This window comes from Bos grunniens, chromosome X (genome assembly GCF_055505025.1).
Source record: "Bos grunniens cultivar Pamir isolate PY7600 chromosome X, Bosgru_T2T1.0, whole genome shotgun sequence".
Lineage (NCBI taxonomy): Eukaryota > Metazoa > Chordata > Mammalia > Artiodactyla > Bovidae > Bos > Bos grunniens.
In genome coordinates this window covers 110,253,599-110,397,777 of record NC_141194.1, presented here as the reverse complement: position 1 = coordinate 110,397,777, position 144,179 = coordinate 110,253,599, and the positions used below count along the sequence as shown (strand labels likewise).

Here is a 144,179-nt window from a genome sequence, read left to right as displayed (position 1 = left end):
GGCTCCACCACTTAATGGCTTTGTGACCTTGAGCCAATTGTCTCCGTTCTCTACACCTCTATGCCCCACATTAAGTAGAGCTTGAACTTCACACTTAGCTCTTATGTTGGGGATTGTGGGGATGGAGCCATTCAGTTACCTTCTGGGAGGAAGGTGTCTCCCATCTGGACTGACCACATGCTTTGGTGGACTGTTCCTTTGCTCCCTGTACGTGTCCCAGGCATCAATTCTAGTCCTTTGAAAGTCTCTGGCAGTAAGGGTTGGTCTGATTCCTCTCTCTGCCTTCACTGTCTCCTGAGTACTTGATAAACATCTGTGGCATAAATGACTGAATGAGCAAGGCAGAGGGTGTGTTGCACCAGCCTAAACTGTGCCATGGGCTTCCCTGGGGGCACAGTGGTAAAGAATCTGCCTGCCAGTGCAGGAAACACAAAAGACACAGGTTCAGTCCCTGGCTTGGGAAGATCCCCTGGAGTAGGAAGTGGCAATCCACTTCAGTATTCTTGCCTGGGAAATCCCAAGCACAGAGGAGCCTGGCAGGCTATGGTCCACAGTAGCACAGTATTAGTCACTTAGTCGTGTCCAACTCTTTGCGACCCCATGGACTATAGCCCATCAGGCTCCTCTGTACATGGAATTCTCCAGGCAAGAATACTGGAGTGGCTAGCCACTCCCTTCTCCAGGGGATCTTCCCGACCCAGGAATTGAACCCAGGTATCCCACATTGCAGATGGATTCTTTACTATCTTAGCCACCAGGGAAGTCCATAAGGTTACAAAGAATTGAACACAACTGAAGTGATTTAGCATCCATGAATGTGAACCGCGCTATGTGCAGGGCTCCCCAGCTGGTGTGGCAAGTTTAACACTGACTGTGGTGCTTGTTGTTCATGTGACTTTGAGCCGAGCCTGTCTGGGCCTCAGTTTCCTCAGTTATGGCATCCTATGGCCCCAGGGATGCTTCTAGCATAACCTTTCTGTGTTTTCCTCTAGTGACAGCAATCCATGCCTACTCTTCCAGCAGCCTGGAAAGTTCTCTGTGTGCCCAGTGTCACCTGGAGGAGACAGGCACTCTCTCCTGAGGCAGCCATGTCTCTGCTATGACTCTTCTAGAGACAGTGACTCTTTCCCTGTAGTTCTACCACCTGACAGTGGCTCCCAAAGGCCCGGACACATCGACCTCATAGGCTCAGGGTCTCCCACCCAAGATCCATTCTTCTTACCTGACCTCTGCCCCAAGCAGAGTTGGGGGCGACTGACAGCCCAGTGAGTGAATGGTTCCCCAAACTGGCTGTGTGTCAGAATCCCTTGGAACGCATGCCCCAAAATACAGAAAACTAAGCAAACCCCAGTCTCCACTGAATGCCATGTTCTGGTGATATGAACAGAGATCTGTATGACATTCATAATGAAAGCCTTTTTACCTCAGTTGTTAACAAGATAAAATATAGTCTTCCTTTTTCTCCCATGCCATCCCCTCAGAGTTCACTCTTGCCAGGACATGGCAACTGTGTTCTGTGCTCAGAGATGAGGCCCAGCCACCCTTCAGGGTACCCAGGTGAAAGAAACCTGGATTCATCACGAATGTCACATTCTGTATCACATAACAGCTTTGGTCTTCAGGCTGGTAGTCTCAGGTTGCAGAAGGCTGGATTTTTTCACTGAGTCCCTGTGCAAAGTTTAATTAAAGTTTCCCAACAAAGACACGGTCTCCTGCTACAGCCCATAGAGATACCTGCACTGGAAATTAATGGGAAGTTTTTCTCAAAAAGGTGTTTATGAGAAATGTACCACGCTCCTCCCATTTCAGGATGTCTAAGATGGATGTTTTCTTTTGGGGGGTGGGAGAAGAATCTGGGTTAAGAGAATTTAGAGTGCTCAAGAAGAGTCACAGAGAAGTGAGGAGGTTGGCCCTGGCACAAGGGCCCTGGCACAAGGGACCACTGAACCGGGAGTCTGCAGGACTGATTTCCAATTCCAGCTGCGAAGCAAACTTGTACAGCCCTAGGTAGATTCTTTGGCTTTTCCAGCCTTTGAAAAGCCTTTAGTCTCCTTCCTCACCTTCTCTTTCATGAAGTCTAAGGGAAGCATCATTTCCGGCAGAACAGTCTCTGGTCTGTCTCTGGCTTGTCAGGTGCCCTCATCCCCTTGCCGGGCCACCAGTTTCATGGGGACAGCACACATTCTCATTTCAGAAACAGCTCCTCTTTGGTTTTCAACTGGAGGCTTCTTGAAAGCTTATGAGGCACGGCGGGCAAACAGCAACATGGGAACTCATGGGTGCTCCCTAAATTGCCTGTGATCAATGGAAAGGATGTTTCTCATACACAGTAAAGTACAGATGGAGAGTACCTTTTTCTGTTCCCTAAGCCTAACCCTAACCTTAAGCCCAGCTCTAATTCTGCCCACTGAAACAAAATAAACAAAAATATCCACACATGAACACTTAAAACAAAAGTTCTCCTAAAAGGGAGTTCTACTAAAGGGAAGATTTTCCCATTTTTGCTCTTTGTTAGTGGGGAAGGGGGAGGAGAGGGGCATGGGATGTGCTCTGAGGCAGTGGTGGTTCTAAATACAAGCAGCCTAGGGGGCCACACCCGGAGAAGGTGATGGCACCCCACTCCAGTACTCTTGCCTTGAAAATCCCATGGACACAGGAGCCTGGTAGGCTGCAGTCCATGGGGTCGTGAAAAGTCGGACACGACTGAGCGACTTCACTTTCACTTTTCATTTTCATGCATTGGAGAGGGAAATGGCAACCCACTCCAGTGTTCTTGCCTGGAGAATCCCAGGGATGGGGGAGCCTGGTGGGCTGCCATCTATGGGGTCGCACAGAGTCGGACACAACTGAAGCAACTTAGCAGCAGCAGCAGAGGGCCACACGAGGCAACGGGAGCACTGAGGCCAGCCATTTATTCCAGAGCACCTGGGCCTGACTCATGTGTCAGAACCACCTCAAAATTCTTGGTTTCCACTGGCAAACTGGCACCCAGCACCATCACACCCCAGCTCAGCAGCAACCCCCATAGCAAGCACAGTGAGTGTTAAAAGTGAAAGCATTAGTCGCTCAGTCATGTCCGACTCTTTGTGAGCCCATGGACTGTAGCCCACCAGACTCCTCTATCCATGGGATTCTCCAGGCAAGGCTACTGGAGTGTGTAGGGGTGGGTTGCCTTGCCTTTCTCCAGGGCATCTTTCCAACCCAGGGATCGAACCCAGGTCTCCCACCTTACAGGCAGATCCTTTAGCATCTGAGCAACCAGGGAAGCCCTAAGTACAGCAAGGGCCATCTTCAAAAGTGCTGCCACTCTCCTCAGGGGGAGCCCTGAAACTGGCCCAGAGATTGCCTCACTTAGACGGGAAGGCAGCCCAGTGGAAAGGTGCTGCTCCCAGCCATGCAGCTTCTGTACCTCTCTGTGCCAGAGGCCCTTTTCTCTTCCCACCTCTCCCTTTCTCTGCCCTTTGGGCCCGGAGTAGGTGTGCAGGGAGATGGGTAGAACAGAGGTGTTATCAGAGCACTTGCTTCATCAGTTTTATTCTGAAATCAGCACAGAACATGATATACCAGCTCAAGGGGTACTTTTCTAGTTAGCCAAGACAGTTCTCCTAAAAGTGCCCATTTTATTATTAAATAAACATTTGGGCTGTGTTGAAGTTAGCCCAAACTGTAGGATGACTACATAGCTTGGAGGAATCTGTTAGGTTTTTCCTTTTCCTAATTGATCTACGAGTGACACCAGGCACATATATTTATACTTGTTTTTCTTCTGGGTGAAGTATAAATAATAGATTGTGATCCCCTGATTAAAATGGAGACATATGCAGGAAAACAGGGCAAATAGTGGGAGGAGGACGTGCTTGAGGTAGCCCTGTCGAGAGCCGTAAGGAGAGGGAGATTGCAGACACTGCTCATACCTCAAAGCACTGACCTTTGGCTATGAATTAATCGTTTGGAGATTATATTGCTCCTGTGCTTTACTCTCAGGAGGAATTGATCACATGCTGAAATTAATTGCAAATTGGAATTAACCATTTGCTTTTATCTCATGGCTGAAATTTATTTTTCAGCTGTAGTTGCCTTAATGCTTTTACACCAAGGTTTTTCTTTACTGTACTAATTCCAGGCAATTCCCTGCAGTGAATGGACATGTCTGCCCACTCAGCCACTCAGAAAAACATGAAGCCTGAAAGGCAATAAAACTAAACACTGCCCTGGATTAGCAGAGCTGGGCCAGAGTAGAAAATGTTTAATTCCTAATCAGAAGTGGATTGAATCACTCCAGAGGTACGAAGATGAAGGCTGGAGCCACTACAATGAGGGGTATTCACAGTGGCTGAGATGCAAACAACAGCAGCAGCAACATAGCTGAAGGGGCTCAGTTCACAGCCTGTGTAACCTGAAGTGACAAAGCCAGGTGGTCACCCTGGAGTGGACACACTCTGGCTGTTTTGCTCTTGATGACATGGAACATCCAGTCAGGGGAAGGCTATGCCCTCTGCACTGGCCAAAATCCATTTGCAAGGTTGTAGGGTGTTCTGTGGGCCACCCTCCCAGGCTGGGGAGCAGCCAAACTGCAACAGGGTCCGAGAAAGTGTTACTGAATGTGGCAAAAAGAGGGACAGATTCAGTGGGAAACCCCAGGTTGATTTCCACCCATCTTTCTACCTAAAGAGCTCATAATTTGTTCAGGAGTTCCAGGAACACAGCATAGTAAAACTGAGTAGTCCAAGGAGGGGACCAGGCCAAGTGCTGGGTGTATTCAGAGAGGGGCACTCACTTCCACCTGGGGTCCCAGGGCTGGGGGCCTGGCCAGCTGCGCGGAGAAGGGGCTTAGATAATTGCTCTCCTCTCTGACCTCCCACAGCATATTGTTTACCCCTCTGCTCGAGTGCTCAGCGAGCTGGACCTGCAATTGTCTGTTTATGTGTCTGTCTCTCCAATTAGACCTCAAGCCCTGAGAGGGCAAGGGGCACGCTTTGTTCAAATCCCCATTCCCAGGGCCAGACACAGTCTCTGCACACAGAAGGGTCTCAGGAAAGCTTTGCTGAAAAAGCAGCACTTTGGTTTTCTCTGCAAGAAGGGAGGTGATTCATTCCAGCCCTAGAAGCAGAGAGAAGTGTCTGAGTGTCCTTGGGCCCCAATTGGACCGTCAGCCCCTTTAGGGACAATCCTACTCTCTTCTCTCTAAACTTCCTAAGTGCCCAGACTTGTGCCTGCCCAGATCAGGCGTTCTCCAACATGGACAAACAAGCCAATAGCATCCCTCCCCTTCCCACAAATTCAGAGAAACAAAGACAAAACAGAACCAAATTTTGCATTTAATACACAGTCAGCAGCTCACAGATTACTAGTTTATCACAAGAGAAAAAATATATCTTTAAAATAGAAGCATCAGGTTCTCCTTGCATGCTAAGTTGCTCCAGTCATGTCTGACTCTTTGTGACCCCATGGACTATAGCCTACCAGGCTCCTCTGTCCATTGGATTTTCCAGGCACGAATAGTGGAGTGGGCTGCCACGCCCTCCTCCAGGGGATCTTCCAGACCCAGGGATTAAATCCGTATCATTTATGTCTCCTGCATTGGCAGGTAGGTTCTTTATCATTAGCACCACCTGGGAAGCCCCAGGTTCTCCTTACCTTAACCCAGACCCCTAATAATGGGACAATCAGACCTTATGTTTCTTCTAATGTGATGCAATAGGAAGAATACAGTATCTCCTATGAAATATTCTTGCCAAAAACAAGCTATTAAAACTGGCTTTCAATTTACAGAAAATAAGGAAGCAGAGGATTGAGTTAAAAAAACCACAAGGAAATAATCAGACAAAGCCAGAATATTAAACAATCCACGACACAACTATCCTGGTATCTTTGTGTTATAGGGTTAGACCCAGATTCAAACAGAATAACGAGTCTTCAAAATACAATATGTGATTCTTGACAGGATCTTGATTTTTTCCTCACAAATTTCAATTGTATTTACACATCAGTGGATGATACACCTGAATTGCGTAAGAGGATCTTGACTCTTAAAAAAAAAAAAGCCATAGAACATAGCTTGGAAATAATTTGTGAAATTTAATTACGATTTGATAATAGGTTGATTTTCTTAAGTGTGATGATGGTATTATTATGTAGGACAATGTCTTTCTTTTCAGGAGATGTGAAATGAAGTAATTCAGAGGGAGGCATCATGATGACTGCCAAAACCCACATACTCTTAAATCTAGGGTGCAGGTCTTTGGGTGTTTATCATTCTATTCTTTCTACTTCTCTAAAAAAAATAACAGAATAGATGTAAAATTTGAAAAGTACACAGAAATCTCCAAACACCCCAAATATACAGAAATATCAAACCCAGAGTAGTAAGGATAAGCTGATCCTGCAGTAGTCCTCAGAGAACTTGAACCTGATACAGGTCCCAGGGGCTGGTTAAAAAGTCCCAGGCATAGAGGAGACACATGGCCAAGAAGACACACCCATGTTAGGTAGGGAAGTTAGAATAGAAGCAATGATAAGCCAAGAAATTGGTAAACATTTTGGTATAAGGGCATATAAGTATAGCCTTTGGTATAAGACTACACAGTGTGCGAGCGTGCTAAGTTGCTTTAGTCGTATCCGACTCTCTGCAACCTCATGGCCTGTAGCCCGCTAGGCTCCTCTGTCCACGGGACTGTCCACGCAAGAAAATTGGAGTGGGTTGCCATTTCCTCCTCCGGGGGATCTTCCCAACTCAAGGACTGAACCTGTGTCTCTTATGTCTCCTGCATTGGCAGGCTGGGAAGTCCACAGACTACACAGAGTAATAGCAAATGAAAACTAATTGTGTTGCATTCATACCTCGGATCCTACATTGGGCAGGTCCAGAAATAAATTGGGGGAGATTCAAGGATGGGAGGCCAAAAAGGGATTCTGGTCCAGCAGGGGAGATAAACAGATAAACAGAGAAGTCCATTGGAGGTGCTCTGGTCGACCTCTACATACACATAGAGAGCCCACAGGAGACGAGGGTCTGAGCACCTGGGAGGGCACCTCCAGGGAGGGCTTCATGAAGATGCTGATGCGTCAGTGCACTTAGGGAACCTTACGGTTTTTGGATACAGCTGGAACATCAGGTTTGATGATAGTAGCGGCTGGAGAAGAGATGATTCTGCACAGGAAGTAAGAGGCTGTAGCATGGGACACATTCTGTGTCAAGATAAGGGAGCTGGCCTTTAATCTTTAGCCTGAAAGGACTGTCTTGACTGTCTATTTTTGTGACTTTGAGATAAGGGTGGTGATTATTATTCTGACCTCTGCAATTCAAAATAATAATGAACACACACATTGCTTTAGAGTTTACAAAACACCACGTACATGGTCTCTTTCTTGATCTCACAGCAATGTGGTGAGATGTAGAGTTTTCATTTTTGTGGTGAATGAACAGAGGTTTGGCGAAGTTAGAGGATTTGGTTGAGGACACAATTTGTAAGCAGGTGATTTTGTCCTAGACTCTGACATTTTACATGACCCCCGGCAGTGTGTTAAGGTGCGCCCTCCCAAACAAACACCACTTCAGGAAAGTGACACGCTGAATGAGTAAGAACGTGTGAAAGGTTATTTCTGTTTTGAAGATGTCCATAGCTGAAGAATTCATGATCTCTTTAGTGGATCTTTTCAGAGTTCCTGGAGGAAGTTCTCCTTTATGTCTAATCAAAATGAGGACTGCTTCAGTGAAAGCTCATTTCCTCTTCTTTGATTTTTCATTAATGGAGGGAACACCTCGATCAGGATTGTCCTTCTATCCAGTTGCAGGAAAAATGAAGCATCCATGCTCTCAAGGGGACTGTTTTCTCTTGTTAGCTCATTGACTTTCTTCCCTTTGAATCCACACTTTCTTTTTAAACTGACTTCCAAGGCACTCCTCCCCCTTGTCATCCTTCTGTAAGTTCAGGGTTTGACATATTCTTTCCTGGATCAATTTGTGCACATCAACCAATCAATCCTTAAATATTTCTGAAATATTCACTATGCTTAATGCTCCACATTCCCAAAAAGGAAATTGACTTACCATTAAGTGGCAGTAAGAATTAGGTAAGTGGTAACACATGTCACCACATACTCTAGATCAATTCCAGGTCCTCTGTGTGGGACAAAATCTCTCCCCAAGCTGGGGACCCTAAGTTGGACAAAGTTGGATCCCAATTGTTACATAAATGGGGCAGCAAACCATGCTGTATGATGTTCCCATTGAATAACCAAGGATTCACAGTCACTTCTACTTGTAAACTGGCACTCTTTCAAGAATTAGTCACTTCTTCCTTCTCTCACCTAAACTAGTTCCTTTTTTTAGTTCCCCTGTTTTGGGGAAGGATGTGATTGGTGTCCTTCCCCCAATCCAAATGACACAATCCTCAGATAATCTTTTTCCCTTCGTTCACCTTTCTTTCTTCCCTATCTTCTTCCTCCTCGCCCTTTCTTCCCATCCCTCCTTCCTTCCTGTCTTCCTTTGATTAATTCATTCATCACACACTCATTAGGTACCATGTTGAAGGTACTAGAGGTACAGAAGTGGATCAGACAGGGTCCCTGCCCTTAATTTGCTTTTAGTCTATGGGATAAACAAACAAGGAAATAGTGAGGACGTGATATGGTAAAACTGTGAATGGGGGAAGCAAAGGCAGCTAGTGGAGAGTAGATGGGGGTTAGAAATCCTCACTAGTAAGGATAGATTTTCCATTGGTTTCTCTGGGGAAGAACAAGCACTCCAGTCATCAACCACATTTTTCCTACTTCAACAAGCATTTGTCAGTGCCTCTCCCTGCCCACCATGCAAAGGGCATAGCCATAGCTTCCGTGGAGCTGCCAAGGTGAATAAGGTAGACTTCTTGTGGTTCATAAGCTATTGGGGGAGATCACCAGGGCCACAAATAACTGGGATCCCTGGCAGACTGTGGGAAGGGCCATTGACAGGGACACAAACAGTGTGCCATGGAACCCAGAGAAAGCAGTTGTTCAGTACTACTTGGGAGAAATGGGAAGTATGTTGTCCATAGCATATTGGCACTTTCTCTTTTGATATTGACATACATCTTTTTTTTTTTTTTTTCAAAATTCAGCAAAGTCTGGAAGAAATGACAAAATGTACTTGATTTAAGAAAGCCTTTGTGGGTCATTTTCAGGGAACATTATTCTTCACTTTCTCTTCTGCTGCCATCAGCTCACTCCTGTCTGCAAATGGGGGGTAAGCTAAGCTGTGAGAATTGAGGGAGCCTGAGAGCCATCTTCTCATAGCAGTTCATGTATGGGGATTGGGGTAGCCTGGAAGTGACTCTCAGAGTAGTTGAAGCCTTGCTACAGGGATAATCTTGAGAATGGGACTTCTCTCTGTTACTAAACTGTCAAGTAGCATTTCTTGGTTTCTTGTCATTGTCTTATCCCTGAGATGCATCTCAGTGGCAGATGCCTGTCTTGGTCCGATGCAATAATAACATAATTAGCCTGGAAACAGGCAGCTGGCATGGTGAGGAGCAGTATGCTTCAGTTGTCAAGGTACTAGTCTTCTGAATCCCACAGACCTTGGCCACACCCGTTTCATCTCTGGCTGGCTGTGTGACCTTGTGTAAGTTACCTGACCTCTCTCTTTCTTCATCCATCAAAAGGGGATATTAGTATCTATCTTAGAAAATATTTGCAAAATTCTCTGAGATATGGGTGCAAAATCTTTAATAGAGTGCTTAATATAAAGTGTACACAAGCTAGTGGTATCATTATTAGTATCATTCACAATCCATGGTGCAGTTGCATGCATTTTTACTTACTCAATTCTCACGTTGTCCCGAGCTAGCCAACAAACCTTTCTTGTACTACGAATACAACTTTTACATGACATGTATTCCTCTTCTTGGTCTACATATTCTCCCTGGGCAGTCTCTCTCATCTACTCTCATGGTTTCAACTACCATCTTTATGTTAGTGATTCTCAGATCTTTATTTTCAGTCCAGATCTCTCTTCTAAGAATCCAGATCCATATACTTAGCTGTCTTCTGGCCATCTTAACTCATGTGTCCCTTAAGTACCTCAAGTACTTCATGTGTTCAAAGCTGAGCACTACTCAAGGAATTTTCAGTTACTAGGGGAAACCTCACTTTAAATTTTTTTTATTGAATTATAGTTGATTTACAATGTTCCAGGTTACAGCAAAGTGATTTGGCTATACATATTATTATATTTCTGATTATTTTCCATTATAAGTTATTACAAGATATTGAATATGGTTCCCTGTGCTATACATAGGACTTTGTCATTTATTTTATGTATAGTAGTATCTATCTGTTAACCTCAAATTCCTAATTTATCCCTCTCCCCTTTCCTCTTTGGTAACCATAAGATTGTTTCCTGTGTCTGTGGGTCTATTTCTGTTTTGTAAATAAGTTCATTTGTATCATTGTTTAAAATTCTACATATAAGTGATGCCATGTGATATTTGTCTTTCTCTGTCTGACTAGTCCAACCATGTTACTGCAAATGGCATGATTTCATTCTTTTTGATGGCTGAGAAATATTCCATTGTATATGTGTATCACATCTTCTTTATCCATTCATCTGTTGATGGACACTTAGGTTGCTTCAATGTCTTGGCTATTGTAAATAGTGCTGTCATGAACATTGGTGTGCATATACCTTTTTGAATTATAGTTTTCCTCTTCTAATTAGTGTTTTCATCTTTTCCAGATATATATTCTGGAATGTGATTACTAGATCATATGGCCCCTCTATTTTTAGTTTTTTAAGGAAATTTCATACTGTTCTCTGTAGCAGCTGCACCAATTTACATTCCCACCAGTAGTGTTAGGAGGCTTCCCTTTTCTCCACAATCCCTCCAGCATTAATTATTTGTAGACTTTTTGATGATGGCCACCCATTCTGCTGTTAGGTGACATTTCATTATAGTTTTTTTTTTTTTTTTGTAAATTATTAAAAACATTTTTTTAGCCATGCTTTGTGGCATGTGGGATCTTATTTCCTCAACCAGGGGTTGAACCCAAGTCTCTTGCAGTGGAAGTGTGGAGTCCTAACCACAGGACAACTAGGAAAGTCCTTTTTAAAATATATTTAAAATTTTTTCCTCATTGTAGTTTTGATATCCATTTCTCTAGTAATTAGCCATATTGAACATCTTTTCAACATTGTTGGCCTGTTGGCCATCTGTATATTTTCTCTGGAGCTATTTAGGTCTTTGGCCCATTTTTTGACTGAGCTGTTTGTTTTTTTTTTTTATATTGAGTTGTATGTGCTATTTGTATATTTTGGAAATTAAGCCCTTGTCAATTACATCATTTCAAATATTTTCCTCCAGTCAGTAGGTTGTATTTTTTTTTAAACCTCACTTTTCACTGAGGCAATTAAGAGAGAGTTCAAAAAGGAAGTGAGTTATGAATTAAACTTCAAATGAAGATGTGATTTAATTTAGATCTGGTGAGAGGAAAGGAAAACCACTGAAGTGAAAGACAAGTTTATGGAGGCAAGAAAGCTTCATGATGTGCAGTAAGGAGCCGGTTTTGGTCATGTATCTCCAAATCTTCCTTCTTAATGTCCTGTTTCACCCTCTAGTAAATACCTAGTTTCTGAGAACTGTCTCCACATCCAGATGTCTGAAAGCTGCATAAAATCACAGACTGCTGCTTGGATGGCTGGGACCAGACTGAAATGAACCAGTGCCTCCCCAAGTATGATTCATCACCTAAGGACCTCATGGACCATACCATCAACTCCCCTACATGGGCTAATGATAGTGAAGTGAATAGAAACACCTTGTCCACATTAAGAACCCCGGAACGCTGCTTTTCCTCATCAGGGAGCATAGAACACCATCCATGATGAACACTTGATAATCCTTGCTGAAATGAGGACCCCATTTGAAAAGAAATAATAATGGAAGTTGGGTTCTGTTTCAATGAACCTCATTGATAAAGTGAAGAACAAACAGCCTGTGTTTACCACAGCTTCCCTGATAGCTCAATTAGTAAAGACTCTGTCTGCAAAGCAAGAGACCCTGGTTTGATTCCTGGGTCTGGAAGATCTGCTGGAGAAGGGAGAGGCTACCCACTCCAGCATTCTTGGGCTTCCCTGGTGGCTCAGCTGGTAAAGAATCTGCCTGTAATGTGGGAGACCTGGGTTCGATCCCTGGGTTGGGAAGATTCCCTGGTGAAGGGAAAGGCTATCCACTCCAGTATTCTGGCCTGGAGAATTCCATGGACTGTATAGTCCATGGGGTCCCAAAGAGTTGGACACGACTGAGTGACTTTCACTTTCATTTTCAATAAGTATGTAAAGCTGCCTTATCTTTTACAGTGATGGTTATGGTCTCAGGCACAATGATAAGGCATAAACCGGGGGCAAATATTTTTTAATTCTTTGAATTCCATCATGCCATCTGCTATTTTTCAAGGAACTGACTTGAGACCAACCTGTAACTGATTGCTATTCAGCTGGTTGATGAGACAGATGGACACTGCTTTAGAGGTACATTGTTGTTACACATATAGATGAGCCTCAAAGGCCAAGAAAGTCCATAGCATTTTCTTTGGAGAAGAAGAGACTGGTCATTTTGCTGTTGGATGAATACACAACAAATGACTCCAGTTCTTTCCTTATCAATGATACCCAAAGTCTAAACTTAGCTGGCTAGCTAACTCTGGGGGTGGTGAGTTCTCTTCCATTAAATAGTTCAAGCCCAGGCTGGAGACCACATGGTAGGAATCTTAGGTGGGTTCTCAAGCAACTGAAGGGTATGATCTTTTGTTTACATAAGACTGTGCAATTATGTGACTGCATTAGTTTCTAACAGTCAATTGCACACTTGTGAAAATCTCCTCCTCTTAAGAAGAGGGCCTGTAAAATGATTATTAGTTATTTCTTTTTCAGGTTCAGACACAAATTGAAACAGGGCTTCTGGGAGCAATTAGACAAATAGGGGCATTCTTGTGTGGCTTAGGCCTTAAATCCTTTGGGATCTCACTTCTAGGGCCTTTTCTTTTTAATATTGTGTGCTTGTTTGTGTCCTTTTTATTTGGCTGAAGATGGGAGCCAGGGAGGCAGTTCATCTCCTAGGAGCAGGAAATTAGAAAATTGGGTGCTGGCTTTAGGATTAACTGTCCCTTGAGGCCTGGGCTCCCCAACTACTCCTCCGTCTCTTGGGCCTGCTGCTGGCCTTCTGCCCAGGAGTTCTTCCAGAGGAAAAATCCATTTGACAGGGAAAACTGGAGAGCTGTGCCACAAGTTTTCCATCTGTAAACTGGGCATATCCCCTTCAGCTTTGTCACTCTGTGCTTCTATATGTTTAAAAACTTTCGCAGGGTTTCAAGTTCTCAGCAGCTGTATGGTTCTGCCTGGTTATAACACAAATCTTAAAATACGTCTGTTCCTGTGTTTCAGCTGATTGATGCTATGCTGTAACAAATTGGTTTGCTTGTTTCCTCCCTTCATTCCCCCTACCCTCGTCCCATCTCTCGCTCTTCATCTCTTTCTCCCTCTCTTTCTCTGTCTCCCCTTTTCTTTCTCTGAAGATCACTATTTCCTTTGGATGTCAACAATTGGTTTCCCATTTTAATTTCATGTTTTCCTTTAAGATATTGCATTGGAAGGAGAGCCTTGCCTCCTTCAAGAAATTCCCCCTAATTGATTGAAGGGTGGGTGAATGAAAGCCATCATCGCCTGAAATATGCCAGTAATAAGCCAAGGGCAAGACAAAAAAACAACAACAACAACCCAGTAGATAACTGATATTTCTCCGATGGTGCAGATGAGGAATTATATGTCCAATCAGGAAAGACACACCTGTATGAGAAGTCTAAGTTATTCCTTAGGGAAGGATCTAAAACTAACATGGAGAGATTTAGGTCCAAAAGATTGAGGCAATGTGAAGCACAGTAGAGAGAATAGAACAGTGTCTGTGAGTGGTAAGCACCTCTCTCTACCACTTGTTCCACAGACTCTTATTCAAATGTCCATATGTTCTACCCCTTGAAGCCAATGTTCTATTTTGTCCATGTTATAAGCATATACCCATGCTACATGAAACTGCAGAATTTCAGAACTCGAGGGATAATGCCCTCTCCTCCAGTGTCTTTCCAATGTTGTGTGATGACCCATCAAAGGATCATTAAATTAAATTAGTGGGCAACAATCAGCAATCTTTAAAAAGTAAAATATAACTAACATATCAGATTGACCTTATTCATTTTCTTGGAATTGATTATAAATCACCTACATAGATGTATGTGTATATTGGGGGTCAGGGTGTACAATTTATTTCTTACAGTGAGTGGTGTATCAGTTATCTTCTGCTGCATAAAAATTTAACAAGCTTTTGTTATCTCACCATTTCTGAGGGTTAGAAATTCAGGAATAACAGATTAGATGGCTCTCATTCAGAATCTCTCATGAGGTTACAGTTAAGTTGTCAGTCAGGGCTGCAATCATCTGTAAGCTTGACTGGGACTGGAGGATTTGCTTCCAAGATGGCTCACTCACACGGCTAGAAAGTTGGTGATGGTTAATTGGCCAAAAGCCTCATTCTTTGCCAGGTGGTCCTTACTATAAATTTGCCTTAGTGCCCTGGCAATATGGTACTGGCTTCCTTAGAAGAAGCAGCTCAAGATAGGCAAGGTAGAAATGGCAATGTCTTTTACGATTGAGCCTCACAAATCACTTTCCATCATTTTTGCCATAATTGGCTGGTTAATACAGACCAGTTGGAAGCAACTATGTAGGGGTGAGACTAACTACAGGCCATCTTGGAGATGGCTACCACAATTGGGGTCGAAAAAGTTTGAGAACCTGACTTGTCCAAACACCTAATTATCACCAAACCCTGAAGACTGAGCATTCATTTGTAGGTTTCACTGTTATAATTACATGATACTTACAAAGTTAATGTGGCATGTATTCAGTGATTAATGAGCAGTTACTGAGGCCACTTTTATAAGCACAAATAGTAAGTGGCCTAAATCAATCACTATCATGAATATGACTTTTAGTTAGTCTTTTATAGTTTGATTATTGCAGTAGTCTCCTAACTGCTCTCCCTGTTTCCATCCTTGCCCCCATCAGCCTCTTCACTACACAGCAGCCAGAACAATTTACCTACTTACCTATTTATTTTATGTTTTGTTACATTTTCAAACATATAATGAACCCTCAAATATCCATTACCCAGCTTTAACAATTATTAACTTCTTGTTCTTGTTTGCAGACACCTTTCTCTCTGTGTGCTTCTGTGTTGGTCTGTTTCTTATCGTGTGTGTCTCTCTGTCTACACTCTTTCTCTCTGTCCCTCTCTCACAAACACATACACACATTTTTTGTTGTTGTAGTTGTTATTGGTATTGTTGTTTGGCTGGAGTATTTTAAAGCAAATCTCTGACATATCATTTCACTTGTAAGTACTTTAAGATGCTATCTCACAGATAAGAACTTTGAAAAACATAATCACAATCCTGTGATCACAGCTAATAAAATTAGCAATAATTCCTTATTATTATATAATACTCAGTTGATGTTCCTTTTTCCTTCATTGTCTAAATGTCTTTTTTACAGTCTGCTTGTTCAAATCACAATCCAACTATTTTACATTTGGTTGATATTCTTAAGTCTCTTTTAATCTATAACAGCTGTCTCTCCTTTTTTAATACTATTCACTTATTGAAAAAATTGGATCATTTATCATTTTTTTATTATATGATACATTTTATTGAATGAAAGTTTCATTAAATTCTATAGTACCTTACAATTTTCAAAAGTTTCACACACATGATTTCATATAATTCCACAATAACCCTTTGTGTTTCTTTTTTTAAATTAATTTATTTATTTTAATTGGAGGCTAATTACTTTACAATATTGTGGTGGTTTTTGCCATACATTGACATGAATCAGCCATGGATATACATGTGTCCCCCATCCTGAACCCCCCTCCCACTTCCCTCCCCATCCCATTCCTCGGGGTCATCCCAGTGCACCAGCCCTGAGCACCCTGTCTCATGCATAGAACCTGGACTGGCAATCTATTTCACATATGATAATATATATGTGAAATGGATCATTTATCTTATAGAATTTCCTGCTTTCTGGATTTGGCAGACCATACATTTAAGGTTTTAATTTTTTTACTTCCTATAAATTAGTGATAAAGCCAGAGGCATGACTGGTCTTCATTATCTTTCTCAAGAATATTTAGGAGATTTTATTATAAATTTGTGAGGTTTTATTACTCATGTTTCAATCCACTGTAGTAATTATTCTTTTCTTACACTAAAAGTGTCGTTTTTTTGGCCAATGGGAGCCTCCTCAAGTTGAATGTCTGTAGAATTTATAATGTTCCCCTTTTCATTCCTGAGATAGGTTATTTGTGCCTTCTCTCTTTTTCCCTTGATCAGTCTTTGTTCATTTTGTCCACTGTATGTTTGCTTTCTGCTTCGTTAATTTCTGTTCAACTTTCTTATTGCTTCCTTCTATTTTCTTTGTACTCGATTTTCTCTTTATTTTCTGGCTTTGATGCATATTTAATTTCTAGACTTCTTTTGTAGTATGTGCATTTAAGGTTGTAATTTCCTTCTAAGCATGGCCTTAGCTTTATCTCACAAGTTTTACTATGCCAAGTTTTAATAATCACTCACTTAAATATTTTCTAATTTCCCTCATTATGTCACTTTAAAATTCAGGTTATTTAGAATTGTGTTTCTTATTTCTAATCATATGGGGACTTACTTTTTTTTATTTTTAAAACTTCTCTTTTTTTAAATTGATACTTGGCTTAATTCTGGGGCTTCCTAGGTGGCCCTGGCAGTAAAGAACCTGCCTGCCAAGGCAGGAGACGTAAGAGAGGTGGGTTTGATCCCTGAGTTGGAAAGATCCCCTGGAGAAGGGAATGGCAACCCACTCCAGTATTCTTGCCTGGAAAATCCCATGGACAGAGGAGCCTGGTGGGTTACAGTCCATGGGGTCACAAAGAATCAGATACGACTGAAGCAACTGAGCATGCATGTATGCATAGCTTAATTCCATCATACTAAGAGACCATATTCAATATTATTTCCAGCTTTTGAAATATTTTGAGCCTTGCTTTATAGTTCTACATATGGTTCAGTTCAGTTCAGTTCAGTTGCTCAGTCGTGTCTGACTCTCTACGACCCCATGGACGGCAGCTGGCCAGGCTTCCCTGCTGCTGCTGCTGCTAAGTTGCTTCAGTCGTGTCCAACTCTGTGCGACCCTGTAGACGGCAGCTCACCAGGCTTCCCCGTCCCTGGGATTCTCCAGGCAAGAACACTGGAGTGGGTTGCCATTTCCTTCTCCAATGCATGAAAGGGAAAAGTGAGAGTGAAGTCGCTCAGTCGTGTCCGACTTTTCACGACCCCATGGTCTGCAGCCTACCAGGCTCCTCTGTCCACGGGATTTTCCAGGCAAGAGTACAGTCCCTCACCAATTCTCGGAGCCTACTCAAACTCATGGCCATTGAGTTGGTGACACCATCAAACCGTCTCATCCTCTGTCATCCCCTTCTCCTCTCGCCTTCAATTTTCCCAGCATCAGGGTCTTTTCAAATGAGTCAGTTCTTCGCATCAGGTGGCCAAAGTATTGGAGTTTGAGCTTCAGCATCTGTCTTTCCAGTGAATATTCAGGACTGATTTCCTTTATGATGGACTGGTTGGATCTCCTTGCTGTCCAAGGGACTCTCAAGAGTCTTCTCCAACACCACAGTTCAAAAGCATCATCTGCATATGGTATATTTTGGCAAATGTGTCATGTGCACCTGAAAAGAATGTACATTCTGAAATTGTGCAAATTGTTCCACATATGCCAATCATGTCAAGTTTTTAACCATGTTGTTCAAATCTAATATACTTTTACTGTTTTTATTTTCTTGTTCCATCAGTTTCTGAGAGCTATATTAAATTCTGCTATTACTGTGGATTTGTCTTTATCTCCTTACAGTTCTATAGCTTGTGCTTTGTATATATTTGAGGCTATGTTAATAAGTATATGTGAGGTTAGAACTCTTATGTGTTTTCTGCTAGATAAAATTTTATAATGTAATGTCTACTCTATTTCCAGGGATTTTTCTTATCTTAAAGTCTACCTTAAATGATAGTAGCACAACTATACTAGTTTTCTTTTGACTATGTTCTGCACAGTGTTTCTTTTGCCATTCTTTTATTTTCAATCTTAATATATCCTTCATTTTAAAGTGCCTTTTGGGAGCAAATTTTCTCCCATTCTGACAACTTTCATCTTTTAATTGAGGTATCTAGACCAACTAAATTATATTTACAGTAATTGCTGATATTTGTGGGTTCAGCCATACTGTTCTGTGATGCCACAGTTTATTCATTTTCATTGCTATATATACCAATGCTGCTGCTAAGTCACTTTAGTCATGTCCAACTCTGTGCAACCCCATAGACGGCAGCCCACCAGGCTCCCCCATCCCTGGGATTCTCCAGGCAAGAACACTGGAGTGGGTTGCCATTTCCTTCTCCAATGCATGAAGTGAAAAGTGAAAGCGAAGTCGTTCAGTCGTGTCTGACCTTTAGCATGGACTGCAGCCTACCAAGCTCCTCAGTCCATGGGATTTTCCAGGCAAGAGTACTGGAGTGGGGTGCCATTGCCTTCTCCAAAAATAGCCTCTGGGTATATTATACCAATATGCTTTTGAAATTCTGAAGTCTTGGAAGCAGTGATCCATGGGAGTTTTCAAGCAAAGATATTGGAGTAGGTTGCCATTTCCTGCTCCAGGGGATCCTCCTGACTCAGGGATCGAGCCCACATCTCTTAATATCTCTTGCAGTGGCAGTTGGGTTCTTTACCACTAGTGCCACCTGGGAAGCCCTTAGAACACATTAATTTTGTTTACTCTTGTCCTACCTTTTGTGCTACCACTGTCCTATATTTTAAGCAGGTATGTGTTTTAAATGCTCTAAGATTTTACTACTACCGTTTTATAGTTGGTCTTAATTTTGATTTACCCATACATTTACCTTTCCTATTGACCTTTATTCCTTCCTGTATCTCCATGCTTCCATCTGTGTTCAGTACTTTTCTGCCTAAAATATTTCCTTTCTGTCTTTTCTTTGGTGTATTTTTGTTTGTAATAAATGTTCTCAGTTTTTTTTTAAAGTCTCCATTTCACCTTCATTTTTGAAGGAAACTGATTTGAGGTTGACATCAAATTTGAGGTTGACCCCTTTTTTTCTTCCAAGGCTGTGAAGATGTCATTCCCTTTTCTGCTGGGCTTTCAGTATTTCTGTTGAGAAGTCAGCTATGAGGCTTATGATTGTTTCTTTCAGGCAATGATATCTTTTTTGATCATTTTTTAATATTTCAGTTTGTCTTTGGCATTCAGCAAAAAGAAAACTTGGTTTCAAGTTTTATTATGATGTACTTTGATGTGGTTTTCTTTGTGTTTTTCCTGGGGTCAGTGGTGCTCCTTGAATCTGCAGCTTGATGCCTTTTGTCAGTTTTAGAAAATTCTTGGGTATTATTTCTTCAAATTCTTTTTATGTTCCATTGTCTCTTTCTGGGAAATAATGCATAGAGCCTTTTGACCATGCCCTTGTATATTTTTTACACACTTTTCTGTATTCCTCACCCTTTCATTTTTTGTGTATGTTTCAGTATGCATTTTTTCTTTTGTCTTCCAGTTTACTGACCTTCCTTCAGCTATATCTAATATGCTGCTAAACCCATAGATTGCACTACTAATTTTCTATTACTGTATTTTTTTATACTAGAATTTCCATTTAATTCCTGCATGCAATTTTCAGTTCTCTGTTGATAATTTTAAGCCATGTGATAACGTTTAGCCATGTGATTTCTTGGACCTATTAGTCACAGTTTCTTTAAAGTCTATTCTGGTAGCTCTGAAATTTGCATCCTCCTTGGATTAATATCTATTGTTTATTTTTTCACTTTCCTCTTAGTCATGTGATTTATGTCTCCTTGCATGCTTGATAATTTTTTACAAATGCTAGATAATCTGAGAAGCCAGATGATGTCATCTTTCTGAAGAGAGATTTACTTTGACTTCTTGAGGGTAGTATGGCTAGGAGCAGATCCCCTAAGACTAAAGAGGAATTGACCCAACTCAAAGCTGGCCTTCAATATTTGTGAGGATTGGTAACATTCTTTTTCACTCCTATTCCTAGTTTTAGCCATTTGGGGACCACAACTTGGAGTGTTTTTACCAGACTTCTCCTTGAGGGCCCTGACTGACAATGTTTGTTAATTTTAGGCACCACAAAAGGTTTTCAGCTCACCCTGTATATTTTCTGCCAGAGTCCTGAAATCAACCATTTCTTGAAGGATCCCTGGCATGTTTCATTGCAAAAAATTACTTAAAGACCAGAAGTTGGACATTAAGAATATTCTTTACTACTAGGCTGCATTATTTTTTTGCCTCTTCAGTGGATAGAATTAGGAAACATGCCCCTTGTCAAAAGCAAATCTAGAGTTCATATTGATAATTTCAATTGCTGAGAAAGATTATAATAAATTTTTCTTAAGTTCTTTAATTATAGTGAATTTTTCTTAAGTTCTTTGATTTTATAAGATCTCTTTTCTCATGCTGAAACTCATAGCTCCTAAGAACATGAATATTTTACTTATTTGTTTTATATATGTATATATATCAATACACACACACACATATATAATTTGTCTACATATACATAATGTGTTTCATTTTAATATGTATGTCTGTGCTAAAATAACAATACCAGGCATCATAACCACTAACAAAAGATTGAATGCAACTGAACACCTCTTTCTGTTTATTTGTCTTCTATATATATTCCACCAGGGATATGCCGTCAACATACTGTGTCTCACAATCCTCAAATTATTCTGTTTCGTATGATTATGCTATCAACTTGATATACAGACAGGTTTATTCAATCTGTTTTCAATTTTAAGGGATTTCTTTTTTCTCTTTGATTTAATTTTGTATTAAAATTATATGAAATATTAAACGATTCTCAACTGAGACTGTAAACTAAGTTAGATTTACAGAGATTTCACTTTCACCACTGTCTCCTCTCCTCATTTGTTCTCTTCACCTACAGGCAACAGCTTTTTCTTACTTTTTCATTTATTCTTTCACTCTTTCATTACTGTGTGTGCAGTGTGTGTGTATGCTTTTACTGCTGTGTTATATATATATATATGTATATGTGTGTATACATATATACACATATACATATATACGTATATATGTATGTATATGTGTGTATATATGTATATATGCATATATGTAATATATAATATATATATAATATGTATATATTATATGTATATGTATATATGCATGTGTATATATGTATATGTGTATATATGTATGCATACGTATGCATATGTATATGTATGTATGTATGCATATGTATATATATGTATATACTATATAAATGTGTATGTGTATATATGGGGTGGAGAAGGAAATGGCAACTCACTCCAGTATTCTTGCCTGGAGAATCCCAGGGTCAGAGGAGCCTGGTGGCCTGCCATCTGTGGGGTCACACAGAGTCGGACACGACTGAAGCGACTTAGCAGCAGCAGCATATAGGGGGACTTGGAGATATATAGAGATGTATTTTGAAGATATGTAGATAAATCTGCAAATCCTAATTTTCTTCACATGAAAGATTTCATACTATGTACGTTCTTCTTCACCTTGCTTTCTTTCCTCAGCTATATATCCTCTGTAGATAGCTCTATAGTAGTATATCAAGACCTTCCTTATTCTTCTTCAGGGCAGCTTTATGTAGATGGACTTTAGTTTATTCAACCACTCCCCCACTAATGGACATTAGGTTGTTGCCAAATATTTGATATTACAAACGGGACTGCAATAAGCCTGTGCACATATAATTTCATATTTTTGTCAGTGTACCTTTGTGATAGAATCATACATGTAAGGTTGTTGGCTCAAAGGATAAATGAATATGCAATTTTGCTAAATACTGCCAAATCCTTCTCCACAGGGATTATGCTATTTTAGAATGAACCTTTTAAAAAGACAAATGTGACCATATCTGTCCGCTGTCTGAAGTTCTTCTGTGATCCTGAGGATAAAATCCAAACTCCTTACCAAGGGCAACAAGGACGGACACAACCTAGCCCTGTGGGCTTCATCAACCTCACACCGTTGATCCTTTGTGCAACAAGCCCCCTGATCGTACCTTGGTCTCTCTCTCTCCGTCGTGCCTTTTCACATGCTGGAATTTCTTTCTTCTCTTTCTTTGCTGGCCTCTCATCGATCATTCAACACTCAGCTTATCTGTCACTTATTCCAGAAAGCCTTCCTGAACCAGTCTGCTCCTCTCTGCTCCCACAACTCCCTGGAGTTCCCTGATCAAAGAACTTATCATTTGCATGCGTGGAAAGTGACTATTCAAAAGCCCAGCCTCTATCTTTAGCTTTTTAAGGAACCTCCATGCTGTTCTCCATAATGGTTGCACCAATCTACATTCTCACTAACAGTGTAGAAGGTTCTCTTTTCTCCATAATTCAAAAAGATACATGTACCCCAATGTTCATTGCAGCACTTTCTATAATAGCCAAGGCATGGAAGCAACAAGATCCTATTATAGCACAAGGAACTATGCTCAATGTCTTGTAATAAGCTACAAGGGAAAAGAATCTGAAAAAAAAAAGATCTATATGTATATATGACTGAATCACTTTGCTGTACACCTGAAACTAACACATTGTAAATCAAGTATACTTCAAAAAATAAAGAATAATAAACCTTTACTGAAGCCTCTTTTGGCTCCAGGAGACATAGATACCCATTACAGTCACTATTTCAGGTACTCCTGTTATCTATCTGCTTTCTGGACCTCTCCATTTCAATGTCTAACAGGAATCTGAAATTTACCTTGATCAAAACCCAAGTCCTCATTCCCAAGCACCTTAGTATGGAGAGGCAGTATAGCCTGGTAGTCAAGAACACTGAACCGAGCAAATCAGTTGGCTTCATGTCCCATCTCTGTTAACTTACTGTATGACGTTGGCAAATTTTTCTCTGTGTCTTAATTTCTCATTTGTAAAATGGGCTTGATAGCAGTGATCCCTACCTCTTCATGTGGTTAAGAGGATAAAACCCACTACTGTACAAAAAGCATGTAAACAATGCTTGGCACAGATAAAGCACTACAATTTGTTTCAGTACCACCCTCAGACCCACTCTTCCCCAGGTATTCCTTGGTCGTATTCAAGAGAAAGGCCAGATCCCACCCTTGAGTCTTCTCTTTTCCTCGCTCTACAAATTCCATCCATCAATAAGTCCTGGGAATACTACCAAAGCATATCCCAAATCTCAGCGTGGCTGCCTTGGCTCCTGCCTGGACGATTGCAACAGCCCTCAGCAGCCCTCAATTCATCCACTCCTGTGTCTCCCAGAGCAGACTCCCTGCTGCAGCCAGTCAGAGCTTCTCAAAGCACTTTCCAAAGGCAGCAGTGATCTGCTCTCTTGCCTGGTGGGAACGCTCCCACCTCTAGCATGGCCTGGTTCCAGCCTTCTCCACCCTAGATGGTTACCATGTTGTAACCTGTGCCTAGATACACAGACATCCTCCCAACACTCCTGAGAACGTGCTGGACCATCCCATCTAGAAAGTTCTTCCCATGGATCTCAACTTGATGAACTCACAGCACAGTTATGTTTTTAAATCTTCAGGCTTGGCACAACTTGACAGCTGTCCATCAGAGAGTACTTGCTTAGGTTCCCAGAAAGGGGTTTTTCCACTTATTCATCTAACAACGTTTCTTGAGCTGTGTACCAAGCCCTGTTCTTAGACACTCAGAAAACAGGGATGATTTAACCTAGAGCTTCCTTCCCTAAAGGAGGTCTTGGCTGTGAAAGACCCTGGAAAGTAACCCAGAACTGTGAAGATGGAAGTATTGCGATGAGCATCTCATTGAGCGTCTGCCAGTGTTCCTAGCGGTCCCACCCCTTTCTGGCCCCCTGCCCTCCCCGGATCCGGCCTGGGCCTTGAGGTAAGCACACTGGCCAGTGAGTTGCCTACTGCTGCTGTTGCTGGGCGCTTTATAACGGGTCTCGGGGGTTAATGCCTCTGTAATGGCGTTGCCTCTGGAGGCTCGGTCATGCCTGATCTTTTTAAGAAGCAGCATGGACAAGGACACATCCTTTGCCAAGGACGGTGGCGAACCTGAGCTGGCGGCCATGGGGAGCGCGGCTTTTCGCTGCCTCCCATCGCCCGAACTCCTGGAGCCCCGGACCTGGGAGCGCGGGATCATTTTCCTCTGGCTTGCGCCCTCCAGGCGACGCAGAACGGCTCTACAGTGCCACCTAGAGGCTGCCGGCGCCTTCCGTAGAAAGAAATTCGAGGTTTCGTCTCGGAATGTGGGCTCTGGGGGATTGCTGGGCAGTGGCTGGTACTTGGGAGGTTTGAAAGAGTGTCTCACTGAACTGTATCTGGAGAAGGTCCTTTCTAGGTGTGTGGCTGGACATTCAGTCCCCTCGGAGCCTGTCTCCTGGAACTGCCACCCCACTGCCAAGGCATCCTCTTATGGTCACCGTGACACAGAAAGCTCCAGAGAAAGCCAGGAGCTACCTCCAAACCTCTAGTCTTGAGCAAGTAGAAACAGGAGAGCATGTCCTGCAAGTCACCCCCACACACGAGTTGTTCAGCGAATGAGAGAAAGACAGCGGTTGCCAGGAACCTAAGCGGAAGGCCTGCCAGTTGGGGTGTTGGGACAGTGAGGTAGCCATTTCAAAAAAGGCAGTTTGTACCTCCATCTCACACTGCTCATTCAGGTAACATCCAGATTGAAGGACTGAAGAGTTTAATGTCACAATAGAAGAAATTATTGGTAAATATTTCTATAGATTTGAAGTGGAAGGACTTTTTAATTTATTTTATTTTTACTAGTGTATTTATTTTAATGGAAGATAATCGAAATAGAACACCAAACACAGAAACTATAAAGGCAAAGACTGATATATTTAATTCAAAATTTAAAAACTTCTGTGCTTCCAAAAAAATCATAAAGTTAGCAACCAAAATAACATACTTGGAGATGATATATATGAAAACCAGTGATAAATATCTTTAATATATAAGGAGCTTTTATATATCAAGGAAAAACACAAATATTCCAATGGGAAAAATGGAAAAATACATGACAAGCAACTTATCAAAAGACAAACAGATGACTGAGAAACATTAAAAAATGACAAGCTCTAGGAGTAATCATGGGAGTGATCATTAAAACAACACAGAGGTTTTTTCTTTCAGCTGCCACATGAACAAAAAGTTCAAAGAATGGAATTCACTCATGGAGGGAATAGATATTGTGGAGAACACGGCCCACATGTTGCTGAGAGCTGGAGAAATGGCAAGACTTTTCTGGAAAGCAATTTGTTGTCATTGATTAAAATCCTTAACAAGCATTACCTATTCCTGTACCCAGCAGTTTCATTTTTAGGAATTTATCATAAGGACATAATACTAGATGCATGCAAAGATTTAACTGTCCAGGGGTGCTGACAGTAGCCTTTAAAAAAAATACAGCCATAAAATTAAAACAACCAAAATATAGTAACCATTGAAAATGAAGAAAGATGGAGTCTTTTTTAACTTAGAAAGATGTTCAGACTATAATATTAGGTGAGAAAAGCATGTCAAAAGGGAATAGTAGGTGTAATCTAATCCCTTTTATGTAAATAAAAGTAATGTGTGTTTAATATGGAAGAAGAATAGATTAAGCTATGCAAGAAAATATTAACAGTGATTGCCTCAAGGTGGAGAAGGAAGAATTATATATGATGTTTTTCCTTTTGGCTTTTGATATTTTCTTTGTATTTCAATTAGAAATATCCATACTAGCTCTTTTCAGGCCTTTATTTTGCTTTTACTTCCTTAGATTTTTAAAAAATTTATAAGAGTAATACAGGCTTGTTGTAAAAAAGAATTATAGCCCTATAGAAGTATATAGAGGCTCTCCCTGTCACCACTCCATTCCCCAGAGAGGACCATTGTGGACATGTTGGTATATATTTTTCCAGACATTATGTATGTGCCTATAAACAGATATATGTGTATTTTAATACAAATGGGATCACAATATATACACTGTGCTGTAACTTGCTTTTTCCACTAAACAATATGTCATGGACATCGTTCCATGTCAAGACATATGGACCTACCTTAAGCTTCAAAAAAACACATGCCTTTCAACAGCTGCAGGTTATTATCATGTGCAGATATACTCAAATCTTTGTTTTCTGATTGCTCTACAACAGATATGTATTACACGTGCAATGGAAATATAATAAAAAATGTTTTCTTGAAAAAATATTAAAAAAAAGAACAAGAAGAGGAGGAAAGGACGGAGGGAGGAAGGGAGATGATTTTGTCTGTTCACTTTCACTTTCATATGGATCTGAGCTCCCTAGTACTGGGGAGATAGCTTTGATTCTAGGGAGCCATTGGGGTTTGACGAGGTCCAGAAGAAAAGATGCAGTTACTCCGTAAGTAAAGAAAAGAGATTCAGGGACTCTGGGATTTTGAGTGGGCTTGGAGAGAAGGCCAGTGTCTGACCAGAAGGTCTAGCTGGGACTCCAGTGACATTTAGAGAAGACAGCAATCACACTGGAAACAAAATCAATCATCAGAACAGTTACGACAGCAAGCGAACTGCCATTTGGACACTTGCCAGGATGTCGGCCGAAGCCCTCTCTCCACCCATCCATGTAGAGATACAGGGCATGTTCCCTGTATCCCTCCAGTGATCTTACCTCTGGGTATGACAACCAGAAGCTTGCTGGATAGTGGCCCAGTTCACCTGCCTTCATCTACAGAGGTGGGGGAGAAGACCCAGAGAAGAGAAGGGTCAAGGCCAAGGCCAGCAGGGAACCGGGGATAGGCGCCTAAGACCCAGCATGTCTGATTCTGACTCCTTCATACCTTACCTTTCCCTCTTTTTTTCCTTTTCTTTTTCTAGTTCCTGAGACTATGTCTATCATAACACGTGTACAGACTAATTATGTAAAATGTAGACAGTAAATACCAAAGCAGAAGTAAGGAAAAGACCCCAAAGCACCCCCTTTCTGTGGCAAAACGTCCCTCAGTCTCTCTGTGGCTCTCGTCTGTCATCTGTCTTTGGCCATCTTTCCACCCAGGCTGTGCTGAGAGCTGCTCTTCATATTTTTCAAGCAGGCTTCTGGGTCCAGGCATCCTTGTCTCTGTCCCTGGACGCCTGTGCTTGTGGTTTGGAGCAGGAGTTCCCTGCAGTGTGTGCAGTTGGCCTGTCTCAGCCAGCGTTTTGTCTGGCATCGTTTCCACCGCAGCCCCAGGGCCAGATTTTGTTCCAGGGATGACACACTTGATTACCAAGAGGTTTGTGGCTCAATTCTGGCCCCGGGGGTAATATTGAAGTATTGGGCATGTTCGTTGCATCATTCGAATCCTGCTTCTTGTTTGGACTGAATTCTGTGGCTCTGAGCACCAGAAGAATAAAGCCTCCTGGTAGAGGGGTGATTGCTGCAACCACATGGCCTCTTTGGTAAACAAAGTGCTCCCCAACGTTAGGAGAGGTCCTCCGGGGACTCTGAAGTTTGCCCTGAGTGGAGGTAGAGGCCCCTAGGGTAGATTCTTTTAATGGGGGAGAGCAAGGGTAGGCAGGTCAGCTCAAGTCAAGCAAATCAAGAAATAAAAATTTTAAAAAGAAGATCATGAGAGTGGGCCCTTATTGTGTGCAAGGCACTGCTGTAAGGCTATTACATGCACTAAGTCATTTTTCCCCATGACCCTGTAAAGTGCAGATGGTTTTTCAGGTGGGGACAACTCCTGGGAATGCCAAACTCTGTCTCAAGAAGCCAGGGGCCATGGTGAGGGGTGGGGAGAAGGGCATGGAGGGGAAACAGCATTCATTTGTTGATTTATTTATTCAAGGTGCATGGATGAATGGCCACAATGGATCAGAAGTACAGGTACAGGCAGAGGGGGAGAGAGGGACACAAGAATCAGATATGGAACTTATCCTCAAGGAGTATGTAGACTAAGCAAGGGCAAAAGCAAACAGCTGACTCTGAGACAAGGGACAAAGACCACGCATGGGCGTGGCCATGAGAATTCAGAGAATGGACAGATGCCATCCTCCTGGAGGAGTCTGGGAAGTATTCATGGGGGAAGAGGCTGGCTTTGCACCACATTATATGTTGGGGGGGGGGGGCATGTGGAGCAACCCATGAGTCTAGGCACAGTGTCCAGGAGCCCACAGTGTTCGTGGGGGAAGATTACAGGGCTAGTTCAGCTGAACAGCAGAGACCCTGAAAGTGGAGATAGAAATAAAGCTGGAAAGATCCCCAGGGTCCTGCCTGTAGAAGGCCTTGAATGAGAGGCCTAGAAAAGGAAGTTGAGGCCTGGGAGTAGGAGTGTGTAGCCCAGTGAGACGGGGACTTGCCCAAGCTTGTAAAGAGACATAGAGGAAAACACCAGTCAGAGCCCAGCTCACCAGACTCCCATGTTGGTGGTTTTCCACTACCCATCAGGCTGCAGACCCCCTCCCCACTGCACAGAGCTAGTGTGGAAATGTTTCATGAGCAGAAAGGATGAGCAAAGGGGGAAGGTGACCCAGTATGGTGAGAGGAGTACCAGCTTGGGACTCGGGCAAGACCTGGGTTCCCGTCCAGGCTCAGCCCTCATTCCCTGTGTGACCTTGGGCAGGTGACTCAACCTCTCGGAGCCTCAGTTTCCTCAAGTGTGAAGAGCAGATCCTGCCTCTCAGGTGTATGGGAGGATGAAATGAGCTGGTGGATGCAAAGAGCTCAGCCCAGAGCTGGAAGTCAGGGAGAATTTTTGCAGCAGTTGATCTTCTTACCATTGCTGTCATGCTTATTAATTTTAATTAGGACGAGCATATGTCCTGGTTGCTAGGGATAGGCCTACATGTGCTGCTGTCCCAGTGTAATTATTAAACAGCTTCCCCTTCCATGCTTGAAAGTATCCTGGTTGAGATGATGAATGGCGTGTTCACTGTCATTACAGAAAGCGGGCTGGCTCCCCAATAGCCACCAATGTTTCTTACCCACCACTGCTGTCCTCTGTCTTTGCCCAGGACCAGGACCAAGGCCTTGTGCCCCCTCCATGTGTCCTGGATTGAGCATGAGTGAGGACAGCCCAAGTTCTTCCCCTCAGTTGCAGCCTGTCCACGGACGGGTCCCTCCATCAGTCTTCCCATCTGTAACTGACAAGAGTAGATTAAATGATGTGCAAGGGCCCTTCCAGCTCAGATATTTTAAGTTGTGAAATTCCTGCATGCCTAGGGAAATAGCAAAGGCCCTCCTGCATGCCATGAGCATTTACTGATCACGTCCCATAGGCAGGCTCTGTGGGACACAGATGTGCCCACCACCTGTAGAGCTTGGTGGATGCCAAGGTAAAGCTTTTCTGTGGCCGCTCTTGGTCCCTGATCTGTCCTGGCACCTCCCAGGACAGCAGTGTGCCCCTTTGATGGTGGCTAAGAGCATATAGTCTGGAGTCAGAAGATGTAGCACTGATGGCTTCCCCACTCTGACCCTCAACTTCCTCATCAAGTTGTCATTACAGCCCAAGTATGGCAGGGCTCCACAGTGGGCAGGGCAGGCGCTCCCCTCTCATCACTGAAGGTGACTTAAATTCAGTGGGTGCCTCCTGCGCATAGACCATCCAGAACAGTCCCTACTCAGACTAAGCAGTCTGTTTCTTAAATTCAATATTTAAATCGCTACATTGAACAGGTGTCCCCATTCAGTGTGACTGAGACACCAAGTTCAATAAAAAATGCAGTGTTCTATTTGTTGGCTTACTGCCAAGTCACAATCTCACACAGTCACTTCATTTAAAACACTACAAGTCTTCTTGAAACAGTCACAAAATGATTCTTAGCAGCCAAAAGTGGTGGCTTAGGGACAGGCTCTGTGATCCTGATGGCCCCACCCAGAAAATGAAAAGGCCCGAAGCAGCTTCTGCCCCAAACGTGCCATCACTCCAGTTGTGGCATAACCAATACATATCTCAGGGCTGTATGTCTGTCCTGGGAAGTGCAGATTATCAGAAAAGTCTGACCCAATGAATCTGTGACTGGGTTCTTTGGTAGCTCAGATGGTAAAGAATCTGCCTGCAATGCAGGTTCAATCCTTGGGTCAGGAAGATCCCCTGGAGAAAGGAATGGCAATCCACTCCAGTATTCTTGCCTGGAGAATTTCATGGACAGAGGAGCCTGGCAGGCTACAATCCATGGGGTCACAAAGAGTTGGACACGACTGAATAACTTTCATTTCATTTCAGTGAATCTGTGCCACTCAGGTGGTCTCTAGGGGTGACCGCACTTCCTGTTTTGTAATAGCAAATTCACTTTACTAACATGGGAAAGATGCCAGACACAATTTCCAGTAAAAATAAGGGAACCTTTGGGAAAAGTATGGGGCCCACAAAGAAAGCTAACACTGTTGGCCCCAGGATATGTCTTCAAAGAAGCTGTCAGTAGTAATTTGTTTAAAGGAGATGGCCATTAAACTGTAGAACATAAAGGACAAAACTGAAATACTGGTGCAAAGACAACTTGATCAAATTACAGAAAGTGTACAGAGCGCCACCCTCAGGTTGAGCAGCTGTATTGCCAGCATACTGTTCTTGACTTTCCACTCAGTGACTGGCACCGTCCTGCCCATTACCTTGCTTCATCCCTGTGGCAACCTAGGCAGGAGCATCAGCTTTACCTGTGGGCCCCATTCAGCAGGGCTTAGTGTCTCATTGCGCATGTGGATTAGATCCTCTCTTTGTTTCACCAACTGGGTTTCTGGTGGAAGACAAGATAGGGCAAGAAATGAAGTCTGCTACCCCAGATAATTTCAAGGACAGAGAGATTTAGGGTAGAAATACAGTCTGAATGCAACAAAGATCTGCTTCTGAAATAGAGACACAGATGTAGAGAACAAACATATGGATACCAAGGGCAGGAGGGGGAGTGGGATGGATTAGGAAATTGGGATTAACATATTAATAAATATATTGATACTATGTATAAAATAGATAATTAATAAGAATCTACCGTACAGCTCAGGGAACTCTGCTCAGTGCTCTGTGGTGACCTAAATGGGAAGGAAATTTTAAAAAGAGGGGATATATGTATATGTATCTATTGTGCAAGCATGCTCAGTCATGTTTGACTCTTTTTGATCCCATGTACTGTAGACCACCAGGTTCCTCTGTCCATGAGATTTTCTAGGCAAGAATACTGGAGTGTGTTGCCATTTCCTCCTCCAGGGGATCTTCCTGACCCAGGGGTTGAACCCACATCTCCTGCCTCTCCTGCATTGGTAGATGGAGTCTTTTACCACTGACCCAACTGGGAAGACCAATGTATACATATAGCTGATTCACTTTGCTGTACAGTAGAAATTAACACAACACTGTAAAGCAACTATACTTCAATTTTTAAAAAGAATCTGTTTCTGAAAAAAAAAAAAACACATTTTTTCAGTTAAAAAAGAAAACCAATCACAGATGATTAAAAATCTGTGTGACTAGGTATTACAGTGCTTCAAAACCAAATAAGTACTCTGGGAGATTACACAGAAAAGAACACCCTCTGAGTACATAATTGAGGTCATTTTTATGTGAAAATATTCACTGGGCCTTTCATAGACTAATCACTCCTTCTTTACAGAATTATTTCCCTTCCATTATCTCATTTGATCCTCACAGTAGCCCTATGAAGGATGATGGGCAGGGTGATTATCCCCGTCTGGGAGATGGGCAAATTGATTGCAGCTATTACTGTCAAAGAAACATCAAGAGAAGAGTGTGACAGGGCTGGATCTGGAACCCAGGGCTTGGCTCTCCACACCACTGGATTTTCTACCTCACTCAGGAGTCTGCCTCTGAGCTGAGTCAGTTGTGAGATGAGAAAGCTGTGCTTGGTTTCCAGTGGGAAGCACTGGGATCAATGCCTTGGGAACCGGCCGTGGGCAGGGGTGGAGAGGAGGGAGGGCACTTGTCCTGTGTAAGCCAACTCCACGGATGCCGTGCAGATCCCAGCACAGACGTGGTGCCAGCACTTCACCATGGGCAGAAGTGTGTATTACTCTCATATCAACTTCAGGGGTACATAGGGTCTTTTTATTCTGCCCATTTCACAGATGAGAATGCAGAGGCACAGAGAGGTCAAGTATCTTGTCTGAAGTCACACAGCTAGCAAGTCTGAAGTGATCTGAATGCACCTGGTCTCATTCTAGAATGTTCTCTTTAAGTCTCCTTGTTCTTTTGCCTACTGGCTAGATGTTTTTCATTGTGATGAATACATAAAGAAAGGAACTGCTTCTGTTTTCAATGCTCTTATTTGAGGTGGGCCATTATTTCCATCCACCCACTGATGGCTGGGAAATTGCTCTTTGAATCCATCTATCATTCCCAGACAGCTGCCCCAGTCCATTCATTTGATTTTACCCAAACCTGTCTCCCCTTATATACTAGGAAGAATGTCCCGCTTCTGTTCATATACATTGGGACAGGATTGTTCCATGAATGGATTCTATCCACGTTCGTCTCTGCAGGCTTTGCAGAGTGCCTAGAGTAGCACCTAGATACCTGCCTCCCAAGTAAATGAGATAGCTGAGTTAGGATTTAATTTTTCTTCCTTTTTATGGCCTCGAACAACCCAGAGGGAAGAAGGGGCCCTGAAGAGGGGCTGAGCCCCTAGTGGCCTTCCCGAGCCTGTTCCAGCGCCAAGACACATGCTGAGGCCACACTTCTGCTGGCTTTGGAGTTGCTGATGTGGGAATGTGTGGAGTGGCCCAGTTGACCTTGGACTGTGTGAGGTTAAAGAGGGCTCAGAGCCGAGGAACAAACCAGCCCCGGCTCTGCCCCCAGCCATGCACAGGGCGCTCCAGGAGCACTGCAGGACTAGGGTCACAGGACAAGAAAGGGGGTTGGGGAGGGAAGAGGTCTCTTCACTGACTTTTCCCACACATCCTAGACAAGTTGTAAAATCATGAGGAAGGGTAAAATACGAAACAAAATTCAGCCCTAACCCTTCCAACCAGTATGAACCATTGTAAACATCGTGTGTGTGTGTGTGTGTGTAAATTTATTAGGGTGTTTACAAAATCAGATCATGCTTATTATCCAGCTTGGATCTTGCTATCTTAATATTTTTTGAGAATTTCCTAATATTATTCAACATTCTTCAAAAATATGAATTAAAACAGCTCCATTATATGAATGTGCCAAATTGATGTAGCTGTTCCCATATTGTTTGTGTTGTTTTCAATTTCTCACATTATAATACTACTGAGTTGAATGTCCTTAAACTAATAGATGTCCTTAATACTAATAGATGGTATGTGGTGATCATTAAATTCTAGGCATTTTGTTAAAAGCAACATTAGAGCTATCCTATAGGAGTGCACGGAACACAGGCACCAGCCAGGGGTAGAGTAGGTGCTTGCATCAAGCCCTTTCCCCACTCCGCAAGCAAAGTATCCTGCAGCAGGCGTGCCTACCCCTGGAGCAAGAGGCACTTTTTTCTTCCCACAAAACCACGTATGTTAGCCAAGCCCTGGACATCTACCTCAAAAAGACAAAGTTCATTCCCAGAGTGTGGGTCACACAGGTTACCAGCCCCAAGGGCATGGTCTCATGAATACTCATAACGGAGTCTGTGAGAAAGGCACTATTACCGCGTTTTTCAGATAAGGGAATGAGGCATGCTAATCTGATGACCTCTTTAGAACTAATGTCTAGAAATAGAACTGTTCCGTATACGTGGCCAAGTGTCCTACAGAAACATGGGCATTTATACTCCCATCAGTGGCATGGGAGACAGATATTTTTCTTCCCTCCTTGCACTGTGAAATCCCAAAGATATGTTTACCAGACTTAATGGGTAAAAAATATGTCATTGCTTTATTCTATTTCTTATCAAGCAAAGTTGGACTTTTTTAATGTTTACTATCCCCATTTACATTACTTCTTGTGGGCATATCCTAGTCAAAACTTTTACCCACTTTCCTCCTGTGAGAATTAGTACTTTTCTTGTTGACTAGTAATAATGTTTTAGGCTAAGGGGATTAGCCCTTGGTCCTAATGTTTGTTGCAAAAGTTTACTGCCAAATATACCTTTCAGGTAAGATTCGTTCCTGGAAATCTTATATATTTTATATTATATTTGTGAATAGGAGCTTTGTTTATGTGTTCAAATGAATTATTGCCAGCTTACCAGGAAGCTTTGGTCTTTTGCATATTTAGTCTGTGCCCCATCACTTTACTGAATCTTTTCACTGGTGCTAATAATTTTCCAATTTTCCAAACTATTCAGAGTTTTCTACATTAAAATTTGAAAGCAAATAGAAATAAATTTGACAAGAGATATACAAAGACATTAAAGAATGCCTAGACAAATTTAAAAATATACTTTGTCCATGTTTTGGAAATCTCAGCCACACAAAGATGACCATTCTCTTCCAAATTAATCTGAAGATTCAATGCATTTCTATTAAAAATTTCAACACATTTTTCTCATGGTACTTGACAAGCTGATTCAAAACTTGAGATGAGAGAATAAATGGTCAAGAAAAACCAAGGCATTTCTTGCTGGATAAGGTGTAGAAAAGGGGGAACCCTCTTACACTGTTGGTGGGAATGTCGATTGGCACAGCTGCTGTGGAGAACAACATGGAGGCTCTTTGTTGTTTAGTCACTCAGTCATGTCCAGCTCCTGGCAACCCCATAGACTGTAGCCCACCAGGCTTCTCTGTCCATGGGATTTCCCAGGCAAGAATACTGGAGTGGGTTGCCATTTCCTCCTCGAAGGGATCTTCCCCACCTAGGAATCGAACCTGCGTCTCTGCGTCTCCAACATTGCAGGCAAATTCTTTACCATTGAGCTTCTGGGGAAGCCTCCAAGGAGTTAAAAAACTAAAAATAGAACTACCGTATGATCCAGCAATCCCACTCCTGGGCATATATTTGGAGAAAACTGTAATTTGAAAAGATACAGTACCCCACTGTTCATTGCAGCACTGTTTACAGTAGCCAGTACAGTAGTCAAGCTATGGAAGCAACCTAAATTTCATCAATATATATATGGATAAAGCATATATGTGTGTGTGTGTGTGTTTATGGCTGAGTAATATTCCATTGTATATTACTCAGCCATAAAAAGGATGAAATAATGAATGCCTTTTTCAGCAACATGGATAGACCTAGAGATTATTGTATGTGAAGTAAGTCAAATAGAGAAAGACAAATATCACAGGATATCATTTATATGTGGAATCTAAAAACATGATACAAATAAACTTATTTAAAAAATAGAAATAGACTCACAGACATAGAAAACAAGCATGTGGTTACCAAAGGGGAAAGGGGGAGAGGGGTAAATTAGAAGTTTAGGACTAACAGATATACACTACTATACATAAAATAGATAATCAATAAGGACCTACTCTACATTCCCCATGATTCTGTGGTAAAGAATCCACCTGCCAAGGAGATGCTGGTTCAATCCCAGGATCAGGAAGATCTCCTGGAGAAGGAAATGGCAACCCACTCCAGTGTTCTTGCCTGGGATATCTCATGGACAGAGAAGCCTGGCGGGCTACAGTCTACAGGCTCGCAGAAGAGTCAGATATGACTTAGTGACTAAACAACAACAACAGGGACCTACTCTATAGCACAGGGCACTATACTTAATATCTTGTAATAACCTATAATGGAAGAGAATCTAAAAAATAGTATGTATGTGTGTATATATATATATATATATATATATATAAACAATCACTTTGCTGTACATCTGAAACTAACACAACATTGTATATCAACTATATATCAATGAAAATGGAAAAAAAATCCAAGCATTTCTGAAGAAGGGAACTAGGTGAGGGACATGATCTTACCAGATAGCAGAGCTGTCTTAATAGATCACTAGAATGCAGAAAGTGAACTATTTGTGAAATGGTCACAAAACAATTGATTCTGTATACTAAAATAATGAAATTGGATCCCTATCATTCACCATACACAAAAATAAATTCCATGTGAATTAAAGATTTAAATATGGGTCTCCAGGTGCAGACAACATGGATTAAATGCAGTCTATCTACCCTATTCCTCCCACTAAGTACAACGGAAATTATGGGTAAATATCAGCAGACTGAGAGGTGAGGAGCACAGAGAGGCCTGGCCTGGAATCTTAGGATTCAAGGGATGACCGAGCAGTGAGTTTTCTGGATGTTTGTTTGTTTCTCCTCAGAAGAGGCCACCACCCCGAAATGAAGACAAAAGCGGTTGTAAGAAAAGCCTATTCCTTCTGGTCAGGACTGGGAAGAGAGTAGATCTGCAGGACAGAGCCCTTCTGATAAACCCTGTTCTACTTCACCAAAAACATAACGAATAAAAAGGTGATAAACTGGATTTCTAAATTTTAAATGTTTGCTCTGTTAAAGACACTATTAAGAGAATAAAAAGACCAACTATAGACTAGGAGAAAATACTTTCAAATCACAAATCTGACAAAGGACTTATCTCCAGAAAATATAAAGAACTCTCTGAACTCAACAGTTGAAGAAAAGAAAAAAGCAACGAACAATTTGGATGGGCAAAGAGATTTAAACTGACATGTCACTGCAGAGGAAATACAGCTGGCAAGTAAGCACATGAAAAGCTGTTCAACATCATTAGTCATTCAGAAAACACAAATCAAAAACACAATTAAACATCAGTCCACACTCACCTGGTGGCTAAAATAAAAACCATAAATTAAAAATTAATAAAATTTTGTGATAACACTAAATGCTGGTAAGAATATGGAGAAAGTGTATCAGTCACTCTTTGTTATGCTAGTGGGAATGTAAAATGGTGCAGCCACTTCGGAAAACATTTTGGCAGTTCTTTGTAAAGTTAAATGTACATTTACCACATGACCAGTCATCCCACCCTTGTATATTCATCCCAGAAAAATGAAGCTTCATGTTTACATATAAACCTGCACATGAATGTTCATATTAGCTTTTTTGGTAATAGTCAAAAGTTTACAACAATGTAAACGTCACTCAGTAGGTGAATGGAAAAAGAAGATGTGGTAAGTCCATACAATGGAACACTTCTCGGCAATAAAAAGAGACAAACTATTGATACACATAACAACTGTGATGGTGGTTAAGCACATCTATATATGGGTCAAATTTCATAGAACTATACACCAAAATGATAAGGCCTGCACATATAGAATATGGTCTGTAGTTCAGTTAATAGTATCATACCAGTGTCAGTTGCCAAGTTTTAATAATTTCCTATGGCTAGATAACTATTACCATTTGAGGAAGCTGAGTAAAGAGTACAGGAACTCTTCATACTATTTTTTTCAATTTTTATGAGTCTAAATTTGTCTCAAAACACAAGCTTTAAAAAACACTAAAATGAAAGACAAAGCTATAGATGTTTTAGAAGGTAATGCAAGATGAGATCTTTATAACCTTGCACTAGGGAAACATTTCTTAAACAAGATACAAAAAAGTACAAAGCATAAGGGCAAAGGCTAATAATTTAAAATATGCTACTATTAAAAACTTCTGTTCATCAAAATAACCCCATATGCTGTCGCCTGAGACAGCATATGGTATGGTGCCTTTTAAATATAGCTAATAAAAAAGTAAAACTAAACAGTATATTATTTAGACATACATAAATATGCAATAAAAATTTTAATTCAATTAAATGAGAAACACAAATTTTTATATAATGATTAACAATAAGCAGTATAGCAAAATGGTTAAGGAGAAGACTGGGTTCAAACTCTGACTTAGTCAAATGCTGCCATAACCTTGGCAAGAAACTTAACCTCTCTTTGCTTCAGTGATCTTGTGTGTAGAAACATGGCTAATTCAAAGGATTATAGTAAGGTTGAAATGAGTTAATACATATGAAAGTGTGTAAAATAATGCCTGGCAGGTGTGTGCATGCTAAGTCACTTTAGTTGTGTCCGACTCATTGTGACCCACTGAATTGCCGTCTGCCAGGCTCCTCTATCCATGGGATTCTCCAGGCAAGAATACTAGAATGGGTTTCCATGCCCTTTGAGAACCATGCGAGTGTTAGCCATTATCACTACTTTGAGCAAATGAATGGCAGAGGGATGAAATGAAAAGGTGATAAGGCCATAGAAGAACTTACATTATTTATTAATGTTGTAATTTTTGAGTTGGCAGCAAGTTCACAAATATTCATTGTATTATTAAAAATAAAACACATGATCTGCCAGCATATACCAGTGAGGATAGTATAAAGTTGAGTGAAAAGAGACGCCACACATTGAGAAAATATACATGCAATACTTGCAATACATACATGGCCAAATGATTAATGTCTGGGATATATAGAGAGGTGGAAGGCAAACTACAAGAAAAAGACAAATAACCCAACAACAGTAACAACAACACATGTGCAAATGGCATTACTAGGCATTTTTCACAGATGAGGAAACCAAATAGCTCATCCACATATGAAAAGATGCTCAAGCTCAATACATGCAAATTTCAAGTGCAGCAAAACACGCACCCTACTAGCTGCCTGCCAGCGTGTATTAGTCTCTCAGTCGTGTCCGACTCTTTGCAACCCCATAGACTGTAGCCTAGCCTGCCAGGCTCCTCGGTCCATGGGATTCTCTAGACAAAAATACTGGAGTGGGTTGCCATTTCCTTCTCCAGGGGATTTTTCTGACCTAGAGACTCAACCCAGGTCTCCCGCATTGCAGACAGATTCTTTACTATCTGCGCCACCAGGAAAGTCTACTAGTTGCCTAGGGCTGACATAACAAAATACCACAGGTTGAGTGGCTTCTACAACAGAAAGCTCCTCTTTCATAGTTCTGGAGGCTGGAAGTTTAGTATCAAGGTTCTAGCAAGTTCAGTTTCTTCTGAGGCTTCTCCTTGGCTTCAGGTGTCTACCTTCTCCCTGCATTCTCACATGGCTGCTCTTCAGTCTATCTGTTGTCTGTGTCCTAATCTCCTTCTCTTATAAAGACAATAGTCATATTGGATTAGGGCCCACCATGCTGCTGCTGCTGCTGTTGCTAAGTCCAATCAGTCGTGTCCGACTCTGTGCAACCCCATAGACGGCAGCCCACCAGGCTCCCCTGTCCTTGGGATTCTCCTGGCAAGAACACTGGAGTGGGTTGCCATTTCCTTCTCCAATTCATGAAAAGTGAAAAGTGAAAGGGAAGTCGCTCAGTCGTGTCCAACCCTCACCGACCCCATGGACTGCAGCCTACCAGGCCCCTCTGTCCATGGAATTTTCCAGGCAAGAGTACTGGAGTAGGGTGCCATCGCCTTTTCCGAGGGCCCACCATAGTGACCTTATTTTGTCACATCCATCTCCTTAAGATTCTTTCTCCAAATACAGTCACATTCTGAAGTGCCAGAGAAAGGGTCCCCAACATCCAGGATCTAATGCCTGATGACTTGAGGTGGACCTGATGTAATAATAACAGAAATAAAGTGCACAATAAATGTAATGCACTTGAATCATTCCAAAACCATCTCCACATCCCTGGTCCATGGAAAAATTGTCTTCCACTAAATAAGTCCCTGGGACCAAAAAGGTTGGGAAACACTGTGAGGTTAAGACTTTAATACATGAACTTGAGGATGACACAGTTCAGCCCATAACATACACCCACTGATGGCCACATCTGTCTCCAAGGAGAACCTGTGCACATATGTGCACCTGGAGACATATAGATGTATAGGAATATTCATAAGCACATTTCAGTTATTACAAATGTCTACCACTAGTAGAAAGCATTAATAAATTATAGTAGATGCATACATTGGATTATATATAGCAGAGAAAATATATGATGCAGTTACATGCAGCAACATAATCTCAGAAGTATCCCTTCTGGCAAACAACAACAACAACAACAAAAAAGAAATCACAATAATGTATGAAGCACAGTACAAAATTCAAAAGCAAATGAAAGTAAACAATATGTTGGTTAGATATAAATACAGTGTTAAATTTAAAGAAAATTAAGGGAATAAACAATAGCCACAAAATAAAATAGTAGTTAGCCTTCAGAAGGAAGGGAAAAGGATACATATTTTAAAAATAAAAATAAATTAATTTAAAAAAAAGAAGCTGGACTTTTTGAGACATTAGTCTGTCATCTATTTGGTCTGCTGGCTTTCTGAATAAAGTCATATTTCTTGCCTCAAAAAATTAAAATAAAATAAAAATAAACTGAGTGGTAATTATGTGGGTGTTTGTTGAGTCATTATTTTTTAAAATCTTGTACATACTTTTAAAATATTTTCTATTTACTCATTGTTTTATTTTTAAAATATGTTCAAGAATTATGCAGTTGAAGAATTTTATGGAAAAGAAGAGCTAGAATTGAGCCCATGATGACACTTCTTTGCAAACAAACCAATAATGAAAGGATTCTACATACCCTCTCAACCAATATTCCTTGCTAGGCACCCTCTAAAATGCTCTCTAAACATCCTCACCTCCTTTTATTTGTGTCCTTATGTAATCTTCCCTCCATGAGTGTGGCCCAGGCCTAGAGACCCATTTCTTTTTCTTTAAATTGTTATATAATTGTTTTACAATGTTGTGTCAGGTTTTTCCTGTACAACAAAGTAGTAAATCACTTATTATGTATACATATATCCCCTTCCTCTTGAAATTCCTACCCCTCTAGCTCATCACAGAGCACCTAGCTGAGCTCCCTGTGCTATCAGCAGCTTTCCACTAGTTATCTATTTTACACATAGTAGTGTGTGTGTGTATATATATATAGTAGGGCTTCCCTGGTATCTCATCTGGTAAAGAATCCACCTGCAATGCAGGAGACCTGGGTTCAGTCCCTGGGTTGGGAAGATCCCCTAGAGAAGGGAACAGTTACCCACTCCAGTATTCTGGCCTGGAAAATTCCATGGACTATAATAGTCTGTGGGGTCACAAAAAGTTGACTGAGAGACTTATGCTTTCACTTCATTTTCACTGTAGATATGTCAGTGCTAATTTCTCTATCTGTTCCACCCTGTCCTTCCCCAACTGTGTCCACAACTCTGTTCTCTATGTATGCGTCTCTATTCTGGCCTTGAAAGTGGGTTCCTCTGTATCATTTTTTTGGATTTTACACATGCTTTCTTAAAAAAAAGAAAACAAAACAAAACAAACAAACAAAAAAAAAACAAGACTGAACATAGAACTACCAATGACCCAGCAATCTTACTACTGGGTATGTACCCTGAGAAATGTGCTCAGCTGCTCAGTTGTGTCTGACTCTTGAGACCACATGGATTATAGCTTGCCAGGCTCCTCTGTCCATGGGATTTCCCAGGCAAAAATACTGGATTGGCTTGCCATTTCCTCGTCCAGGGGATCTTCCTGACCCAGGGATCAATCCTGCATCTCCTATGTCTCCTGCATTGGTCACTTTACCACTGTGCCACCTGGGAAGCCCATAATTCAAAAAGATAATCCACCCCAATGTTCATAGCAGCACTATTTAAGATAGTCAAGACATGGAAACAACCTAAATGTCCAGTGACAGAGGAATGGATAAAGAAGATGTGGTATATATATAATGGAATATTACTCAGCCACTAAAAGGAATGAGGGCTTCCCTGGTGGCTCAGTGGTAAAGAAACTGCCTGCCAGTTCAGGAGGTGCAAATTTAATCCTTGGGTTGGGAAGATCCCCTGGAGAAGGAAATGGCAACCCACTTCTGTATTCTTGCCTGGGAAATCCCATGGACAGAGGAGCCTGGTGGGCTAGTCCATGGTGGGGTCAGAGGAGCCTGGTGGGGTCGCAAAAGCGTTGGCCACCACTTAATGACTAAACAATAGCAACAACAAGAATAATGAAATAGGATCATTTCTAGAGACTGTCTTAGAGAGTAAAGTAAGTCAGAAGGAGACCCATTTCTAATAAATAGAATACAACAAGAGTGATGGGATGCCACTTCCAAGAGTAAGTTACAAAAATCTTGTGGCTTCTGCCTTGCTGGTCCTCTCCTGATCTCTTACTTCTTTGCTTTGCTGATAGAAGTAAGCTGCCGTATTGTGAATTGCCTTAACGGGAATTGAGAGTGGCCTCTGGTCAATGGCCAGCCAGTAAGGAGCTGAGGCCTTCAGTCCATGGCCTAGAAGGAATGAAATTTTTCAATCATGTAAGTGAACTGGATGCAAATCCTCCCCAAGTCAAGCCTTAAGGTAACTGTAGCTCCAGACAACATGCTGATTGCAGCCAGGGAGAGACTGTGAGCCAGATAGTGCAGCTCAGCTACGTCCAGATTCTAGACCTCCACAAACTGTGAGATAGTAAATGTTGGCTACTTCTTTCATCTTCAAGAATCTTTACTGCCACCATTTCTTTCAAACCAGAACTTCAGGGAGATTCTATAAGCCAAACAGATCTCCTTTTCTTTAATTTAGCTTTTATATTATAGTTGATTTACAGTGTTGTGTTAGTTTCAAGTATACAGCAGAGTGATTCAGTTTCACATACATATGTATATATATATATTTATATATACATTATATATACATGTATCTGTGTGTCCATTATTTTTCAGATCTTTTTCTTATATAGGTTTTTACAGAATATTGAGTAGAGTTCCCTGTACTATACGGTAGCTCCCTGTTGGTTATCTATTTTATGTAGTGGTATATATATATCTTGGAGAAGGCAATGGCACCCCACTCCAGTACTCTTGCCTGGAAAATCCCATGGATGGAGGAGCCCGGTGGGCTGTAGTCCATGGGGTCGCTAGGTGTCGGACACGACTAGGTGACTTCACTTTCACTTTTCACTTTCATGCATTGGAGAAGGAAATGGCAACCCACTCCAGTGTTCTTGCCTGGAGAATCCCAGGGATAGGGAAGCCTGGTGGGCTGCCGTCTATGGGGTCGCACAGAGTCGGACACAACTGAAGTGACTTAGCATAGCATAGCATATATATATCTGTTAATCCCAAACTCCTAATTTATCTCTCACCCCACCTTTCTCCTTTGGTAATCACAAGTCTGTGAGTCTGTTTTCATTTTGTAAATAAGTTCATTAGTATTTTTTTTTTTTTAGATTTCACATATAAGTGATATGTACAATATTTGCCTTTCTGTGTCCAATTTACTTCAGTTAGTATGCATGATAATCTCTAGATCCATCCACATTGTTGCAGATGGCATTATTTCATTCTTCTTAATAGCTGAGTAATATTCCATTGTATATATGTACCACAACTTCCTTATCCATTCCTCTGTCAATGACATTTAGGTTGCTTCCATGTCTTGGTTATTGTAAATAGTGTTGCAGTGCATTGGGGTGCATGTATCTTTTCAAATTATGGTTTTCTCCAAATATATGCCCAGGAGTAGGATTGCTGGATCATATGATAGTTCTATTTTTTACAAACAGCTCTCAAACAAACATTCTGTGAAGTGAAATAAGGAGACAAAATGTTTGTTGCTTTAGACCACTGAGTTTGGGGGTAATTTTTATGGTACGATAAATGCAAATATAAGCTCTAAGACTTATCTAAAAAAGTCAGACATTCCTACAAAGTTGTATATATATATATGTACTGATTATATTCATAATGATGGAAAAACAAAAGTAACCTAAAAGTTCAACAAAAACAGAATAGTTAAATAAATTTTGATAGTTTATATAATGTAATATCAGGCAAATATGAAAAATGATGATATTAACAGGATAATAAGGCACAATACATAACACACCATGCCCATAAATTTTACTTCTTAGCTGAAATAGACATATTTCTTGAAAGACAAATTACCAACATTCACTCAAAAGAGAAATAACCAGAAGTCCTACATTTATTAAAATTAATTGAATGGAATTCTGACTTGAAAATCTTCCCACAAATTAAAGCCACATGAATTCATTTTCAACTTTTATCTAAAGTTTAAGGAATATGTAATACCAATTCTACAGAAATTCTTCCAGAAAATAGAAAATGAGGGGATACTTCTTAAATTATTTAATAATGCCAGCCAGCACTACCCTGACACCAAATCCAGACAAAACAGTATAAAAAAAAAAAACTTTAAACTAAAATCCAATATTCTTCATGAATACAGTGTGAAAAATATTCAACAAAATATTAGCAATTGATCAAGCAATATTTAAAGAAACCAAGTGAGGCTTATTCTGGCAATGCAAAGTTGTCTCACATTCAAAAATAAATCAAAGTTATCCATCAAATTAAAAGTCTAAAGAAGCAAAACCACATTGTCACACATTGGTTCATAATAAAACTCTCAACAAGCTAAGACTAAAAAGGAACTTTCTGTTCTTGAAAAAGGCATTTACAAAACCAAAAATAACAGAAAAAAGGTTCCTAACCTCATGGTGGTTGTTGTTGTTTAGTCACTTAGTCGTGTCCAATTCTTTTGTGACCCCATGGACTGCAGCCTGTCAAGCTCCTCTGTCCAGACAAGAATACTGGAGTGGGCTGTCATTTCCTTCTCCAGGGGATCTTCCTGATCCAGGGATCGAATTCGAGTCTCCTGACTTAGCAAGTGATTCTTTACCACTGAGCCCCCAGAGAAGCCCACCATAACATCATAATTAATTATAAAAGACTAAATGCTGCCCCCTAAGATTGGGAGCACAATAAGGATTTTAGTCTAATTACTCCCATTCAGCATCATATTTGAGTCTTAGTCAATGCAATAAGGCAAAGAAATGTATAGAAGCCTTCAGATGGGGATGGAAAAAATAAAGCTGCCTATATTCACAGGCAACATTATTGTCTATGTAGAAAATCCCAAGGAATCTACAATAAAAGCTTCTAGAAGAGGATATAAAGCCAATATACAAAAAGTCAATTGTATTTGTATAAAATATAAGACAAAAACAATAAGAAATAACAAAGGTATTAGTTTTAAAAAGTACAAAATTGGATTACTCACACCAACAAATATTAAGACTTAATATAAAGCAATGGTAATCAAGATAATGTAGCGTTGGTGAAAGGACTGGCACAAATAATTTGAATGTAACAGAGTTCAGAAGTAACTAGATACAGTCAACTGATTTTTACAAGGTTCAAAGGCAATTCAATGGACAAAGTAGTCTTCTTAACAAATAGTGCTGGAACAATTGGCTGTCCACATGCAGAGTTATGAACTTGAACCCATATCTTACACTACTTAACAAAAATTAACTCAAAATTCTTGTAGTCTCAAATGTAAAACCCAAAACTATAAAATACCTGGAAGCTGATATAGGAGAAAATCTTTGTGACCTTGGCTTGTGCAAAGATCATTTAGATAGGACACACAAAGTACAAACCACAATTGAAAAAAATTGATGTAATTTATAAATTGGACTTCCTTAAAACAAAATTTTTAAAATTGTGTTCTTCCAGAGATAATGTTGAGAAAATGAAAAGACAAGTGATGGACAGGGAGAAAATATTTGCAAAGCACATATCTGATCAAGGACAATGAATCAAAATCTATGAAGAACTCTCTGAGTTCCTGTGGTAGGCTGAATGATGTCTCCCAAAGTTATCTGGGGCTTAATTCCTGGAATCTATGAATGTCATCTTATATGACAAAAAGGAACTTTGCAGATGTGATTAAATTAAGGATCCTGAGATGGAGAGATTATCCTGGATTATTTGGATGGGCCCTAAATATAATTGGGGCTTCCCTGGTGACTCAGATGGTAAAGAATTTGCCTGCAATGTGGGAGACCTGGGTTCGATCCCTGGGTCAGGAAGATCCCGTGGAGAAGGGCATGGCAACCCACTCCAGTATTCTTGCCTGGAAAATTCCATGGACAGAGGAACCTGGCAGGCTACAGTCCATTGGGTTGCCAAGAGTCGGACACAATTGAGCGACTAACACTTTCACTTAAATGTAATCAGAAGTGTCCAAGTAAGAGCGAGGCTCCAGTGTTCTTGCCTGGAGGATCCCAGGGACGGGGGAGCCTGGTGGGCTGCCGTCTATGGGGTCACACAGAGTTGGACACAACTGAAGCGACTTAGCAGCAGCAGCAGAAGGAGGTTTGACTACAGAAAAGGAGAACACAATGTGTCTACGGAGGCAGACAATGGAGCATTGTAGTCACAAGCCATAGATTACAGGCAGCTACCAGAGAGGCAACGAGTGGATTTTCCCCTTGTGCCTCCAGAAAGAACCCACTCTGCTGGCACTTTGATTGACACCTTGATACCCCAGAACACTGTTTAGACTTCTGGCTTCCATAATTGTATGAGAATTAATTTCTATTGTTGTAAGCTTTTATATATAGATTGGATAAACAACAAGTTCTTACTGTATAGCACAGAGAATTATATTCAATATCCTATGATAAACCATAAAGGAAAAGAGTATTTTAGAAAAAGAATGTAATCACTTGGAGGAGGAAATGGCAACCCACTCCAGTATTCTTGCCTAGCGAATCCCATGGAGAGAGGAGCCTGGTGGGCTACAGTTCATGGGATCCCAAAGAACCTAACATGACTGAGTGAATGAGCACACACACAAGCAAAAAGACATTTCAAATTGGTACAAGCACTAAGCTGAGAAAAATGACAATGTAGATAAATATTTATGGACATTGGAAATTGTCCTTGAATATGTTTAAGTGGGGGGAAAAGTTTGAAAAATAACAAGAAAAAAACGCTGTTTGTGGTTACACACATGCATATACATGTGCATATGTTTATATGCCTGGAAGAAAATGCATAAAAATATCAATTGTGGTCATCCGTGGGCACCAGGATCTCTCCTTTATACACTTCCTCCTTGATACTTGGCGTTGGAAAAGACATTTTCCCTCTTTTGACCTTGATTTTTGCAAGAGTGAAGTGACAAAACCGTACTAACACATTTCTGTTTCAGGGCCCTTGAGTTTGCTACTCTTCCCTCACTGCTGCATTTGCCTGGGACACGGCTTGACTTACAGCTTCATTCAGCACTGACTCAAGTCTCAGCACCTCAGAGGAGCTTTCTCTGTCCATCTTGACTGAAAAAGCACCCATCACTTTGAGTCCCTGTATGCTGTTTTCTATCTTCTTCATGGCAGCTCTCACTGCCCAACATTGTCTCATATATGTATTATGCCTATTATGTGCCTGTCTCACTAGAATATGAGCTCTGTGAGGGAAGAACTTTGGTTTGTTTTCTTCATTGCTGCTTCACTTGCAATGAGAACAATTCAGGTACTTAGTAGGTGCTCAACAAATATTTATTGAATAGTTAGCTAAATACATCTTTCAAAGTGACCCTTCTAAAATCTGTCATCTCTTCCAAAATGTTCACGATCTTAAGGAACTTACAGTCCAATTGCAGGGACGCAATCCAAAAGTGAACCGGCCACCACTTGAGTCACCACAAGCAGCACTGGAACAGAACAAGGGGGAAGCGTCGAGTCAGGAAGCAAAGAGAGGACTTGGGATTGGTAAAGTGACCTTTCAGGTTAGCCCTTGTGTGACAGGTGGTGGGGATGCCAACTGGGAAGACTCACGACAAATCCTGCCATCAGAATATGCCTTGATTTTACAGCTTTCTCAGGAGTCATTTCTCCAAGAAATTCGGAAAACACTCTCTCTGAATCCCTCATAGCCAAACCTTCTGTAGTTCATGCCTCATTAAAAATTCAGGATATGCCCAGTTTGTTCCACCAGCCTTCCCAGGTAAGAGGAAGCCCAACACATGAAAAAAGTGATGCAGTCCCATGGGAGTGACAAGGCGGGAACCAAGCTTCCTATGGCAGGCCCTCAATAGCTAAGATGCTAAAGGACTTTGGCTCCCCAGCCACCTCTGTGCCAGCTGCCAGGGTCGTGTTTGCTCCGCAGAGACCTGGAAGCTGCCAGACTTGGCCACAAGTGTTTATTCTGCTCTGTTGGCCTTGGCTCTGGTTCCTTGCCTGCTTCTGCGCCTTCTCTAACTCAACAGCAACTCAAGGCACCTGGTCTCTGAGAGTTCTCTTGAAGGATCCCCTCCTCAAAAGATGCTTCTGAGCGCAAGCAATCTGTGAGCCTTAGTGAGGATTAGGAAAAGTGTGAGACAGACTTCCCTGGTGATCCAGTGGTGAAGATTCTGCCTTCCACTGAAGGGGGTGTGGGTTCAGTCCCTGATAGGGGACCTTGCGTGCCACATGCCATGGTCAAAAACAAGCAAACACCTGCAAGATGGTCAGCCCCAAGCTGCAGATTCAATATGCAGATATAAGCTCATAAGGGCAAAGATTTTCATCAGTTTTTTCACCAATGTATATATTTATGTATATATTTATAGTGCCTAAGCTAATCGCCACTGCTTAAATAGAGCTTACTATGTACCAAGACAGGTTTCAACATTCAATATCAATTCAGTCATTTACAATCCTCACAAGAACTATTATGATCCCCATTTTACAGATTAAGAAACTGAGGGACAGAGAAGTAACTTGTGCAAGATCACATAGCTAGTGACAGAATTGGTGCACTACCAAAGAAGAAAACAAAACACCACCTTACACATAGTAGGCACTCCATAAGTAAATGGGTGATTGAATCCATGAATGGAACTGTGCAGTGTTCCTCCTCACGTGGCAAATCTGCTCTGCTGTTCCACCAGCACCACCATCCATCACTGGTGTCTCACCTCAGGAGGCTCTCAGGATAATCAACGCCTATGTACTTTCTCAACAGTCTTCCCTCTCCCCCTCCCTCCCTCTCAGCATTCTTTCCTCCAGTCCTTTCCTCTGGGGGATGTTGGAGGGGAAGTGCAACTTTCTGCGGTGGGTACAAATGGGCAGCCAATCCCACTCTTCAGTCATTCTTTCCTCTGGACGTTCAAGTGGGCCACCAGTGTTCCCTGAGCATATACAACACCAGGGACTAGAGACGCCACAGGTACTCATGAAACAGGTTCTCTCTGCTCAGTGAATGAACAGTGGGACAGGAGGTCTGGGCAAGGAAGAGAGACAGCCGATATATCGGGGTGATCCAGGAGCAGATGAATGGAAGGCAGATGGAGATGAGTGCTGAAGAAGGGGGCATCTAAGGACTTGACACTGAAAACTGCTTCACGGAAGAGGCAGTATTTTGGCTCAACTATTAAAGATGAAAGGGATTTCAAGATTCTCAGTGAGAAGTGCATTCTGAGCCCCCAAGGCTGTTGGAATTGTAAATTGGAGATGGAGGGTCCCACCTTCCGCTGAGGGCAGGGGTGGGGTGGGGAGAGACTAGGCTTTGTGGACCATGCTTGTCAGCCAGGTGAGGGAGGCCCAGGGTCTGCTCTGAGTTCTGGAACAGAAGGACCTGTTCAGTGTTGGCCAGAACTCCCTCCTCTACAGGGATGACGACTCCTCTTGAGCTTCCAAATCATACCTGAGGGAGGTACAGGCTGGTGTTCTTGGTCCTGTCACATCACAGGGACCCATAGGGTGATCTTCCCCAGAGGAGCCTCCCTTGTCCTTTCTTTTATGCCTCCTTTCCTGCTCTCTCCCCTCTGTCCACACAATCTCATTTCCAGTTCCTGTCTATACTGTCATCTTACCTACAGCCACCTTTGCATCTAAATTGGGCCCCAGTGCCTCGTCAGGGTGGTGGCAAAATCTGATCTCTGGGCCCACTCTGCCATTGCCCTGGTGGGCTTGCCATCAAGCAGGCAAGCAGCGAGGCTCTGGTAAATTCCCACTGTGTGCCAGGCCTTGGGGAGAGAAGACATTCCCCACCCCTCTGTCCACGCCTGGTGCCTTGGCTTCACCATCTGGGAAATGAAAGGGTTGGATTCTGTGATCTTGCAATTTCCTTCCAGCTGCAACCTTCCAGGGGAGTATCTGAATGCCCTTTTGAAGCTCTGAGTTCTGTAGGAAAATGATTACCATAAAAATGTTTCCAGGTTGGTGCACTGGCTTCTGTCAGGGCCTCACTGTTTGACAACCACTGTGAAGACTTAAGTGATATTTACATACAAAAATGTTTTACTATGGGACACCATCATTGCCCCTGATGTCAGGAGCCAAAGATAACACCCCATTACAGGCCTTCCCTGTTAGATGAAGAAAGAAAGATTCATTCACTCATTTAGTTAAGCCCAACTGTGTACACAAATCTTTAGTAGGTGCTATAAAAACTATGCCTGATCTCACCAAGGGCTCAGACAACACAAAGTCATCTGATGTGGGGAGGAAGAGACTAGTCCTCTAAGAGCGTCCACCTTCCACTTCCACCTCCTTCTCAGGGTGAGAGGGCACCAAGGGGGCAGATGCTTGTGTGCAACAGCTTTAAGAGTCCCACGGGCAGAAAGTGATTCTTGAGAATGAAAGGAAGCGACCTTCCGTGGTTTCTGCCCGGGGATCCTAATTCCCTACCCACTACAATCTGTACTCACTGCTCGTTTCCTTTCCCTTACCTGTGAAAGCCCTCCAAACACTTGAAGACAGAGCTCCTCCTGGCCACCTCTGCCGTGGGTGCCACGGCCTGTTCCTGTAGCCGTGTCTCAGGTGACACCTGTGTGCAAGGCGCACCACCCACTGCACTGACTCTTTGCTCTCATTCCTTTGAGGCGGCTTCCTGCATTTCATCCTGGGAATCCTTCTCGTGCGGCAGATCACGAAGCTGTCTGCGGGACAAAGAGATGCCTCGGCTCTTAGAAAAGAACTTCCACTCTCAAAGAACAGACAATTCTTCAACCGACCTTTATTCACATATCCTGGAAAGCCAACCAGACATGCCTTTAGTCCCACCCACATCTCCTTCTGACATTGACCGATGGGGAAGTGAAGTGACTTGCTCAGGGGCACATAGGAGTCCCACACAGAGTCACATGTGGTCCCCAGTTCTCTTTGCCACCCCCACCCCCCCCCCAGCAGCCCAGTTATCAGTCTCTTGTACCACCTCAGGAGCTGAAACTCCAATACTTTGGCCACCTGATGCAAAGAACTGACTCATTTGAAAAGACCCTGATGCTGGGAAAGATTGAAGGCAGGAGGAGAAGGGGATGACAGAGGGTGAGATGGTTGGCTGGGATCACCAACTCAGTGGACATGCATTTGAGTAAACTCTGGGAGTTGGTGATGGACAGGGAGGCCTGGTGTGCTGCAGTCCATGAGGTCACAAACAGTTGGACACGACTGAGTGACTGAACTGAACTGTACCACATCAGGTCTTTGCAGTTTATCCAGTGACTACTACACCTGCTTGGTCATCAAATCCTCATCACAAACCATTTCCAGATGAAGTAAACGAAAGTCCGGAAAGGGACATTGACGTGTGTGGTCCCACAGCTAAGAAGTGAAAGAGGAACTCAGATTCAAGTCCAGGTCCTTGGCTTCAAGTCTAGTTCATTTTTTAAAATGTGTTTTTAATTGGGGAAGGAGTGGGTAACTGCTTTACAATGTTGTGTTGGTTTCTGCCATATCAAATCTAGTTCTTTCCACTGTAACCCAGCTGTTTTCCCACTGGATCTTTTGTGTCTACCTTGTGGACACAGAGGTGAGATGTCACAGTGACCAATGTGGGGACAGACATTTGGTTCTAAAAATCCACCTGGGACAGGACAGAGAAGACCTGCAGAGAGACGATGTAAGGCCCTGTTGACAGTGAGATGACTGTGTTTTGGCAGTGAAATGTGGTCACTAGTAAGTGTTGGCAAGGTTAATGGGAACAGGGGAGGACATGGTTAGGCTGACCTGTGCCATCTACAGGCTACTTATGGAGGCAAGAAAAAAACTGGGGACATCTTAGGAAGCACTGAGCTCCTTGTTTCTGGAAGGGAAAATACAGGCTGGATGAGCACTTGGCTTTCCAGGTGGCACAGTGGTAAGAATCCACCTGGGCTCAATCCCTGGGTGGGGAAGATCCCCTGGAGGAGGAAATGACAACCCACTTCAATATCCTTGCCTGCAGAATCCCATGGACAGGGGATCCTGGCAGCTACAGTCCATGGGGTCAAAGAGTTGGACATGACATAGTGACTGAGCTCTTGGCACTTGGCAGTCAGCAGTTTCAGAAGGATCGCTTTTGTGGTGGTGTGAGCCTCCATTGCCTCGCACATTCTCAGAGGCAGTGTTTGCTCCAATTTGTCTCACGGGGCTCAGGGCCTTTTTGAGAGAGAAGATAGGAAGGGTAGATGTCTTGGCCAGGCTCTGTGACAGGTGGAAGCCTAATGTGTCCAGACAAAGCAGGAGACACCAGTGCCAAAGTGGCTCCTGGAAAGTGAGTGGCAGATTGCTGCCTGGGCTGCCTTATTGGTGTAGAACTTTCCAGGCGAAAGTTCTATTTTTGTCCTGCAGTGGGATCTCTGCCTGACCTGAAATCAGACGACTGAGCATGCAGCTTGTCTAAATCAGGATTTCTAAAGGAGGGGCTATTTTGTAATGCAAACTTCTGCTTTCTTGGTTGACAAGGCTATGGACAGATCTGCCTGGATAGGCCTTTCCAGGAAGCTGGCTCTTCTCTCACCCCTCCTGGCTTCCTCAGGCCCGAAGTACTGGCTTGCCCACCACAAGGGGGTGCTGGACATAATTCCTTGCAAGAAAACCTAGATTCCCTAGGGCTTTACAGAATGAGGTGCTCAGAGCATGGAGGGTGGGAGGCAGGGAGGCAGCATGGGGAGGCACGAAACTTGGTCCTTACACATTTATAAGGACTCAGGGGAATTGTTTCAAGAATACGTCTTGTAAATTCTTATTCTTTGGGCTGTAGTATTCTCACAGCACAGTTTAGGGAGCAAAGAAGCAGAAAGAGGGTAGGAGGGGTGAAGCCAGACAAGTGGGCCTTGCAAGATTTTCAGTGCAGCTCTGATTGCAGGCATCTGTTCAAGCCCCTGTGGTATGGCAGTAGAGAGATGAGAAAGCCACCAGTCATGTTCTCCTCTCCCCCACTAGAATAGAGCCTAGTGGGATGACTAGAAGTGATGTTAACTGAAAAAAAAAGTGTGACTTAAAAGCTGCAAAGTTATGTTATTTTGGGGCCTTACTGAGAACTATAGCCTGGAAAACAGCCTCTCAGCTCACAGGAACTGTTCCAAAGAGGTGAGGGAGGAGCCAGGATAGGTAGGAATTTTTGCTGAAAAAAAAAAAAAAAAGTGTAGTTGAACATCAGAAGATTAGTGCTAATCACAAAAACCAGACCTCTCAAGTTAATACATTTAGTACTTTTCTATGTATGGGAAGTATGGGCTCCTTGAAATTCTTTGTTAGATACACTCTTATCTAGGACCTGTATACTATTATTCTCCATTCTGAATTCCCCTCAGGGCACACGTTTGGGGTGGCCGTAGCGGCTGATGGCTTGATAGTAGGCAACAGTTTTTGTCTATAGCAAGATAGAAAACTATCATGTAGGCTGAAGGTGCCACAGGGAATACTGAAAGGAGAAATGGGACTTGGCAGGTGGCAGAAATGGGGGCAGTGTCACTTCAGGTGGGGACATAGAAGGATTCGGTTCATGACTGAGTTGTTTTGGATGTCCTGTAAAGTGGTCCAAGGTGTGGGTGTAGGAGCAAGAGGGAGTTGGGGGGCATGAGAAGGGGAAATGAATGGGGAGAGGGAAGCACACTGGAGAGATGGATGTCCTGGGGCTATGTGGAGCTGGCCCTGACCTGGGAGCTAAATGAGCCAGCAAAGGTTTTAATATGGAAATGTTTTTAATGGCTAAAGATGCCTCTTGCAGTCTCACAACTCAGGAATTTCTTTGAGGGTCTTGGAGCCAAATCCTTGCAACATAATTATCAGGGAAGATAACATCCTGCCTTTGGCTGTCACATGACTCCAAATTGTTAAACCTAAGAATGGTATGGCTTGTATCCTAGCCCACTTAGCCCAACTGAGGTTTCTGTCTTTGCAGTCCCTAGGAGGTGCAGCCCACTCTGGTTTCCTGCTTATTCAATGACAACAAATATTTCTTTTTCTACCTTTCTGGAAATGTTTCCTGGCCTGGAGGGAAGTTTGTTTTTAACCCAATTTCCCCAGCAATATATACAAGCTTGCCTACACACGGATGCCCACACCTACAGCCCATAGACACGTACACACCTGCACATCCCTCAGCCTGCCCTCCTGGGAGGCAGAGTCTTCTTCCCAGCACTGTGCCTAGAATGGCTCAGCCAGGAAGGCCAAGGCCACACGTGGTCATCCATCTCCTTCTTCCTCTTTTATTGTGTATTTTCCACTGTGCCTAAATCACCAGCTCCTCGATGTCTTGCTTCTCCTGGGCTTCATTTACCCACTTCTGCAGCACTTTTCCTTTCTCTAGTTTTTGTAACTTTTACAACCAAATCACAGAAAAAGAACAAGTAAAAACAAAGAACACGGATCATTAAGAACACATGTACCCCTGAAACTCAAATAATGTTCTATGTTCTATCCCTGGGTTGGGAAGATCCCCTGGAGAAGAGAACGGCTACTCACTCCAGTATTCTGGCCTGGAGAATTCCATGGACAGTATAGTCCATGGGGTTGCAAAGAGTCGGATAAGACTGAGCGACTTTCACTTTCATGTCTATTAAACCTCAGTAAAAGAAAAACAAAACGGAGAATAAGAAAACGAAACAAAAAAAGAAAAAGAAAAATCCTGAAACAAAACTTATAGCTCTTCTGCCTTGAGAAGCTGCCTAGAACTTTTGGTTTTTCCTTGGGTGTCTCTCACTCACTCATTCATCAGTTATGTATTAATTGTATTGGATGAATATTGGGAGTGCAGCTTGGGCTGGGCGTGCCAGCCTGGGGTAACAAGAGACCCCGGAGTCCCTACTTGACCGCCTGGAATACACACTGCATCTGCCCCAGACTCCACTGGCTTCCAGGGGTAGTGGGTGGGGTTTTCTGGTGGATGGGGCTTCCCAGCCTTCCAGGGCCTGCCCTGGCCCACCGGGCAGAAGCAGGCCTCCTGCGAGGTGCAGAAGGAGACTTCAGGCCAATCAGAGTTGCCAGAGCTGGGAGGGGAGCCGTGCCCCACCCATCCCTGCCTGTTCACCTGGTGCAGGAGTAGACCATGTGGCAACTCAACCCCAAAGTCTTGGCCCATGAGCTCCACCATGACTGTATTGCTGAACTTCAGTCTCAACGAGCCACAGCCTGATGGTCTTGGTCTTAGCAGTTGCTTCTTCATTCAACCAATGAGTGCCTGCTCTCAGCCTGGCACTCATTGGGCACAACGTGTGTATATTGTGGGTTGTGACCCTGTCACATCAACTCTCAAGGTGCCATTGTCCAGTCCCCTTTCCCATAGCACAGTCTTTGGTGGCAAGCTCATCTGGAAAGCCCCGGGGCCAGAATTCTTCACTTGGCTTTGGCTCACGGGCCGGGGTTCCTCTCCTAGTAACAAGCACACGATGTGCCAAGGATGCGGCTCCCTGGATTGACCTTGCGCCACACTAGGTAGGCCGTGGGGCTGTTACACTGATCCCCACCGTTTACTTCCATTTTGCCAGAATGTCCACAAGCTATGCTTAGTGCAATGTAGGTCTCAACTCCTGGGCTCCAAATCCCGTGGGGTCATGTGGGTGAAAAGGATCCTCAGCCACAAACTCCAAGCATTTCTTGACCACAGGAGCAGGTCCCTGCACTAGCTCTGGATCTGAGCTTAGCCCTCCAGCAGTAGACCTGGAAGAAGTTGCCTGAGGTACGTTTTAGGGAAATGGAATGAAAGTAGGGGACAAGGGGTACTGTGAGACCTTTACTCAACTCCACAATTTTCCTTAGCCTCAGTTTTTCCACCTATGACATGGGAATATAAATTGCAGGGATCAGTGAATACACACAGCAAAAGGAACCACTGGACTCTTGCTTAGGGCAATGGTGGTGGCAGAAGTAGAGTGAGATGAAATAATAGAAAGAGGCAGGATTCAAGAAAAAATGCTCATTCTTGAGTAAAACTTGCATTTCATTAATAAGTGTTTGTTAAATCAGTTCAGTTCAGTTGCTCAGTCGTGTCTGACCCCTTGAGACCCCATGGACTGCAGCACGCCAGGCTTCCCTGTCCATCACCAACTCCCGGAGCTTGCTCAAACTTATGTCCATCGAGTCGGTGATGCCATCCGACCATCTCATTCTCTGTCGTCCCCTTCTCCTCCCACCTTCAATCTTTCCCAGCCTCAGGCTCTTTTCCAGTGAGTCAGTTCTTTGCATCAAGTGGCCGAAGTATTGGAGCTTCAGCTTCAGCACCGGTCCCTCCAATGAATATTCATTTGTTAAATAAATTAGTTAATTCTCTGTTGCCAGAGACAGCAACAAATAAACAAAACAACAAAAACAAACTCGTGTGTTTCATTGCACAGGGTGTCCTGACAGAGGAGATTGTTACTAAAAGAACTCCCCTAAACCCCTTATTTATATATTTTTTCACCAGGGGGCATATTTCACCAATTTGTATTTTTAAGAAAATACAAATTGTACCCACATTATAAAGAAGCCAGAGTTACTCCCTCTCTCTCTTTAAGCATGAGTTTTGTTGATTGTGTGGTAGAGCTTATTTCTATTTCCTTCACGGCTTAGTTTTTAAAACGCCACTCTATGCAAGGACCACTTCAGAAAGTATCAGTTGGTGTTTCAAGTATGGCCATTTCTCTGCAACCCCAGTTCGGGCCACCCAAAGGGGGACTTGTTGGGGGAGGGGAGTGTTATAGTTTTGAGTCAGTAAAGCAAACTGGAGGTTGTTGTCAAATTGGACTTTTTGTGTACACTTTCCATGTCACTGGTTTTATACTACAGAATATAAAACAATACCGTGTAAAAAATATTATTACACTGAAGAATTAGGAACTTATGAATTCTCTAATCCCATCACTGATTCAGTGAATTTGGAGTAAGTCATTTCCCAACTTCAGCTCTCACTTTTTTCAACTAAAATGAAAGGGCCTGACTGGGGCTCTTTCAGTTTGAGAATCATTTTCTGATTCTCAGAGGGAACAACGGAAGCTTTACTTACTGATGCCTCTGTAATGACCATACCACTTGACATGCCATTTCATTCTCATGGCAACAGCTCTGTTTGGGCTCCGCTGCCCTCCAGCTCTTTAGAAACTGCTGCAGGTAGGAGGTTTCAGGCCTTTCCTGAGTGGCCAGAGGGCTGGCTGATTTCGAACTTTCTCTTACAGTTTCTGAGTTTATGCTACAAGTTCTTTCTCCATCTACTGTGAGATGAGCTCACAGTAAATATTGGTAGAGTGTAAAAGTCAGCAAGAAAAAGAGGTACAGAGGTTTAGCTTATATAAAACACAAATATGCTAATAAGATTAGCCATGCATTTTGTCCCACCTCAAATCGTATTTATGAATGGTTGTTGACTGAGTTATCACACAACTGCCCCAGAGGCTGCTAATGTGCCAGCCTAGGAGACAGGATTTGAGTGACGTTCCATTAGATAAATGTGTGACTTCTGACAAGTCCCTTCCAGACCAGTTTCCTCATCTGTACAAAGAGGAGCTTAGAATACCGTTATGGGCTGAATTGTGTGCCCCCTTCACCCCAAGTTTGTATGTTGAACTCCTAACCCCTCAGAATGTGACCTTACTTGGAAATAGGGTCAGTGTAATTTTTTAATTATGGTCATACCGGAGTCATACCTTAATTAGGTCATACCAGAGTAGATTGTTGTTGTTTAGTCGATAAGTCATGTCTGACTCTTTACGATCCTATGGACTAAGGCCCTCCAGTCTCCTCTGGCCATGGGATTTCCAAAGCAAGAATACTGGAGTGCGTGGCCATTTCCTTCTTCAGTGGATCTTCCCGACCCAGGGATTGAACCTGAGTCTCCTGCATTGGCAGGTGGATTCTTTATCACTGAGCTGCCAAGGAAGTCCTGGCATTGGAGATATGCAAAGTCGAAAAGCAAATATCCCTCCCCCTTGCATTCATTCTAAGTTTTAAAAGATTTAGTTGGCTAAATATAGCATAGTTTATTTTAGTTTAGTAATAATTTGTGCATTTAATCATGAGTTAACTAGGATTACCTCATCAATGTGATATAATTAGTGCCAAAAATCAAAGGAAGGTGATGTTTTTAAGTAGCTGTTGATCTCTTATGGTGAGTAAATATGTTTAATTCATTAGGTTTTTAAAAATATTGAAAATTGTCAGAACCCCCTTTACTACATTATTTAAAATATAAATTTATTTATTTTAATTGGAGGCTAATTACTTTACAATATTGTATTGGTTTTGCCATACATCAACATGAATCTGCCATGGGTGTACACGAGTTCCCCATCCTGAACCCCTCTCCTGCCTCCCTCCCCATCCCATCCCTCTGGGTCATCCCAATGCACCAGTCCCGAGCATCCTGTATCGTGCATCAAACCTGGACTGGCAAGTCATTTCACATATGATATTATACATGTTTCAATGCCATTCTCCCAAATCATCCCACCCTCACCCTCTCCCACAGAGTCCAAAAGACTGTTCTATACATCTGTGTCTCTTTTACTGTCTCACATACAGGGTTATCATTACCATCTTTCTAAATTGCATATATATGCGTTAGTATACTGTATTGGTGTTTTTCTTTCTGGCTTACTTCACTCTGTATAATAGGCTCCGGTTTCATCCACCTTATTAGAACTGATTCAAATGTATTCTTTTTCATGGCTGAGTAATATTCCATTGTGTATATGTACCACAGCTTTCTTATCCATTCGTCTGCTGATGGACATCTAGGTTGCTTCCATGTCCTGGCTATTATAAACAGTGCTGCGATGAACACTGGGGTACATGTGTCTCTTTCCATTCTGGTTTCCTCGGTGTGTATGCCCAGCAGTGGGATTGCTGGGTCGTATGGCAGTTCTATTTCGAGTATTTTAAGGAATCTCCACACTGTTCTCCATAGTGGCTGTACTAGTTTGCATTCCCACCAACAGTGTAAGAGGGTTCCCTTTTCTCCACACCCTCTCCAGCATTTATTGCTTGTAGACTTTTGGATCCCAGCCATTCTGACTGGTGTGAAATGGTACCTCATTGTGGTTTTGATTTGCATTTCTCTGATAATGAGTGATGTTGAGCATCTTTTCACATGTTTGTTAGCCATCTGTATGTCTTCTTTGGAGAAATGTCTGTTTAGTTCTTTGGCTCATTTTTTGATTGGGTCATTTATTTTTCTGGAGTTGAGCTGCAGGAGTTGCTTGTATATTTTTGAGATTAATTCTTTGTCAGTTGCTTCATTTGCTATTATTTTCTCCCATTCTGAAGGTTGTCTTTTCACCTTGGTTATAGTTTCCTTTGTTGTGCAGAAGCTTTTAATTTTAATTAGGTCCCATTTGTTTATTTTTGCTTTTATTTCCAATATTCTGGGAGGTGGGTCATAGAGGATCCTGCTGTCATTTATGTCGGAGAGTGCCCCCTTTACTACATTTTGGATCCCTAGGGTTTCAGGAACCTCGTCCCAAGGTGATTAGCTAGAGCAAGGGTCCTCACACTTTCCCTGGCAAGGGACAGATAGTAAATACATTAGACTTTGTGGCCCAGTCTCTGTCACAAATAATTACACAATGCTGTCATTGTAACATGAAAGCCGCCATAGGCAATACAAAAGAATGAGCATGGCTGAGTTCCAATAAAATTTTATTAATGGACACCGAAATCTGAATTTCATATAATCTTAACATGTAGTGAAATACTATTCTTCTTTTGATTTTTTTAACCATCTGAAAGTGGAGAACCCATTCTTAACGCACACCTTGTAGAAAAACAGGTGGCAGACATGCTACAGGTATTTGGCAGACTGGCCACAGTTTGCCAACCCACAAGCTAGAGTCTCTCTAATACTACTGTAGTTCTGGCTTTAGGCGGTTCTTACAACCCCAAGGGTCTAGATGAGGCCCAGAGAGTGATTACAATTTTAGTACTTAGAACACAAACCCGGGTTTCCTGCTTTCCAGTCCATGGCCCCTAAGGCGGCTCTAAGCTGTTGGTTTAGTCATGATTTCAGATGCGGTCTTTGTATCCATTCGGTGCAGAAAATAGATGTGTGGTCAGTGGCCTTTTCCAGGCGTTGACCATGTAAGGGCTGTCCTCTTATTAGCAGCCAGCGGCAACCTAATTTTGTCAAGCCTGACCCTAGGCTCATGCACCCTTTTCGTTTATACTTCTCTCCAGTTGTTCAGCCCTGGAGGCCCATCTGTCCCTTACTATTTGAGTCCCTGTTGTCTCATTGGCAGCTTTCTGAGCAGCTGCAAAATGTTTTTAACTTTAGGTGGAAGTTAGGATCACCAGCGTCTGGCCTGGAACAGTCACTCTCAGCAAGAGCTCTTTCAGCTCTGACATTCCCTAGCTTGACAGACTCGGGTGAGTGCTAAACTAACTCCTCCCAGCTTCCCAAGGCTGGACTTTCACTGCGGGCAATAATTAATGAGGCGTTTACTCAAGGGCTGGGGAATAATGTGCACTGCTTTTTTGTGTTGTTGTTGTCGTCGGAAACTGCTTGGTTGCCTAGCACCCCAGTCGTCCTCCTGGTCGTCCTTCCTCGCAGATCATCTGTTTCAGCCGCCTCGCAACCACAGATCGGCGGCAGGGGCCGGAACGGAGACGAGAGCTGCTCGCGCGCGCTCAGGGGGCGGCCGCAGCACCGCCCTCCCCGGAGGACAATGCTGCGAGGCAAGTCCCGGCTCAACGTGGAGTGGCTGGGCTACTCGCCCGGCCTGCTCCTAGAGCGCAGGCCGCTCCTGGCAGGGCGTACGCCCCGCAGCCCTGGCCGGTAAGTCACATGCAGGCTCCCAACCGCGCCTGCGCCCGCCGCCGCCGCCGCCACCGGGCGTCACCTGGGCGCCGCGCCTGCGCGCTGCAGCCCACAGCCCGGCACTCGCCGGCACTTCCGGCGTGGCCCGCCTGGACCGGTCGCCCGCCTACCCGACCGAGCGCGACTGCGGAGCCCAGCCGGCGTCTGAGCGTCTGAGCTGCGGCCGTGGCGACGCCATGGAGCGCCTTGATAAAGCGGCGCTGAACGCGCTGCAGCCGTCCGACTTCAGGTAGTCCGGAGCGAGGCGGAGTCAGGCGGGGGCCTAGAGCACCAGGCGGACTGGCCCGGGCCGGGGGCGGGGCGAGAGGGAAAGCCCGGGCCGACCGGTGGGTGGGCATGAGGTCAGGACCCTCGGGGCTGGGGTTGAGGGCTAGACGAGGAGGGGGGAAGCAGGTTGGGCCCTGCATCGTCTGCACGCCGGGGCCCTACCCTTCCCTCGGGAGCGAGGGACCCGGGGTCATGGTGGCTAGGTGGGCGGGTTCTTCAACTCTTGTTTCTGGCCTAGCACTTCTTTCTCTGTTGTCTGTATTGCGATCTTGCAGCCTTTCTCCCCACTGCAGGGTGAGCTCCCTGAGGACAGGAACCGGGCCTTCTCCATCTCCGGGTCCCCTGCAGGGCCCACATCGTCAGGGCTTAATAAATGTTTGCTGCATGAGTGAACGAATGGAAGGGATAAAGGGCCGCCCCGGGTTTGAGTCTACTTCCCTCAGGGAGTCAGCAGGATGGGGGCTGGTGGCTGAGTAGGAGGAACCTGAGGAAAGAGCAGGTGGTCCTTGTGGACTAGCCTGGCCCATGATACCTCTAGAGGTCAGAAGGTGGGAAGGATTTAGCTACCATTCAGTGTGTGTGCTCCAGGCCCAGCTTAGGTGCTTTGTTACATGCCCGTGTGTTAGTTACTCAGTCGTGTCTGACTCTTTGCAACCCATGGACTGTGGCCCGCCAGGCTCCTCTGTCCATGGGATTTTCCAGGCAAGAAATACTGGAGTGGGTTGCTATTTCTTTTCTGTAGGAGATCTTCCCGACCCAAGGATCGAACCCACGTCTCCTGTGTCTCCTGCCTTGCAGGAGGGTTCTTTACCCGCTTTGTTACATACATTATCAGAATTTTAAAAGTGCTTAGTTTGCTACTTGTTTAAAAACAATGAAGTTGACTCAGGATAAGTGGCTTGCGCAAGATCACAGGATTACCTCGCACAATTAGTAAGTGTTGAAAGCTAGCAGTTGTCCAAGCCCACGATCTTTGGAGCCCCCGTGATCTTTTTCACTCTCACAATGGCGATGTAGGTGGTTTTTTAAAAAAAAATTACTGTTTATTAGTGAGGCCTCCAACAAATATTTATATTAAGTATACTTAAAATACAGCGTATGCCTCCTAGACTGATTTTAGTGTTTCTGCATGGAATTTGCAGTGAAATCTACTTGCAGTATAGGCCTTGCCATAAAGGGGAACATGGTAAGCTTCATCTGCTTAGTGTTTCCTGCAGAAGTTTATCTGAAGTGGGTAAACTCTAGATGGTTCTCAGAGTGGGGGCACAATCCTCAATTATTTGTGTGAGGCTAATTCTAACTCTAAATGTTCGAATTCTTCCTAAGAAGGCTCAGAGACACATAGGATAAATTAGTTGAATGACCTCAGTTGCTTTGTTTTGGAATACCTCACCAGGTTATACCCAAGCTGGCTTGTGCCAGCAGAACCACTGGCTGTAGTGGGCTGTGGCTGGAAGCCAAGGAGAAAATGTCATATAAACACTGGAGGAAGTTTGAAAACTAGTTTTCAAAAGTTTGTATGCTTAACTTTGTCCTTAGTCCTGTATTTGAGAGACTGAAAGTCAAATTTTGGGGGCTTAAGATAGAGAGGTAAGAAGGAATTGAAGACAAACAGCAAGTTGTTGAGATATGCTCTATGTAGAATGTGTGGGCTTAGAAATTAACATGCAGAAAAGATTGTGTTTGGGTGGTGGGATCGTAAGTGATTTTGTGTGCTTTAAAACATGATATTATATTCTCTTTCCAGTAACAAACTTTTCTCAAAGTCAGGCCAGATAATTGATAGTCAAGAGATAAAGAACAGATGAACTGGTTAACCTTCCCTTTCTCTAGATTCTCAAGCTTTGTTTGTTTATCAGATTAGATGATCTGAACTTTGCACACCAAAAACACAAACATTGTGAAGGCCAAGTTTTTTTGGGGGTCGGTCCACAAAAGAATTGGCCAAATACTGACTTCTTGTATGTATGCATGTATTTTTAAATTTTTTTACACAATTTTTAAAGGTTACACTCCATTTATAGTTACTGCAAAATTTTGGCTATATTCCCTGTATTGTACAATTCATCCTTGTGGCCTGTCTCCACAGTGTTTTGTACCTCACACTCCCCTCCCCGCTATTGCCCCTCCCAACCCTCCCCACTGGTAATCACTAAGTTTGTTCTCTTTATCTGTGAATCTGCTTCTTTTTGTTACATTCCCTGGTTTTGTATTTTTTAGATTCCACATATAAATGATATCATACAGTATTTGCCTTTCTCTGCCTGGCTTGTTTCACTTAGTATAATGCCCTTTAAGTCTGTCCATGTTGCTGGAAATGGCACATTGATTCTTTTTTATGACTGAGTAGTATTCCATTGTATGTATTATGCATGTGTGTGTGTATTGCATCTCCTTTGTTCATCTGTTGATGGACACGTGGGTTGCTTCTGTATCTTGGCAATTGTAAATAATCCTGCTGTGAACACTAGAGTGCATGTATCTTTTCAAATTAGTGGTTTTTGTTTTCTGTGGACATGATTTTTCTGTATTTTTATAGAACTGCAGACACTCATTCTTGATGAAGATAAATTTTCTAAAAATTTTATATTAGGAAACAGTGTAAGGAAGTTTAGGTATATTAGATGAGAATTGTATATCTCAGTGATCACTAAAGTGAGATGTATTAAAAGATGTTTCCTTGAAGTATGGAAAGAAAACAGATTTCTACATTAATTTTTTTAACCTTAACATTTTTAGTATCTGTTTTTCCTTGTTTTTGTATTTTAAAGACTCCATGACTAATATGTGTATAGATAATTTATTTAAAAATCATTGTGCCAATATGGGGGTATGCGACTTCACTTTCACTTTTCACTTTCATGCATTGGAGAAGGAAATGGCAACCCACTCCAGTGTTCTTGCCTGGAGAATCCCAGGGACTGGGGAGCCTGGTGGGCTGCCGTCTGTGGGGTCACATAGAGTCGGACACGACTGAAGCGACTTAGCAGCAGCAGCAGCTCAAAACTTTAATGATGGATCACACAGTCAAAAAAGTTTGTAGACCATTGGTGTAAACTTAAGATGTTCCCTTTCTTTCTGGGCTGCCAGAAGCCTCCCACCCTGTAATGGTATACACACAATTATAAGAATTCCTTTGCCTGGATTTTCTAGGGGTACAAAGCAATGTGTACCTCTGGGTACACATTGGACTGTCTGGGACACAAGCTGTCATGTTAAGTGCTGTGATAACAGGCATGAAGTAAGTGTGGTTGGGTCCCAGAACAGTGAATCGTTCCAGCTGGCATAATCAGGAAAGCTGCCTAGAGGAGAGGCAGCTTATTATTTTGAAAGGACCTTGATGGCTGGGCTGTATTCTTCATAGAGATGTAGATAAAAACTGGAACCTCTTGCTGAGGATTACCAGGAAGAATTAAGTTCAAATGTTGACTATGAACATAAATTTAGACATGTGTTAAGGTTATAGAGGAGCAACACTTGCCGCCCCAAAATGTCTCTTTGATGTGCAGATTATTTCAAACTGAAAACCGTCAAGGCCCCAGAGACTCAGGAAGAAACTTTAAGCTTCCTCTTAATTGCCTGAAAAAATTTAGACAGAGGGTCTGTTCCTGGAAGGGAGCTGTCACCAGAGATATTTGCAAAGAATATGGGCTAGGTGTGGTGGGGTGGGGGGACAGAGCATAGAAACCAGAGACTACTCTGGGTCCCATAGACTCTACATGGCCTAGGAAACACTTGTTGACCAAATATCTGCTTTTCCATCTCCATGTGTATTGTCTTCTTCCTGTTTGAAGTCCCAAACCCCTACCTACAGCATCTTCTTTTGTCTTTACCTGAAGACAATATTTAAGGCGAGGGTTTTGGCCATTTGGCAAGTTACTCAGTTCTCCTGGGTCTCTTCCGTGTATACATGTTTTTAAACTTTGTTTGATTTTCTCCTGTTAATCTGTCTTGTGTCCGTTTAATTCTTAGACCAGCCGCAAAGAACCTAGACAGTAGAGGAAAATTTCTTTATCCCTGACAAGGTAGTGTGAGGGTGGTTAGATTTAAGGGAAAAGGGACCTTTAATCTACAGGATAAAACTATGGATGGGGGGGGTGGGTGGGGTGTGTGGGGGTGTGGGGGTGTGGGGGTGTGTGTGTGTGTGTGTCTGTCCAGGGTTGCTGGAAGCTTACTACAGCTTCACTGTCAGAAGTGTTATCATTTGTGATGATGCATGGGGCCAATGTTGACATATATCTACTTATTGAAAAGTGGCTAAAACAACATTAAGGAATATTTGAAAGTGGGAAAGTTACTTTATTATTGTGTATTAATCTGGAGTCCTTTTTCATGTGCACACCTTTTGAATATAATTGAAATAGTATACATCTATACTGTTGGCAGAGTTTTTCTGGAAAGGACCGGATAGTAAATATTTTAGATTTTGAGGGTCATGTGGTCTGGCACCACTACCAAGCTCTGTCTCTGTATCTCCCTGGAGTCTTAGGTGATGCATAAACAAGTGGGTGTGGCTATATGCCAGTTACACTTTATTTACAGAAGTAGGCAAGGGGCCTTTCAGGGCTTATTTGGCAGACCGCTGATTCTCATAAAAACAGTGTAATCTGCCTTGTTGATTTTTCACACAGATATTTACTGAATAATCGTCAAAATAAATTTTAATGGTTCCCTATTGATAAGCATCATTTGTGAAATCATTTCTCCTTTATTGGACGCTTTTATGTTACCCATTGTTACTGTTTTAAGTAGCCATTTATCTAACTTGTTTTTCTTTAATAGTATGATTTTAGAAACTTGATTACATTCTTCAGAATCATTTTATTGTATTCTGGAACAAAACTTTCCCATTGGAATATTTCCATTGATTTTAAAAGTCTATGAGCGATACAATGCACGGAACATAAAGTGTTTTGATATCAAACTTTTAATGCATCCATGCTGTGTGAAGACCATTTAAATTGTACTCTCGCTACTTAATTACAAAGAAATGTGAGCAAAGTTTCCTTCAGCTGCATCCAGATTGCTCTGGGCTCTTTTGTCTTTGGAGAGTCTCATACCTTGTCTGTACTGTATTCAGCTAGCCGCTGATAGGATGCTTTGTGAAGGAACCTCATTAGTTGTTTTCTGTGTATCTTCTGCCTTGCTACCTCCATCGTGAATTCTGTAAATCGTGTATATTTGCATAGCACTTGGAAGATTCCAAACCACTTTTTGCACTTTACACTTCTTTTCACACTGGGCCTGCCACTGGATCTCTAGGCTATTCGAATTTTGAGTCCCTGGCACTGCTCTTCTTCTGGCCACTGTTTTCTAGGCAAGGGCAAGGTTCCCAGCATCTTTTCTGTGGGTATTTATAGCATTTACGAACACAAGAATAGTTTGAAATGGCTTTGCAGGCTCTGATTTTCTCTTTGTTTACTTTTTTCCAGAAATGAAAGTTCATTAGCATCCACTCTGAAGACGCTCCTGTTCTTCACAGCTTTAATGATCACTGTACCTATTGGGTTATATTTCACAACTAAATCTTACGTTTTTGAAGGTAATCCTAGACATAAAACAAGACATTTTCACCCTTAACTATATATGAGATTCTATGCTCTCATGATCTCTTTATATCTGTAAACTGGATATTAATTTGCTTGCTTGCTTCTGTTTTGCTTTTCAAAAATCCCATTGCTCATAATGAATCTTCATGAAATGAATTTTTTATCACTCAGTTATTTGTTTGACATCGTATTGGTTTATGGTTTTCTGTGTGATAGCTTGCAGATCCTTTCTTTTAACAGTCCCTGGAGAGCGAGAGTTGGTTGACATGGGAGGAGGACTTTGGGGGAATGTTTCCTTGCTGGCAGACATTGGAAGGAAGAGAAAATAAAGCCCTCTTTATTATGTCAGAGTCCTTAGATGAAGTGATTAATTGTGATTTTCATTGAAAATAATGTTCTTCATGTGTAGAAGGTATTCACATCTTTACATGAATACTTGATTTATCACCACACAAAGTATTCCTTTTTAATTGTCTGACTAGTTCAATAAATATATAGCTAATAAAAATAATGTTTTGATTTTTATATTTTTATATATTTTGGAATAAAATGGAAACTCTTTTCTCTCGATAGGCGCCTTTGGGATGTCCAATAGGGACAGCTATTTTTACGCTGCTATTGTTGCAGTGGTCGCCGTCCACGTGGTGCTGGCCCTCTTTGTTTATGTGGCCTGGAATGAAGGCTCACGGCAGTGGCGTGAAGGCAAACAGGATTAAAGTGAACATTACCTTTTGATAGTGTTAAATTGATTTTTTAAAATGGTAAATTGATCTGGGATATTGATGATTTCAATAAAGTTGTAAGAACTTGTTAAAATCAATCTTGAGGAGTCACATTTGACCAATGTAAATTTTGGTCCTTCTAAAACAATGCCTTGTATCATCAGTTTTAATTGTCTGAGTCTCTCATTTGCAAATGAGAGTTTGGAAAAGCTAAATTGATTATAAATAAGTATGTGAAATTAATTATGCATTATTCTGGGAAGAATTTGATTATCCTACAACAAAAAAATGTTTTATAGCATTTTGTCTTTTAGTTGGCTTTGTTTTATGCTCTGGTTGTATTCAGATGTACATAGTGGAGCAAATCTAAATTTTATTTTTCGCTGGAACACTTTTCCTGACTATCATGAAAATACAAAGTCATTAGATTTTGGGTTGTAAACGCCTGTTGAAAATTGCTTAAATTGTGGACACTGGTATTAATCTGAGTGTCACTGAGAAATTTTGCATAAAGTAGTAGTAATCCCTAGTCAATAGAAATCTTTCATTACATTATTTCATGGGGAAACTAGGCTGAATCACAGCCATTCATGTAAAAGGACTGGGTTTATTAAAGAATGCAGATAGCAAAGCAAAGAGCTAGCTGCCTGGGCACCTGGCCTGCTCCCTAAAGGCCTCTTACAGGCCAGCCTCCTCCTTTCAGAGAAGCTCTTTAATGGTCTGCTTTGCTCTGTCACTCAACAGTGAACTTACACTTTAATTATGAGGTTGTGTAAACTCGGTTTTTCCTACTTTTAAATAATGTATATGAAAGAATTTACATTTAAATATGTTCATTTTTGCATACTTACAGAGTGTAAACAATCATGAAAATCAATTATTTTTATCACCCAGGAAGTATTCTTGGAATTTTTAATCAGTGCTATTATGTCCCAGATATATATAGATAATCCTTGAAGTCCTTTCTGATAGAAAAAGACCCCGTTTTTTAGTATCCTTGGTCTGTGTTCTTTTCAACCACTTGGTACTATTTGTGTGTAATCTAAACACACGCAGGGAAAAATGCATCTTAAAACAGGAAGAAAATGTTAATTCCCTGTAGTGTGGCCACCTGGAGATAACCACTGTTTTGGTTTACATCCCTGTGCATTTCTGAATGCTAGTTTGATACACAGTAAAAGTTTGGTTTAAGTTCAGAATCTGCCAATATTATCTGGTGTCTATTTGCATTTTTTCAGATGAGTGATTATTGGATGTTTTCTTAAACAGCACATTCTACCTTTACTCTTCTAACTAGATATTTCATTGTATGTATCTGTGTCATTAATAATTCCTCATACAATGGCCCTTGCTGTGAGTGTTTGCCATCTTGGATTTTGTTAGTTCTCCTCTACTTTTGGATGTTGTGGAATTGGACTAAAGGAGCAGAGACGTAGTTAGGCATAAAAACCAAGAAGCCTTTTATGTTTAATTGCCAAGAAAAACCAAAATGATTATTGTAGGACTATTTTTTATTCCTGCTTATAGTTAAATGTTATTTGCAGTTTAAATGTCTTAAGTAGTTATTCTGAATGGATCATGGTTTCTTAAAAAGACTACAGTTTTGGTATACAATTGCACAAATAATATGAAATTGTCAAATACTCCAGTTTGAATCTAATGTACTATAAGGTAGATTTCTAGATGGTCCCCTCTTTAGATGTCTTGTTGTACTTAGAATTTGTCCACTTAATTTCTTTTTCTATAATGCCAAGGTTTTTCTTGTACTTTTGGAATCTTATGCTATTTTTAAAATATTGATGTCCAGTGTTGGATTATTTTGTTTGATTTCAGACATTTGCTGAATAGATAATATGGGTGTTTTTCTGCAAGTATTTAAACTAGGGATTCATGCAAAAACAGTGTAATTTCCTCTTGGAACTAGTACCAAGCGTTTGAAAGTTACACTTGGATGCTAAGGTTGATATATGGAATTATTACAATAAAAACTTGCTTTCCAACCAGTTAATATTTTCTTAAGGTTTTAACTGTTAACTCACTAGTTTGCTGCTGTTGACATAATACAGTGTATGACAAATAGATTTATTTTTCAAGATGTCTTAGTGATTTCCTCTTGTACAATGTACATACTTCAGGATGTATAGAAAGAAAAGCTACAATTGAGCCCTTATATAAATATTATAAGGTAGGACTATGTTCACTATTGTTTGAAAATGGATTGTAAGAATAACCTCAATTAGGGGTCTTAACTTGAAGTGTCAGTACAGGCTACTGATTTAACATATGACCTTCACCTCACCTCACCTCCCATTTTGCCCCCCAGAATATAATCTCTTTTCTCATTGTGCTAAAAAATAGTGTGCTGTAGAATGCATCTGATGTCATTAGCTCTTCAAGTGGATCCCATTTTACATGTGAATTCACTTTTGAGTTGTTACTGAAGAAATTTAAACCCTCCGTTAAAAACAATAACAACAACCAACCTGCATTTCATGGGAATCTAACAGAAATATATTGTAAGGTTATTTTCATCATAAAGATCTCATCAACTTTGCCCCCAAAGCAACTACTTGACTTGTTTGGTGTTTTCCATTTTCATATAAATTTTATATATACAGCTAGTGTACTCAAGGACACCAGTAAAAGCAGTTAGATAAGTGTACCCAAGGAAAGATGAAAGGTACATGAGAATTTATATCCTGTTTTAAATGTATCTAGTGTATACTTCTTGTCTCCAGAAAAGTTCATGTTTGTTCTTTTACTTATGCTCAAGTGAAGTTGTAGACTGTTAGGCCCATTTTATAAATAAAATTGTCACTTATTAGGTCATCAGCCGGAGAAGGCAATGGCAACCCACTCCAGTACTCTTGCCTGGAAAATCCCATGGAGGGACCTGGTAGGCTGCAGTCCCATGGGGTCGCTAGGAATCGGATACGACTGAGCGACTTCACTTTCACTTTACACTTTCATGCATTGGAGAAGGAAATGGCAACCCACTCCAGTCTTCTTGCCTGGAGAATCCCAGGGACAGGGAGCCTGGTGGGCTGCCGTCTGTGGGGTCACACAGAGTCAGATACGACTGAAGCGACTTAGCAGCAGTAGCAGCAGCAGGTCAGCAACAGATATCTCCGCTGTCAGGCACTCTGTGCTCCATCAGAAGAGTACAACTTTATTAACTCAGACTCTGCTCTTATATTTAAGATTGTTTTTGCAAGAGCTGGACTGAAGCAGCGTATTCATAACTTGACAAGATTTCTTTTTCCTTTTTGCGGGGGAAAAAGGGTCACCTGAGAAAATAAATTATTTTCAGGGACTTTGGTATCCTAATGGTATATATTACATGTAACAGATGAACAGATTAATCCTTTATATATTCATTAAATAGTCTGGAATTCCTCAGCTTACCATCACTCCTGGCCATACTTTCCTTGCTTGTTTGTTTGCTACGTGTATTTGAAAGTAATACCTGCATTCCTTTGAAGATGTTCTATAGGTCATATTTGTCAGTTACACAGACTAGTCTTCCTTTTTCTCAAGTTCAGTGAAATCTCACTGAACAGTAATAATAGCAATAGCTAACATCTGCACAGCACCTTACAGTTTGCAAAGAACGTTCACATATTCTTGTTTTTTTTTTGCTTAGTGAACCTGTTACCAGATGTCCTGACCTTGATGATAAAAGTGTTAGGAGCTTTAGAGTCACTGAATATGCTGTAGTCTTGAATAGCGCCCTGACAAGGGGCAGAGTTTAGATGCGCTACCTTAAAAGCTGCGTGTAATTATCAAAATGGGGGGGCTTGAGTTCTTTAGCCACTTGAATCAGATTTACTTTTGTAAGTGATGCTTTTCTAACTGTTATCTGGATGGGTTTTGTATTCGTTATATTCTAACCTGTAATTTGTATAAATTTACCATCTGTTGTCATTAAAAAAGTGTTCATAATGCCACCTTGATGTCTCCTCGTTCAATTAATGGTATATTAACCTCTTCAGTTTTTTACATTTGTTTACCTCTCTGTTTATACCATATCAGATATGAACAGAGCTGTCAAGGGTAAGCTTTTGTGCAGGAAATGTAGGCCAGAGGTATTCAAGCGGGTGGGGCTGTGAGGGATGCTGAGACAGGAAGGGTTGTGATGGGCCCATGAGAATTGGTGGAGCAGTGGGGGAAAGACAGCAGCTCCTTGCCTTGTGGGTTAAGAAAATTCATTTGGGAGTGAATGGGCTTCAAATACCACTGAAGGAGTGAGGTTGGGAAATACTTGTGGCTACTTTATTAGACAGAGGTAGTCAGTTCCTGGTGATGCCCAACATGCCATCCCCTCATGCCAGTGCCCTGTTCCTCAGTCCTCTAGGCCACTTGTTGGTTGTACAGTTGACCCTTGAACAACACGGGTTTGGACCGAGTGGGTCCACTTACGCACGGATTTTCTCAGCACTGAATACTACAGCACTGAACACTCAGAGGTTGGTTGAAGCTGCAGATGGGGAACCGCAGGTGGGGAGTGTGGAGCTAAAGGATTTTCCACTGAGGGGAGGGTCCAGTCCCTAATCTTCATTGGTTCAAGGATCACCTATACTCATTCCAGCTGCTTCCTGTGCTTTGGAGAGTTCCAGCTAGTTCTCATTAATAATATCCACTCCAAAAAAGATTTGAGACATCTACATATCCAAATGTACAGGTTACATACAATTGTATTTATATACAGAAGTATGCAATGTAAAATATGCTGTGAGCTCAGGAGACAGAAACCACTGGAATCTCCTTGTGGGATTTACTGCCCAGACCTAACCCTGGCTTGAGTCAGAACCTCAGGAGAGTGGGGGAAATACATACTTAAAACAGGTTGTGCTCTGATGCAGACAGCTTGAAACCACCACTGGACACAGAATTATACATGTATGCTTTTAATGCTGGACTTGATGCCTGTATAAAGCAGGCCTGAAGTAGCAGGCACTTTATTAGGCAAAGGTAGAATCCTGTGTAATGCTATATTGAAGGTTTAGTTTACAATCAGAATTTACGGGGTCCTTGACCATATTGACTTCACTTCACTACTAATGAATTATGTTAACTGAAAACTGGTGTACAGGAAACAGCCCACTTGGAGACAGCTTCGGCACGCCGAGAAATGGCCACTGTGCTCCTCTGGTGCCTTCCCCTCATTTGGAATCCTCACTACTGTGGTCTTAGGAGAGAGGCAAAAACCTAACCCAGGAACTTAAGTGAATTTGGTCTCAATGGTAAAGGAAGTCATGGAGAAAAACCAAAGAAGTGGTTTCCTAGGCATATCTGCTCCATTAATAGTATGACACCCCTGCCCCCAAATATTTTCCCTCTCACCACTGACATCATTCCACTTCATCTGACACACATCCTGCTGTTCTGCCCATTAAAGATGCATTTAGGTTAACCCTCAGAAAATGCAGGATTTGGGTGGAGAGCAGCTCACCCCCTTGCCCCTCAGTTGACATGTCCCTTCAGGGGACCATCAGGCTGCCTTGAGGGAATGGATGCTAGAAATGAAACTCCCTGTATCTTTCTGCTTCTCACTGTCTTCCCTGCAACTGCCTGGGTCTGGACCAGCTTCACTCCTCGCCTGCTGCCTCTAACTGCTATTGGCTGCTCTTCTTGCTTCTATAGTCATTTCAACACAGAGCAGCTAGAAGGTTTCCTCCTTTAAAAATCTTCGATCAGGCATGCCATACCTCAGCTCAAAATCCTCCAAATAGCTCCCAGTCTCCCCCAGAGTAATATCCCAGCTCCATGCATAGCCTACAAGCAAGGCCTCTGCCCTTTGTTTCATTCGCTCCCTCTTGCTCAGCATTGGGCAGCCTGTGGGACCACTTTCCCTTTACCAGATCTTCCCTGCTTGCTCCCATCTTACAGCTTTGCATCAACTCTTTACTCTGCCCTAGATCTTCCCACGGCTGGCTCCTCCTCACTCTTCAGGTCTCAACTCTCCTGTCTCCTCCCTAGAGAGGCCTCCTAATTGAAAGTCGCAACTCCCACATCACTCTCACAGCACAAAACTTTGATTGAAATGATCTTATTTATTATCTACCTCTCTCCCTGAAAGCATAAGCTCAGGAGAGTAGGCACTATCTTCACCACTGAATCCCCAGGGCCTGCCTCTGGTTTTAGTAAGGATATTCTTGGTCAATGGCAAGTAACTGAAAATGCAGTTCAAATGATGGAAAAGGCCAGTGATGGGGCTAATCCACTGGCACAGTTTAATCAGGGTGCCTGCTCCATTTCTCTGCGATTCTCTATGGATATCCTTCTCAGTGCATTGGCGACATCCTCAGGTTTCCCTCCCTCATGAGGACAAAATGATGGTAGCCATTCCTGGGCTTCACCAGCACACCGCTGACAGTCATCAAACCTGCGAACAACCCTCTGGGGTTTACTCTGGACTAACTCAGGTAAAACCATCAGTGAAACGATCACTTTGGTCATGCATTGCCAAGCATTGGTGAGTTTGTGCCTGGACAAGTGCCCAGTCCCAAACCAATCACTTGGAGATGATGCTGCTTAACTCAGGCCACTCAGTGCCCACCCCTGGGAGAGGTTTGATGGGGTTGGGGTGGTGGGGTTTGATGCTGGTAAGGCTCCCAGCAATGTTGGCTGCAGAGTTCCACCAATTTCTTAACTGGATGAGGCAATGCACAAGTTCAGGTCTGGCCCATTAACATGCACAAAAACAAAGAATGGAGGGGAGGTGGGCGGGAGACTCAAAAAGGAGGGGATTTATTCTAGAACATCGTATGGAAAAACCTGAATGAACTTTTTGGCTAACCTTATATGCGTATATACAGCTGATTCACTTCGTTGTACAGCAGAAACTAACTGACACCCCAATTATAATTTTTTTAAAGCAGAATGAGAGTAGAAACAGAATCTGATTTTCTCAGCTATGTGTAAACTATACAAATATATATTTAAAAGAAAAATATATGTGGCATAGCCAGACTTTGTTATTTTAAAAATATTCACAATAGAAAATGAAAATGTTTTGGGGCTGTGAAAAATGAAGTCTGTTCACATTTCTCTATTTCATTTCTTTTTCAAAAAAATTGGATGTAGGACAGATTGAGAGTATTGTGCCTCTTTTCTCCCTAGTATTTCTACTGCTCTTAGATAGAGACAGTCCTCATCCTCCACACTTTGCTCACTCTTCACTCCCAGTCCACCTTGATCCCAACTTGAATCGCTCAGTCATATCCAACTCTTTGCGACCCCATGGACTAGACAGTCCATGGAATTTTCCAGGCCAGAATACTGGAGTGGGTAGCCTTCCCCTTCTCCAGGGGATCTTCCCAACCTGGGGAATGAACCCAGGTCTCCTGCATTGCAGGTGGATTCTTTACCAGCTGAGCCAGAAGGGAAGCCCAAGAATAATGGAGTGGGTAGCCTGTTCCTTCTCCAGGGGATCTTCCTGACCCAGGAATCAAACCAGGGCCTCCTGCATTGCAGGCGGATTCTTTACCAGCTGAGCTATCAGGGAAGCTGCAACTAGAATTAAAATTGCATAAAAATTGAGTGACCAATAAACACAAATAAAGGTGAGTGGGAAAGGAATAGAAAGCTTGGTAAAATGAGACAAGCAAGAGAAGTTAACCAAGTTCTGACTAACATGGCAAAAGGAGTCAATGGGGAAGGCCACCTGCACTAGGCTGAATTCTAAGATACCCCTCAGAGCCCCATCCCCTGTATACATGCTTGTGTAGTCCCTTCCCCTTGGACTTGAATGAAATCTGCAAATATGGTGGGGGAGTAGCTCCCTTAATGGGGCTACTGTATTAGTTTGCTCAGGCTACCATAAAGTACTGCAGACCAGGCAGCTTGAACAATTGGAAGTTTATCTTTTTACAGTTCTGGAGGCTAGAAGGCAGAGATCCAGGTGTTGGCAGGGTTGGTTCCTTCTGAGGTCTCTCTCCTTAACTTACAGGCGGCTGTCTTCTCCCTGTGCCTTCACATGCTCTTCCCTGTGTAGGTGTCTGTGTCATCATCTCTTCTTTTAAGGACACCAGCTATATTGGATTAGGGCTCATCCTAATGACATCATTTTAACTCAATCATCTCCCAAAGACTCTGTCTCCAAACCTAGCTATATTGTGAGGTTCCAGGAATTAGGATAGCAACATGTGAAGTTAAGGGGAACACATTTCAGCCTGTAACAGTTAGGCTGTATCTCTCATGGGCAGAATAATGTTCACATGTTAATCCCAGGAACCTGTGTGTTACCTGACTTGGGCAATGCAGACTTAAAAGTGAAGATGAAACAAAGGTTGCTGTTTAGCTGACCTTAAGAAGGGGAGAGTATCAAGATTTATCTGGGTGGGCCCAATGTTATCACACAGGTACCCCTAAGATACATTCACTTACTAATTCCTAGAATCTGTGAATGTTAACTTAAATGGCAAAAGAGTGGAACTTACCTTATATGAGGAAAGATGGGATTAAATTTAGGATCTTGAGAGGATATCCTGGTGAGATAATCTTTGCTAATGCCTGACAACCTAAATACCATCACATGTATCTTTATAAGAAGGAGGCAGAGGGAGTTTGAAACAAATTCATACAGAGGAGAAGCCATGTGAAGACAGAGGCAGAGATTAGAGTGATGTGGCCACAAACTAAGGAAGCCTGCACCCACCAGAAGCTGGGAGAGGCTTCCTCAAAACACCCGCCTCCCAGTGGTGGGCTTAAGAGAATTCAGGGGGATCTTCAAGACTTGGTTCTCAACGGCCTGACTCCCACCTCGGTTTCTGCTGGGGGTGGGCTTTTGTGATCTGTGCATTTCTGTGTTATTTTAAAAATATGCACAAGAAAATGAAAATGTTTTGGGGCTGTGAAAAATGAAGTCTGTTCACATTCCTGCATTCCATCTGCAGGCGGATACCACAGCAAGCAATTTTCCTTACACTCTTGTTTGCCCAGTGCCCTGCCCTGTGTCTGACACAGAGTACGTGTCCAGTGCATATGTTAGGTGAATGAATGTCATTCCATATTATTTGCCTTTTAAGAATCCTTTCTAGTGAGTTCCACATTTATATATTGTTTCTGTTTCCTTGAGCCCCTGAAGCAGCTGAATCTGCCATAGAAGGGGAGTCCTGGGCGGGGGCAGGTGCAGCCCTGCCAAGGACTTAACCCACATGAGTGGCAGGGAAACTGCCAGAATATGGCCCCATGTTGTTGTTCAGTCACTAAGTCATGCCTGACTCTTTGCGACCCTACAGGCTGCAGCAAACCAGGCCTCCCTGTCCCTCACTGTCTTCCAGAGTTTGCCCAAGTTCATGTTCATTGAGTTGGTGATGTCTGCCCTCAATATGATGTTTGCTGCAGAATGCACATTATTCATGTTTGATATCATTTGAAACGATTCTTTGATGTCAGAAACAGATGTAGTTTTCATTCTAGAACGTATTTATTCTTTCTGTTAACCCAGTGCATTTTAAAAGTTCAATTTGTGACAATTCCATAATAATAAGTGATAATTTTTATGTTCTCATCTGTTTCATTAAGCTTTGGTTTTACTACTTTACTTTGCTTTTAATAGTAATTACTTACTTCCTTATAATAACCTTCAGATAACTTGATGATTATGCCCAATCCAAGAGGTTTAGCCACTAGAGTGGCTATTTCAGCACGACCTCTCTAACCAGAAATGACATGTTTTAATCATCACACTGAACTCAAGGAACAAGCTTCTTCAATCCTGGTCACATGTTAAAATGTATGTAATTGTTTTAACAAAATAAGCATTAGAATATTGAATATTTAATTATTTTCATAGTGAATATGCAATGTGGTTTTTGGTGCCTAAAGAGATCTTCTCTCTGTACCAAGTATTAGCTTCTTTGGGGGTGAAGTCATTGTCTTTCATGTTCCAAAGAATATATAGTGGATTTTCTGAGAATCTATCAGACTGTCCCTTGTAAACTGGCCCAGTGGGGTACGTTGAACTTCCTATTCCAAATTCTGTGAGTTGTAAAAGATCCTAAACAAAAATTACAGCACATTAAAAATTTTTAATAGTTATGTAAAGTTTAAAAATTAAATAAAATTAAAAAAATATATATATAGTTTAAAAAAATAAAACAGGAAAAAAAATAAATAAAAATTTTTAATAGACTTAACTTTTTAGGGAAATTTTATGTTCGTAAAATTGAATGGAAAGTACGCAGAGTACCTATATACCTCCTCCCCACCCCAACAGCCTCCCCTACCATCAATATTTCAAACCAGAGTGGTATATCCTTCCTGCCTCTGCCCCTCAACCCCCAACTCCTGGCAACCACTGATCTTCTCACTGTCTCCATAGTTTTGCCTTTACCAGAATGTTATATGGTTGGAATGATGCATTATATAGACTTCAGATTGACTTCTTTATATTTTCTCATGGCTTGATAGCTCCTTTCTTTTCAATGCTAAATAATATTCCATCGTCTAGATAGACCACAGTTTGTCCATTCGCCCACTGAAAGACATCTTGGGTGTTTCCAAGTTTTGCCAGTTATAAATAAGGCTGATATAAACACATGAGTGCATGCTTGTGTGGAAATAAGTTTTCAACTCTTTTGGGTAAATACAAAAGCATGCAATTGCTGGTTTGTATGGTAAGAGTCGGAGAAGGCAATGGCACCCCACTCCAGTACTCTTGCCTGGAAAATCCCACGGATGGAGGAGCCTGGTAGGCTGCCGTCCATGGGGTCGCTAAGAGTCGGACACGACTGAGCGTCTTCACTTTCACTTTTCACTTTCATGCATTGGAGAAGGAAATGGCAACCCACTCCAGTGTTCTTGCCGGGAGAATCCCAGGACGGCAGAGCCTGGTAGGCTGCCGTCCATGGGGTCGCTAAGAGTCGGACACGACTGAAGCGACTTAGCAGCAGCAGCAGCATGGTAAGAGTATGTTTAGCTTTGTAAGAAACTGCCAAACTGTTTCCCAGAGTGGCGGTACCATTTTGCATTTCCAGCAGTAATGAATGAGAGTTCCCATTGCTCCACATCCTTGTCAGCATCTGGTGTTTCTGTTTTAGATTTTGGCCCTTCTAATAAGTGTCCAGTGGTGTCTCGTTGTGGTTTTACTTTGCGGTTCCCTAATGACGTACGATACTGAGATTTTCATGTGTTTATTTTCCATTTGTATATCTTCTTTCGTGAGGTATTAAAGCACATCTTTATAATAAATGCTTTAATAAAGATAAAAAATCTGACAAACTTTTCAAACCCTTTTTAGAAGTCTTCCCGTTCATTTGGCTGTTACTTCCCATTACCATTAATAAGAAACATTTTGTAAAATCTAAAGTCCAGCCACTAAATATACAGTTGGTGCTAACAACGTGAGGGTTAATCTGTGGACCATGCAGCATTGTACAATTTACTGCTAAAGAATATTTGTGTGTAAATGGACCTATGCATTTCAAAGCTATGTCATTCAAGGGTCAACTGTTTAGGAATGCCCAATTTGGGAGGAGTGCATTGGGCAAGGAGACAAAAGTTATAAATTTTGGTTCCTTCTTGCTACCAAATGTTTCATCTTGGGCAGGTCACTTCCCTTTCTTAATCTCTGTCTTCTATAAAGTAAGGGTAATGGCTAAGATTCAACTATAGCTTTCTTTTATTTTTGTGTTTTTTTGTCAGTCACTATAGCGGCCCCATCAATATAGAGATATATCTGAGCCCCTTGATTGCCTCATGGTAAAGTTTATATTATCATCTTTAAATTTTTCGTAATTTTGTTCTATACTGACATGAAGAGCTTAGAATGAGGCTGAAACCTAGCAACCAGCTCTCCTGAAATGCCTCATTGAATGTGTTGTATGTAGAGTGTATCAGGGGAGAGCATATACAGTGAAAATGGTAACCATGCTCCGGCATTAATTTCATTTGGTGACTCACCGACTGCCATCCAAGGATGGCATTGATCTAAATTGTGACCTTTTCTTCTATCTCATATTATTAGAATAATGCCAGTAAAAGGACAGTGACTCACCACTGGAACAGATTCTTCTTGAAAAAATTAGCAGAGCTTTGTCATGGAAATCTTGGTCACAGGGTCTTTTATTAACTTCACCTGGTGAGTAAGCCCCCATCCTTTACCCAACTAGTTAAGGACCTCTTTTATAATACGTCCTGTGGATTCAATCTAGTCTAACCGTATTATTTTGTTGATGCTCTCCTCTTCTGGCTGTCATTTAGGCTTTGAAAGCACAAAGTAATTTTTCACCAAATCAGTTAATTGTCATCACCTCTGTAATTTGAAGGGGCTTACAGGGCTTGTTTTGCACTCTAGACTAGTTTTCATACACAGTTTGTGGAGATAAATCCCTTTATGGATGTATATTAATTGTGTGTCTGTACTTGCAGAAGTGGATACTTGATGACAAGAGCGTTGAAATTACTGTATTTTCAGTTACCAAATGAGCACATTAGGAGTTTGGGTATTAAAAATAAGACCTTGTAATTAGACACAGTGTGCTTATTATGTCAATATACCCTGGTCTTATTCAATTATATGTCATGGCAATGTTTAACAAGTATAATAATTATCACTTGTGTTTAATTTAATCCACACTTCTCTAGCCTACCAAATTCTAGAAGGCCATTGGGCATAACTGGTTCTATTCCTCCAACAGAAAATTGCACATACTTGAAAACTTGTTAAATACCTCACACAACTAGAAGCAACCATCATGTGATCAGCTGGTCTCCCTCTTGATTGTGCAGTTGAGGCCTAGAAGAGGGGAAGTATAATTGCTTGCTGAAGGTCACACAGCAAGCCATGGAAAAGGTGAGACAACACTCAGTTCCCCAGCTCCCAGACCAGCCCCCTGGGATCGCAGTAGTCCCTCTGAATCATAGTCTCTGGGGATAACGGTGAGTGTTCAAGAGAGTGTTAAATGATATTCTGTGCCATCTGCTTGAGACGCCTGTAGTATATTTAGAAACATTGGTTTTCCAAGTGGTCGCAGCATATAAGGGCTGGGACTCAAAGCAGGTAAATGAAGATATTTTAAAAATTCCTTTCTATGGTCCCTCTTGAACTCACCATGTAAGTCTCCTTGAGTGTGAGGGAAATTATAGGTGAATGACCAACTTCCCTCCAAGCTGGGAAACTGCTGGATGAATTGTAACTTAGTCACAGAATGGCAAGAGTGAATGAATCAACTTTACATGTATTTATATAAACATGGATAATATTGAGGGGGACAAAGGAAGTTGAAAATAGGATATATATATACATACACACACACACATGTGTGTGTATATATATATATATATATATACACACACACACACACACACACACATATATATATATATATGAAAACTGTTGTATTTTGGACGTATTTGGAAGGATGAGTCAATGGACTGGGTGTTAGGGAAATCATTGAATCAAGCAGGACCTCAAGGTTTCTGTCTGGGACAACTAAGAGTTATTCCAGGAAACGGGGCAAATGCAGTTTGGTGTAGAGATGAGAAGCGTCTCAATGTCCTGTTTCACCATATTTTCAGGTAATAGAGGTGAGAAAATAAAGCCGAGGCAGTGTTTTTGCTTAAAAGAGCTATAACTCAGAGTGATATTTTTCTACTCTGAAGAAATAATTGTTTCCAAAACACATTCATTTTGCCCAGACATGCAGCAAGCCAAAAAGCTGACACCAAGGTTTGCAACAAACAGAGGGTTTATTCGAGAGGCAGCCAAGCATGGAGATGGGAGAACAAGTCTAAGGTCCGCCTCCCTGAAGGCCAGGGCCTCGGGGCATTTATGGGATACAGAATAAAGAGGCAGGGTAATCTGAGAATGGGAAGCAAGGGACAAGGTGATTGGGGGAAAAAGTGTGGGGAAAAAAGCTGTTCAGGGCAGGTATAACTAAGCTCCAGGCCTCCACATGTTCAAAAGTGGAGGCACTTAGCAGGATTTGAGGGTGGAGTTTTTGGCCCTATGACGTCAAAAGGTCCCAGTTGGAGGGTCAGTGGTCCTATCTAGTCTTAACTCACTTAGCTCCAATTAGATATGGCTGACTCCAAGTTCCTGGAAAATAATGTAGGCAAACGTATTATTTAGTCTACCTGCCACTTGGAGGACCTGCAAGTCTTTTGTAGCCACAATTAAAATGACCTTGGTTAGTGAAGGCCAGTGAAATTGATTTGACTAATAGTTACCCAGAGGTTCAAAGTCATTCATGAGTAAGTGGAACCATGTCATATATGGGTGCACCATTTTTCAGTTTACAAAGTGCTTTCACATCCACTTTTCAAGCTGACTGACTATCACCTCTGGAAGTTGGTCCAACAGGATCCATTCTCATATTCCAGGAGTGGAAACTGGGATGCAGAGAGTGTAAGTCCAAAGGCTGGAATAGAAGGTGTGTCCTCTCTTCCTAGGTCAGCAGAGGGCTGTTAAAACTGAGCTTTAAAAAAAACAGAAAACAAAAAGAAAAAACTGAGCTTTGTCTTTCATGGGCAATATGTTTGCTTTTCTTTACCTTTGACATGCACCCAGCTAAGAATCCACTTTGGTTTTCTCCTCTTTTAATATTACATGCAAACTTTATGTTATTTTACATTTTAAAATCTCCTCTTATTATTTTAATATTTCTACATCAAAAAAAAAGCAGACAGTAATTGTGTTGTTCACTTATTTTTAGACAATTTCATGTAAGTGTTTTGAATCATCTCTAAAAGCTTATTTCCACAGCACATAACAAAATTAATTAAATTGCTTTTTGAAGCAAAGCTGCTTTGTTTCCCACTGAAACGATGACTCATGAGGTCCGACTGAGGCTCATTTATATTCCTCCCCCAGCAAGTAATTTAAATATGAGTTATATAGAAAGGAAAAGAAAGAAAGAGCAAGGAAAACAAACACACAAACAAAGAAAACTTTCCCGGCTTACCTCTTTGGCAAGTTTTCCTGGAGGTGGAGCTACCTGGGAGAAAGCTCCCTCAGTTCCAAACATTCTTATTGATAACAGTACTGATAACCAGCATCTCCATGTTCTGGGTTATGTAAATGAATCAGGGAAGGTAGATTTTGGCTCAATATGAGGAAACATTTTCTGATCTGCCGAGATTCCCAGCATTGGTACCATCTGCTTTGGGTGGCAGTGAGCTTCTTGAAACATGGATGTAGTCATGGCTGCTTGGTGGTGGTGGTGATGGGGTGGGTAAAGGATATTCTTGTTAACAGTGCATGGTCTTGGCATATTGAAGGAATAACAGGGAGACCAGTCAATCTGAACCATGAGACACTAGTGCAAGGTCAGGCTGGGTAGTAAGGTGTGGCAGGATGATAGGGTATCTTGAGTTGAAACAATATCCTGAACAAGAAAACACGTGTGTAGACAATCACTTTTTATTTTATCTGGAACTTTTCGGCACTTGGAAACATAACACCTAGCACGCAACAGACACATCATGAATGTTTGCTGAATGCCCACCTATAGGGCTTAGGAAGAGGAGGAGTGGTAGAATGAATGAGCTAGTGCTTGACCCAGCATGGTGGATGGTGGAGCAGTGGAAGGGATTTGCAATGCCCCTCTGTGGACTTTTGAAGGCTGGCTTGGAACTGAGGGGAACTTGGAGCCTGTGTTCTATCTGAACATTGTGGCTTCACTACAAATCTGTGTTTTTTCACTGATGGGCCAAGTAGGCTTCTTGTGCTTCTTCTGGTGGCAGTGGGCATTGAGAGACTGTCCAAGCAGCCTTTCTGGGTTTTCTGTCCATTTTTCCCAAAAGTCAGTAAAGCAAGTCCACTGAGATATACTGCCATGTCCCTCCTAACTGTCCTGCCGCCCCCAAAGCCCTCCCACCTGCTCACCAATGCACACACTGGGTTTTCACACCAATAGCAGAAACACAATCAGTTCATTTTCTTGCTTTTTGTTGAGACCTATTCTGCTCTTGGCTATGGTGAATTTCACTGATAGAAAGGGAAGGAGGACCCTCAGAGAGGGTGGCTAGGTGATTGATAGGGATGGTCATGGGTGGCTCGATTTGTTTCAGAAAGGCATCCACAGAGCCCTACTTAGAGTCTATTTCTCCTTGATTTTTATTTTTTTTTCTTTTTTTAATTTTATTTTATTTTTAAACTTTACATAATTTTATTAGTTTTGCCAAATATCAAAATGAATCCATAGCAACACAAGGCCAGGTAGCCCCCAGGGACTGAAGGGACATGGAGATGATTTGGGTCCACGTTTATTTTTTCCATTTTTAGAGGCATGCCTCATGGATGAGCTCAACGTGATACACATTGGGGAACGCGTATCACATGTTTCAGGGGACACTTTATCTACTTCCTATAATCACTCTGGGCCTTAATGACCTCAGGGTGAGCCGAGGCAAGACTGGCCTGTGGCACCCATGGAGGTGGGTTTGCTGTGGGGGTGAGTTCAGGGTGCCCTTATTGAGATTATGATTCCTATATTCTGATGACTAGTGCTTATTTTGAAATCTATTTTGGAAACTGTACCCAAACAAAATGAAAATCCCCTCCTGTGACAAGCATGGACCACTTTGTAAAACCACAGTTGTCACTGAAAGGCTACATTCTGCAGAAAATAACTGCAATTTAAAAATATGAGCCTCTAATAGAACCACCATGGAGTCTGCACCTATTTCATGTGGTTTCCAGCCACAGCACAATTATTTCCTGAGCTCTTTGCTAACAACATTAATTACCTGTGGGCCCTCAGACAGACAGACAAATCCAAGTCAGAATGCATTACCAGGTTCAACACTCTAATGGTGAGCAGAAACTTTGCTTTTATCATTTCCACTGGCCACCGCTCAAGCAAGCTTGAAAAGAAATCCCCCATTTCGGTATCTACAGAAAACACTTTTTCCCAGGTTAGGATACACGACAGCCACCAGATAATAGGAATTAGCTACAAAGTTGCTTATTTTTCAAAGTTCAACATTTTATCTTACTGATAGTAAATAAAAGAATGATTCATAATAGAATAATGACCCCCTCATTATTCCTTAATCTTTTATTAATCTCCTTATTATGAATGAGGGAAATATGCGCAAAAAGATATTATTGCTTTTTCTGCTTCCATAATAAACAACAGTAATTTTATGGTGGAATGTATTCCCTCTTCTCTACAGGGAATGACTTATTTGCTTCAGGACTGAACAAAATGAGAAATTATGACATCACTGAATTCACTTTTAAAATTAATATGAAGCGTCTGTCACGAAAATATGGATCTTCCCAGCGGGGGAAAATGTGACTAATATCAAATGAATCAGAAATCTGAAATGTCAGGCTGTCATTTACCTGAGCAGTTTGTTTTGGTTCTGTACAAGGGAGCCTGGAAGGCAATAGGCAATTGGGAATAGAAGCATGGAGATAAACAAACAAGGCCAAAAATAAAAATAAAAACCAAGAAACCATTGCCACCCAAATTCTTATGAGCTGACCATATTTTCACTGACTTGTTACCTGAGTATGGAATCAACAAATCTGCTGCCGAGATCACAGAATCTTAGAACTTAATGAACCCAGAAGTTTCTTAATAGTCTTCATTTCTTTCTTTCTTTGTTTTTAAACAGAATATCTTTTCCTATCAAAATTTAATATCATTATGGGAAGGTTTGGTGAGCACAGCTATTCTGGCTGAAGTGCACACGTGTATGTGTGTTTGTACTGGGGGGCTGAGGGATGTTCTTTCATACTCATCCCCACTACACCCACCCACAGCCTCTGAGAACCTTCAAAGGAAACTCAAGGCCTTGAGGAGCTAGGAGAACAGACTCAATCCATTCCAAAGTCCTCTGGTGATGGGTGGCTCAGAGTTTCTGAGGTGGCCCAGGATAGGCCTGAGGTCACCCAAGGAAACCAGAGCCACATTAGAGCGGGGCTCCTGAGCTGAGCTGTGGATCTCTCCCCATGCTCGCCTTTTTCTTGGCCCCTCTGCCTGAGGACAGTTTGCTACTTAAGGGTGTTGCTATCATTAGCTGGCCTCGCATTTCAGATGTTAAGAAACTTCCCTGCTCTGCTGTTCATCTGTGGTTCTTTGGTCCTTGATTAATTTCATGACATTTATTATAGAAATGAAGCTTAGAAGTTTGAAGAATCCTTCCTTATTAATAATACATTTTCTCTTTTCATAATATAAATATCATTCAAGACCCAATTAAAATGTCCCCAATTTTTTCAGTAAGGAAAGACCATTTATAACGCAACTTTGCCATATGTTCTTGTCCCAAATGCTTGTCATCTCAATTACATTGTTCACAACTGTTTGGAATGTAGAAGCCTTGGCAGAGTTGGGCAGTCGTATTTCAGAGCCTGAATACACAGCATTATCTGGTCTGCTTGTATGGGTGATGGTAAAGGAGCCAACTTAGATACAGATCATGTACTATTTTTAGTGCATTTCTGAGACATTATTAATTGAATTCAGTTGATCTCTGCTTCAACTTGGCCTGCCATCATTAATTGCTGAAACCTAAGACAGAACTAAAGGCTACCAAAACAAAGTTCAATTTGTTGGTCAGTCTACTGTCTTGACTTCACTTTCACTTTTCACTTTCATGCATTAGAGAAGGAAATGGCAACCCACTCCAGTATTCTTGCCTGGAGAATCCCAGGGACGGGGGAGCCTGTTGGGCTGCCGTCTATGGGGTCACACAGAGGCGGACACGACTGAAGCGACTTAGCATCAGCTACTGTCTTGAAAGCAAAGAGCATAGTTAATAACATCCCATAATCAGAGATACCAAAGGAACTTTTCATGCAAAGATGGGCTCGATAAAGGACAGAAATGGTATGGACCTAACAGAAGCAGAAGATATTAAGAAGCGATGGCAAGAATACACAGAAGAACTGTACAAAAAAGATCTTCATGACCAAGATAATCACGATGGTGTGATCACTCACCTAGAGCCAGACATCCTGGAATATGAAGTCAAGTGGGCCTTACAACAGCATCACTACGAACAAAGCTAGTGGAGGTGATAGAATTCCAGTTGAGCTATTCCAAATCCTGAAAGATGATGCTGTGAAAGTGCTGCACTCAATATGCCAGCAAATTTGGAAAACTCAGCAGTGCCCACAGGACTGGAAAATGTCAGTTTTCATTCCAATCCCAAAGAAAGGCAATGCCAAAGAATGCTCAAACTACTGCACAGTTGCACTCATCTCACACTCTAGTAAAGTAATGCTCAAAATTCTCCAAGCCAGGCTTCAGCAATATGTGAACCGTGAACTTCCTGATGTTCAAGCTGGTTTTAGAAAAGGCAGAGGAACCAGAGATCAAATTGCCAACATCCGATGGATCATCAAAAAAGCAAGAGAGTTCCAGAAAAACATCTATTTCTGCCTTATTGACTATGCCAAAGCCTTTGACTGTGTGGATCATAATAAACTGTGGAAAATTCTGAAATAGATGGGAATACCAGACCACCTGATCTGCCTCTTGAGAAATTTGTATGCAGATCAGGAAGCAACAGTTAGAACTGGACATGGAACAACAGACTGGTTCCAAATAGGAAAAAGAATACGTCAAGGCTGTATATTGTCACCCTGTTTATTTAACTTATATGCAGAGTACATCATGAGAAATGCAGGACTGGAAGAAACACAAGCTGGAATCAAGATTGCCGGGAGAAATATCAATAACCTCAGATATGCAGATGACACCACCCTTATGGCAGAAAGTGAAGAGGAACTAAAAGCCTCTTGATGAAAGTGAAAGAGGAGAGTGAAAAAGTTGGCTTAAAGCTCAACATTCAGAAAACGAACACCATGGCATCTGGTCCCATCACTTCATGGGAAATAGATGGGGAAACAGTGGAAACAGTGTCAGACTTTATTTTTTGGGGCTCCAAAATCACTGCAGATGGTGATTGCAGCCATGAAATTAAAAGACGCTTACTCCTTGGAAGGAAAGTTATGACCAACCTAGATAGCATATTGAAAAGCAGAGACATTACTTTGCCAACAAAGGTTCATCTAGTCAAGGCTATGGTTTTTCCTGTGGTCATGTATGGATGTGAGAGTTGGACTGTGAAGAAGGCTGAGCACCGAAGAATTGATGCTTTTGAACTGTGGTGTTGGAGAAGACTCTTGAGAGTCCCTTGGACTGCAAGGAGCTCCAACCAGTCCATTCTGAAGGAGATCAGCCTGGGATTTCTTTGGAAGGAATGATGCTAAAGCTGAAACTCCAGTACTTTGGCCACCTCATGCGAAGAGTTGACTCGTTGGAAAAGACTCTGATGCTGGGAGGGATTGGGGGCAGGAGGAGAAGGGGACGACAGAGGATGAGATGGCTGGATGGCATCACTGACTCGATGGATGTCAGTCTGAGTGAACTCCGGGAGTTGGTGATGGACAGGGAGGCCTGGCGTGCTGTGATTCATGGGGTTGCAAGGAGTCAGACACGACTGAGCGACTGATCTGATCTGATCTCACTAGGAGAAAGTGACAGTTACTCAGTTGTGTCCAACTCTTTGTGACCCCATGGACTATAGCCCACCAGGCTCCTCTGTCCATGGAATTCTCCAGGCAAGAATACTGGAGTGGGTTGCCACTCCCTTCTTCAGAGGATCCTCCTGAACCAGGGATCGAACCTGCGTCTCTTGCATTGCAGGCAGACTCTTTACCTATCTGAGCCACCAGGGAAGCCCCTCACTAAGAGAACCACTAAATGAATAGGTACTGTGCCACGGCCACTCCTTGATTCTGGAGCTATTCCAAAGAAAGGTGCCAGAATCTGGGCTAGAGGTGCAGCTGACTCGGCCCTCACTGTCCACAATGCCCTTTCTCCTCCCAGGACAGCCTCACAGAGCTGTAAAGGAACCCAGCCATAAACACCAGCTGGCTTGGCTGTAGGTGAGCAATGCCATTCACTTCCATTGCAACCACACTGAGTGCCTGTGTTTTACCAGGCCCTGTACATGGAAACATCAGTATTGAGATGGATGAGACATGGCACCAGTGAGGGTTGGAAGGACCGAGGCATAGATAAGCAGGCCAGTATTATGTGGAAATTGCACCAAAGGAGGTAGGGATAGGGTGCTTTGGGCCCAAAAGAAGGAAGCAGCTAACTCAGGCTGCAAGGCAAGAGCAGCAAAATCAGGGAATATCGAGGGCATCTGTGAATCAGTGATGGATAGGCTGAGTATTTCATAAAGATTTAAATATATCATTTGTTTTTATTATCAGAGGATATATATTCATTGTAGAAAACAATGACTCCTTCCAAAAAGAAAAAAAAAAATTTACAAAAACCACCACCAGAGGTAACCACTGTTTACATTTAAAGTATATCTGAAGTTTAGTCTTTCTATCATCTACCTATGTATGTGACACAAGTGCTTAAAAATGTACAGAAAGACTAAGTGACTGATTTGTTGCTTCCTCTTAAAAAAACCTAATAATACACAACAAATGCTTTTTCATGTCATTAAATATTCTTCCACATAATATTTCATTGTATGAGGTACCATGATTGCCTTAACCAGTTCTCCATTATGGATATTTAAATTATTGCAACATTTTCACTATTATTAGCTATGATGATTATCCTTACATTTCAGTCTTTTTGTGCATCTATAATTATTTCCTTAGCACAAATTCCTGGAAAAGTGCTGGGTGGGTGTTCTGCACATTTTAAGACTAAATACCAACCAGCAGTGTGTGGGAGTTTCCATTTTCTCCCACTCTTGCTAATGCCAAGGTGCTTCAAAAAGTATTAACCAGGTTAAAATATAAATATCTCTGGGGACTTCCCTGGCGGTACAGTGGTTAAGAATCTACCTTTCAATGTAGTGAATGTGGGTTCGATCCCTGGTCAGGGAACTAAGACACCACATGCCTCGGGGCGACTAAGCCCTTGCAGCAACTAGAGAAACTGAAAGTAATAAAATGTAGTCTATTATGTAGTCTATTATCTGAGAAATCATCATACCACCTTGATGTTACCTCAAAGGAGGTAGCTTAATCTTTATTTTTCTCTGAGTTGCAGCAACATCAATGTGGAGTGACTGATTTCTCAGATAGTAGACTACATTTCATTACTTCTTGTGAGACAGTGGCTAATGAGATAAGACACCCTGCGCTCTTATTCTGTGCCCAGTGATAAGAGCACAAGTGCTGTCTCAGTGCCCTGGGAGGTAGAGCCTGTTTAAAACATGAGGAAATGCAGGGTCTAAGAAGTCAAGTAGCTTGTCCAAGGTCACACAGTCAGTATGTGGCTGAGCCTGGCTCAAGGTGTTCAGTTCAGTTAAGTTCAGTTCAGTTGCTCAGTCATGTCCGACTCTTTGTGACCCTGTGGACTGCAGCATGCCAGGCTTCCCTGTCTATCACCAACTCCCAGAGCTTGCTCAAACTCATGTCCATCGAGTTGGTGATGCCATCCAATCATCTCATCCTCTGTCATTTCCTTCTCCTCCCTCCTTCAATCATTCCCAGCATCAGAGTCTTTCAAATGAATCAGTTCTTTGTATCCAGTAGCCATAGTTTTGGAGTTTCAGCTTCAGCATCAGTCCTTCCAATGAATATTCAGGATTGATTTCCTTTAGGATGGACTGGTTGGATCTCCTTGCTGTCCAAGGGACTCTTAAGAGATTTCTCCAGCAACACAGTTCAAAAGCATCAACACTTCAGTGCTCAGCTTTCTTTAGAGTGCTGACTCTAAAATCCCTGCCCACAATGAGCACTCAGTGGTGAGCAAAAGTCAGGGCAGAGGAACTCAGGCTGGGATGGTGGCAGGCAGGGTTGTGATTGGGCAGGATGGCTGACCTTAGATAGTAAGATGCATGATCATTAGTAGTGCCACCTAAGTTTGTTTGCTGTGACCAATCATGATACAATGGTATTAAGTGATCAATACTTACAAAAGTAAAAGACAGTTGACTATTTCCTTTCCCATAGGGAAGTTTTCAGCTATTATTTCTTCAAATATTTTCTCAGGTTGTTTCTCTCTCTCTTCTTCTGGGACCCCTATAATGCAAATGTTGGTGTGTTTACTGTTGTCCCAGAGGTCTCTTAGGCTGTCTTCATTGCTTTTCATTCTTTTTTCTACATTCTGTTCTGTGGCAGTGATTTCCATCATTCTGTCCTCCAGGTCATTTATCTGTTGTTCTGCCTCAATTATTCTGCTATTGATTCCTTCTAGTGTATTATTTGTCTCTGTTTGTATGTTCTTTAGTTCTTCTAGGTCTTCGGTAAACATTTCTTGCATCTTCTCAATCTTTGCCTCCATTATTTTTCTGAGATCCTGAATCATCTTCACTGTCATTATTCTGAACTCCTTTTTAATGAAAGTTGGCCCATCTCCACTTCATTAAGTTGTTTTTCTGGGGGGTTATCTTGTCCCTTCATATGGGACATAACTTTCTGCTCTTTCATGCTGATTAACTGTCTGCAATGTGTTTTTTCCCCCCTCAAATGAAAAGAAAAGAAGAGAAGCTAAAGACAAAGGAAAAAGAAAAGATATACCCATCTGAATGAAGAATTCCAAAGAATAGCAAGGAGAGATAAGAAAGCCTTCCTCAGTGATCAATACAAAGAAATAGAGGAAAACAATAGAATGGGAAAGACTAGTGATCTCTTCAAGAAAATTAGATACCAAGGAAACATTTCATGCAAAGCTACCACAAAATTGTACTCATCTCACATGCTATCAAAGTAATGCTCAAAATTCTCCAAGCCAGGCTTCAACAGTACGTGAACCGAGAACTTGCAAATGTTCAAGCTACATTTAGAAAAGGCAGAGGGACCAGAGATCAAATTGCCACCATCTGTTGGATCACAGAAAAAGCAAGAGAATTCCAGAAAAAAATCTACTTCTGCTTTATTGATTACGCCAAAGACTTTGTGTAGATGACAACAAACTGGAAAATTCCTCAAGAGATGGGAATACCAGACCACTTTACCTGCCTCCTGAGAAATCTGTATACAGGTCAAGAAACAACAGTTAAAATTGGCCATGGAACAACAGACTGGTTCCAAATTGGGAAAGGAGTACATCAAGGCTGTATATTGTCACCCTACTTATTTAACTTATATGCAGAGTACATCATGTGAAAGGCCAGGCTGGATGAAGCACAAGCTGAAATCAAGATTGCCGGGAGAAATATCGATAACCTCAAATATGCAGATGATACCACCCTCATGGCAGAAAGTGAAGAGGAACTAAAGAGCCTCTTGATGAAAGTGAAAGAGGAGAGTGAAAAAGCGGGCTTACAACTCAACATTCAAAAAACTAAGATCATGGCATCTGGCCCCATCACTTCATGGCAAATAGATGGGGAAACAATGGCAACAGTGACAGACCTTATTTTCATGGGCTCCAGAATCACTGCAGATGGTGACTGCAGCCATGAAATTAAAAGACACTCTCTCCTTGGAAGAAGAGATGTGACCTACCTAGACAGGATATTAAAAAGCAGAGACATTACTTTGCCAACAAAGGTCCATTTAGTCAAAGCTATGGTTTTTCCAGTAGTCATGTGTGGATGTGAGAGTTGGACTGTAAAGAAAGCTGAGTGCCAAAGAATTGATGCTTTTGAAATGTGGCATTGGAGAAGACTCTTGAGAGTCCCTTGGACTGCAAGGAGATCCAACCAGTCCATCCTAAAGGAAATCAGTCCTGAATATTCATTGGAAGGACTGATGCTGAAGCTGAAACTCCAGTACTTTAGCCACCTGATATAAAGGACCGACTCATTTGAAAAGACCCTGATGCTGGGAAAGATTGAAGGCAGGAAGAGAAGGGACAACAGAGGATGAGATGGTTGGATGGCATCACTGCTCAATGGACATGAGTTTGAGTGAACTCCGGGAGTTGGTGATGGACAAAGAGGCCTGGCATGCTGCAGTCCATGGGGCCACAAAGTGTCAGACAGGACTGAGTGACTGAACTGAACTGAATGTGGGTTTTTAGTCACTGTGGGACTGTGGTTTTCTTCTTGCTTCTTCTGTCTGCCCTGTGATGGAGGAAGCATCTCATTGCAGCCTTTTCTTTGTCTTTGGACAGGAGGTGTCTTTTTTGGTGGGTTCCAGCGTCCTCCTTTTGATGGTTGTTCAACAGCTTGCTGTGATTTGGGTGTTCTGGCAGGAAGAGATGAGCAGACATCCTTCTACTCCACTGTCCTTCCCTCTCTTTTGACAGCACCTCCTAATTTGGTCTCCAGTTAGAAAGCTGTAAGACTCATTTGGCAGAAGTCCTCACTTGCCTTCTCAACACTCATTGCCTTTCTGATCTGATTCAAAATCATCACTTTTGAAACCCTTCAAGTGCTCCTCCCAAATTGATACTTCCAGCCCAGGCCTCTTCCTTGATCCCCGGGCTTGTACACTCGACTGTGAACTTTGCATAGACTTGCAATGTACAAGGCACCTCACATCCAACCCCTAGTCTTCTTCCCTCAACCCATTCCTCTCGCCAACTTCCACATCTCCATAAAGAGCAGTTGCTCAGGCCAAAACCTTGGAGCTTAACTTATCACTTTTTCCAAGCCCGTGTCTCATCCAGCAACATATTGTGTCCTGATTTCCTATAATAGCCACTTCTCACTCTCACCGCAGCTTCCACTTCATTCCCTCTCAGCAGTAGCCTCTCTGCCTGGCATCACTATAGTAGCCTCCTGCCCACTCTTCCTGCACATACCCTTATCCTGTTCCATCCATTCTCTGCCCCATTGCCAGGCTGGTGTTCTCAAAGTAAAACTGAATTGTGTCCCTCTTCTGCTCAAAAATCTCACTTAAAGGAAACCCCAAAGTCCTATCTAGTCTTCCTCCCAGTCACCGTACCTCCCCCTCCTGCTTCCTCTCCAATTCCCTTGGGTCCTCTCTCCTCCTTGCCTTCAGTGAGCTGGGTAGGGAGAGGGAATACAATTTGCTTCAAGGAAAAGGTCAGGCATGTGTGGTGTAACAGCAGAAACCAGAGTGGTATCTGTTTGCAAGAACTTTGCTTTCTAAGTATATGGACTCTGGGCGAGGTACCCAACAAGTGTCTCCTCACCATGACTCAGGGATAGCGGGCCACCCAATGTGTAGGGTGATGGCTGAGATTCTTTTCTAAGTAGACAAAGGCACCACTACATGGAGGCTTGGTGTGTTGTCACTTCTGTTTGATTGTTTGGCATTGTATTGAGCCTTTTAATCCCCTAGGTTGTGCCACCAAAAAAACTGTAATAACCAAATGTAGGCTATGAACACAAAAATTAGAGGACCGCTTGTGTCAATTACAATATTCTCGAACCTAATAATAATTTTAAAATAGTCATTTTAGACTCTAATAGAATCTGGGGTTGCCTTGTCCACTGCTCCTTCATTTTGTGTATTGGGAGGTGGGCTAAGAACAGTAACCTTATGCTGTGTTACCCAGGGTGTCCTACCCAAAGCCCCATGAAGCCGCCTCTTAAACAGTGTTGATAAGACTATAATGATGAAGGCTCCTGGTGATTTTTTTTTTCAGAGAAATTAGTGAAGTGCTCTGAAGGATTTTTCAAATATCAATGATCTCCAAAATAGTTCACTGTTTTCTAATTTCACATGGGGTTTAAGTATTTATTTTAGAGGCTAAGTGCTCCAATCATCTACAATATGCTTCTTGAAAGGCTTTGATTTAAGGCTTATCAGTTGATTTCTGCCAAGGTGGTATTTTGGAATCAATGTATGATTTCCATTGCTGGTAGAATGTAAGGCTGTACTCATGTGCTGAGCTGTCAGGGGAAGTTTTGAAAGCTCCTAATGGATTAAAGGATTTTTCAGCAAAGTAGAAACCATTTCAAAGTATGCAAAAATGGATCAGAAAATAAAGTTGTTAGAGTAACTTGAAAGTGATTATAGATCCACAAGACTAAATGGGCTAAAATTGCTTGTACAAATCTAATTATGGTGTACTAACTTTCAAGTTTTCAAATAGGTTAATTTTTGAAACTTGTTGTTTGCACTTGGAAGACTTGACCAAAGCCAATGAGAAAAGTACTGACCTAGGTCACATCAATCCACTGATGGTAAGGAACGAGCCTGGGCCACCACTGAATCTTAATGGTTTCAGGCTGCAAGCCATATGTCGCCCTTTAGACCCAAGGAAGAAACTCAGTCCAGAAGCACTATGTGCCCCGGTGCTACTAGACAATGTGGAAGTGATGCTCAGTCTGGCAGGAGTAGAGGAAGCACAAGACATAAATAGGTCTGCGATCAGGTGTGAGTTGAGGAGACCGTGGGCTTTTGAGTAAGAGCTCCCTGAGTTCAAATCCTGCTGCTACCATGTCATAGTCATAAACCTCAGTAACTTAGTCCAACTTTTCTGAGCCTTGGTTTTCTCATCCATCAGTTAGGGTTAATAATGGTGGCCATTGTGCTGAGCACGTTGTGAGATTCCCTATGTAAAATATCTGCACTGAGCACACGTTGAGTAAGTGCTGGTTATTTCCCTTCTCCTGTTCACCTCTCTACACAGTATAATATCAATGCTCAGAATAAGGCAGTTCACTGGTATTTTCTCATCTGTACCCTGAAAAGGGGGAAATCCATGTGTCCTGAAGGCTGGGCAGGAAATGACAGAGGAGAAATGCACAGAGGAGATGGGAACAGATAAGGTTGCCATGGTCAGAGAAAGCAAGCACAATGCATCGTCCACGACTTCCTGATGACTTGGCACATAAAGTCCCACTTAGAAAATGCTGTTGTGTGGTACACTGGAGTTAGACCAAGGAGGCTGTTCACAGTTCGAGATGTACTTCCCACAGGTGGAGCCCCTACCCCAGCCTCTGTGAGCCAATGGAAAGACTGAGGAGATCAACTATGTGAGCCTGTGACTAGTTTGTAGCCCACTGGTTGGAAGGTTCTGGTATAGAGAACTTAACAGTTCACTGCCCTAGCCCCCTTTAAGTCCATTTTGGAATGAGATAGAAGGGAATGAATAAGACTCCAAGCAGTCAGTTCCCTAACTCGGCTTTGCAGTGGCCAAAGATGGCTGGTGGCACTGGTTCCTTAGGTATGGTGTCAGAGACTAGGGAGGGGGAGCTATGTGTACATGGGAAGCAAAGGCCAAGTGCATGGATATTTTCAGTGCCCTCCTCTCACTTTCCCACCTTCTGTAGGCGAGCTCATTGCACTGGCCTGCTCTAAGCCCTCTTTGCATTACCCATAATGCTTTGTGTGTCAGTACTCAATAACCATGTGGTAAGTTGGATGGGAAACCACTCCAGTACTATTGCCTGGAAAATCCCATGGACAGAGGAGCCTGGTAGGCTACAGTCCATGGGGTTGCAAAGAGTCGGACATGACTGAGCACACTTTCACTTTCACAAGTTGGATTGAATAGATAAAGCTGCTGGAAAAGGCTCTGGCCTTCAGGTTTGAGCTTATGCTCTGAGCTCAGTTATTTTTCTGTTCTTTACCTGTTTCTCCAAATCTTGCTCACAGAGCTCAAGATTCATCTCAAAACATAACCGCTTTCTTTATTTTTTTTTAATTTGAAGCAAAGTATAGCTGATTTACAGTGTTGTGTTACTTTCCACTGCACAGCAAAGTGATTCAGTGATACACATATACAATGTTTTTCACGTTCTTTTCCATTATGGCTTACTACAGGGTGTTGAATATAGTTCCCTGCGCTATGCAGTAGGACCTTGTTTATCCATCCATAATCACTTCCTAGTGGCCTCTCTCAGTTGAAAATGATCCACTGGTTAAGTTTCTGAAGGTAGACCTCTCCTAAAAGAAGTAAAATGAAGGACGCGCTGACACCTGCTAAAACATACATGACCCTTGACGATGCTATGCTCAGTGAAATCAGCCAGTCACAAAAGGACAAATATTGTATAATTCCTCTTATATGAGGGACCTGGAGTAGTAAATTCACAGACACGGGAAGCAGGATCGTGGCTACCAGGGGATATGGGGAGGGGAATGGGAGGTGTTCATTTGATATGGATTTTCAGTTGGGGAAGATGAAGAGAGTTATGGAGATGAATGGTGCTGATGGCTGCCCAACAATATGAATGTACTTAATGTCAGTGAACTTCACACTGAAACATGGTAAATTTTAATATTATAGATGTTTTACCACAATTTTTTGAAAAAAAAAAAAGAAGAAAAGGGGTAACATATGGTCTGTAGACCTCAGAAAGAGAGACTGCATGAAGATTGAGCAATAAATTTGATCCTTCATTTTATTATTAAAAGAGAAAACTTAGCATATGTCCAAGTTACCGTGCTTTTCAATCTTATTTTGTAATCAGCTGAGTCACCTTTCTTTATTTCCTCCTTCTGTCTTTGCTCTTTCACTTTGGAAATGAATTAAACTGTTCTTGGAGCGGTGAAAGAACCCATTTCAGTTGAACTCACTGTCAGGCCTCATGGATACCTGGGAGGGATGAGGGCAGGGGAGAGGCCACGGGGGAGGACAGAAAACCACCGAGACAGTGGCTGCGAGCCACTAGTTGCCGTCACAATAAGCTCTGTGGGTGAGTCCTAGGGAAAGGGTACTCCTCTTGCTATCTTCCCTAGGGCCTCTACCCAAGGCTTCTTGCACTTTCTAAAAACTGAGCTGTGGTCTCAACTGAGCCACTAACTTATGAATTTAGTATGGTGTCTAGGGGTACACTGTAGCTTTGTCCGTGGGTCCAAGTCTCAAAATCTCTTACCAGCAATAAACTCCACAACATGGGAACAGTCCTTTCCTCCAGGGACCACATGATAGGCTTGATAAGTGTCATAGGTTGAATTGTCATGGCTCAGACGGTAAAGAATCTGCCTGAGATGCAGAAGACCCAGGTTCAATCCCTGGGTTAGGAAGTTCCCCTGGAGGAGGGCATGGCAACCCACTCCAATATTCTTGCCTGGAAAATTCCATGGACAGAGGAGCCTGGTGGGCTGCAGTCCATGGGGTCGCCAAAAGTCAGACACAACTGAGCGACTAACGCTTTCACTTTTCACTTCAAATATGATATGTTGAAATCCAAACCCCTAGTACAGCAGAATGTGACCTTATAAGGAGGTAATGTTTTTATAGACATAATGAAGTTAAAATGAATTCATTAGTGTGGGCCCTAATCTAATAAAGGAGGAAAATTGGACACAGACACAGACAAGCACATAACGAGACACCCGGAGCAGACAGCCATCGGCAAGCCCGGGAGACAGGCCTGGAACAGAGTGTACCCTCACAGCCTCAGAAGGAACCAAGCCTGCCCACACTTTGATCTCAGACTTCAAGCCTGCAGAACCGAGACAAAAATTTTTTAAGGGCTTCCCTGGTAGCTCAGCTGGTAAAGCACCTGCCTGCAATGCAGGAGACCCCGTTTTGATTCCTGGGTCAGGAAGATCCCCTGGAGATGGGATAGGCTACCCACTCCAGTATTCTTGGGCTTCCCTGGTGGCTCAGCTGGTAAAGAATCCACCTGCAATGTGGGAGACCTGGGTTTGATTCCTGGGTTGGGAAGATCCCCTGGAGAAGGGAATGGCTACCCAATCCAGTATTCTGGCCTAGAGAATTCTAGGTCACAAAGAGTTGGACACAGCTGAGTGACTTTCATTTTAAGCCTTCTAGTTTGTGAGATGTGTGTGTGTGTGTGTGTGTGTGTGTGTTAACAATACCCCTAGAAAACTAATGCAGCAGGTAAAGCGTATTTTCCCCAAATTCCCTTCTGTGGATGCTGTCAATGTGATATACGGCTGTTCCGAGTTACTGAAGTCCCCCTGAGGATTCCTTTCACCTCATCTCTCAGGGTCCCCCCACAAGCAGGCTGTGTTATTGGGCTCCAGGGAGAGTGTCACACTGCACAAGAGGCCTTCATCCCCTTGATCATGCCTGTCTCTTCCTAATGGGCAGGTTCTAGAAGTGGAAGGAGACAGAGGAGGCTGGTGTTGAAGGGCTTCTTTGTCAACGCTCAAAGCACCTTTTTGGAACAGGGAGTGCATCAAGTGTTCTCAGCTCAGGGACTAGTCACTGGGAGAGGGTCACTTGTCTGATTCACACAACTCCCCTCTTCATATAGTCTTGTCACTGACAAAGGGAAGTAAAATTCTGTGCTGAGATGGAAGGGCTAGTTGAAGGAATTTAGTATGCTAAAAACTTAGTCACACGGACTCTCAATGCTCCCTAATCAATGTCACTTGGCTATTGCTAAGGTTTTACTAAGCCCATTATCAGCCTCTCACCTCCTCTCAGTTCATAATTTTGTGCAGTTAGAGTGCCTATTATGGGAAATATGTACTGTCATTGGCAGCTAGACTTAAAATTATGCTCTGTATGTAGTTGGTCAAAGCACCTCTACTCAGCTCATCATGATTTTTCAACTAGTATGGAGCAAATTGCTGTCTGATTATGCTCTCCAGCTCCATCAGTTAAGGGGCCTTTTCCAATCCAGTGTCTAAAGACTTGGCCAAAATAAGTTTTTGTCTAAAAAGATTGGTCTTGAAAAATGAGATAAAGAGCCGTTCAGGGTGGTTTAGGGAACACAATTTATTTCATCAACGTAAAGTGTCTTCCTTGAAAATCCTTTTCAGTTTAATTCCACTGCCTGAATTTGTGCAAATCGTGCAGCTGTTGGGGTGGCAATGATGTCATATTGGAAATTAAATCAAATGCATTGATTTCCTACTGGAGTTCTGGCACCTTTCTGCAAAGGTTTTTGCCTTTTTTCCCCTCAAGGAACTGTCACAGGGAAGCAACATGTTTCTCTAGCCTGGACCCTCCTCTGAATTCCAAACCTGGCGAGCCACATGCACCTTGGACGCCTCCGCTCAGTTACCCCCTGAGATCCTGAACATCCTGTAGAGCAAGTGAGCAAGGAAAATCACCGTCCTCTCATCTCACCCAGATGAGCTTCCCTGCCTCTCCCCAGCATCTCAGGGAGGAGGACCCGCTGACTGGCCAAGCTCTGCAACTCCTTCTTCAACTCCCATCCTCAATAACTCTCCCTTTGCATCCCCATATCAGTGGTCAAAGCTTGTAAACACAATCTTCTGAGTCTCTTCTACCCTCCCTCCCCTCACTGTCTCTCTAGTAATTGAGTGTTGGGTGGACAAGGAGATACCCATCTGGGATTCAAGTTTGCTGTGGAGGAGCCCCGTGATGACCCCATTCATGAGTGGGTCACCTCAAGCTTCTGTATCTTGGCAACAGATGTCAGGAATCGCTTTCCCTTTCTTGATGGGAGGTCTGGACCAACGGGCAGGGGAGAAGCTCTGCTTTATGTCATGGAAGCAGAAAGGATGGTGTTGGCACACTGTACCTCTTCACCCCTCAGACCCTGGAACTTCACCAGGGGAAGGTAGAGAAAGGGCCAAAATATACCTTCATCCTTGGAAGGCATTTCCCACTGTTCTCTGGGGTAAAGTGTGGGAGCCAGGACTGAGCCTAAATTAGGAAGTAGATGGGGTTTGTCTTCAGTGATTCTCACCTTTCTTTATGAGCTTCCCAGGTGGTTCAGTGGTAAAGAAACTGTCTGCCAATGCAAGACACACGGGTTCGATCTCTGGGTCAGGAAGATCCCCTGGAGAAGGGAATGGCTACCCACTCCAATATTCCTGCCTGGAGAATCCCATGGACAGAGGAGCCTGGCGGGCTACAGTCCATGGAGCCACAAAAGAGTCAGACATGACTTAGCAGCTGAACAAAAACAACCTTTCTTTATTCTCTTCTTGAGAACCCTGGTATTCAATACCTTTGCACTGGCCTCAGGTGCCCACGACCCTTTCGCTACTGCCATCTCCTCAAAGTAGTCCCGGATCCAAAATCAACTCCTTCACCTCCTCCATCATTCATTCTGTCAGTGGGATGCTGAGTGACGTCAGCTAGACAGTGGAAGTCAGCAGGGTGATTACACCCAAGAGTGATCATGGCAAATGTCTGATGACTCACAGCTCGAGCAGGGGCTGGTTCCTATTCAAAGGCTAAGGTATGCCTCTTCTCTTTTTCTTACTCCTGTCGCAGACTTTGACTGTACTAGAGAAATGTTTGTGACTGATGATGATGATATTTGCATAGATTGACCTTATTCCTAGGGCTCTGTGTTTTAGTCTCAGTTCTACACCAAGAGAATACCAACAAGGAGACAAGCTCTAAAGTGGGGTCAAAGGATCTGGGCTGTCATCTGAGTTTACTCCTCTTTGAGTCACTAATGAAATGCCAGCCCCAAGGGCTCAGAATTCATGTGATGCTTCTCCCTGCTTCTTGCCCCAGCTACAGTTGTGGCTACAGTCCATGGGGTTACAGAGTCGGACACGACTGAGCCACTAACACACATCTTAACATGCCACACATGGTTTTCAGCCTCACAAAGTGGTATCATGCTGTAAATGACTCTTCTGCAACTTGCTTGGCTCATTAGCTGTTCTTGAGACCCATCCATGATGATATATGCACTTTATTTAGTTCATGTATTTTAACTACTGTGTATTATTCCATTGTATGAATACAGCACAGTGCATTTATTCATTTTCCTGCTGATAGTCATTTAGGTGTTTCCAAATATTCTAATTTAATTGGTTTGGGTAGTGGCCTGGGTAATTGAGATTTAAAAGCCAAAAAGATAACTGTAATATTGACAAGATTGAGAACCACTGCTTTACTGGATCTTGAAATCAATTCTATTAGTTGTGCTGAACATTAAAAAATTAAATAGAATAAAATAAAAGTATGAGAGGGCTTTGCATACAGGATAAAAAATCCTCAAGAAAACTTTTGCTTCCATTATAAATACACATTGGGTTACAACTTAAAATTAATGCATACTGTGACTCATGACCAAAAAAGATTTCAGAGCACTATTTAGGTTATAGATCTGTGAGTGAAATTGTTGGGTCACAAAATAGATGCATTTTAACTTTACTGGCTATTGCCAAATTGCTTCCTAAAGCACTTACATAAAATTACACACTACCTGTATGAGGGCCCCATTGTCCCAATTCCTTGCCAACACCTGAATTGTCAGACCTTTAAAATTTTTGCCAATGTGATGGGTGTGAAATTGTTTCTTGTGGTATTTAGGCATCTCGCAGATGACTTGTATGGCTGAGTACCTTTTAACATGTACATTAATCAGGTTTCCTCTTCGGAAACTGTCTGTACATGTCTTTTGCCTATTAATTTTGTTTTTAGTTTATTGATATATTTGTTATGTATTCTGGATATCAATCCTTTGTCAGATGCCTGCACTGTATGTGTTTCCTGGCACTCTGTAGCTTGTCTTTTATTTTTATTTTTATTTACATGTATCAGTCTTTAACTTTATGGTTTGTGCTCCTGTCTTTTTAAAATAAATCTTTCTTACTAGGGAGTCATAAAGATATTCTCCTTTGTTTTCTTCTAACAGCTTTAAAGTTGTGTTTCTCACACATAGACCTTTAATGCCTCTTTGGAGTTTATTTTTTAATGAGATCTTTGTAGGTTCCAATGCAATTTTGAGAAATAATTTGGAGACTTTGTATTGGGGAACTGTCCAGAAACTCTGTCCAGTTTCCCCAATAATAACACTTTGAAAAATTATAGTAGTTTTCACAACCAGGATATTGACATGGATACAATCCACTGATCTGATTGAGATTTTTCCATTTATACTTGTGCTCCCGTATGTACTTGTGTGTATGGGTGCATCTGTTGAATCCCATACAGTTTTATCCCCTGGGCAGGTTCATGTATCCACCATCACCATCAAGGTATTGAATAGTTCTTCCATCATTGCAAGGATCCTTCAAATTGCCCTTTATAATCACACCCATTTCCCTCTAGTGACTGCACCCTTGTCCCATCCCTAACTCGTTTTTCAATTACTGAGTCGTGTCCAACTCTTTGTGACTTCATGGACTGCAGCACGCCAGGCTTCCCTGTCCTTCACCATCTCCTGGAGTTTGCTCAAACTAATGTCCATTGAGTCAGTGATGCCATCCAACCATCTCATCCCTGAACACCTGGCAACCACTAGTCTGCTCTTCATTGCTGTAATGTTGTCATTTTAAGAATGTTATACAGGGACTTCCTGGGTGGTCCAGTGGCTAAGACTCCGAGCTCCAATGCAGGGGGCTTGGGTTTGATCCCTGTTCAGGGAACTAGATCCCACAAGCCACGACTAAGACCTGGTACAGCCAAATGAATAAATAAATAGTAAAAATAAATATTAAAAAATATGTTATATAAATGGGTCCATACAGTATGAATCTTCTCAGGATTGACTTTTCACTTGGAATAATTCTCTGGAGATTCATCCAGTTCATTGCATGTATCATAGTTCACTCCTTGTTTTTCGTGAGTAGAATCCCATGTTGTGATTGCTACCTCTGTTTGTTTATCCATTCACATGCTGAAGGACATCTGGGTTGTTTCCAGTTTGGAACTAATACAAATAAAGCTTTATCAACATTCATGTATGGGGTTTTTGTATGAACATAAACTTTACTGTCTTTGGAATAACCGTCCAAGAGTGCAGTTGCTGGGTTGTACAGAAATTACATATTTAAGTGGTTTTTTTTTTTTGCATATTTAGTTTTATAAGAAATGGCTAAATAGTTTTGTACCATTTTATATTCCTACCAGAAATTTCTGAGTCATCCAGTTCCTCCACATCCTTCCCAGTGTTTGATGGTGCTGCTATTTTCATTCTAACAATTCTGATAGGGGTATGGTGGTATCTCACTGTGGTTATAATTTGCATTCCTTGATGGCTAATGATGGTGAGCCTCTTTTCATGTGGTTTTTGTAATCTGTATACTCGCTTTGGTGAAAATATCTTCATGTTGCTTGCCCATTTTCTAATTGGCTTATTATTTTTTATTTTTGAATTTGAGAGCTCTTCCTATATGCTAGACGTAAGTCCTTTGTTGGATACGTACTTCAAAAATATTTTCTTCCAGTCTGCAGTCTTTTAATCCTCTTCACATGGGTTTTTGCAGAGCAGAAGTTTTATATTTTGATCAGGTCCAATTAGTTGATATTTCATTTTACAGATCATCTTTCTGGCGTCAAGTCTAAAAACACTTTGCCTAATCTTAAATTGAAAGATTTTGTCCTATTTTTTAAAAGTTTTATATTTTATATTATGATCCATTTTGATTTAATTTTTGTGTGAAGTATGAAGTTTTGGTCTCTCTTCATTTTTTGCCTGCAGATTTTTTTGCTGATTGCTCCAAGTTTTTACCATTTGCTCAAAAGGTTATCTTTCCTCTATTGGATCTATTTTGCAGATTTGCAAAAAAAATCAATGGATCACTTTTGTGTGCACCTCCTTGATTTTTTAACCTTTTAAGGACTTTGACTGGCTCTGGGTCCCATTATACTTTGCCTTAATTTCCTCTGAGATATATAAAAAGTGAGTCATCATTTTGTAATGATAGCCATATTGTAATTAACAAGGATTTTACATCAATATCTAATAAACACTGATCATGTAGTAGGAATTCAACTTGATTATTGTTAGTTTCAACTCTTCAAGGGACTAATTCTAACAATTAGCCTGAAACCATAGAGAATCATGAGGTGAATCAGAACTTAAATGTATAAAAATACAACTTTTTTTTTTTACTTTAGAAGACTAAGAGGGGAAACTTCAAAGCTATCAGATCATAGAAATGTTAGGAGAGAAAGCAGCAGATATAAGTGTCTCAGCTATGAGGTTCTGCCAGCTAATGAAACTAAATGTCTCTTTTTATTTTATCTACTAGATGGGCCTTCATTTATATATAGTTATGTTGTCTTACTTAGGAGTCATGTTCTTAGAAATTTGTATGCATGTCACCTCCACAGTATAATATACTAGAAAGAGTGCTCTCTAGACTGGAAGGCAGTGGGTCAGGCATCAAGTCCCAGCTCTGTCTCTAATCCACTTAGCTAGAGACATTGAATTTTGAGGGACTGTCATGAGATTATTGGCAATCATGATCCAGGGGGCACTGGACACATTAGGTACTCTGTACTATTATTAGCAGCGCTTTACATGAGGCCTTCCCTGGTGGCTCAGACAGTAAAGAATCTCCCTGCATTGCAGGAGACATAGGTTTGATCTCTGGGTCTGGAAGATCCGCTGGAGAAGGGAAGAGGACATGAGGAGCATGGTGGGTTAAGGGTCACAGAGTCAGACATGAATGAGCAACTAACATAGCTTCCTCACTTACGTGAGGCAACCAAGGCCCGAACAACAGAAAAAATGTAAAAGCCACTACCATCCTGAAGGCTTGTATCTGATTTGGGCATGGGGCCTTGTGGCTCTGAGGAGTTTATGGTCAGGAGAGGCTGATATTTTGAAGAGCTTGAGATGTTTTTTGACTAGAGCTTGGAAAACAGAATAATGTGGGGTCTGACTGCTCAGTATCATTGGGAGGTAGTCTATTGAGTAGGTTTACCCATGGTCCAGGCTCAGCAGACTGATGTTCTGCCTTCTCTAGCCCTTGAAGTGAAGTGAAAGTCACTCAGTCATGTCTGACACTTTGAGACCCCATGGACTATATAGTCCATGGAATTCTCCAGGCTGGAATATTGGAGTGGGTAGCCTTTCCTTTCTCCGGGGGACCTTCTTAACCCAGGGACTGAAGACAGGTCTCCCACATTGCAGGCGGATTCTTTCCCAGCTGAGACACAAGGGAAGCCCAAGAATACTGGTGTGGGTAGCCTATCCCTTCTCCAGGGGTCCTTCCCAACTCAGGAATCCAACTGGGGTCTCCTGCTTTGCAGGCGGATTCTTTACCAACTGAGCTATTAGGGACATGAGACTGAGCCATTAGGGACACTAGCGTTACCTCTCGCTCTTAGGACATTGGAAGGAAGAGAAGCATGACATCTAGTACTCCTTTTCAGTTCAGTTCAGTTCAGTCACTCTGTGGTTTCCGACTCTTTGTGACCCCATGAACTGCAGCACGCCAGGCCTCCATGTCCATCACCAACTCCCGGAGTTTACCCAAACTCATGTCCATCAAGTTGGTGATGCCATCCAACCATCTATTCCTCTGTTGTCCTCTTCTCCTCCTGACCTCAATCTTGCCCAGCATCAGGATCTTTTCAAATGAGTCAGCTCTTAGCATCAGGTGGCCAAAATATTGGAGTTTCAGCTTCAACATTAGTCCTTCCAATGAACACCAAGGACTGATCTCCTTCGGAATGGACTGGTTGGATCTCCTTGCAGTCCAAGGGACTCTCAAGAGTCTTCTCCAACACCACAGTTAAAAAGCATCCATTCTTCTGTGCTCAGCTTTCTTTATAGTCCAACTCTCACATCCACACATGACTACTGGAAAAACCATAGCCTTGACTAGATGGACCTTTGCTGGCAAAGTAATGTCTCTGCTTTTTAATGTGCTATCTAGGTTGGTCATAACTTTCCTTCCAAGGAGTAAGCGTCTTTTAATTTCATGGCTGCAATCACCATCTGCAGTGATTTTGGAGCCCCAGAAAATAAAGTCAGCCACTGTTTCCCCATCTATTTGCCATGAAGTGATGGGACTGGATGCCATGATCTTCGTTTTCTGAATGTTGAGCTTTAAGCCAACTTTTTCACTCTCCTCTTTCACTTTCATCAAGAGGCCCTTTAGTTCTTCTTCACTTTCTGCCATAAGGGTGGTGTCTTCTACATATCTGAGGTTATTGATATTTCTCCCAGCAGTCTTGATTCCAGCTTGTGCTTCCTCCAGCCCAGTGTTTCTCATCATGTACTCTGAATATATGTTAAATAAGCAGGGTGACAATATATAGCCTTGACAGACTCCTTTTGCTATTTGGAACCAGTCTGTTGTTCCATGTCTAGTTCTAACTGTTGCTTCCTGATCCGCATACAGGTTTCTTAAGAGGCAGGTCAGGTGGTCTGCTATTCCCATCTCTTTCAGGATTTTCCACAGTTTATTGTGATCCACACAGTCAAAGGCTTTGGCATGGTCTAGCAGAAATAGATGCTTTTTCTGGAACTCTTGCTTTTTCAATGATCCAGCAGATGTTGGCAATTTGATCTCTGGTTCCTCTGCCTTTTCTAAAACCAGCTTGAACATCTGGAATTTCACAGTTCACTTATTGCTGAAGCCTGGCTTGGAGAATTTTGAGCATTACTTTACTAGTGTGCACTGCTTCTGCTGCTGCTAAGTCGCTTCAGTCATGTCTGAGTCTGTGTGAGCCCAGAGACGGCAGCCCACCAGGCTCCCCCATCCCTGGGATTCTCCAGGCAAGAACACTGGAGTGGGTTGCCATTTCCTTCTCCAATGCATAAAAGCATGTGAGATGAGTGCAATTGTGCAGTAGTTTGAGCATTCTTTGGCATTGCCTTTCTTTGGGATTGCAATGAAAACTGACCTTTTCCAGTCCTGTGGCCACTGCTGAGTTTTCCAAATTTGCTGACATATTGAGTGCAGCACTTTCAGAGAAATATCTTTCAGGATTTGAAATAGCTCAACTGGAATTCTATCACCTCCACTAGCTTTGTTCATAGTGATGCTTCCTAAGGCCCACTTGACTTCACATTCCAGGACGTCTGGCTCTAGGTGAGTGATCATGCCATCATGATTACCTGGGTCGTGAAGATGTTTTTTGTACAGTTCTGTGTATTCTTGCCACCTCTTTTTAATATCTTCTGCTTCTGCGTAAGGATGAATTAAATAAGTCTCCAAAAGTGTAGTGTATAAAAAACAGTATAACTTGTGATTTTGATTACGTTCAAATAAAAAAATTCTGTGCATCAAATGTCATCTTAGTGGAAAAATGTCAAGCAATACATGGAAGTATTTAGACCACTTATTCCTAACAAGGGGGTAGAGTATGTAAAGAATATATTAGAAGTTCTTATCAATCAAAGCTGAAAAACAAATATGTTAAAAATTGAGCAAAACAAAAACAAACAGAATCAGGGAATTCACAGAAAAGAGCACCTGAATAAGATCATGAGAATATGTTCAACATCACTAGTAATCAAGGAAATGCAAATTTAAAACATATCCCTCATGATTGGCAAAATTTTAAAAATCTGATAATACCAAATTTTGACTCAGATGTGAGAAACTGGAATTCTCAAACACTGCTTCTGATGGTATAAATTGTCATAAACACTTTGGAGAGGAATTTGGAAATATTTAGTTGTTTCCAAGGTTATTTCCAAGGTTAAAAAACTATGTATAAAATAGATAACTACCAAAAACAGATTGTATGACATAGGAAACTCTACTCCGTGCTTTGTGGTGACCAAAATGGGAAGAAAATAAAAAAAAGAGGGGGATCTATGTATAGGTATAGATGATTCACTTTGCTGTACAGCAGAAACTAACACTACATTGTAAAGCAACTATACTCCATTAAAAATGAATTAAAAATAAAATAAAGTGATGGCAAAATCTGAAAAAAAAATGTGTGTAACCTATAATGCAGAAATTACCATGGTAGATATATGCCATAGAACAACAGTTCCCCAGACTGCAGGGGGTTCCTAAGAGCCTTTCAGGGGATCTAGTAGATCAAGAATATTTTCATAAGAATACTGAGACATTATTTATTTTCTCATGAGTGTACAGGGGAGTTTCATGAGGCTACAGACATATAGGATCACAATATATTGGAGAAACAAGGAGGAGTATCCTGTTGTCATCTACTAAAACCAGATGTTAGAGAGATTAGAAAACAACAAACAATGCCACTCTTCTAATATTTTTTTTGCTTTGTAAAACAGAGTTTTTTCCCACTAAAATGTTATTTCTAAATGAACAAAGAAAATATTTACATTCTTTCACCTTTAATTTCTATGTTAAATAGCAGTAGATATAACCATGTAAAAAAAGCTCTTCGAGGTCCACACTTATCCATGAGTCCCCAATTGAACTCGTTCACCAAGTGTTTGCTAAGCACTTTCTCAGTGCCAGGCTTGGGTTGGGTTCTTAATGGCACAGGGGGGCACTCCATAAATGACACACCACACCCCAGCTCCTCTGCCCTGACACACTGGACCTGGTTGATTCCTCCAAATGCAGGTGACTCCACAGAAGACTCGGACTATTTTGTTTATAGCCCTGAAATCCTTGGCTACTTTCCTCCCTCCCAACCCTGAGAAGGTGGAATTCCCTAGTTGTTCCACTATCATATTACCACTGTGGTCATCTACCAACCTCAGAGCACAGAGCCTAGGAAGACTCCAATTAGTTCCAGTGGCATCTGTGAGCCTAGATTCCATCGAATAAATTGCCAAGGAATAGGAAAAAAAATGGAAACAGACCACATCTGTGGCCATATTTAATTTCCAGCCAAGTTCAACTAGTCCCCACTGTAGAACCTTTGATTTGAATGCTGTTTACTCTTAGCCATATTACCAACTTATTTGGGGACTTAAATATGCCCCTAGAGAGCTGTGGTTATTAAGACTCTGGGACTTTTCACAAGCCCCACTATAATACCACTATTTAACTCATCTGAACACATGGGCATAACCGGCCACTGAAAGGACTGCCTGGGGCATTTATGGCTTTTTAAAAATTCATTTCACAGATGTTTGGTTCACCACACTCTTCTGCAGGTCTCCTGTGTGCCAGATACCAGGAGATGTACTCTACCCAAACATGTATAACTACTTCAGTGCTATTTTCTTCACCTAATCCTTGTAATAGCTCTAACAGTTAACAATGTCATCTTTGTACAGACCCAGCACATAGATGGACTTCAGTGCTCAAGCTACTTGGTTGCTGGTTCGCTTTGAAAAATGGGGGATGATGGAAACAATGACAAGAGGGACCTCATCTCTGGATATTGTGGGTTCTCTCTACATGGGTTCCCTATCTTTCCATAATCTCTCTACCTCTCTATCCATCATCTGTGTATATACTTAATGATCTGATCTATAAATATGTTTTGATGAAACACACATGTGTATCTACACATGTACACATATGCATGTTGTTCCCTCATTTGACAGTTCCAAGAATGGGTATTACACTCATCTTATAGGTAAAAATAAAAGGGCTCAGAAGCAAAAACTTTGATTAAGCCACTTGTTTGAAGTTACAAAGCACCTAAGTGATGGGCTATGGCTTCCTGCTCAGCCTCATTCCATCCAATAGCCTTCTTTGACTCCTTAGCAGCCATCTTCCTTGCATTCCCCTAACTCAAAGAGGCCCAGAATAAAAAAACTGAGTGAGAAGCTTCCTCCGAGCCCACCAGAATCTGCTGTGGGGTCCTCCCTCCCAGCCTTGAAGACTCATGGAAAATCCACTGTCTCTACCCTATGACAGCTCTTTTGAAATGTGAAGAGAGGTCATGGCCCCTGAAGATCATTTCTGCCATTACCTTTGTGATCTTGTCTCTTATTCCCTTCAGAGCTTTGGTCTTCTAGGCCGTTGATTGAAAAATTGAATTAATCCTCTAAATTACCTTTCAGCTCTGAGATTTTATAATTCGAGATATTTTTTTAAAAGTCAGTTCTTCTCAGTAAAAATCAAAGTACTCTGATCTGCATTTCCAAAACTAGAGAGCATACTTGTGGATTAGCTGATCTGTACCAGGCAAAGATATTTGGCAGAAGATAAGCTCTTGACGAGCTGAAAATCAAAGCAGCCTGATCCCACATAACTTCAGCACAGTTGTGACATAGCAAAGCCAAGGCTCAAGGCCAATTCAGCTGCCACCCTTCTCCAACATGACCCTTATGAAGGTCATTTGCCAGCTGGCCTCACATGATCCCTTACAGGCAAAGTCCCTGGTAGTATAAGGGAATGAAAGAACTATTAGCCTGGGAGGTAAACAATCCGAGTTCTCGTCTCAGCCCAGCCACTTTGGGGCTATTACACTTTGGGCCAGTTGTTTCACCCTTCTGAGTTTCAGCTTCCTCATCTACAGTGTGGGTGAAAACAGTGACAATTCCTGCCCTATGTGGTCTTCACTGGATTGTTATGCAGTCTTAATGAGATAATAACTGTCAAAATTCAGTGTGACCAGCTAGACAGGGAAGTTTCAGTCACACTTCAAATTTCTCCTGTAAGTGCTTTAATAACAGCCAAACAATGGACTCTTCCTAGAAGAATGCAAAGAGAGGACATAATGACTGAGGCCCACAGTTGATTTGAGTAGAATTCACTTTGGTCACAATCAAAATTAATACACTTACCTCGAGTGCCCAGAACCAGAGGAGGCTGCCCACAGGCCCAACCAGACTTGATGGCTCCCAGAAAGGTTGGTCCCTCCATTATTGACTGATCAGTGGCAAATGATGGAATCGTGCTTGGTGAGTAGAAAACAACACAGTCTCCTATGGAGAGGAGGGTGGCATTATCCAGGCTGGTCTTTCTTCTGAGCCAGGTTTCCTCATTTCTTGCCCAGAGAGGTCTTCGCAGAATCCCCAGAGGAAAAGGCTGTCAGTCTTGGACTTAAGCAGATGGGCGATTCCTAAAATGTCATCTGTTCTCACTAAAGCCTCGGGACTACAAAGAGCAGAATTGGCCAGGTTGACAAAATTGTCTTTGCTCTATGACTCATTCCTCTCCCTGGGAGACTCTCAAGACAATTACCACAGGAAGAATTTTTTATGGATGTTCCTCTGGCCCATGCAGCCAAAGCCAACCAGAACTGAAGAAGTGTGAGGGACCCTTAGAAGCTGGGCACCTGGTTGGCCAGGTGGGTGGGGAGACATATAGGCAGGTGGGTAGCTGGGCCAGGGGGTGAGGGCTTTGGCTTGGTACCCCAGGACACATAATCTGTGGACCACAATCATTGGTTTACAATGAGATTGGAGTCTAGTCTGGGTATTTGTAGCTGCTGAAGATCCTCAGAAATTTCAAAAAGTAAAAGGAAAATTCTGAAAGAGATGGGAATAGCAGACCACCTGACCTGCCTCTTGAGAAACCTGTATGCGGATCAGGAAGCAACAGTTAGAACTAGACATGAAACAACAGACTGGTTCCAAATAGCAAAAGGAGTCTGTCAAGGCTGAATACTGTCACCCTGGCTTATTTAACATATATTCAGAGTACATGATGAGAAACACTGGGCTGGAGGAAGCACAAGCTGGAATCAAGATTGCTGGGAGAAATATCAATAACCTCAGATATGTAGATGACACCACCCTTATGGCAGAAAGTGAAGAAGAACTAAAGGGCCTCTTGATGAAAGTGAAAGAGGAGAGTGAAAAAGTTGGCTTAAAGCTCAACATTCAGAAAACGAAGATCATGGCATCCGGTCCCATCACTTCATGGCAAATAGATGGGGAAACAGTGGCTGACTTTATTTTCTGGGGCTCCAAAATCACTGCAGATGGTGATTGCAGCCATGAAATTAAAAGACGCTTACTCCTTGGAAGGAAAGTTATGACCAACCTAGATAGCATATTCAATAGCAGAGACATTACTTTGCCAACAAAGGTTCGTCTAGTCAAGGCTATGGTTTTTCCTGTGGTCATGTATGGATGTGAAAGTTGGACTATAAAGAAAGCTGAGCACAGAAGAATGGATGCTTTTGAACTGCGGTGTTGCAGAAGACTCTTGAAAGTCCCTTGGACTGCAAGGAGATCCAACCAGTCCATTCTGAAGGAGATCAGTCCTGGGTGTTCATTGGAAGGACTGATGTTGAAGCTGAAACTCCAGTACTTTGGCCACCTGATACTAAGAGCTGACTCATTTGAAAAGACCCTGATGCTAGGAAAGATTGAGGGCAGGAGGAGAAGGGGACGGCAGAGGATGAGATGGTTGGATGGCATCACCAACTTGATGGACATGAGTTTGGGTAAACTCCGGGAGTTGGTGATGGACATGGAGGCCTGGCGTGCTGCAGTTCATGGGGTTGCAAAGAGTTGGATAAGACTGAGCGACTGAACTGAACTGAACTACCCAGAAGATATAAAAATCTTAAAAATCTTTTCTAAGAATTTTAAAGATCTTATTTTCACATTTAGCTCTTTAAGTTGCTTGAAGATTGACAGATTTTTGGTACAGTGTTAGGTAAAGATATACTTCAAAAAAATTTTTTTGGGCCATGCTACATGGCTTGCAGGATCTTGGTTCCCCCACCAGGGATTGAACCCATGCCCTCGGCCATGAAAACACTGAGTCCTAACCACTGGACTGCCAGAGAATTCCCAAGATATATTTTTTAATCTTCATCTTTTATATAAAGATAGCTAGGTGTCCTAGGCTTATATAGTAAATGTACCATCATGTCCCCCACTTTTTTCCATATATGTGGAGAGCTGTTTCCAGTTTCTCCATTTTGTTCTTCAGCTTGAATTCCCTCAGTTCATTTTTCTTCTTCAAAATATTTTTGTTATTCTTAATCCTTTACTATTACAAATTTTTAATAAGATACATAATACAGTTGAACAAGGCAGAGGTTAGGCACACTGGCCCTCTACACAATCTAAATTTATAGTTGGCCTTCCATATCCCTGGTGACTTCCCTGGTGGCTCAGACAGTAAAGCGTCTGCCTACAATGCAGGAGACCTGGGTTCGATCCCTGGGTCGGGAAGATCTCCTGGAAAAGGAAATAGCAACCCACTCCAGTACTCTTGCCTGGAAAATCCCATGGATGGAGGAGCCTGGTAGGCTGCAGTCCATGGGGTCACAAAGAGTCGGACACTACTGACTGACTTCACTTCACTTCAGTTCACTTCTCCAATCCATGGGCTTTCCTGGTGGCTCAGATGGTAAAGAATCCGCCTGCAATACAGGAGACCCGGGTTCAATTCCTGGGTCAGGAAGATCCCCTGAAGAAGGGAATGGCTACCCACTCCGGTATTCTGGCCTGGAGAATTTCATGGACAGAGGAGCCTGGTGGGCTACAGTCCATCGAGTCGCAAAGAGTCAGACACGACTGAGTGACTTTCACTTTCTTTCCATATCCACAATTCCTCTATCCATGGTTCCACATCCACGGATTCAACCAACTGCAGATCGTGTAATGCCATAGTATTTACTGTTGAAAAATATCTGAGTGTAAGTGGACCTACACAGTTCAAACCCATGTTGTTCAAGGATCAACTCTACATACTAAAGAATACATAAGTTGTTTGTGTAGAGTTTACATTATAAAATGAACACCTAACTAGCACCTTGGAAGTTTCTTTAAACCTCTATCCAATCACATTATTCCTTGCCCCCAAAAACCATAGATAAACACTGTCTTTAATGGGTTAATCATTCACCTGCTTTTTGTTAGTTTTACTATGTATGTACCCCTGCTACCTGTTGTTTAGTTTTCCCTGTTCCTTATATGAATGGAACCATATCATGTATTTTCTCCATGTTATCTCTTGTGACTTCTTCCTTTACCTCATTGTGTTCCTAAGTTTCAGCTTAGTGAGATGCATGTAACTATAGTTTATTCATTTTTATTGCTACATAGGGTCCCACTGTATGAATGCATCACCATGTATTCTACTATTTGTAGACACTCAGGGTAATTGTTTCTGATTTATACACATTTCTAACAATACTACAATGACTATTCTTTTATATACATCCAAATGCAAATATGAAAGAACTTCTCCAAACCAAGGAATGTAATTACTGGGTTATAGGTAAGGACCTACCAATTTCAGCAGGTAATGCCCAGCTTTTCCAAAGTAGTTGTTATATTACTTTCAGCAGTAGAAGCAAGTTCCTGTTGAGCCTCATTTTGTCAACAAATGCTTTCTAATTTTTTTACCTTTGCCAATTTGATAGATATTAAATATATCTTTAGTTTTAATTTACATTTTCTTAATTAAAATGATCTCAAACCCACGTATATATGTTTATGGAACCCATGCAGTTCATTTCCTTCAAGATGTGTCATTTGTCCAGTTTTTCTATTAGGTTTTACTTTTCTTGTTGATTTTTAGGAGTTCTTTATAACCTAGATATTAATTCTTTATCAGCTTTATATACTTAAATATGTTGTTCCAGCATGTAGGTTGTCTTTGTTACTTTCTTTAGGGGTTCTTTAAATGAACAGAAGTTCTTAATTTTAATGTAGCTGAGTTTGATCATTTTCCATATTGGTTTGTGCTTGTTTCTCTAATCCAAGACCATAAAATTGTACCCTTATATGATTTTCTGGATATTTTATAGTTTTGCATTTTACATTTAAGACTTTAGTAGGATTCTAAGTGATTTTCATATGGAGTAATGTTGGAATTTATTTTCCTTTCTTTTTTCTGTATATAGTTAAACTGTTTTCTCATAACCATTTGTATTATAGTCCATGCTCCTCAGTGATTTCCAATTCCTTCTCTGTCATCAATTAAGATACTGTTATGTGTGCATTTATATCTAGACTTTACATTTGTGCCTTTGTTTTTCAAAATAAATTTTAGAATTAGCTTTTTGAATTACACACACACACACACATAAACCTTGGGAATTATATTGGTACTGAATTAATATATAGATTCATTTGGGAGAGAATTGATAATTTTAAGATTTTTAAGATATTATATCTTCCTATCCAAGAAGATTTTTCTCCATTTATTTATGTATTTTAAAAAAAATTTCAAAGAAGTTTTCTAGTTTTCTCCATAAAGGACTTGCACATGATTTGTTAGGTTTATTGCTAAGAGTTTTATTATTTTTGATACTATAAATTATATTTTTAACTTAATAGACTTTATTTTTCAGAGAACTTGTGGTTGTGGTTCAGTTGCTAAGTCATGTCTGACTGCTACCTCATGGACTGCAGCACACCAGGCTCCTCTGTCCTCCACTATATCCTGGGGTTTGCTCAGATTTGTGTCCATTGAATTGGTGATTTAGTTGGAGATTTAGGTTAATAGAAAAACTGAGTGCAAGCTACAGAGTTCTGATTTGTGCCCTAATCCCCTCATACAATTTCCCCTATTATTAGCATCTTGCACTAGTATGATACATCTGTTATGACTGATGAGCCAATATTTAGACATTATTATTAACTAAAGACTATAGTTTACATTAGGGCTCATTCTTTATGTTGTATGTTTTATGAGTTTTGACAAATGTGTGGTGATTTGTATTCACCATTACAGTATCATACAGAATAGTCTCACTGCCTTAAAATCCCCCTGTGCTCCACCTATTAATCTCTTCCTTCCCTCCTTTCTTCTCTGGCAGCTTCTAATCCTTTAACTGTCTCCACTGTTTTGCCTTTTCCAATATGTGGGATTTTTTCAGATTGGCTCCTTTCACCTAGCAATACACATTGAAGGTTCCTCCATGTCTTTTCATAGCTTGATAGCTCATTTCTTTTTAGCACTGAATAATATTCCGTTGTACAACTCTTTGAAAGTACCACTCTTTGTTTATCCATTCATCAACTAAAGGGTATCTGGGCTGCTTCCTTGTTTTGGCAATTATGCATAAATTTGCTGTAAACATCCATGTGCAGATTTTTGTGTAGATGTAAGTTTTTAACTCCTTTAGGTAAATACCAAGGAGTGCAATTTCTGGATTGTATGTTAAGAGTATGTTTAGTTTTGTACAAAACTGCCAAACAGTCTTCCAAAGTGGCTGTACCATTTTGCATTCCCAAAAGCAATGACTGAGAATTCCTGTTGCTCCACACCCTTGCCAGCATCGGTGTTGTCAGTGTTTTGGACCTTGGCCACTCTAAAATGTGTGTAGTGGTATCTCATTGTTTTATTTTATTTTTCTATTTCTGAGTTTATTTTTTTAATTAATTTTATTTTATTTTTAAACTTTATATAATTGTATTAGTTGCATGATACTGGATGCTTGGGGCTGGTGCACTGGGACGACCCAGAGGGATGGTATGGGGAGGGAGGAGGGGGGAGGGTTCAGGATGGGGAACACATGTATACCTGTGGTGGATTCATTTCGATATTTGGCAAAACTATCTCATTGTTTTAATTTGTAATTCCCTAATGACATATGAGGTGGAGCATCTTTTCATATGCTTATTTGCCATCTGTACATCTTTGGTGAGAGTGTCTGTTAAGGTCCTTGGCCCATTAATTCAACTAGTTGTTTGTTTTCTTATTACTGAGTTTTAAGAGTTTTGGGTACATTTTGGCTAGTAGTTCTTTACCAGATATGTCCTTTGCAAAGATTTTCCTTCCAGTCTGTGGTTTGGCTTGTCAGCTATGGGTTTTTTGTAGATGCCCTTTATTAGGTTGAAGAAGTTCCTTTCTATTCCTGGTTTCTTGAGTTTTTTTTTTTAATTGTGAAAGTGTGTTAGATTTTGTCAAATGGTTTTCTACAGCTATAGAGATTATCATGTGATTTTAGTTTTTTATTTTATTGATATGACATGACATATTGCATTCATTGATTTTCAGATGTTGAACCAACTAAGTATTCCTGGGATAAATCCCACTTGATCATTATGTATGTATATGTTGCTGGATGCAGTTTGCCTGTATTTTATTGCTTATGTTGGATATTTTTACATTTTCCTTTAGCTTTTTTTCTGGTATGCAGTTAGGTTGCTTGGAATAGTTTTTATCTTTTGTGGTTTTCTTTAAAACTTTAGGAGGAAACAGCAGGATTTGTTCTATAGTTAGTTATTTCCTACCATGGAAGCAAGACCCTTCTGAATCCTCTATACTATGCTCTATGAATTATGAGGTTTCCAGTGTGGCTGGTGGGAACTGGCTCTATTCCCAGCCCCACGAGAATTCCAAGCATAGAGTCCCTGAATTGGGGGGAAAGTTCTTTCTCTGGCCTTGGCTAGTTTTTTTCATATGCATGTACTGATTAGTATGAATACATGAGAGGGATCCTCTGCGAATCTCCATTATTTTCTCTCTGTGCAGGGTTTTTCTTCTTTGGTGCTCTGTCCTAGCTAACTCTAACTGCTTCAGTCTCCTCTGACTCGCAGCATCCTTCCTTATTTTCAGAAAAACACAAAGCAGTTGTGGTGTAATGAAAAGTGAACTGGGGTGTGAATCAAGGGCCTGGTTTCTAGACTCTGCCATACCATTGTCCCATTGTGGGACTTTGCTCATGCATCCGCCCTTCTATGAGAACTCAGGATCTCTCCTGTTTCACAAGAGGATTGCCCTAAGTGACTCTTCAGCTCCAGAATGCACTATAACATACATGTGTTCTGTGCTTCAAAATTTACAAACAAGTCTCACATCTATTTGCTCCTTTATTCCTCCTCTGTGTGGTAGTTAGGGTAAGAATCATTATGTTGTTTTACAGGTGAGGTAACTGGGTTTCAAAGATGTGATATCATAAATAGGCACTGTTTGTAGTAGGGAAGAGCTGTTGCCTTTTGTGCATCAAGTTTCTGTGCCTTGGTCTCTTATATAGAAGTGAAGACCCTTTATTTTGATTCCAAATGCTAGTGCCTGAAAGGGGTGACCAGTCTTGGTCACCACTGTCAAATGCACAATGTATGATCATCATGGATTTGACGGTCTTAGAGATCTTAGAGAAGAAAGAGCATGTGGACTAAAACATTCACACGAAGCATTTGGCAGTATAGGTATGATGAATGGTTCTTGGGTCTGTTCCTTCCTGCTGTGGGGATTGTAGCTGTGTTTTGTATGTTTCAGAGGGCAGCTTTGACCTGTGTCCCAATGGGAAATGGAAGGTGGAAATTTCTGGAAGGGATTTTTAAAAAATTGCCTATTGTACAAACAGACTTTTCTTGTTTCTCAACTGTTTGCTCCAGTTTGCATCTGTGGGTTTTTGTTTAGAGAACAGCTGTAGAGAATTACAGCTCCCAGGCTCAGACTTACAGATTCTATCTCTGCACGTCCTGAAATCAGTCAGGGTTATTTCAGAGGCTTGCAGCTTGAGGAGTCCCTCAGCGCCCTCAGCGCCATGAAAAGGAAACAGGCTGCCTTGGACTCCACTCTTTGCTCTGTCTTGAATTTGCAAAGTTCCAAGCAAACACAAGAATTCTGGTACCTTATCAGACACAGAGGAGGGCTCTACGTCTGTCCCAAATCCTGGGATCTCCCAGTTTTCATTATCAGCTTTGACAGAAACTTCCAGTGGGACCTGGCTAGACAATAGTCCATAAGCCATTGCTATTAGATGGATTACAGTCACAAAAATAAGCCTTGGACTGAGAGCTGCTGGAGGTAGCTTATATTAATGCCACAAGAGCATTGGAATGACTGTCTCTAATTAGTCAGCCATATGGCTTTGTTGCATTCATGAGCCCTACCAAATACAGTCAATCAAAGTTTATGGACTTATTTCCATTCAGTCCCCAGTCTCATCTGCCCTTTCCCACCTCTGTACCATTGCTCTTGCTGTTCCTTCCACCTGAAATACTCTCTTATTTCAAGCCTCCTAGGTATGCCTGTTGAAATTCTTCTACAAAAAGTCAAGTTCCCATCCCCTCTCCTCTGGGAGGTCTTCATGAAACTCTGCCCTGAAACACTTCCTCCATCCATTGACCATCCTGAGTGAATACATATGCCCCTGTCTTAATACTCTTTCTAGACCACAAGTGCCAGGTTTTAATCATCCCTGTACCTGTTCACCTCTCCCCTTCCTCTACCTGCTCCTTTCAATCTCATCTCTGGGTCAACCATAGAACCCTGCTCAGAAAGGGTAATCAGGAAATATTTGCTGATGTGAAAAGCCAGAAGTCAGAATGAGAAAATGAAATTCTGCTCTCTGCATTAGCCCATGGGAAATAAGACAAGTATGTCATGCAGCATGCAAATAGCTAATATTGTCTTTAAGTGTTTTAGAATTTCAAAATTTAAAGCTCAGTTATAATTAAGACTTCAGAACTCTGTAGATTTCTTTTACCTATATAAAGAAAGAAAAAAAAAAAAAACCACAACACTTCAGCAAACAAAAATGAATGTCTCCTTGAATTTAAGAAACTTGTGGATTCTGATTGTTTAAAGAAAATGCCAAAGTAGAAGGCAATTGAGCAGTATTTAATTCAAAGACTTCATTTGATTACAGGTAAGACACACCATTCCCTGTATAAATGGCAGCAAAATGCTATATTGTCAATTAGAGAAGGGAACACAAATATGGAGGTAGAATTCATACCTTATCTGATTTGGAACCTGAATTATTTACTGTTGAGATTTGTATGAGATTAGATCTCTCTGCTTAAACACTAAATCAGGCTTAACAGGAGCAGATATTGCAAATAAACAGTGTTCTCTCAAATGGTGTTTTTAATCCTTTAATTAGAAAGGAAATCTAGCTGAGCCTTTTATTGTAGACATTGATGGCTCTATAAATTTTGATGAGCCATGGGCTACAATTCATACATCCTTAAGAAAAAAAGGTGTACATTGCTGACTTACCAATATACCAGGATTTTACAAGGCACTGGCTTAGTTGTAAGTCTGGGTTCCAGTTTTGTCTCTGCTATCGACTTGGGCAAAACCCTCCTCCTCCCTGGGTCTTGGTTTCCATGTTTACAGATAATTGAATTACGCTAGTATTTTCTATCAATGAACTTTAGGCAATGAAGCAAAGTTCGTTAAGTTGCAGTTCTCTTTCTGTTTTATGCTATTGTTCATTATTAAGTTATTTTGCAGCCACAGCCTATAGTTTTTAAAAATGATAACAACTTAAAAGACTGACATGGAGTCAATATGTTTTAAAATGTCTCTGGCATTTCATCTCTCTGGATGCATTAACCTTCTCATCATTGTGATGAATGTTAAAGTCAATCAAGAAAATGTCAAACTTCTGTCAATTTCCTCCCTTGCATTTGTAACTATGGAGAAACAGCACTAAAAGTGAATCCCTTAGTTTAACTTCTTCATTTGTGGCAGTTAGGGGTCAAGAAGGTGCAGGCATCAAAGCATACTGGAAAGTTGGGCTGCTAGCACTCAGCATCTGGCCATTAAACCAACATGTGTGCACTGCCCTAGCCATGGAGGCCTAGAGAGATCCATTTGTAGGCTTTGACACAGCACTGGACACTCATGTGTGGGGACCCAGCCAAGAGTGACCTGCTCACTGGGACTAGGAATGAGATCTTGGTTTGGGCCCATAGGCAAGTCATTCAAATTATCTATCTTTTATCCAGATGTCTTGACTTCACATCCTAAGCCTGATTACAGTGGGGTTTATTCAACTGGAAGGGCACATTCTGTTGTTCTTCATTGATTGCCTATCCAAAGACAGTTTCCTTCTGAGGAAATGAAGATGTTGAGCAAGCTGATGTCCAAGGTCCCATCCAGCTGGGAATCTTAATATGTGTGGTCTGGAAACAAATATCACTTCTGATGAGTTAGACTTTCTGTTCAAAGACATACTTCTCCATCTCTCTCCTTAACCATTTGGATTATCACATTTATAAGATATCAGGGGCATTCCCATCTGCTTCAAGAAGGAAGATGAAGATGAAATGATTTAAAGAAAAAAAAAACAAAAACAAACCTGGTCCCTGCTCTGTAAAGTAGTCAAGTTTACACTGACCATGTGAGCAATTTTGACTGCAAAAAGAAGCAATGAAATTTTCATATTTCTTGGAATTATATGGACACTGGTGATGATGAATATTTTCTTTGGAGTTACATTTTTGCAGTTTGAACTTTTAGCTGGCTTCCTCCGAATATTTTTTTTTTTTAATCAATGCTATTCTTTGAAGAACTGTTAATAAAATTATTAGAGAAAATGAAGGAATATTTCCGCCTTCTCAAGTTTAAAAGAGATTTTCATCATAAGGAAAGTTAGTGTCTGATACAGACACACTCAGAAAGTTGATACCAGCCACTTCAGAAATCAGTGATAGTTATTTTTGTCAGCACAGTCAGAATTACTTAGTGAAGTATTGGTCTGATTCTCCTTTTTATTAAAAAAAATCCAAAATGTCATCTACTTTTATTTCAGAACCTAATTTGAGTTTTGTTCTGTTTTGAACTTTGTAACCTACTTTAAAAATTTGGGACTTCTAGTGCTTAGAATTCTGGGTTTTCATTGCTAGGGACTGGGGTTTGATTCCTGGTCAGGGAATTAAGTTCTTGCAAGCCATGTAGCCAAAATAAATAAATAACTTCTCTTCTGTTTTTGGTATAGTCTGAAGCTCAAACCATCTTGACTATTTTTGACTATGAACAATGTGAATGCTAAGTGGTATTACCCATGCTTCAGGTAGGCTTCCCTGATGGCTCAGTTGGTAAAGTGTCTGCCTGCAATGCAGGAGACCTGGATTTGATCACTGGGCCGAGAAGATCCTCTGGAGAAGGAAATGGCAACCCACTCCAGTACTCTTGCCTGAAGAATCCCATGGACGAGCTTCATGGGCTACAGTCCATGGGGTCACAAAGAGCCAGATATGACTAGGTAACTAACTTTCTTTCTTTCAGGTAGGCAATGTCACAGCAGAATTCCTCCTTTCCCTCCCTTGTTTCAATACCATCATCTCCATGAACCTTGCAAAGTGAAACTGATGATTATAAAGTGATAAGAACTTTTTTAAGCTGAAAAAGATCTGATTTCTTTTTTGTTTGATCTAAAATTCAGTGTGCAATCACAAATGTGATAAAGACCTACTATGTGCTGGACATTGGGTCGGCCACAGGAAGGATTACAAAGTCAAGCAAGGCATGGACTCTGCATTTGAGGACCTTGTGTCTGGTTGTGGAAAACAGTGAGCATGATGTGGGAAAAGGCTCAGCAACGTTGCACACACAGTCCTAGAATCACATCATTTTGGAGAGACAGGAAAGGGATTCAAAGGAGTGAGAGGCTGGCTGACTTCTACAAGTCAGCTTCAGGAAAGGCGTAACCCTGCTCCCTCAAACCAGGCGTCTTACCCTGTGAAATGTGACCGAAACCACAACTTAGAATCTGCTGGGAAGCTTTTGAAAATCTGCAGATCTGCATCGGACTTTCCGTTGGGCCACTATGACAACAGGTGGAGAGCCAAGGCAGTGCTTTAAATGGGGGCAGCAATTTGCTCTTCCAAAAAATAGTGTGTTTTGAGAGTTGTCATTTCAGAAGTGCATCCTATACTAGCTAAACTGTTTTCTCCCTTTTGTTTCAAGATATGAACTGGGGTGTCAAAAGGAATCCAGCTGATTTTGTTAGAAAAATCAGAACATCTGATTATCTCATACCTCTACTGTGCCATTGGAATCTTGTCCTCAGGTTACATTTGGGAGGCAGAAACAGTTCTTAGAGTGCATGTGCTCTGGATACATGTGAGAGAGGGAAAGGCATTTTATGTGTGGAGGAAGTGGAGAAATGACGAGAAGAAGAGAAGTAATGCAATGACATTGGCAATGAGCCTAGACTCAGACCTAGACTCAAATCTAGGCTCTTCTTATTAATGTGTGACCTTGAAAAAGTCTCTTAAGTTCTTTGAGCCTCAATGTCTTTCTTTCTTTTTAAATATATATATATATATATATATATATTTTAATGGGCTTCCCTGTCGACTCAGAGGGTAAAGAATCTGCCTGCAATGCAGGAGACACAGGAGGTGCAGATTCTATTCGTGTGTCAGGACGATCTCCTGGAGGAGGAAATAGCAACCCACTCCAGTATTCGTGCCTGAAAAATCCATGGACAGAGGTACCTGGCCTGCTACAGTTCAAAGGGTTGCAAAGAGCCGGACACAACTGATTGACTAAACACATAACACACACAGTACACATATATATTTAATGAATTAATGAATGGATGGATAAATTGTAGTAACTCTGAAGGCAATTTGGAAGCATTCATTGGCTTTTAAAATATTTGAACTCATATTTCAGAATCTAAGAGTGAAGTGAAGTTGCTCAGTCGTGTCCGACTCTTTGCGACCCCGTGGACTATAGCCCACCAGACTCCTCTATCCATGGGATTCTCCAGGCAGGAATACTGGAGTGGGTTGCCATTTCCTTCTCCAGGGGATCTTCCCGACCCAGGGATCGAACCCAGGTCTCCCGGATTGCAGGCAGATGCTTTAACCTCTGAGCCACCAGGGAAGTCAAAATTTATTTATTTTTGTTTATTTGGCTGCCCTGGGTCTTAGTTTTGGCATGCAGGATCTAGTCCCCTGACCAGGGATTGAACCCAGGCCCTGCTCATTGGGAGCACAGAGTCTTAGCTGCTGGACCACCAGGGAAGTCCTTCAGAATCTAAAGTTTCCTCCAAATGTACCAAGAGGTACATTCTGGAACAATAACTAAAGAGATAACTTTGGTCACCATCTGGGATTAGTGTAAGCTGTAAGGAGAATCTTTACTTTTATCTATAAATTTTTAAAATTAACAGGATATTTTATACATGTAATACTTAGATAAATAAAAGAATTTAAATTTTAGAAAAACAAATACAGCAATTGTACTAGAGCCAAAATGAAATAATTCTGACCAGTAATCATTCCATCCATGTGGCTTTTTGGTTCCTGGCTGCCAAGGGAAAATGAACACTATAAAAGATTATAGAATTTTGTCTGATGAAAGGAAACAGACCAGTTGAGATGTTCTGTTTCCAAGCTCTTCCCAATATTAAATACTATGTTTCTATAAATTTTTTGTATAAATTATCATATAAATGACAGAAATAACATTCAGGGTGCTATCTTATTAGAAGTTTTAAACAAATTGCTGAACCATTCTTCATAAAACATTTTCTTTCACCAGCTTAATTAAACATGATAGACATTACTATCTGAAGGCTCAGTAAAACAATGTAATCCAAATACATCATATTCAAGTAGTATAATCTGAATAAGCATAAAGATACTGTATTTTCATTATTTCACATGATATATTATTTACATTAAAGTGTTTTCATAATGATCGTTACATAAATGTCACCTTTTTAATTAAATATTCTCACCAAAAACAATGGTAGTTCAACAATAAACTGACATTAAGATATATTAGATGATCTGTTGCTAGTTTTCAATTATTCATCTTTCATGTGTGGGTAGAAAAAGTAATTAATAAAATAAAATGTGGGCTACAAAAACATGATATATAACAGAATCAGATTATATGATTTTTTAAATGTATGCACCTCTTCTCATCTTGATCAGGTCAATTTAAGTACTCATTAATAAAATGCATTTGTCTTTTTAAATTGAAGTATAGTTGATTTACAATGTTGTGTTAGTTTTAGGTGTATAGCACAGTGACTTAGTTATACATATATATATATATAATTTTAATATAGATTATCAATACAATTTGTTTATCTACTCATCTGTTGATGGAACCTCTACAGTTTTCAGTTTGGGGTTATTACAAATAAAATTACTATGACCATTTGTTTACAAGTCCTTGTGTGAACACATGGTTTAATTTCTCTTTGATAAATACCTAGGAGTGAAATGGTCAAAACATATTGTAGATTTATGTTTTTAACTTTCTAAGAAATTGCCAAATTTTTCTCCAATTTGCTTCTCCAATTTACATTCCCAACAGTTGTGTATGAGAGTTCTTGTTTCTTCACATCCTGGCCAACACATACTATAATCAGCCTTTTGATTTTAGCCATTCTAATCACTATCTAGTTGCATGTCATTTTGCTTTTAATATGCATTTCCCAATGACTAATGACTTTTAGCACTTTTATATGTGCTTATTAACTCCTCATATATTTTCTCTGATGAAGTGTTTGTCCAAAACTTTTGCCCAGTTTTCAAAACTTGGCTGTTTGCTTTCTTGTTATTGAGTTTTGAGGACTATATATTTGGATACAATCTCTCTATCACATATATGGTTCACAAATATTCTCTTCCTGTATGCTGCTTGACTTTTAATTCCCTTATCACTGTTTTTCAAAGAGAAGAAGTTTTTATTGGCCTTTGATAAAATCTAATTTATCAATATGTTCTTTTATGGATTGTACGTTGGTGTCATATCTGAAAAAATCTTTATCCAACCTAAGAGCACAACTGTTTTCTCCTATATTTTCTTGTAGAAGTTTTATAGTTTTAGGTTTTACGTTTAGGTCTATAATCCATTTTAAGTTAATATTTTTGCATATTGATATTCAATTTTTCCAGAACCATTTGCTGTTAAGACTGTACTTGCTCTACTGAATTGCCTATGCACTTTTGTCAAAAATCATTTGTCTATATATGTGTGGTTTTGTTTCTGGACTTTTCATTTCTGTTCCATTGATCTATTTTTCTACTTTTATGCAAAAACAACATTGCTTTGATTATTGTAGCTTCACAAAAAGTAAAAATCAGGCACCACTTGTCCTGCGACTTTGTTCTCTTCTAAGCTTGATTGAGTTGTTGGTCTTTTCATTGGAATTTAAAAACCATATTGAGAACAAACAATGGAGAAAAGACGATCTCTTTAACAAGTGGTGCTGGGAAAACTGGTCAACCACTTGTAAAAGAATGAAACCAGAACACTTTCTAACACCATACCCAAAAATAAACTCAAAATGGATTAAAGATCTAAACATAAGACCAGAAAATATAAAATTCCTACAGGAAAACAGGCACAACACTCTCTGACATAAATCACAGCAGGATCCTCTATGACCCACCTCCCAGAGTAATGGAAATAAAAGCAAAAATAAACAAATGGGACCTAATTAAACTTAAAAGCTTTTGCATAATGAAGGAAACTATAAGCAAGGTGAAAAGACAGCCTTCAGAATGGGAGAAAATAATAGCAAACGAAGCAACTGACAAAGGATTAATCTCAAAAGTACATGAGCAGCTCATGCAGCTCAATTCCAGAAAAATAAACAAGCCAATCAAAAAATGGGCCAAAGAACTAAACAGACATTTCTCCAAATACAGATGGCTAACAAACACATGAAAAGATGCTCAATATCACTCATTATCAGAGAAATGCAAATCAAAACCACAATGAGGTACCATCTCATGCCGGTCCAAATGGCTGCTATCAAAAAGTCTACAAACAATAAATGCTGGAGAGGGTGGGGAGAAAAGGGAACCCTCTTACACTGTTGGTGGGAATGCAAACTAGTACAGCCACTATGGAGAACAGTGTGGAGATTCCTTAAAAAACTGGAAATAGAACTGCCATACGACCCAGCAATCCCACTGCTGGGCATACACACCAAGGAAACCAGAATTGAAAGAGACACGTGTACCCCAATGTTCATTGCAGCAGTGTTTATAATAGCCAGGACATGAAAACAACCTAGATGTCCATCAGCAGATGAATGGATAAGAAAGCTGTGGTACATATACACAATGGAGTATTACTCAGCCATTAAAAAGAATACCTTTGAATTGGTTCTAATGAGGTGGATGAAACTGGAGCCTATTATACAGAGTGAAGTAAGTCAGAAAGAAAAACACCAATCCAGTATACTATCACATATGTACAGAATTTAGAAAGATGGTAATGATAACCCTATAGGCAAGACAACAAAAGAGACACAGATGTAAAGAACAGACTTTTGGACTCTGTGGGAGAAGGTGAGGGTGGGATGAATTGAAAGAATAGCATTGAAACATGTATATTACCGTAAGTGAAATAGGTTGTCAGTCCAGGTTCAATGCATGAGACAGGGTGCTCAGGGCCGGTGTACTGGGATGACCCTGAGGGACGGGATGGGGAGGGAAGTGGGAGAGGGTTTCAGGATGGGGAACACATGTACACCTGTGGCGGATTCATGTCAGTTCAGTTCAGTTTAGTCGCTCAGTCGTGTCCGACTCTTTGCGACCCCATGAATTGCAGCACACCAGGCCTCCCTGTCCATCACCAACTCCCAGAGTTCACTCAAACTCATGTCCATCGAATCGGTGATGCCATCCAGCCATCTCATCCTCTGTCGTCCCCTTCTCCTCCTGCCCCCAATCCCTCCCAGCGTCAGAGTCTTTTCCAATGATGGATTCATGTCAATGTATGGCAAAAACCACTACAATATTGTAAAGTAATTAGCCTCCAATTAAAATAAATTAATTAAAAAAAGAAAAAAAATTACTAAATAGGAAAATATCTATAGGTGTTTCAAGACAAACTTTTCTATTGAAACAATTTTGAATATTCTCAAGATGTATGTCAAAATGGACTAATTAATTTTTAGGATAACAATACAAATTTTCCCCCAGAAATAATATAGAGTAGAAATATCCTGGTACAATCTTAAATTGAACTGAGTGTTTTGTAAAGCACAAGTGTAATTTATTATCTAAGATCAAAAAGCTTAGAACATTTTGGAAGTGATAATGATGGTACATCAATGATAAAGTCATTTCAATGGATTTTATTTACATTGTGTCTATTCATCAGATAATGAGCTTGTAGTTGTTTGCTGAGAAGAAAGGGGCCTGTTCAATTAAGGTTAAAGAATATTAAAAGAACTTGTGATAAAAATAATAAAAATAAAAACCAGATTATCAGTTTCTACCAAAAAAAACCTGATGGGTTATTGATTGGGATTGTTCTGAACCTGTAGACCAACTTGGAAATAGTTGACATCTTAATAATATTGAGTCTTCTGACCAATTAACAAGGGCTCTATTTCTTCATTTGTTGATTTAATCATTTTGATAACATTTTATAGTTTTCAGTGCACAAGTCCTTCACACATTTTATTAAAATTTTCTCTTAGCTTATCTTATTTTTAGTTGCTATTGTAAATATTTTTGTTTCAGTATTTGATTGGTCATTGATACCATATTGGAAAAGGCAATAGCACCCCACTCCAGTACTCTTGCCTGGAAAATCCCATGGACTGAGGAGCCTGGTAGGTTGTGGTCCATGGGGTCGCTAAGAGTTGGACATGACTAAACGACTTCACTTTCACTTTCCACTTTCATGCATTGGAGAAGGAAATGGCAACCAACTCCAGTGTTCTTGCCTGGAGAATCCCAGGGACGGGGGAGCCTGGTGGGCTGCTGTCTGTGGGGTTGCACAGAGTTGGACACGACTGAAGTGACTTAGACTAGACTAGACTGATATCATATGGAAATAAAATTGATTTTTGCATATTGATCTTGTAATCTACAATGTTGCTAAGCTAATTTATTAGTTTTAGTAGCATGTTATCTGTGAATAAAGGTAATTTTATTTTTTCCATTCCAACATGGATGCCTTTCATTATTTTTTCTTGCCTAATTTCCATGTTCAATATAAATGCTGAGAATGGGTATTCTTATCTTGCTCCTGATCTTAGGGAAAAAGCATTCAATCTTTCCCACTGAAGTATGATGTTAGCTGTGTTGTTTTTATATGCTACTTTTATCAGGTTTAAGAACGTTCTTTGTATTCTTTGTTTGTTGAGTGCTTTTATAATGAAAGAGTATTGAAAATGAAAGTGAAAGTCTCTCAGTTGTGTCCAATTCTTTGCGACCCCATGGACTATGCAGTCCATAGAATTCTGTAGGCCAGAATACTGGAGCGGATAGACTTTCCCTTCTCCAGGACATCTTCCCAACCTTGGAATAGAACCCAGGTCTCCCACATTGCAGGCAGATTCTTTACCAGCTGAGCCACAAGGGGTATTGCTGCTGCTGCTGCTGCTAAGTCGCTTCAGTCCTGTCTGACTCTGTGTGACCCCATAAACAGCAGCCCACCAGGCTCCTCTGTCCCTGGGATTCTCCAGGCAAGAATACGGGAGTGGGTTGCCATTAGGGGTATTAGATTTTGTCAAATGCTCTTTTTGAGTCTGTTGAAATGATCATGTATTTTAAAGATTTTAATCAATTAGAGACTTCCCTAGTGGTCCAATGGTTAAGAATCTGTGCTTCCACTGCAGAGGGCATGGTCACACCCCTGGTCAGAGAACTAGGATCTGCCATGCCACCTGGTGCAGCCAAAAAAAAAAAAGTTAGCCAATTAATATGGTATATTACATTGATTGATTTTTGGATGTAAAACCAATATTGAATTCCTGGGATAAATTGCACAGAGTTCCAAAGAATAGCAAGAAGAGATAAGAAAGCCTTCCTCAGTGATCAATGCAAAGAAACAGAGGAAAACAATAGAATGGGAAAGACTAGAGACCTCTTCAAGAAAATTAGAGATACCAAGGGAAGATTTCATGCAAAGATGGGCTTGATAAAGGACAGAAATGGTATGGACCTAACAGAAGCAGAAGATATTAAGAAGAGGTGGCAAGAATACACAGAAGAACTGTACAAAAAAGAGCTTCATGACCAAGATAATAACGATGGTGAGATCACTCACCTAGAGCCAGACATCCTGGAATGTAAAGTCAAGTGGGCCTTAGAAAGCATCACTACGAACAAAGCTAGTGGAGGTGATGGAATTCCAGTTGCGCTATTTCAAATCCTGAAAGATGATGCTGTGAAAGTGCTGCACTCAATATGTCAGCAAATTTGGAAAACTCAGCAGTGCCCACAGGACTGGAAAAGGTCAGTTTTCATTCCAATCCCAAAGAAAGGCAATGCCAAAGAATGCTCAAAGTACCACACAGTTGCACTCATCTCACATGCTAGTAAAGTAATGCTCAAAATTCTCCAAGCCAGGCTTCAGAAATACGTGAACCGTGAACTTCCAGATGTTCAAGCTGGTTTTAGAAAAGGCAGAGGAACCAGAGATCAAATTGCCAACATGCGCTGGATCATCAAAAAAGCAAGAGAGTTCCAGAAAAACATTGATTTCTGCTTTATTGACTATGCCAAAGCCTTTGACTGTGTGGATCACAATAAACTGTGGAAAATTCTTCAAGAGATGGGAATACCAGACCACCTGACCTGCCTCTTGAGAAATCTGTATGCAGGTCAGGAAGCAACAGTTCGAACTGGACATGGAACAACAGACTGGTTCTAAATAGTGAAAGAAGTACGTCAAGGCTGTATATTGTCACCCTGCTTATTTAACTTCTATGCAGAGTACATCATGAGAAATGCTGGGCTGGAAGAAGCACAAGCTGGAATCAAGATTGCTGGGATAAATATCAATAACCTCAGATATGCAGATGACACCACCCTTTTGGCAGAAAGCTAAGAAGAACTAAAGCGCCTCTTGATGAAAGTGAAAGTGGAGAGTGAAAAAGTTGGCTTAAAGCTCAAGTTTCAGAAAACTAAGATCATGGCATCAGGTCCCTTCACTTCATGGGAAATAGATGGGGAAACAGTGGAAACAGTGGCTGACTTTACTTTTGGGGGCTCCAAAATCACTGCCGATGGTGATTGCAGCCATGAAATTAAGACTCTTGCTCCCTGGAAGAAAAGTTATGACCAACCTAGACAGCATATTAAAAAGCAGAAACATTAATTTACCAATAAAGGTCCATCTAGTCAAATTATGGTTTTTCCAGTAGTCATGTATGGATGTGAGATTTGGACTATAAAGAAAGCTGAGCACTGAAAAATTGATGCTCTTGAACTGTGGTGTTGGAGAAGACTCTTGAGAGTCCCTTGGACTGCAAGGAGATCCAACCAGTCCATCCTAAAGGAGACCAGTCCTGAATGAGGACGACAGAGGATGAGATGGTTGGATGGCATGACTGAGTCAATGGACATGAGTTTCAGTTAACTCTGGGAGTTGGTGATTGACAGGGAGGCCTGGCATGCTGCAGTCCATGGGGTCACAAAGAGTCGGACACAACTCAGCGACTGAACTGAACTGAGTGGTAAATAACCCGCCTGCCAATGCAGGAGATGTAAGAGACTCAGGTTCAATCCCTGGGTCAGGAAGATTCCCTGGAGGAGGGCATGGCAAACCACTCCAGTATTCTTTCCTGGAGAATCCCATGGACAGAGGAGCTTGGTGGGCTATAGTCCACAAGTTTTCACAGAGTCGGGCATGATTGAAGCAAATTAACACACACACACATGAAGAGTTGGTGCTAATTCTTTAAATATTTGGTTTAATTCACTAGCAAGTCCATCTGGACCTGAAACTTTCTCCCACGGATATTTTTTAACTACAACTTCACATTTTATCAATATATAGAGAGCTATTTGGGTTATGCACTTCTGTTCCCAGTCCTTTTCCTTTTTCCTCCTCTTTTACTTAGAAAGAAAGTGAAGGATACATCAAAGAAAGAGTCAAAAGGAAGAGATGTGTAGGGCAAGGTATGGGGGAAGGAACCTGGAGCCTCCATGCCCTTTTCAGGTATGTGAACCTCCCAGAACCTTGAAGTGTTAGTCAACCTGGGAGTTCCCCAAACTGTTTTGTTTAGGGGTTTTTATAGAGGTTCCAGGGTTTCCCTGGTGCCTCAAATGTTAAAGCGTCTGCCTGCAATGAGGGAGACCTGGGTTCGATCCCTGGGTCGGGAAGATCCCCTGGAGAAAGAAATGGCAACCCACTCCAGTACTCTTGCCTGGAAAATTCCATGTATGGAGGAGCCTGGTGGGCTACAGTCCATGGGGTTGAAAAGAGTCGAACACGACTGAGTGACTTCACTTTCACTTTCATAATTTCCATTACATAGGCATGACTGATTAAATCATTCGTCACTGGTGATTTACTCAGTCTTCAGCCCTCTCAACCTTCTCCAAATGTGGAGGGGGGCGGCTGAAAGTTCTAATCTTCTAACCACATTGTTAGTTCCTCTGGCAACCAGCCTCCTTGCTTAACGTTATATAAGAGTCTACCAAGTGTTAACATAGGCTCAGGTGTATGGAGAAGGAAATGGCAACCCAGTCCAGTGTTCTTGCCTGGAGAATCCTAGGGATGGGGAGCCTGGTGGGCTGCCGTCTATGGGGTCACACAGAGTTGGACACAACTGATGTGACTTAGCAGCAGCAGCAGCAGCAGGTGTAACTGAAAAGTATTTCTCTTTGGGTGAGCTTTGGTAGTTTGTGGCTTTCATAGAATCTATTTCATTAAAGTTGTCACATTTATTGGCATACATTATTTATACTATTTTCTTTTATTTTTTGTCCCTAGAATCTGCTATTATGTTACCTTTCCCCTACCTGATATCAGCTATTTGTCTCTTTTCTGCTTTTGTTTTTATTTGTCTGGCTAGGTTTATCAATTTTATTGCTGTTCTCAAAGAATTCCCTTTGGGGCTCATTGATTTTTTTTATTGTTTTTCTATTTATTGATATTATTTGGTCTTTATTATTTTCTTTCAACTACTTTTTGGAGTTTAACATGCTTTTCTTTTTATAGATTCTTAAGACAGAAGCTAAGGTCATTGATTGGAGGTATTTCTTCTTTTGAAATACAGACGTTTAGCAATATAAAATTTCCCTGTACATACTGCTTCGGTGGCATCACATAATTTCTATTGTGTTTTCATTTTTATTCTGTTTAAAATATATTGTAATTTCTCTTTAATTTCTTCTTTGACCCATTAGTTATTTAGGAGTGCATCATTTAGTTTTCCCAAGTATTTGGGGATTTTTCCAGACATGTTTCTTTTATTGACTTCAAATTTAATTCCATTGTGGTCAGAGAATAAAGTTTGCATAACTTGAACCCTTCTAAATTTATTCAGACTTGCTTTATGACCAGAATATTATATCTATCTTGATAAATGTCAGTTGTGAACTTGAAAAGGATGTAAATTCCCATGTTACTGAGATTATTCTGTAAATGTCAACTAGATTAATTAAATTGATATTATAGTTCATATTTTCTATATATTTACTGATTTTCCTACTTGTTTTTTTCACTTATCAAAATAAGGATATTGAAATCTCTATGATTGTGAATTTGTCTGCTTCTCCTTGCAGTTCTTTCAGTTTTTGTTTAATATAGTTTGAAGCTCTGCTATTAGGAGCAAAATGTAAGGAATTTTTCTTCTTTGGATTAATTGACAATTTTATTATTATGCAATTACTTCTTTAGCTTTGATGATATTCTTTCCTTTGAAAGGTCCTTTTTCTGATGTGAATACATCCACTCTGGCCTATGGCTAATTCCATCATTCTTTTAGTAAGGGGCAAAACTCAAATGAGGGACCCTCTACCTAGGGAAGTAAATGGAACGAAATTGATCACAAAGTGTCTCCACCAAGAAGCTGGAAGCTTGTTACAGCTGTTCATAAAAAAAGAATTCCACCAGTGTCCCTCCAGGTAAGGTGTATTTCTTCAGAAGGCTTCCTTAGAAGGAAAAGAGTTAGGACACTATCAATTCCAATGGTAAAATAAAGTGATAAAAGTGTCCTGCAGGTGAGGATACCTGTTGAGAAGAACTTTTTAATGTAAGTAACACATTCATCTGGTTAATCCAAGCCCCTCCCTGCATGCATTCTTCACTTTTATATTATTTTTTTTTAATTTTATTTTTAAACTTTAAAATATCGTATTGGTTTTGCCAAATATCGAAATGAATCCGCCACAGGTATACATGTGTTCCCCATCCTGAACCCTCCTCCCTCCTCCCTCCCCATACCATCCCTCTGGGTCGTCCCAGTGCATCAGCCCCAAGCATCCAGTATTGTGCATCGAACCTGGACTGGCGACTCATTTCATATATGATATTATACGTATTTCAATGCCATTCTCCCAAATCATCCCACCCTCTCCCTCTCCCACAGAGTCCAAAAAACTGGTCTATACATCAGTGTCTTTTTTGCTGTCTCGTATACAGGGTTATTGTTACCATCTTTCTAAATTCCATATATATGCGTTAGTATACTGTATTGGTGTTTTTCTTTCTGGCTTACTTCACTCTGTACAATAGGCTCCAGTTTCATCCACCTCATTAGAACTGATTCAAAGGTATTCTTTTTAATGGCTGAGTAATACTCCATTGTGTATATGTACCACTGCTTTCTTATCCATTCATCTGCTGATGGACATCTAGGTTGCTTCCATATCTTGGCTATTATAAACACTGCTGCGATGAACATTGGGGTACACCAGTCTCTTTCAATTCTGGTTTCCTCAGTGTGTATGCCCAGCAGTGGGATTGCTGGATCATAAGGCAGTTCTATTTTGAGTATTTTAAGGAATCTCCACACTGTTCTCCATAGTGGCTGTACTAGTTTGCATTCCCACCAACAGTGTAAGAGGGTTCCCTTTTCTCCACACCCTCTCCAGCATTTATTGCTTGTAGACTTTTGGATAGCAGCCATTCTGACTGGCGTGAAATGGTACCTCATAGTGGTTTTGATTTGCATTTCTCTGATAATGAGTGATGTTGAGCATCTTTTCACATGTTTGTTAGCCATCTGTATGTCTTCTTTGGAGAAATGTCTGTTTAGTTCTTTGGCCCATTTTTTGATTGGGTCATTTATTTTTCTGGAGTTGAGCTGTAGGAGTTGCTTGTATATTTTTGAGATTAGTGGTTTGTCAGTTGCTTCATTTGCTATTATTTTCTCCCATTCTGAAGGTTGTCTTTTCACCTTGCTTATAGTTTCCTTTGTTGTGCAGAAGCTTTTAAGTTTAATTAGGTCCCATTTGTTTATTTTTGCTTTTATTTCCAATATTCTGGGAGGTGGGTCATAGAGGATCCTGCTGTGATGTATGTCAGAGAGTGTTTTGCCTATGTTCTCCTCTAGGAGTTTTATAGTTTCTGGTCTTACATTTAGATCTTTAATCCATTTTGAGTTTATTTTTGTGTATGGTGTTAGAAAGTGCTCTAGTTTCATTCTTTTACAAGTGGTTGACCAGTTTTCCCAGCACCACTTGTTAAAGAGATTGTCTTTAATCCATTGTATATTCTTGCCTCCTTTGTCAAAGATAAGGTGTCCATATGTGTGTGGATTTATCTCTGGGCTTTCTATTTTGTTCCATTGATCTATATTTCTGTCTTTGTGCCAGTACCATACTATCTTGATGACTGTGGCTTTGTAGTAGAGCCTGAAGTCAGGTAAGTTGATTCCTCCAGTTCCATTCTTCTTTCTCAAGATAGCTTTGGCTATTCGAGGTTTTTTGTATTTCCATACAAATTGTGAAATTATTTGTTCTAGCTCTGTGAAAAATACCGTTGGTAGCTTGATAGGGATTGCATTGAATGTATAAATTGCTTTGGGTAGTATACTCATTTTCACTATATTGATTCTTCCAATCCATGAACATGGTATATCTCTCCCTCTATTATTGTCCTCTTTGATTTCTTTCACCAGTCTTTTATAGTTTTCTATATATAGGTCTTTAGTTTCTTTAGGTAGATATATTCCTAAGTATTTTATTCTTTCCGTTGCAATGGTGAATGGAATTGTTTCCTCAATTTCTCTTTCTGTTTTCTCATTATTAGTGTATAGGAATGCAAGGGACACTTTTAGGTTGTATGTTTTTTTTTGCATGCAAACACCGAGCACAGCTTGCAGCTTGTATGATCAGCCTCATCCTCCCTAAACTGTTAGAACCTAAGCCTGGGTAGTACACCTATTGAGATGAGCAAGACCTCCCACATTTGAAACAAAATTGGGACCCCCCCAACATAGCAATTTTATTCACTGAAGTCTTGACAGCCTGAAGGCAGTGATTTAAGACTGGAAAACAGAAAACTGAGGAGAGTTGTATAGACACTGGAGAAAAAAGGTAGGATGAAAAATTTCCTTGGTAGTAGCCAAGAAGTGAGTGGGTCTTCAAAGTGTGTAGAGATATTTGTAGGAGGGAAATGAGATAATTCCCATCCACACGGACTTAAATATGGTCATATTACCCTGGATGGATTGAAGGTGAGACATACCAAAAACCCTTGGTAAGGTTGAAGCATAAGAGAAACCAGAGCACACCACTGAATATGGTGGTTCTGGGAAATGTTTGGAGGAGACACCCTCTCCCTGCCGTGTAATCCACCAGACTTGACATGGGGAGATGAGAAGGGTGATAGGTCAGTTTCAAGGGTCATTTAAGAGTGTTAAAAATGACCCCTTTCTCCTACCAGAGCGATTTGGCCTTGCCACCATCTCCCCCTCCTCCATGAATGTGTCAGGATGGTGCTTGGTGATGTCTAAGCCCTCCAGGGCTACCATTGGCTGGAAGAGAGCCTTGCTGACCAAACAAAGCCTAAGGGTGTGGCCCTTTCTTGTTCTGGGAGGGGCATATATGGACAGATCAGGAAGACTGGTGGAGCATTGGGAGCACCAATATGGAGAGGGAGAGCTGGAAATCACAAACACCTACCACTTCTGTAGAACAGCAGACCTCAAACACCAAAGCAGGGAAGAAGAGGATGCCCTCTGCATACAGGCCTGGAGGTAGTGTGAAGGTGAGATGACCCCACTCAAAATCCTCATCCTCTTCCCCATTAACACTCCCACAAGAGTCTTACCCTGGCCTTACCTGGCACTCCCCTCTTGAGCCTGCAGTCCTTTTCTCAAAGCCTCTGTTCTCATCTATCCCCCACCCTCTCCCCCCAAACCATGGCCCCTCTGTGCTGATTGTATTGTCTTTCCAGAAAGCCAAGAGAATCATGCAAGTGAAAAGATGCCGTCAAGGGAATGTGAGCAGAAGACGCTTTATGCCAGCACTAACCAACTGTCATCCCAGGATGAATGAGACATGGACTGAAAACCAAATTGAACCAAAGCAAAATCAAGAGACTGTGAAGAAACCCACCATTTCTGGTGATGACCAGGGCAGGCAGAATTTGGGAATGGTGGCGGAGACCACAGAAATCCCTGCAGAATCTTTAAAGTCTAGCTCATGAGAAATGGCTAGTTACACTCATGGTTATGAGAAAAATAAAAACCTGTTGTTGAAGATTTGTGTCTGTCTTTGTAAGCTCTCTGATGGTCAGGAGGGAAGAAGGGGAGAGGCAGGGGTGTGAGACAGACAAAGGTGGGGTTCTTTGAGGTTGGGGATTGGAACAGAAGGCCTACAGTTAGCCAGAAATTGAGGTGAGGTCTGAGCACTAAAGACAAATTTCTTCACACTATCTTCCAGGCAAGGGGCTATGTCCTGGAGTTTCTGCATGGGCTTGCGGGGGGTTGGACAATAGTCATATCACATCATGGTATAGATTGCAGTAACCTATATTAGGTGAAATGTGTCACTGGCCCCTACCCCAAAGGCAGAAAAATACATCAATCACCTCTAGGCCACGACACAGTGGTGTTTGGTGCATCCTACCCTGTGTGGCTTCCCTGGTGGCTCAGACAGTAAAGAATCCGCCTGCAATGTGGGAGACTTGGGTTCAATCCCTGGGTTGGGAAGATCCCCTGGAGAAGGGAATGGCTACCCACTCCAGTATTCTTGCCTGGGAAATAACATGGACAGAGGAGCCTGGTGGGCTACAGTCCATGGGATTACAAAGAGTCGGACACAACTGAGCAACTAAGCATAACACCCTGTGCTATAAGCAGCTAAAGGCCTCCAAGTGGACAGAAAGACTCACCCCACTAAAAGTCATGGACAACACCTCCGAGAAAAGAATAGTGTTTGGAGGCTACGACCCCACACTGATTAGGCCACTTGTTAAGAATATTTGGGATGGAACAGTTGGCTACCGAGGGTGGGACAGGGAATGGGAATTGCCTCCTTGGTGCAGGCACTAAAGGGGAGCCTAGTGTGCAAACACACTGGTAATTAAACTTTTTATTTTTAGATAATTGTAGATTCACATGTAGTTGTAGGAAATAATATAGCTAGATCTCATGAACCCTTTAGCCAGTTTTCCACAATGGTAACATCTTCCTTCTTGTACAGTGTCATAACCATGATTTTGTCATTGATACAGTTAAGATACAGAACATTTCCACCATCAAGTTAAGCCTCATATTGCCATTTTAGAGACATTCACTTCCTTCCTGTTACGAATTGAATGTTTGTGTCCCCCTAAAATTCACATATTGAAACCTTAAATCCCCAGTGTGATGGTATTTGGAGGAGGGGCCTTTGGCAGGTAATTGAGTTTGGATCAGGTCATGGGGTAAAGACATCATAATGGAATTGTGCCTTTATAAGAAGATGAGGGTAACAAGCTTATACATGTGTACACCCATGGCGGATGCATGTTGATGTATGGCAAAACCAATACAATATTGTAAAGTAAAAAATAATAATAATAATAATAAAATTTTAAAAAAAAGATGAGAAAAAAGAAGAATACAGTAAGAAGGCATTTGTCTTCTAACCAAGAAGAGGGCCCTCACCATGAACCAAATCTGTTGACACCATGAGTTTGAAGTTTCCAGCTTTAAGAACTATGAGAAATAAATTTCTGTTAAACCATGCATAAATCAGGGCTTCCTTGGAGGTCCAATGGCTAAGACTCCATGCTCCCAATGCAGAGGACTTTGATTCAATCCCTGGTCAGGGAACTAGAACCCACATGCAGCAATTAAGTGTTCACATGCCACAATTGAAGAACCCTCATGCTACAACAAAGTTTGGAGGTCCTGCATGCTGCAACTAAGACCCAGCACAGCTGAATAAATAAATAAATATTAACAACAACTAAAAGAGATAAAGGCAGAAATCAAAAATTAAAAATAGAAAATCAATGAAAACAAAAACTTTGTTGTTTATAAAAATCAATAAAATTGCTAAAACTCTAGCCAGATGGACTGAGCAAAAGAGAGAAAACATAAATTACCAAAATTTGTAATAAAAGAGAGGATATCATTATGGGTACTATGGACATTAACAGGATAATTAGGTAATAATATGGATAACTCTATGCCCATAAATTTGACAGCTTAGATAAAATGGACAAATTCCCTGAAAGACACAAACTAACAAGAAGTGACAAGAAACAGGTAATCTGAAAAATCATGTTCCTTTTTTTTAAAGATGACAAAATGACCTTTAGTTTCTTTTTGGGACTCTATGATTTCTGATTCTGGGTATATTGGACACAATATCAGGAAAATAGCTGCAACCTTTGTTTGTATTCACAATGCCTCCTTTCAAATCAGCCCTTGTCAGTGGCCCTGAGATGTATTGTCCCAATGAGGCTTCACAATCCCATCTACACGTTCCTGTGCAGAGGATCTTTTTATATGTTCCATGTAAGTTGTTACAGAATATTGAGTTGAGTTCCCTGCACTATATAGTATGTCCTTATTGTTTACCTATTTTATATACAGTAGTGTGTACATTAATCCCAAACTCCTATTTTATCTCCCCCCTACCCTGCTATCCCCTTTGGTAACATAAGTTTGTTTTCTATGTCTGTGAGTCTATTTTCATTTTGTAAATAAGTTCACAGACTCACAGACATAGGAAACAAACTTAAGGTTGTTTGATTTTTTTTTCTATTGAATTGTATGAACTGTTTGTATATTTTGGAAATTAATCCCTTGTCATTTGCGTCATTTATAAATGTTTTCTCCCATTCTATAGGTTATCTTTTCATTTTGTTTATGGTTTCCTTTGCTGTGCAAAAGCTTTTAAGTTTGATTATGTTCCATTCATTTATTTTTTGCTTGTATTTATTTTGCCTTGGGAGACTGATCTAAGAAAAGATTGTTACAATTTATGTCTGAGAATGTTTTGCCTACATTCTCTTCTACGAGGTTTATGGCGTCATGACTTATATTTAGGTCTTTAAGCCATTTTGAGTTTATTTTGATATATGCTGTGAGTTTATGTTCTAACTTAATTGATTTACATGAGACTGTCCACCTTTCCCAGCTCCACTTATTGAAGAGACTATCTTTTCTCCATGGTATATTCTTATCTCCTTTGTTATAGATTAATTGACTGTAGGTGTGTGGGTTTATTCTTGGACTCCTTATTCTGTTCCACTGATCTACATGTCTGATTTTGCCTGCATATGTCTAACATGTACCATTTGATGAGTTTGGGCATATGTATACACACATGATGGGGCCCAGGTGGCTTAGTGATGAATCTGCCTGCCATTGCAGGAGACGCAGAAGACATAGGTTCGATCCTTAGGTCAGGGAGATCCCTTGGAGGAGGGCATGGCAACCCACTCCAGTATTCTTGCCTAGAGAATCCCATGGACAGAGGAGCCTGGCAGGCTACTGTCCACGGGATCACAAAGAGTCAGAGACAACTGAGGGACTGAGCATGCACACACACACACACACCCATGACACCAGCACCAAAATCAAAATAATAAATATATCCAAAACCTCCCAATGTTTCCTTATGTTCCTTCATTATTGTTTTTTATGTTTTTTTCCTATGTGTGTGGTAAGAACACTTAACATGACATCTACCCTCTTACAAGTTTTTGAGTGTACCACAGTATTATTAACTCTAGACACAATATTGTATAGCAAAACTATATTTATCTTGAGTAATTGAAACTTTATACTCATCAAATAAAAATGCCCTATCTCCTCTTCTCCTAGCTCCTATCAAGCACCATTCTGCTGCTGCTGCTGCTAAGTTGTTTCAGTCATGTCCGACTCTGTGTGATCCCATAGACTACAGCCCACCAGGCTCTGCCGTCCCTGGGATTCTCCAGGCAGGAGCACTGGAGTGGGTTGCCATTTCCTTCTCCAATGAAAAGTGAAAGTGAAGTCGCTCAGTCGTGTCCGACTCTTCGAGACCCCATGGACTGCAGCCTACTGGGCTCCTCCATCCATGGGATTTTCCAGACAAGAGTACTGGATGGGGTTGCCATTGCCTTCTCTGGCCACCATTCTAATCGCTGCTTATATGAGCTTAACTGTTGTAAATACTTCACATAAATGGAATTATGCAATATTTTACTTCTGTGACTGGCTTATATCACTTAGCATAACCTAAAAAAGAGCATCATTTGCAGTAGCCCCAGATAAAAATTATGTGCAGGACATGTATATCAAAAACTACAAAATACTTGTGAAAAAAATTAAATAAGATTTAAATAAATAGAAAGTTTTAAACTCAGTATTGTTAAAATGTTAGTTCTTTACAAATTGATATATAGATGCTGTCCCCATAAAAATAACAGTATTTTTTCAGATATCCACAAAATTATTCTAAAATTTATATGGAAAGATTTTTGGAATAGAATAGAAAAAAATTTGTGAAAAGAGCAAAGTTGGAGGATTCACACTACCTGATTTTAAGATAATACACATTTATAGTAAACAAACCAGTGTGATATTATTCAGGAGATAGATACATAGAGCAATGACAAAAGATTGTAAAAGTTAAAAACTGACCTGCATGAATATAGCCAGTTGATTTTTAACAAAACAACAATGGAAGTTCAGTGGAGAAAGAATAGCTTTTTCAACAAATGGTGCTTGTACAATTGCACACTCATGTGCAAAAATGTTGATTTACTTCAAATCTATACATAATAGCTCAAAGGACTTTCCTGGTGGTCCAGCGGTTGCCTTCCAGTGAAGGGAGTGCATGTTTGATCCCTGGTAGCTCAAATGGATCATAGTCCTGAATGAAAAAATTTTAAGCTATAGAAGTTCTAGACAAAAGCATGAGAAAAAAAAATCTGTGTGACATTAGGTTGGACAAAAGGTTTTTAGATCTAATATCAAAACATAATCCATAAAAGAAAAAATAATCAATTGGACATTATATAAATTAAAATCATTTCCTCCACAAAAGACAATATAAAAAAGAATGAAAATGTAAGCCACAGATTGGGAGAAAATATTTGTTAATCACATGTCTGACAAAGGACTTGTATCCAGAATTTAGCAAGAACTCTCATAGCTCAAAAATAATAGCAAACTATCCAATAAAAATATGGAAACAAGATTTACACAGACACATCATCAAAGAAGATATATGGATGTATCAAATAAGATATGTGGAAGATATATATAGACAAATATGTACATGAAAAGATGTTCAGCATCATTAGTTTGGAAATGCAATTTAAAGCAACAGTGAGAACCACTACACATCTATTAGAATGAATATCATTCAAAAACATATAAAAAGAAATATATATATATATATATATATATATAAGCAAGTATTGGTGAGGCTGTAAAACTACTAGAACCTGATACAGTGCTAATTTGCAAAATGGTACTGCCACTTTGGAAGACACTGCAGCAGTTTTTTAAGTTAAACATACACTTCTCATATGACCCAGCAGTCCTACTCCTAGGTATTTACCCAAGTGAAATGAAACCACATGTTCATACAAAAGCCTGTACATCAATGTTTAGAGTAGCTTTATTCATAATTGTCACACAAAACCTGGAAACACTCAAATACTTCTCAACTAGGGAATGGACAAATAAACTGTGACACATCCATTAAATGGAATACTCAGTTCAGTTTAGTTCAGTCGCTCAGTCATGTCTGACTCTTTGCGACCCCACGGACTGCAGCACACCAGGCCTCCTTGTCCATCACCAACTCCCGGAGTTTACCCAAACTCATGTCCATTGAGTTGGTGATGCCATTCAACCATCTCATCCTCTGTTGTCCCCTTCTCCTCCTGTCCTCAGTCTTTCCTAGCATCAGGGTCTTTTCAAATGAGTCAGCTCTTAGCATCAGGTGGCCAAAGTATTGGAGTTTCAGCTTCAACATCAGTCCTTCCAATGAACACCCGGGACTGATCTCCTTTAGGATGGACTGGTTGGATCTCCTTGCAGTCCAAGGGACTTTCAAGAGTCTTCTGCAAAACCACAGTTCAAAAGCATCGATTCTTCTGTGCTCAGCTTTCTTTATAGTCCAAATCTCACATCCATACATGACTACTGGGAAAACCATAGCCTTGACTAGATGAATCTTTGTTGACAAAGTAATGTCTCTGCTTTTTAATGTGCTGTCTAGGTTGGTCATAACTTGGCTTCCAAGGAGTAAGCATCTTTTAATTTCATGGCTGCAGTCACCATCTGCAGTGATTTTGGGGCCATAATGCCTTGCCTTTAGTTAACAGGTGATCATTTGAATCAAATATGCATTTCTATTTCAAACAAATCAATGATAAATGTTTGAAAAGACATTTTCTTTTGAATTAATATTAAGTCTATAGTAACAGGGAAGCTTTCTTGCTTTTTAAAATAAGTCTTATTTATGCCAAGAAAAAAAAAAAACTAAGTCAGCCACTGTTTCCACAGTTTCTTCATCTATTTGCCATGAAGTGATGGGACCAGATGCCATGATCTTCGTTTTCTGAATGTTGAGCTTTAAGCCAACTTTTTCACTCTCCACTTTCACTTTCATCAAGAGGCTTTTTAGTTCTTTTTCACTTTCTGCCATAAGGGTGGTGTAATCTGCATATCTGAGGTTATTGATCTTTCTCCCAGCAATCTTGATTCCAGCTTGTGCTTCTTCCAGTCCAGCGTTTCTCATGATGTACTCTGCATATAAGTTCAATAAGCAGGGTGACAATATACAGCCTTGAAGTACTCCTTTCCCTATTTGGAACCAGTCTGTTGTTCCATGTCCAGTTCTAAATGGAATATTACTTAGTCATAAAAAGAACAAATGATCAATATGTAAAATAACATGAGTGAACCTAAAATGCATTATGCTGGGTTAAAGAAGCCTCTTTGAAAAGGCTACATACTCTGTGACTTCATTCCTATGACATCGTGGAAATGGCAAAATTATGGGGTGGAGAACTGGTCAGTGGTTGTCAGGGGTTATGTGTGTGGGACAGGAACTTTCATTACAAAGGGGTAGCATAGAGAGCTTTCGGGGGGCGGGGATAGTTATGGAACTGTTCTGTGGCTTTGTTATGGTAGTGTGGCATGACTCTGTGTAAATTAGAAAACTTTTAATTATAAATATTATAAACTGAAAAAAAAAATCCTTCTAGGTGGTTTCTGGGTAAAAGCCTGTGAAGGAGCAAGGGCAGGTGTGAGTAGGCCAGTTTCTCTAAGAAGTTCTTCCAGTTCTTCAGTGAGAGGCACAGGTAGACTGGGCCAGGTTAGGGACAGAGGAATTGAATCAAGATTTGAGAGCTATAAGGAGATAGTAAACAGCAATGTATAGTGATTGATTAATCATGTCTCAGTGGGAGTACACCAAGTCTCAAATGACTCCTAGGTTTCTAGTTTGGTAACCAGTCAGTATTGCCATTTATAAAATAGAGAGCAGAGGAGGAAGGCCAAGAATTGGAAGAAGGATACTATACTTATCTGGAGACGTAGCACACGGCAGAACAAGTTCTCTTTGGATGGATGTCAAGGTAGAGATGGTCAGCAGTGAACTTGAGACCACAATTTGGGAGCCCAGCAGCTTGGGAGTCGTTGTCACATGCAACATGTTCCTGTTTTCATCTGACCCTCTGTTACATTTGACAGTGTGCCTCTGCCTCCTTCTTGCAGCCCTCTGCTCTCTTAACTACTGAGACACTGCACCATCCTCATTCTCTTTACATTTCTGTGCCTTTTTTCCAGTCTTCTTTGTGGATTCCTCTTTGTCCATCAATAACTCTTGAGAACCTACTGTGTGCAAGGTGTCATACTATGTGTTAAA

At 41.3% G+C, this 144,179-nt stretch overlaps 1 protein-coding gene across 6 annotated transcripts; it reads left to right on the top strand.

Annotated features, from left to right (window-relative positions):
- The first annotated feature begins 60,021 nt into the window (after positions 1 to 60,021).
- On the top strand, positions 60,022 to 136,571 carry VMA21 (vacuolar ATPase assembly factor VMA21). Of its 6 annotated transcripts, none has more exons than XM_086385987.1 (4): positions 60,022 to 60,297; positions 60,446 to 60,706; positions 66,448 to 66,557; positions 67,138 to 71,233. In XM_086385987.1, exons 2-4 carry the CDS (start codon positions 60,597 to 60,599, stop codon positions 67,278 to 67,280), a joined length of 363 nt encoding a protein of 120 aa, XP_086242113.1. In that variant the 5' UTR covers positions 60,022 to 60,297; positions 60,446 to 60,596; the 3' UTR covers positions 67,281 to 71,233. The 6 variants fall into 6 exon arrangements, with proteins under 6 accessions (XP_086242113.1, XP_086242114.1, XP_086242115.1 ...); XM_086385988.1 differs by having other exon boundaries at positions 60,040 to 60,297; positions 60,482 to 60,706; XM_086385989.1 differs by lacking the exon at positions 67,138 to 71,233 and adding an exon at positions 136,267 to 136,571 and having other exon boundaries at positions 60,119 to 60,297.
- Positions 136,572 to 144,179: the final 7,608 nt, after the last annotated feature.

What these genes read in the sequence shown, in the direction of transcription:
- VMA21 (XM_086385987.1), top strand. Translation starts at nt 60,597, where the DNA reads ATGCTGCGAGGCAAGTCCCGGCTCAACGTGGAGTGGCTGGGCTACTCG. An exon ending in ACGCCCCGCAGCCCTGGCCG is followed by an intron (nt 60,707 to 66,447) that starts GTAAGTCACATG and finishes ACTTTTTTCCAG; the next exon opens with AAATGAAAGTTCATTAGCAT. An exon ending in TAAATCTTACGTTTTTGAAG is followed by an intron (nt 66,558 to 67,137) that starts GTAATCCTAGAC and finishes TTCTCTCGATAG; the next exon opens with GCGCCTTTGGGATGTCCAAT.